This window comes from Crinia signifera, chromosome 6 (genome assembly GCF_055691185.1).
Source record: "Crinia signifera chromosome 6, ASM5569118v1, whole genome shotgun sequence".
In the NCBI taxonomy this organism is placed as follows: Eukaryota; Metazoa; Chordata; class Amphibia; order Anura; family Myobatrachidae; genus Crinia; species Crinia signifera.
The window spans coordinates 278,527,056-278,671,234 of NC_139222.1; the positions used below are offsets into that span (position 1 = coordinate 278,527,056).

The 144,179-nt window shown below is 48.5% G+C and overlaps 3 protein-coding genes and 1 long non-coding RNA gene across 4 annotated transcripts; 2 read left to right on the plus strand and 2 right to left on the minus strand.

Annotated features, from left to right (window-relative positions):
• The first annotated feature begins 4,318 nt into the window (after positions 1 to 4,318).
• Positions 4,319 to 25,972, plus strand: LOC146009411 (solute carrier family 2, facilitated glucose transporter member 3-like). The gene is made up of 10 exons (XM_083149742.1): positions 4,319 to 4,443; positions 12,611 to 12,709; positions 14,178 to 14,338; positions 15,516 to 15,756; positions 16,581 to 16,743; positions 17,517 to 17,704; positions 18,780 to 18,884; positions 22,342 to 22,443; positions 23,342 to 23,545; positions 23,835 to 25,972. The coding sequence occupies exons 1-10, from the start codon at positions 4,429 to 4,431 to the stop codon at positions 24,042 to 24,044; spliced, it is 1,488 nt and encodes a 495-aa protein (XP_083005868.1). The 5' UTR covers positions 4,319 to 4,428; the 3' UTR covers positions 24,045 to 25,972.
• Positions 25,973 to 33,565: 7,593 nt separating this feature from the next.
• LOC146009777 (single-stranded DNA cytosine deaminase-like) lies at positions 33,566 to 37,012 on the minus strand (the record flags this gene model as incomplete). Its single annotated transcript, XM_083150237.1, has 3 exons — positions 33,566 to 34,111; positions 35,740 to 35,855; positions 36,577 to 37,012. Coding segments are annotated over 3 exons (606 nt in total), but the record flags the coding sequence as incomplete, so codon positions are not given.
• A 15,401-nt stretch (positions 37,013 to 52,413) lies between these two features.
• Positions 52,414 to 87,934, minus strand: MFAP5 (microfibril associated protein 5). Its single transcript, XM_083149743.1, has 8 exons — positions 87,801 to 87,934; positions 83,529 to 83,588; positions 83,373 to 83,414; positions 73,363 to 73,398; positions 71,948 to 71,980; positions 54,413 to 54,500; positions 53,027 to 53,100; positions 52,414 to 52,874 (listed from the first exon to the last, which is right to left on the minus strand). The coding sequence occupies exons 2-8, from the start codon at positions 83,584 to 83,586 to the stop codon at positions 52,795 to 52,797; spliced, it is 411 nt and encodes a 136-aa protein (XP_083005869.1). The 5' UTR covers positions 83,587 to 83,588; positions 87,801 to 87,934; the 3' UTR covers positions 52,414 to 52,794.
• LOC146009413 (uncharacterized) lies at positions 77,935 to 116,086 on the plus strand. The gene is made up of 4 exons (XR_014444655.1): positions 77,935 to 78,341; positions 81,402 to 81,541; positions 85,982 to 86,158; positions 115,901 to 116,086. It is a non-coding gene; the product is annotated as an uncharacterized LOC146009413 (long non-coding RNA).
• The last annotated feature ends 28,093 nt before the right edge of the window (positions 116,087 to 144,179 follow it).

Sequence of the window (144,179 nt, forward strand, 5' to 3'; positions counted from 1 at the left end):
CGGTGTGAAGAGCGCCCGTAGGGCTCGATGAATCACCTAGTCTATAGTATTTACGGATTCGTATTTTGCTGATGACGTAGGCGGCCGTATTCCACCTTATTTGTATTTAGCGGCCATATATATACGGCCGCTAAATACAAATACGGGCATGCCACCCCTCACCCCCACGGCCATCACCAGCCCCGGGCTCAAAGAAACGGTCCTGGTTCTAGAATTTCACGGAGCAAAACGAGTAGGGGATCTCTCAAGGGCCGGTCCTGGTTCCCAAAATACGGGGGACAAAACGAATAGGGGTACCCCATATTTTTCAGAACCAGCACCAGGCCCAACCAGCCAGCAGGGTAATGCCACAGCCGGGAGAAACTTATATTATAAAATCCTGTAGCCGAAAACATTACCCCCTGACCGGTCAGCCTGGGCAGGGACCTTGGGGGAGTGGGGACCACTCCAATAAAGGGGTCCTCCCCTCCAGAGTTAACCTGCCCAGGCTGTGGGCACTGGGCTGATAGCCATTGTGTGAAAGAAAGATTAAACTATTTGGTTCTGCTGTGGAACTATGAGTCTCAGCAAGCCTGGGCCGCATATTGGGACTTGGATAACCACAAGTCCCAGCACGTGGCCCATTAATGAGCTTGCTGGGACTCTTTGTTCCACAGCAAAACCAATAGCCAAATAAATACACAAAGACACCAGAAAAATAAAACTTTAATACACACAGAGCCCATACATACATACTTTGCTCACCAGGGTCCTCTGACAAAGATCGCATCCTCTTGGGTCCCTGTAGCCATCTACTTACTTGGCAAAATGTATGCGATGCCAGCAGGAACTGGTGGAGCCACAGAAAGTCTTTGTTGACATTTTGCGGCTCCTTCCTCCGAATAGCACTATTGGCCGCCTAGAGGCCAATCAGGAGCCAAGTTGGCCGCTAGGTTGACCTTCCCATTCTCAACCTAATGCTTGTGTGAACCTTCTGACCCTGCTTACCTTAGACGTGTCAACCTTAGCCCTGTTGACTTAATGTATGCTGACTTTTATTATGTCGACCCTAGGACCCATACCCGCTGCCTGCCAGTGCCATAACTAAGTCAAAGTTTTTCAATCCCGAACCCTGGGATTTAAAAATAGCACTGGTTTGGTCTTAATTAACCTGGCTCTACACATTCCAGAATAACTGATCGTTAAACGCGCTGATGAAATGAATGTGCTGCGTGCGTAAGGCATTGAATGCGGTTATGGGGACATGCCAGGAAGGGGAAATTTGCCAATAGGAAAACCACAAATTTGACGACAAAATGAGAAATGTCACCGGGCTCTGTATTCCAGCATGGTTACGGTATAGTGGATCGCCTAAAGAATACTAGGTGCAAACATTAGGTCGATGGACACGTGGCGGACAGTCACCACTTTGACACGAGTTTTTCATGTGTTTTTTATGTTGAATGACACAGGACACTTTATATGCACACAGTGTCCCCTCGCATGGCTCGCATGATTGTAGGTCAGGGTTGCCTACCCTCCTGGAATCGCCGGGAGGTTCCCTAAAAATCGGCCCCCCTCACGCTCCCCCGGGAAGGTGGGCAACCCTCCCAGATACCGCCAGACACCGCATCTCCCCGGCGACATCATTGAAATTACCACGATTAGCGGCTTTTCGTGGGAGTGGGCGGGGCTAAATATGACAATTGCGCCCTTATAGCCACATCCCCTCCTCGGAGACCCACAAATTGCAGGACTTACATGACATTACTGGGGTGAGGCTTGTTGAGTCTACATCAGGCCCCGCCCTCAGAAGTGCTGCTGACAGTCTTTTGGCGTCTAACTAGACGCTGTCAACCACGTGACCGTCAATCTAGATAGCGTCGATCTGGCAACCCTTCGACATGTGCAGAGGAATACACAGTAGGGTACCGTAACCTGCAGAGTCATTCAGTGTTGTAGGATAAGTTATTTTTACATTTCTCAACCCGATCTGATAAGACACTTCCAAACCAGCCCTGATAACCACGTACTTCATAGTGTAATGAGCAGGACCCTCCGTCATTCATGTAATTCTACAGTTGCGGAATATATTAAATAAGCGGGCAAAGAGATCTTTCGCTAGCGCTTGTTTTTAAAAAAACTCTCATCGTGATCGACGTTTGGCAACTGCGCATAATCGTTTATGCGCATGTGCAGCATCTTAGTGCGAGCAGCATTGATTAATTGTTTATTCGCTGGCCGCTCGCACACAGCACTACTGGAGAGGGGAGTTCGGCGACAGGCCGTCGTCACGCCGATATGAACACCTAGCGTTTCATAGGCATTCTAATGGTAATTCAACGGTGACACGAGTGCAGGGGGCGGGCAGATGACGTCAGCTGCCCACCCACTTCCCGTACAGGGAATGTCTTATATCCGCGTGTGTGCACCAATGAATAATTTCTTACCCATGCCCAATCTGGGAATGGATGTTTATGCAAACATCCAATCGCATGCGAGCGGGGTCATTCGCAGTGTGTGTGGTGGGAGTTTGTGCCGGTGGCGATTAAAGGACACGCAAAGCTGTGAATTTCACAGCTTTGCGTGTCAACCAGAATGAGGGTGTTATGGTTCAGGTGTGAGCCCATAGACGTGACCGCCCAAGACCGCTGTTTTGGAAGGCCACAGCAAACCCTACTCAGTCTCTGTTGACGTCTCAAAAGGATGGCTGGCACCTGCGGGGCTAGATCTTCACCTATAATAGCCACGTTTGATGGGGCAAAATAAGTCTGCCCCAACTCCGGTGCCACCAGGTCTTAAATGGGAAAAAGTGCCAGAGATCCGTAATTAGAGTGACAAAAGGAAAGCTAGATAAGGGAACCTAACTGAAACGAATAAAAATATCTGACGACAAACCGCCATAAATACACAAAGCGTAACTAATGGAACACTACCAGTGACCAAATCGCATACATAAGAGAATAACAACGCAATAACACACCACCAAAAGCACAAACCACACAAGAAGATACTGAGAAATGACGCTAAGGGTTAACGGTACGAAATAAAGTAGAGGCGCAATACTGCAGGACTCTCTGCCAAATCCATAGAGAAAATATACAAATGATCGGACCGTTAAATGACAGAAATGACGGTTACAAGAATAATGTAAAGTAACCAGGTCCCCCAAACGGAGAACTTATGGCACCGGAACAGGTACAGGGCTGCTGGGTGGAAGCTCCAGTAGACAGAAAGCCAAAGCAAGCAGGAACCTGGAACAAGCTGAGAGAGGGCAGGCAGATAGCTTAAACAGAACTATCACTGGTAGGGAGGGCTGTGCAGGGCCAACTTCCTTAACAAGGCCAGAATGGGCAATTCCCACTGCAAAATCCTAAATAATCCTAAATAATTTTCAGCTGAGGGGAAGCGTGCTCTCCTGGCGTCCCTTGCACTGTCAGGCAATCACCGAGCATGAGAAGTGACGGCCGCCACCGTCACCTGGCATCCCTGGTTGCCGGGCAAACCAGGAGTATCTCTGTGCATGCATGTGCAGGAAGTATCCGTGATGGTATTGCCATCTTTTTTCTGCCAATATCCCTCCCCGGAAGCTGTACCCCAGCATGTAGGCTTTAATGCATACGAAAAATGTGGTAAATACCCAGATATAGGGGTTTTTACCACATTTTTGCGTTAGTGCATCCGGCCCTTAATCATTTTTGGAACGTTGTTGATGCACCTATCAAGCACTGTTAGGCAAAACAAGTGCCCAACGCATTTCATTCATCCAAAGACTTCTTCAAAGTGTATTTTTTATTGAGATAAGTATAGTAACACTTAGAGAAGTGCTGTAACACTTATGCACTTTTGTTACACTGCTGATGCACATACAGTATCAAGCACTTTTAGGCTAAAACAAGCACAAACGCGTTTCATCCATCCAAAAACTTCTTCAGGGATGTTTTTAAGACAAGCCTATTTTATTTTAAGTGCTGTTATTGGTTTTAACCTAAAATCTTCTCTGTATCTTTGTATGTGTTTTATGGTACTTTGCGTAATTAGCAATTTTTTTTAAATGAATCTTTCTGGGCATGACACTTTTTTATAAACTACAAGCACTTGCACTTTTAGTAGGTCTCGTCCATACACTTGACCACTTATATCTATAAATGCTTTTCTTTGGAAAGCCTGCAGTTTAATCCTTACAAGGTCATGAGAGGATGATCCCCATATCAATTCATCATTAAATAACACAGACTTGGAGAATGGCTAATGATGCAAGCGAGATTAGCACACAGACTCAGCCCTCTTATAGGCTGCAACATTTACTTACTTCTCTCTCACTTGTGTGTAAGGAGGAAGCCGCGCACATTATACCAGAGCCTGTAGTGCTAGAGACAGGATAAAACTTGCCGCCTTATTCCTCTGTTCCCTGCAGCAGCTGCTGGATTTAACCCTAAGTAAGGGAGGATGGAACCCAGAAAGGTATGTTTGTAATGCTGATATTAAATGCACAGGCAGCACATACTTTTTCCTATACAGTGTTACAGTATTACGTTTATGCAATGGGAATAGTAGCAGCGTCTTACTACATAGATGTACCAGGTTCAGTGACAGCCCCGTAGCATCGAGCAGGTTAATCCTGTATAATAATAGGTGATTGTTCTACGCGCCGCTGGACGTTACGGAGCACAGCAGCTTCGAATATTTTATAGATGGGGCGCTGTCTGTAACTCATAGTAATGCACAACTACTGTATATCACAGTGATGGCTAACCTTGACACTCCAGCTGTTTTTGAACTGCACATCCCAGCATGCCTTGTATCAGTTTTAGCATGGCCAAATAGTAAAAGTGATGCAGGGCATGCTGGGATGTATAGTTCAACAACAGCTGGTGTATCAAGGTTAGCCATCACTGGTATAGAAGATTATACAGAACATTTGTAAATGTCATTTATATACTGCAGTGTAAAGCTGGGTATGCTTATGGTAACATGGTAACGATATGCAGGATAACGACCGGTCATAACATCATTTCCATGCATATCGTCCAGTGTGATGGAGCTATATGTCTGTACAAGCAGCTTAATGTGGCGGCAGCTATACTCCAGGATGTGGCCACGGACGATATCGTTCTATGTGTAGTTCTGCTATTTTCTCTTAAAATATTGGTCCATTTTTTGGACGTTATACGTGAAAGGAATCATTAGTGAATGGATTTTGGGCTCTGAGTGTTGTTATTACATGGAGTGTTCTTCGGAAGCTGCTTTTGTAGATAAGTGCAACTGTAAAAGGCAAAATGCATCACATGGCAAGTACAGGATGAGACGCGAGCAGTGCGGGGAGATTAATGTGCTGCGGTGTGAATGTGTTAGTACACGTACAAGTGTTCCTAATTTATACTTAGGAAGGAAGAGTCCTAATACATCCTTCCCATCAGGCAGAGCAGGGCCGGGATGGAATGGGAGCCGATTTTAGCGGCCGGGAAAAGTTGCACGAAGCCGGGCGTTATAATATCTGACTTTTTCCGGAACTATAAAGACGGACATAATTAGAGCTGTTTTTTTTTTTTTTCGGGTGAGTTCTGTTCGGCAATGCTGTAAATCAACTGAATGCACAATTGCAACAAACACATTTGAATATTATTTCTAACCTTTAAAATCCAAAATATACTTTGATCTCTCAAAACACAGGTCATGTGCTGTACATGTGATTGTTAAAATTGTTCCCCGTAAAATGCATCTTAATTGCAGTGCTGTGCGAATAAATGAAAATGATATGCAGCATGCCTACATTCTGTTTAACCCTTTGAGGACCAAATTAATTTGTCAAAATAGGTGTGAAAATTGCCAATCAAACATTATTATTCATCAAAATGACCTGTAATGTGTATACCTTATATAGTAAATATAATCTTTTTTTTTTTTTACACATTTTTCATTTGAATTTATATAACAAATGTAAGCGACTGCCATTTTTAGAGGCTATTTTGCGCATCTCTCCCAGAGAGGTCGGCACTCGAAGGGTTAATTGCAACTGAATGATCTGCATACAAAATGTTGTGCCAAACAGCGTAACATAATTTGGTATGCAGATTCAGTGGCTGCATACCTATATTCTGTGTGTAATTGAGGCGGTACCGGCATACCAAATTACTTGTCCTAGAAAACCTCAATTTTCTAAATCTGGGGGTACAATAAAGAGCTGAAATCTTCCCCTCCAGTGCTGTGTTATGGCACTGTCTAGACCAGGGGTGACCAAACCGGTCCTCAAGATCTACCAACAGTTCATGTGTCTCGGGCAACCTGTGGTCTATGGTGGGAATGAATGCAGCAAGTAATGACTACAGCTGTGCACCAGCTAGGTGGTCTGGGGAATGTGACTGTTAGTAATGACTACAGCTGTGCACCAGCTAGGTGGTCTGGGGAATGTGAGTTAGTAATGACTACAGCTGTGCACCAGCTAGGTGGTCTGGGGAATGTGACTGTTAGTAATGACTACAGCTGTGCACCAGCTAGGTGATCTGGAGGATGTGAGAGTTAGTAATGAGTACAGCTGTGCACCAGCTAGGTGATCTGGGGAATGTGGCAGTTAGTAATGACTACAGCTGTGCACCAGCTAGGTGATCTGGGAAATGTGACAGTTAGTAATGACTACAGCTGTGTACCAGCTAGGTGATCTGGGGATGTGACAGTTAGTAATGACTACAGCTGTGCACCAGCTAAGTGATCTGGAGGATGTGATAGTTAGTAATGAGTACAGCTGTGCACCAGCTAAGTGATCTGGAGGATGTGATAGTTAGTAATGAGTACAGCTGTGCACCAGCTAGGTGATCTGGGGAATGTGGCAGTTAGTAATGACTACAGCTGTGCACCAGCTAGGTGATCTGGGGAATGTGACTGTTAGTAATGACTACAGCTGTGCACCAGCTAGGTGGTCTGGGGAATGTGACTGTTAGTAATGACTACAGCTGTGCACCAGCTAGGTGGTCTGGGGAATGTGAGTTAGTAATGACTACAGCTGTGCACCAGCTAGGTGGTCTGGGGAATGTGACTGTTAGTAATGACTACAGCTGTGCACCAGCTAGGTGATCTGGAGGATGTGAGAGTTAGTAATGAGTACAGCTGTGCACCAGCTAGGTGATCTGGGGAATGTGGCAGTTAGTAATGACTACAGCTGTGCACCAGCTAGGTGATCTGGGAAATGTGACAGTTAGTAATGACTACAGCTGTGTACCAGCTAGGTGATCTGGGGATGTGACAGTTAGTAATGACTACAGCTGTGCACCAGCTAAGTGATCTGGAGGATGTGATAGTTAGTAATGAGTACAGCTGTGCACCAGCTAGGTGATCTGGAGGATGTGATAGTTTGTAATGAGTACAGCTGTGCACCAGCTAGGTGATCTGGGGAATGTGGCAGTTAGTAATGACAACTGCTGTGCACCAGCTAGGTGATCTGGGAAATGTGACAGTTAGTAATGACTACAGCTGTGTACCAGCTAGGTGATCTGGGGATGTGACAGTTAGTAATGACTACAGCTCTGTACCAGCTAGGTGATCTGGGGATGTGACAGTTAGTAACGACTACATCTTTGCACCAGCTAGGTGATCTGGAAAACATGGACCATTGGTAGATCTCGAGGACCGGTTTGGCCACCCTTAATGTAGGGCATAGTAATGACTACAGGCTGTGCACCAGCTAGGTGATCTGGGAAATGTGACAGTTAATAGTGACTACAGCTGTGCTCCAGCTAGGGAGTCTGGGAAATGTGACAGTTAGTAATGACTACAGCTGTGCACCAGCTAGGTGATCCGGGAAATGTGACAGTTAGTACTGACTACAGCTGTGCGCCAGTTAGGTGATCTGGGGAATGTGACAGTTAGTAATGACTACAGCTGTGCAACAGCTAGGTGATTGGAAAACACGGACCATTGGTAGATCTCGAGGACCAGTTTGCCCACCCCTGATGTAGGGCATACATGAATCTACAGAGATTTATTTATTTTATTACCAGATACTTATATAGCGCATACATATTCTGCAGCGCTTTACAAAGAATATTTGAACATTCACATCAGTCCCTGCCCCAGTGGAGCTTACAATCTATATTCCCTACAGCATGAATTCTAGGCCAATTACCATACCAGTATATTTTTGTGGGAACAGTGGCGTAACTATGGAGGGTGCAGGGGGTGCAACTGCTATGGGGCCCGTACCTTTGGGGGGCACAAGGGCTCAGCAGACAATCCCCTGCACCCTTAAGAATGTTTTATTAAGTAGTGTCTTGGCAGTGCAGTGCAGCCGTCCCGTGCCTCATCTCTTTCCTTGCATGCAAATACATAAATACATTAACACTTCTACTGCAACATGGATGTTCCCCAGCTAAACATTGAGATTTTTATCTTTTGCGTGAAAATCAGGTTCCTGCAGAAGCACATCCTGTATACTGTCACCTAGAGGCCAGGCTAGGTACAACATACTGAGATAAAAACAAGCAATGTAGTACACTAGCTGTATTATGTTCATACAGGTATGTATTAGATATACAGCACCAGAAATACCCTAACATTGCTGCCTGTAGGAGAACACCAGACCAGCCACAGACCACTGGGGTATTAGCAGTACTGTGATCCTGCAAACAAGGAATCAATCAAAAGGCTGTGACTCCTCAACTCTACTGGTCCTACAGGTGTCCACACAGTAAGGCTGGGACTGGCGGTTCCACAGCAGTTCAGATCTGTTCTGCAGAGGCAGTGATGACAGACTGTCCTCGCCACCAGCCTGGCGGCAGTCCACCCCGTGCATATAATGGTGGATCCACCATTGACAACAGGCCATGAATGGAACATCTACATTACTGCTTAATGGTTTCTCTTATGCCAGCGATGGTGGAAAGCCGATGTTTCCCTTTCCTTGAGCCCACTGCTTTTTCCCCCCACATTTTCGTTAGTACTGTATATTTTTCTAGATCACATTTCCCATATAAGGCCCGCTCCTCCGCCGCTGCCACCACCAGCTCCGGTCCCCGCTGCCAGCTCTGGCGCTGATTGCATTTGAGGTATCGCATGTGGTTAAAAACCACATGCGATTGCTCATTCAATTTGATAAAAATTATGTGCAGCACATAATATCTATCAATGCGACATTCGACAGTGTGCCTGGCATCGCGCCGAATGTCCCCTTCAAAATGCATGCAATCATTCGATTTATCAGCCAGATGTGGCCGAAATCGAATGATTGCATGCAATATTTTACATATGTATGGGCAGCATTAGATGGGAGCTCTGGTGAAGATGGGACGTTGGCCATAGTATCCAACTAGATTTCTACTTCAAATATATTTAGCACCTTTTAGAAGATAATAGATATATCTGATTGGTTGCTATTGGTAACATCCAGTCTTCAAAAGTGAATTTACAGTAGTTAACCCCCAATGAACAAACCCCCAAAATTTAGTGTGGACCCGTCACTGTCTCATCACTGCTAAATATACCCCCAAACACAAATAACCACATAGACGGATGTTATATAGCCTTGTGCTGGGGAACTAGGCGGACGCTATATATATACGTTACTGTTTTATATTTACATTGTGAAGAAACCAAAAGAGGAACCCAGGGACGTCGGGACAGAGGATATTATTATGTGGAGCACAATGAGTAACACAGGGGAAGATGAGGGGCAGCGCACAGGAGTACGGGCAGGGAGTCCATGCTCATGAGAGCTTATACTCTAATGTAGGGGGAGGCTTCGTCTGTTTTACGTCACAGGAACCAGGGGACTTCTGTACCCATCACACGTCATTATAGTATCTGGTAGGGACAATCCCAATTTTATTGAAGACTAAAATGTAGTAGTCGGGAAAGTCCCTATTTTTCAATGCAAACCATTGAACAGTGTAACCCCTCTGATTCTGTACAGTATATTAAATACTTATATGTATTATGGTCCTTATTCTGATTGACTCGCAAGGATGCAAAAGTCCACCAGACGCCGCCCTCCACCCACAGTGTCTGTCGTAGTAAAAATTCTGTTTTATTTTGTTATTGTTTAGCAATTCCCTCAGCCTGTAGACACTTTGTTATGTGCTCCATTACCCATGTGATTTTTTTTTTATAAGAAGGGTTTGCATATACCTAAAACTGTGATTATCCTTTACTTAACTTATATGTATTGTTGGTGTTGTCCAGAATAAGAGGTTGGTGTATGGCGTGAGTGAGGGAGTGTTTGTGGATGGATGTGTGAGTGATGGTGGAGGGTGTATGGATGGAGGGTGAATGTTGGTACGAATCATTAGCCAGTCAAGTAGGGAAAGATGAGGGGTTTCTTTGTACAGGATTACAAAATGACAGAGGAGTCATATTGAGGAGTCTGACCATGTTTTCAGATGTAAAGATATTTCTATGTAAAGATGTGCAGTTCATTTTTTTATTTTTATTTATACGTGTCTATATATTTATATATTTTTTTGTATACAGATAGTGGTAGATGCTCAATTAGTTCAGTAATATTACCCAGAAGCAAGGTTAAATACTGAGTAAGTAAACAAGACATTGTTTACTTACTCTATATTTTTTGTATAAAAGGTTGCAAGTGCTTAATAAAACATGCCCATTACCCATGTCTTTACTCCCCCCGTTACCCATCTGTGCCTCTACTCCAACCATTACCCATGTGTTTCCCCCATTACCCATGTGTGCCTCTACACCTCCATTACCCATGTGTGCCTCTACCCCACCATTACCCATGTGTGCCTCTACCCCTCCATTACCCATGTGTGCCTCTACCCCCTCCCCCCATCTGTGCCTCTACTCCCCCCATTACCCATCTGTGCCTCTACTCCAACCATTACCCATGTGTTTCCCCCATTACCCATGTGTGCCTCTACACCTCCATTACCCATGTGTGCCTCTACTCCCTCCATTACCCATATGTGTGCATCTACACCTCCATTACCCATGTGTGCCTCTACTCCCTCCATTACCAATGTGTGCCTCTACTCCCTCCATTGCCCATGTGTGCCTCTACCCCCCCATTACCCATGTGTGCCTCTACTCCCTCCATTACCCATGTGTGCCTCTACTCCCTCCATTACCCATGTGTGCCTCTACTCCCTCCATTACCCATGTGTGCCTCTACCCCCCCATTACCCATGTGTGCCTCTACTCCCCCCATTACCCATGTGTGCCTCTACTCCCTTCATTACCCATGTGTGCCTCTACTCCCTCCATTACCCATGTGTGCCTCTACCCCCCCATTACCCATGTGTGCCTCTACTCCCCCCATTACCCATGTGTGCCTCTACTCCCTCCATTACCCATGTGTGCCTCTACTCCCTCCATTACCCATGTGTGCCTCTACTCCCCCCATTACCCATGTGTGCCTCTACTCCCTCCATTACCCATGTGTGCCTCTACCCCCCCCCCTTTAACCAATTGTGCCTCTACTCCCCCCATTACCCATGTGTGCCTCTACCCCCCATTACCCATGTGTGCCTCTACCCCTACATTACCCATGTGTGCCTCTACCCCCCCATTACCCATGTGTGCCTGTACCCCCCCATTACCCATGTGTGCCTCTACCCCTCCATTACCCATGTGTACCTCTACCCCCCCCCCATTACCCATGTGTGCCTCTAATCCCACCATTACCCATGTGAGCCTCTGCCCCCTCACAACCCATGTGTGCCTCTACACCTCCATTACCCATGTTTGCCTCTACTCCCCCCATTACCCATGTGTGCCTCTACCCCCCCATTACCCATGTGTGCCTCTACTCCCCCCATTACCCATGTGTGCCTCTACCCCCCCATTACCCATGTGTGCCTCTACCCCCCCATTACCCATGTGTGCCTCTACACCTCCATTATCCATGTGTGCCTCTACCCCCCCCCCATTACCCATGTGTGCCTCTACCCCCCCCATTACCCATGTAAGCCTCTGCCCCCTCACAACCCATGTGTGCCTCTACCCCCCCCCATTCCAATACCCATGTTTGCCTCTACCCCACTGTTACCCATGAGTCCATCTACCCCACTGTTACCCATGAGTCCATCTACCCCACTGTTACCCATGAGTGCCTCTACCCATGTGTGGCTCTAACCTATCCCCCATTACCAAAGTGGGCCTCTTCTCCCCCCCAATTACTTATGTGTGGCTCTAACCACCGCCTCACCTGCTCTGTGGCAATACAACAAACAGGCTGGTTTGGATGCCTCAATGATTTTGTTTGCTAATCAGCCAATTAACATGATAGCGAAATGATTCCTACCCTATCTTACTCGGAGGATCCCAAGGAACATTTCAAACCCCATCCATTCTGGTTCAGTAATTCCTGAGTTTATCGTGAACATTTAAAGAACTATGTTATGCACAGCATTAACCCTTTGCGGTTAGTCAGACTCTACAGGCCTGGTGCTATGATCAGGTCCAGTGCCGAACTGATGTCGACGCCGTAAAGCAATGCGATTATATGCTATTCCAGTAAGCTGCTGCCCTCTACTGTCACTTCTGTGTACTTCTTGTTCCAAAAGAAATGTGCCTGGTGGAAGAAGGGATACTACAGTTGGTCCGCAATATGGTGCTACTTGATGGTCAATGTGGTACATGTAGGCTGTAGTATGTAACACGTGTGTTTCTATTCTCTCTACAGGGCAGGATTACGTGTTCTCTGGTCTTTTCTGTGCTGGTCGCAGCAATTGGCTCCCTTCAGTTCGGGTACAATACAGGAGTAATCAATGCCCCGCAAACGGTAATATCACTGTGTTCTATATCTCTGGGGCTGAAATATATACTGATGGATACTGAGTCACCAGGGAGGCGTATAGATAATATTCATTGTACAGACATGTCTTCCTCTGTGTGAGACGCGCTGCCCTAACTCGCACTTATTATGAAACTTCATGACTTGCAGGGACATTCCCACATGATAAATTAACCTGAAACACAATTTCTCTGCACTGTAGGAAAAGCTGGGGTACTGCAGATTACACCTGCATTACACATGGACTTTTTTTTTTTCTGGCACGGCGCCCAGATTTTTTACGGACGCTAACGTAGTGAAATCGCATCGCATGCACTTTTTGCATGACATGCGATTTTCCATATTTTCATATATTTCAGTAAAAGTTACAGTTCTTAGTTAACACATATCGTCTTTACTGTCTCATATGTATGATATGGCTGGTGTGAAAACACCCCCACTATCCACACCACCCCGAAGCGTGGCACGCGTCCTCCCACCTTTTCATACCCCCACTATCCAAGTCGGCTTGGAGTCGACTTTATATAGTGTGGCGAGCCCGAAGCGTGGCGAGCGCAGCATTACTTTACATGATGCGCTCGCCACACTATATAAAATCAACTCCATGCTGACGTGGATAGTGGGGGTATGAAAAGGTCGGAGGACGCGTTCCGCCGCCCCTCGTGGAGCTTGCTGCGCTCGCCATGCTTCGGGGTGGCGTGGATACTGGGGGTGATGCAATGGCATAGTAAGCACCCATCACATCGCATGGGTGCTTATACAATGAAAGATCGCATCGCATTTGGTGCCATGCGATCCTATGCGATATTTCATTGTATAAGCACTCCTGTGCATTTAATATGGACATTGCATCGCATCGTACAGCACTATACACTGTACGCAATTTTCCTACGCAGAATAGCCCCCTAAGCAATCTGCTTAGTGGGCGCCGTGCTGGGAAACAAGTACCTTTTTTTTTTAAGTCTCTTGTGCATCATACACAATTGTCATTAGGGCCAAATTTTTTCAAGTAATACTTGCGGCTAAATCACCGAAAACACCCGTATTATTAAGTATCCCCCTAATGTATCAAAGGGGACTGCAGCAGGAATCTCCGATCCCTGCTGCGATACCCCCTTCACCACCGCCGGCCGTATCCCAAATAGGGGGATGCGAAGCTGCCCGATGTATGAACATTGGGCAGCCCGGCTTCGCACCCCTGGGCTATCAACATTCTGATATGGCAATAGCCAATTGTAGCCGATGGGCGGCCCCATCGGCAGTGCGGTCAGCGGGGGTCAGGGCATAACCGCGCATGCGCAGACCCCCGGCTTCCGGCTCCGTGCATCGCAGGGATGGACTCTTTTCGGAGTCCTGTCCCTGCGCCTGGCAGGTCATACATTCGGGTAATATGATTTTTTATGCTTTGACTTGTTAACTTGATAAATCAGACGTGTACTTTGGTTGTTTACCACAGATCATCACGAATTTCTATAACGAGACATATGAACGGCGATACAACAAGCCGATGTCCCTTAGCCTGCAAACCTCACTATGGTCCCTCTCCGTATCCATATTCGCTGTGGGTGGAATGTTCGGCTCCCTCTCCGTGGGATACTTCGCAAACCGCTTCGGAAGGTGAGGCTGCGCCTGGACTCGTGGGGGAAGAACTAGAGGAGGGAGAGAGAGGCTGCTGATGAGTGGTCATCTCTGGACCATAACTGCCTTTTGTATTTTCCTTTCCTGGGTGAAGCACAGAGAAGAGATGTAGGTGGGCCTTGATGGGGCTGAATTAATTGGACCATTGGTCACCGCCCCCTAGCTGCAACGAATCACGCATAATTGAACAGACCAAAATCATGTGATTACAATAGAATTACATTACTAGGCCCCACCCCCTCTACACTGGCAGCAAATCCCAGTATCAATCACTGCACTGCACTGGAAAGTGGGTGGGATATCCACTCTATCAGGGGTGCGGTGGACTACCTGAAAAATATGGTGTCTCCTGCATGACATTGTCTATTATGCTGCGTTCTCATTGCCGCCCCTGCAAAATCCCGGGTTTTTCTTGCCGGATTTTTGGCGGGGCACAGAGCTTCTCAGCTCAAGAGACCCCTTCATACTGCACCTCAGACCCGGGAATTTCCTGTGTCTGCCCCCTTCACACTGCTTTCCATGGTCTGCCTTCCAACAAGTGTGTGGAATTTGATTGGGTCTTGGGAAATTTGTACAAATTGCTGTAATTGGCTGTTTAAAACCAGCATTTATATGCTGTCTGTCACATATCACATGATTACATCCCCCAATGAGTTTGTTTTTTGGCATCATGTGTGAAAACCCGGGTCTAAACTGTTCACACTGCCATACACATGTGTATTACCCAGGAAAAACCCTGCAAAAAACCTGTGTGTAATTCCCAGGGCATACTACCCAGGAATTTCACAAAGACCCTTTAACACTGAGGCAGGACAAGGGAAATTACTGCTTGCCCTGGCAAAAACCCGGGTTTTTGCAGCAGTGAGAATGGGGTATTATCCATACCATAACTCTGTGCACTTGCCGGGTAACCTGGAACATGTCACTTTCTGGGTGGTCTGAAAACTGTGACAGTTATTTGCACCTACCCACTAAACAGGTTTTTTTTTATGTAAAATGTTCACACTTTTGCCTGGTTGGAACCGGGTACATCGGCTAGCTTCTTATTATAAAATGACCCTTTCAGTACTTCATATACCTACAAGATATATGTATTATGTATATATGTATTATACTGACAAACACTGTGCACACTGTCCTCATGTCTCTATACTAGGAGGAACGCGATGTTGCTGGTCAATATCTTTGCCCTGGTGGGAGGAGCGCTCATGGCTCTCTCTAAAGTAGCCTGGTCCCCGGAGATGATCATTATTGGAAGATTCCTCATTGGCATTTTCTCTGGATTCTGTACCGGTCTAGTGCCAATGTACATCGGGGAGCTGGCGCCAACTGCATACCGCGGAGCCCTGGGGACGCTAAACCAGCTTGGCATTGTGATTGGAATATTGGTGGCACAGGTAGGTACCATGGAGTGTGGTAACGTAGTGACATTTTATTACGTGAAAATTGAACTGGACTATATAATGCTGTCTATGATATTATGTAATACAGGGTTGCCAATTTTGAGGCTGCCATCTCCAGGAGGTAGGGGGCAGGCAGATCAAGAAAGGGGGTGGGGCTATTTAAATGAATGCACAAGTCGTTGCATCGTCGTTGGCCACGTTTCCCACTGTGTAGTTCCTGTATTTCAGCAGGGATACCTCTAACTTTTACCAAGTGGGGCACCACCACGCTATCATCCCAAGCAGAGGCTTTTCAGCCTTCTACGCCCCCTAAGCACCACCTTGAGATACTGAGCACCTAGTTATGCCCACCTCCAGTTTGCTGGGGTCCTTATGCAAACTCAATGCTGCAATATCCCCTGTCACAGGGGTTCTCTATGTCACGCCATCTGTTCTCCAGTCCTTTGTGGCAGACAGGGGGGAATGATGGAAACGGAACTGCTGCACAGTCGGGGTCCTTTCACGGAATAATCAGCAATTGCAGCCTACCAAGAGTAAGTGGGACTCCAAATAAAACGCGTTTCGCCGTTCCCTGGGCGGCTTTATCAATCAGGATTGATTCAATTAGAATCTACTTCTTATTTATTTTGCACCTTCTAGAATATGATAGTAACTGATTGGTTGCCCCTAGCAACATCCCACGTGAATTAGAACTGTCATCTTAGTACATATACCCCACTTGTGTGGCATTACTGGGGCTAACGGGTAGATGCTGCTTTGTCCGCCTGTGACTCCAAATGACACGACCTCTGATTCTTTGATCATTCCTCCTGCATTAGATCTTTGGCCTGGACTTTATCCTGGGTTCCGATACACTATGGCCCGTCTTACTTGGACTAACTGTTCTCCTGTCGATCATCCAGTGCGCGCTGCTGCCGTTCTGTCCGGAGAGTCCCCGTTATCTGCTCATTGTCAAGAAGGAGTATGTGGAAGCTGAGGCCAGTGAGTATTGAAGGCCATTATAATGGATATGCTCTGTGTGGGGGGCGTTCTATCAAGCCGTGAAGAGTGATAAATGTGCATTCCGATCCAATCATTTGAATGGGTTTTAAAAATTCTACTGCCCCCCACCTGCAGCTCCACAGGATGCTCCCGGCCTCACTGCCGCCCATTTGAGTAAATGTGGGGGGTGGCCAGTTTGGGGAGGTGGATGCCTTTTTATGTATTAAGGACAGTGGATATCCCGACAGGGGCTCTGATGGCAGCCTACACCTCCCCGCTAGTGCTCAACTCCCGCCGATTAAGCCAACCCCCCCCTCCCGCCGCCTAACCCTATCTCCAAACCTATAAGCGTTCCCTAAAAACTCATCTCTTTAGACAAGCTTATCAAATTCTGGAACCAGTCACGGAACCTTGCATTCTGGTGGAATCGATGCAATGACGAATACAGTATCTATCCTTATGTATCAATGCCTATTTTCCTATAGATTGTAAGCTTGCGAGCAGGGCCCTCCTTCATTTTGACTGTCTGTAAATACCCCATTTGTTGTATCATTGTCTCCTTTGGAAAGCGCAACGGAATATGCTGCGCTATATAAGAAGTTAATAAATAATAATAAATAATCCTCCCTTGTCGCAGCCTACACCTCCCCGCTAGTGCTCAACCCCCGCCGATTGAGCCTAAACCCCCCTCCCGCAGCCTAACCCTCCCTTGTCGCAGCCTACACCTCCCCGCTAGTGCCTAAGCCTGTGATTTACCCAGTATGTGCTTCCAGTCCTACAGAGAATACGTGGCACCCAGGATGTAGCCAGCGACATTGAGGAGATGAAAGAAGAAGGTGAACGGATGGCCCAGGAGAAACCTGTGTCCTTTATAGAATTGTTCCGGTCCAGACAGTATCGTCAGCCGATTATCATTGCTATAGTCCTACAGCTGTCACAGCAGTTATCCGGCATCAATGCGGTGAGAAATTCTGATTCATATCTCTATCAAATATCCTAACTCATAACTATCTGTCTCCACTCTATATGGAGCTACAGACATATGATGCTCCTGCATTGTCCAGCCTCTCACTAAGCCGCTTGGCAAATTCGATACCTACAGTATAACCGCCGTTACTCTTCAATAATTGATCCTGGGTCAACCCCCCCCCCCCCCCCCTGGCAGTCCGGGACGGATACAGGGGGAGGCAGATGGTACCAGGGCAGCGTGCGGTCTGGCCAGAGTGAAGTGCCCGGGGGCTGTGGGTGGAGCGGGAAGTGTCCGGGAAGCACTAAGTGAGCGGACACAGCGACCGCTGATTGGCTGAGAGAGAGAGAGAGAGCACTCTCAGCCAATCAGTGGCCGGCCTATCTTTTGAATTTAAAAATTCTGCCAGCGCTGTCCACTCACCCAGCACTTCCTGGACACTACGGACTGATCGCTCCGCCACTGCTCCCACAGACACTGGGAGCTTCACGCTTCCCAGATACCACCTCGCCTCCCCCTGTATCCGTCCTCCGGCTCCCGCAGGTTACAGCACCGGGTCCCTGCGCCCCTATGGAGCCTGCTCCCCCCTGCCACCGCTTGGGCTGCGGAGCCCTTGTTACGCCAGTGCAGCTAACATACATTACTGACTAATTAGGTTCATGGTGACACAGTTTTAAGTGATCAAATGCTGGACCATGTGAAATATGTCCGACTGAGTCCATGTGGAGAATGGAAATGGCTGCTTGCAGCTTCTTTGGCCCAGAATGCAATTCTCAGCTAGCTACAGAGGGCTAAGTGGGACAAACTACTTCAACCGAGAATTAGATCTGTGTTGACCACTGGAGGGAGTTAATTATTCAAATCACAGAAACAAATGAACACCACAGAGACCTATGCCGAAAGGATTGACAAGCACAGACCTCTCTTCCCTCTGCCACACGTGTCTTGCCCTTACTAACCAGCCTTCATTCCCTTCGTCCCTCCTTCACCTCCATTTTGTCCATTGCCACACCCTGATCTTCCCCTTGTTTTCCCTGTCTTATATTGTTTCCATCTTTTATCCTCGCAGGTTTTCTATTATTCCACCAGAATCTTCGAGGATGCCAAAGTCCCTAACCCGGTTTACGCCACCATTGGTGCTGGAGTGGTGAACACAGTGTTTACCGTGGTATCGGTGAGTTCACTTTGTGTGATGGGTTGGGGAGTATGTTCTCACCCCAGGACTAAATGGGTGCTACATTATATAGCATGGGAACTTTTGTTAGCTCCCTCTTTTGACCATTAATTTGTCTACCTTTTGAATGTCAACTATCGGGTGTCAATCTATCGACTATTTAGCCACTGTCGATCATATAATTCACACCCTTCTCATTAATTTCCAACTTACCATTCATCAGAGTTGCGGAATACAGGGATTGTAATCTGATAGTATAAGAGACATTGGGCCCAAGTCTGAATACGGATGTTTGGGCTACTGCGCATGCACGAGGCCCCGGCTGTGATCGGTTTCGGCAAATATTTATCTGTACAAGCCGATCACAGTGTGATTGACACGGGGTGGGTGTGTGTAGGTGGACCCCGACCGTTTCATGGGCGTGCCCGTAAAAACAGTGGGTGTGCCCAATGAGATGATGGGAGTGTCTGGGAAAATGCAGGCGTGCTTATGTCTGCTGGAGGAGGGTGGATGATTTCAGCGGCCGGAAGCGGCTGTTTTGTTCTTGGCCGCCGAATGAGTCAAGGGCTTCGTACCGGGGACAAGAGGAAAAATAATTCACTGGTGGGTATAAATCTAATGAATTTTTCCATTCACACATCTATTCGCAAGCCTGGCAAAATCGTTCGCACGGTGGGAGTTTGCGGGGCTGGAGACCTGTACTCACGGTGGCTAAATTTGTCCGCAGGTCTGAATCAGGCCAATTCTTTCAACCAATCTTCTGCTGCATATATTTATCTTCATCTGGCTGAACAGTATACCTCATTAAGTCAACACATGAAATAGGTCGACATGCCTAAGGTCAACAGGATTAAAAGGTCGACGCAAGCATTCATTTTGACAATAGCAATGTCAAAAGGTTGACATGACTTTTAAACTTTTGTTTTTTTGAGACGAAATGTGCCGACAGGCGGTATTACATACCCTACCATCCACTAGGGCAGTGGTTCCCAACCCTGGTCCTCAAGTACCCCCAACAGTGCACGTTTTCCAGGTCTCCACACAGAGGGCCTTATTCTGGTCTGTGCGTACTTTCCCGCACTCTTTCGGATGGCGTTTTTTAGCCGTCTGCGCATGCGTGGGTAACGCTATGCGCATGTGCCACGCAAGGTCTCCGTACTTGTTCTCACCAATACCGTACAGAAATGTGCACCGCATTCACTCGTGAAATATGGGCGTAATATGGGCATCATTCGGAACTACACAGGGGCGTAGTTTCAAAGTGGGCTAAACTGGGCGTAAACATGGGCGTACACGAGGGAGTGCACTAATTCTGGTACGCGTACATTCGGACAGCACACCGAATGCACGTGAACAAAAAGGCAGGAAACATGCGGTCTTCATAAGCAAGTATTGCTTTGCGGACACCACTCGGTCATGCGCTAGGCATTCGGAACGCCCAATCAGTACGGGCGCACCTCAACCAATGTCAGCTGAACACAATACAATCCACTCCTTTACTCATTACTCATTAATTACACTCTTGTCATTGCTTCAATTGGAACCATTGCAGCTTAAATGGACCATTACTAAACACACAAATATATGCTGCATTTTTGACACACATTTACACTGCAAGCAATGGACAGAACTTCCTATCACTAATATAAATATACATGTCACTTGTACATTTACCAATAAATGTAATAGTGGTGATTTTTGCGGAAATACACCGCATTGGTGCGTACGGGCAGGTTCCCGTCCGTTCTGACGCAGTAAGACCGTGCATACGCTGTAAGACCGTGCAGAATATGTGTGTGTCCACCGCACACGCAAAGGTTTGGATGTCATCCGTAAACACACTCCCTCTTCTTAAAGAGTGAGTCCGTCCGAATGCGGAGGACCGGTGGGCGTTTCTTCGTACGATGTCCGCACAGCGTGGCATGCGGACCTCTCCGAAATAAATCGGAAATATACGCACCAACCAGAATAAGGGCCAGAATCACAAGTGACATAATTAGCTCCACCTGTGGATCTTTTAAAATGTGTCTGAATAATGCCGGGTGACCTGGAAAACGTGCACTGGTGGGGGTACTTGGGGACCAGGGTTGGGAACCATTGCACTAGGGCATGGAGGGAGAATAGAATAGTGTGTCAAGCGCAGCAAGGCACTGTGCCCGAAGCATGGCGAATGTCCATGTCGACTATGTTGACATTTGAGACAAAAAATATGAAAAAATCATGCCGACCTTGCCCGCAGCGGCCTAATGATTTTGTCGACCTTAGGCATATCGACCTATTTAATGTGTTGACCTGAGCCATGTCGACCACCAGTGGTTGACCCAGTGCACGTTGATGTAATATTGGTTGACCTAATGACCCTTACCCGGCTGTAATGTTAATACCAGTAACGTGGGGGGGAGAGGAGACACATAATGGTCTGGGCCTGCGTATTCCAGGAATGTGCATATGGGGGAAAGCTGCTTAGCTGCACGTATAGGGGCTACATGCCTGCACACGTATAAATGGGCTCATCTAGCTATTCTGTGCAGCCTTACCGCTAGGCCCGTCTGCATGCCTGGATAGCGTGGATGGCTCATATACCGGGAGAGAGCAAAGGTGCATACGTATATCGATGCACCATCGGCCAGTGTGAACTATCGATATATCTGTGAATGGCGTAGGGGCTACATGCCTGCACAATGTGTGAAGATATATCTGATATATTGCCGCTTCGTGCTGTGTGCGCGGGCGATCCGCTGACCAGCCATACAGCCACGCCAGGAGCCGCCGGTCATTGAAAGCTCAGTGGTGTGGAGCATGCAAATGGTCCTGCCTATTTGTGAGGGCAATGCGTGTGGAGAACAAGCTGGACGATCCGTCTGTAGATATATCTGCTAGTGTGTAACCAGCGCTAGGTGAATAATCAGGCAAATCTCTCAGGAAAAGGAATCTACAACACACAGTGGCTTAGGAAACATATATATTATATATATATATATATATATATATATATATATATATGATTGGTAGTTGCAGGCAACCTGTAAATTAAAAAAAAGAAATAAAAAAACAGGATTTTTGGTACTCGTATCCTTTTGATCCTAGTAGGCCAGCCCCCTATTTAAATGAAGCTTCAATCATACAATCATGCAGCAGATGGATTGTATGACGGATTGTGAGTACATTGTGTGTCCAAAAACCACCAAAGACTGCCGGGGATTTGAAGAGAAATAAGCAGCGTGCAATGCGACGCGTTATCGGGCAGATCGCATCGCAATTGCATTGCACCGCACGCTCCTATCGCAGGGTGTATGGGGACCTTAAGATCGTTCTTTCTGATGTATGGCCACCTTTAGTTTACGGTTACAATGAAGGAACGTACTGTATGAACTGTGTGTAATGTATATGAAATGCATAGAGCCATAGGTGATCTGTCCACAGCAGCCTTCCTGATCATTCCTCTTGTCCGTTTCAGCTTTTGATCGTAGAACGAGCTGGGCGCCGGACTCTGCATCTCCTAGGTCTCGGAGGAATGGCGGTGTTTGCTCTCATAATGACAATTGCTCTCCGTCTCAAGGTGAGAACATGGTTAGAAGCGCCTTGAGTCCTGGTGGAGACTATATAAATAAAATAATTATAACTATTTACCCATCTTCTTGCACTTACACAAGCGTTACCGTTGCCTCATATATTATTATGCAAAGCTGATTCCCAGACACCGCTATTCACCAAACTCCTGGCTATGTCCACATTTAAGTCATCTTGACATTGTGAAACCACCGTTCTTCTGCACTCTAGGTTTTTTCTAATTCTTCGAGTCATCCATCTTTTATTACTAAATATTTATGTAAATAATTACTGGCCCCAGTAATGGGTAGCCAATCAGAATTTACTTAGCACCTTCTAGAACAGGCATGTCTAAACTACACATCCCAGCATGCCTTGCCATAGTTTTTGCATTCCCTAATAGTAAAACTGTGGGCGTGGAATTAATTTTAGAAAGTGTGGCGAGCGCGAAGCACGGCGAGCACCGCAAGGGGACGCGTATCTTCGTGCGCTCGCCACGTTTCGGGCTCAGTGGCTCGCCACACTTTCTAAAATTAACTCCACACCCGCGTGGACACTGGAGGTAGGACGTGGATAGTGGCCATATGATCCTTTATCTATCAGCTGGGCTCCAGTTACGTCATTTGCATAACTTACGTCATTTACGTAAGTTACGTAGTTTACGTAGCCAGCATAGTGGTGTATTGGTATTCTCAATACACCACTACGCAAATTACGTAACAGGCCCAACTAACATATAAGTACAGACAATTTAATTTGACCAAATTTCTGCCCCTGCTGTTTGTTCCATCACAGACTTACTGCAAGCCAGACAGTTCTTTTACATATCGACGATTTTTGATGGTTCAAACTCATGTACGTAATGTTTGTTGTGTTTCACTGTTATCACTTTGTGTTCTGCTCGACAGGATGCTGCCGTAGGATGGAGTTACGTCAGCATTTTTGTCACTTATGGATTCGTGGCTATGTTTGAGTTTGGCCCCGGGCCCATTCCCTGGTTCATCGTGGCTGAGCTCTTCAGTCAAGGTCCCCGGCCGGCAGCCATGGCTGTGTCTGGGTGCTCAAACTGGACAGCAAACTTCCTTGTGGGGATGTTATTTCAATATGCAGCGGTGAGTAGGTGCTGGGAGGGAGAGGGTGGTAAAGGTGTGCGGGTGGATGGGCAAATTTTGTACAATGACAAAGAAATAAATGGCAAAAGCGTAATAAGAACATCGTATAGGTCATATGGTGACCAGCCAAGTTCTTATCTTTGGTCCAAACTGTTGATAGCTACATGGTAATGTTAAAGGGACCACCATTAAAGACAACAACATATTCTGTAGATACATTATACAGGGTCCACATATTATAACTTTCTCTTTATTTCCATCTCCACTCTGCTTTATTTCTCTATTAAAGGATGGATGTGGTCCATATGTGTTCCTCATCTTCATGGGTCTGCTGATATTGTTCTTCATCTTCACCTTCTTCAAAGTCCCTGAGACAAAGGGCCGGACATTCGAAGAAATTGCTCTTGCTTTCCAGAGTAAGAAGGGCATGGAACCCACTAGCAAACGTAACAGTGTGGAATTAACTGGGGTCAAAGCGCCTGGGGAACCGATGGAATAAGGGGAGCAGGGGTGATTGACCCCTCTCTTACCTCTACTGAACATTCTAACACTTAACCCGTAGACAAGCAGATCCTCAGCGTTGATGCTGTTTTTGGAGCAGGCTGATGGTTTAAAGAAACATTTGTGCAGAAGATTTAAAAAAATTGCTCTGCGTGACTTAAGCCAATTGGATTACTCTCCAGAAAGTCTATTGGGTTATTACAAGCAGACTTTGGGCATGATGGATTGGGAAAAGTTACTACAGTAGTATTTGTATGGCTAACTCTTCAGGTCTCCGGACGAATGCACTTTCCTCCTGCAAACCCACCATAGGTCAGAAACAAAGTTGCCGTTTCTTTATGATACAGCTGAAACCCGATTTACTATGATAGTAGGAATAATGCGAGGATCGGTGTGGCTTCCCACTCTGTGTTTTCCTCAACAGCTGTAACAGCCCCGTCTTTTTTGATCACATGGTCATAGCCCAATTCCTAACCAGAAACGCCCCTTTCGCGCAAAGCGAGATAGGGCCAAGATCCGCAGCCCTAGAAAAATCCGGCAAAGAATTCAGTGTAATACTACAGTACTGACCATCAGATGTCATCATTACCGTGGTTACTAGTGTTCCCTCTAAGCTTCTTTTTAAGACCTCAAAATGCACCCTGCCCTATTTGTGTGTCGAACTATGTGCCCTTACGCTGCCCCCCACCGCGCTGACATGTTGCTGAGATTTTTCAGTGTATGCAATCATGTGTAATGGGCATTATGTTGTGAGGTATAATGTGTAAGAGGCATTACAGTGTGTGCCCTAATGTGTAATTGTCATTACGACAGAATATGTAATGGACATAGCAGAGTATGACAATGTTTAATGGACGTAATCCTAGTGCAATGTCCAATTTTTTATATGTTTTTTTTTTTCTAAGGTAAATTTCTAATATAAAAAGTGCCCTGCCTGGTCGTCAGCACCCTGCCCTAAAAAAATCCTAGACTGAACACTAGTTACCATAAAACCACTATGTGACGAGGTGTGACATTGCCAAATATTGGAGAACCACCACCTTGTTCCTCGTCAGCACACACCAATGAATGAGCGAAGAGAGCGTGCGTAATTCAACAGCCAACTGTATTATTAAAATATTTATTCTAGGTGTATTGTAAAAATATATTTTTCTACAATTTTATTTTTTATTTTGCTCGCTTTAAAGATCACCCCCTTTTTTTTTTTGGAGAAATGTTACAATAGTTATTCGGAGCTGATCCCTGCTGTGCGAATTCGAACAACTGCGTGTGAGTACGGATCATATTGCTCATACGCTAGGCTAAACAGCGACAAAAATCAGTGTCCAATCCAATCGCAATGCCCTCGCAACTTGACTGACAGGAAGCTGCGGTTTGTGGGCCATTTTCTGGGAGTGTCAGGAAAAAATGCAGGCGTGCCCAGGTCTTTTCAGGGAGGGTCTGTGATATCAGCGCCGGCCTAACCCGCCTGAGTCTGCAGCACAGTTGTAGAAGGGTTCGAAGTTAATAACACTCGGAAAATCATTAGCAGGTGAGTGAGTTGCATATGGATCTGCAGATGGAATGCGAATGGCGATCCATTCACAAGTCAAGCGCAGGCTTGTGCAGGGCGGGATTAAGACGCTGTTAGGCCAGCAGCTATCTGATCGCAGGCCTCCGCAACTTCGCACAGCAGCAATCAGGTCTGAATCAGGCCCATAGATCATCGCTGTTGTTTTAGCCTAATAAATGACAGCGTAAACATAATACAAAAGCACAGACGTACTAAATAACACAACACAGGAGTTCTCATCACGGACTTACTAGACGGACTGCCAATACTCATCTGTCACGTCGTACAGTATCATGGACAGTAGGTATCTGTTATGTACACAGGACACCAATAATGATTTCTGAATAATGACATCTCTTTTATGATTAAAAAACAACTTTTCTCCAAGTAAACTTTTTGTTTTCCTGAATGCTTCATTGGGTATGGGTCATAGGGGTCGATCCTGGAACACTCGTAGTGATCAAATTCATCCCCTGCCCTCAGGGGCAGATTGGGAACTGAAAGTGGCCCTGGAAAAATTTCTAGGTGTGACCTCACAATGGATATTGCTGGGCCTCCAATAGGTCGACATGGAAAGGGTTCATGTGAGTTTTTGATGTTTTTGGGTCGACATGGACACCTTATACATGTACCGCGTCTCCTTGTGGGCACAGTGCCTCGCTAATAGGGAAGCCAATCCTGGGATTTGGGATTGAAAAATTGGCCTACCGTGTGTCGACCTTTTGAACATGTAGACCCTTTTCATGTGTCGACCTATTGACCTAAGTACTGTCGCTTCCTGCTGTGTCTAGGGCTCCTATAGTTGCTAGGGTATGCAGATTATTAGTCGACATTAGAGTTGACATGTATTAAAATGACAGAGTCAAAAGGGCGGTGCATAAAAGGTCCACAGTGCTTAAGGTCAACAGGTCCAAACTATGTTGACAATGGTTGACACGCATATAGTCAACACAGGGTTTTTGTTTTCAACCTTTTCTTACTTCACCATCCACGAGGACCACGATGGGAATAGAACCCTGCTGGCAGCATGGCGGGCAAAGCGAGCCCATGGGGGTCCATGCTACCACTAATTTGGCTTTTACATGGTTTAACATACAATACATAAATTAGGTCAACAACCCCCATTAGTTGACAGGCAATAGATCAACACATGAAAAAGGTGGACATGCAATATGCTGACATTGACAAAGGTCGACACAGAAATTGCCAACACAGGAAAGGGTCAATACAATTTTTTACTGTTTTTTTTGTGTGTGTGTGTGTTTCCCCAGAGGAAACCCATGCATACAATAAGGGCCATGATGGGAATCAAATCCATGACCTCAGCGCAGTAATGCTAACCATTACATCGTCCATGGATAATTTGCTTCACTTTTTGTTTATTGGAAAATAGAAGATATATATAGATATATATAGAGATGGTGGCTACTTCTGTAACTGTTCTCTTCCACCAAAGTGGCCGACAGCTGTGGGCTTTTAGTTCACAACAAAGGAAATTTGCCACTTAAGAGAACGGGTTACCTCAGTGAAGAATCAGCCGCCGCTGAGTTCCAGAGTGAAGAGAGAGGGTCACGTCGTGGACGGTGCCGCTAAGGATCTGCGATCTTTTGCTCTGGCCTGATCTGCAGCACTCCCTCTCGTCCCCTGTGCGGTCACGTGGTGCCTTACGCTGAGGCTTCCTCCAATCAGCTCTGCAGACGCAGTTACACCCATGCGGATACGGTAGCAGCTAGTTCCCCTTCGCCGTAAGGACCTGGGGAGGAGAGGGGGCGGGAGAGGGGGCGGGAGAGGGGGCGGGAGAGGAGGAGCAAGGTCAGAACAAGACAACTTTTTTTTGAGCCGACATGTGCCGACAGGCGGTATTTCATGCCCTACCATCCACTAGGGCGTGGAGGAGGTTATTAAAGCTGTGGCGAGCGAAGCGAGCCACCGTGCCCGAAGCATTGCGAGCGAAGCGAGCTATGCGAGGGTCCATTTGGGTCCCTTCTTCTGAACTTGCTCCTCCTCTCCCTGCCCCATCTCCTCCCCAGGTCCTTACGGTGAAGGGGAACTAGTCTCAACCATGCGGATACAGTAGCTGCAGTGGGCCTGGGCCAGCACCAGCGGAAGTAGGACGATGCTGCTGCGGACTCGGAGCCTGAGGGGGGCTTCGGGGTGCCGGGCAGCTGCAGGTGAGCTGCTGTGTTACCGCATGGATACAGTGTATGTGTCAGTCACAGAGCCGGGGGTAGCTCACTCCACAATGTATTATTAGCGGCTATTAAGCAAACTTCTAATTGGTTGCTAAGAGTAACCCCAAGATACTGTGAACCTGCTTACATGGGCAAGCACCAATCTAGGAGGTCTGCCCAGTGTATAACTAGGGCAGGGTGGTATAAAACAGGACAGTGTAGGGCAGGGTGGTTTAATACAGGAAAGGGCAGTGTAAGGCAGGGTGGTATAACACAGGGCAGTGTAGGGTGGGGTGGTATAACACAGGGCAGTGTAAGGTGGGGTGGTATAATACAGGGCAGTGTAGGGCAGGGTGGTATAAGACAGCACAGTGTAGGGTGGGGTGGTATAAGACAGGGCAGGGTGGTATAAGACAGGGCAGTGTAGGGCAGGGTGGTATAAGACAGCGCAGTGTAGGGTGGGGTGGTATAACACAGGGCAGTGTAGGGCAGGGTGGTATAAGACAGTGCAGGGTAGGGTGGTATAAGACAGGGCAGTGTAGGGCAGGGTGGGGTGGTATAAGACAGGGCAGGGTAAGACCGGATGGTATAACATAGGGCAGGGTGGTTTAAGACAGCGCAGTGTAGGGTGGGGTGGAATAAGACAGTGCAGTGTAGGGTAGGGTGGTATAAGACAGGGCAGTGTAGGGCAGGGTGGGGTGGTATAAGACAGGGCAGGGTAAGACCGGATGGTATAACATAGGGCAGGGTGGTATAAGACAGCGCAGTGTAGGGTGGGGTGGAATAAGACAATGCAGTGTGGGGCAGGGTGGTACAACACTGTACAGTGTAGGGCGGGGTGGTATAACACAGGGCAGTATAGGGCAGGGTGGTATAAGACAGCGCAATGTAGGGTAGGGTGGGGTGGTATAAGACAGGGCAGTGAAGAGCAGAGTGGTAAAACACGGGGAGAACATACAAACTCCAAAACCGTTAGGGCCATGGTGGGAACCGAACCAATGACAGAAGAGCTTTGAGGCAGTAATGATGACCTAATATTGTGTATAAAAGGGAAACTGTATACGTTATTGTTCAATGATAACATTATAATAAATTATATTTTTTATTGAAATCTTTCTAATATATGTTCCAAAACGTGACATTCTAGCGCCTTCCCAGAAAACAAGCACCAAACCATTGATTTAAAGGTCTCAATAGCAGGGGATTATTTGTGAGGAGCCGCTGTCATAGGGGCTGAATCAGACCCAATCATTATGGACCGAATTCGGCCCCTTCCATGAAGTTCCAGGTCCGCGCATGCCCAAACGTCAGGAGCGAATGGCTTCCGCGAGTATCAACCATTCGCTCAGTAAGGGGATTGAAGGGGCGGACAGGGGTAGTCACAGGGGAAACGCCCATAAAAAGCTGGGCGTTCCCCTGATAACACAGGCGTGGCTCTGCTCCTGAGGAAGGTGCAAGCTGAATATGCCGAAATGCGTTGAGCTACTCCATCACTGTTCCGGACCAGCATTAGAGCTTATTGGTTGTGAACCCTGCCGTCCCCGCCGTGAACCCTGCCAGCGCTGCGAGCACGACTTGCCAACTAACATGGAAAAACTCAGACGGGCTTGGGGGTTATTCTGGTTGATTCGTTCGGTTGCAAATTCACACCCTTGCGAATCAACCAAACCCCGCCTTGCGAATGGTTGTCTGGCGCCACCCATTTGCAAGGGTGACTCTCTCCCAGGGGCTTGTGAATGGATGTTACACAGTAATATCCATTCGCAGGGCAGGGGGAACCTCCCATGTGGAGGGTACATGCATATGTAAGGTTGCTCTAAGCAACCTTGCATACAGTATGTGTGCACGCTGGGAAGGAAATGGGCAGGCAGCTGACATGCCCGCTCTCCCACCCACATCACAGCCTCATTAGCACGAGAATGCCCATGAAACGCTGGGTGTTCCCATATGCTAATGGGGCCGCCCCACGCCCCATCTGCCCGATGTGTTGAGTGCGTGCACCTGGTGAACAGACTTTTTTCAGTGGGTTCACACACCCTGCGTATGCTCATGCTCAGAAATGCACATTAATAAAATATTGGTATTGCGAAGGACCTTAATAAGGTCCTTGATCCATCACACAGGGTAATTATCCCACCCCAAGCTGGGTATTATACTGGGATTTGTTTCACCACTGGCACCTATACATGTGCCCTGCTCCCCCATTAACAAAGGAGCACATACTGCGTTACCAACTGAATTAACCCCCATGTAAGGGTGTGCTTTACCGTACCAATATCCCAGGAACCCATCCATTATACAATTTTTTATTCCATTTTTGTCACTGTATTTGTAGTGGCCAATTCGAGCTCGTATCGATGATGGTGAATGTTTTTTATACATGTGTTTTTTTTTATTATTAAAATATTTTTAATATGGTACAATTATATATCTCATAAAATTCAGCGCTGCTCACCCCCTTTTTTTCTGTTTCTTGCTTTTTGGGTGCTTATATGTTAGTTGGGCGCCCGTTACGTAGTTTGCGTAGTGGTGTATTGAGAATACCAATACACCACTATGCTGGCAACATAACCTACGTAACTTACGCAAATGACGTAACTGGAGCCCTGCTAACACATAAAGGATCATATGGCCACTATCCACGTCATAACCTAAGTGTCCACATGGATGTGGAGTTAATTTTATAAAGTGTGGCGAGCGCAGCGAGGTGAGCGTCCCCTCGCGGGGCCCGCTACGCACGCTTCTGGCTCACTGCGCTCGCCACACTTTATAAAATTAACTCCATGCTCCAGCACTCAGTCCCGGCCTCCATGACAGTCGGCAGGTACGCTATTACAGTCGGGCAGGTAGGTAGCGTAGTGCCGCTGGGGGAGCTGGGAAACCATGTGATACCCCCCCTCAGCGGATACTACGCAAAAGCGACGCCATTGTTCCCCGCCGCCTAGAGCTTCGCCAGCCGCCCGCCCGCCGCTGAATCCCAGCCACCCGCCGACAATGTAAGGTGACCCCCCTGTCTCCCCCCCCCCCTGTCTGCCCGGCCACCCCCGACCGCCGCACATTCCCCCCCCACTGCCGAGATTAGCCAGCCGCCCGGCAATAGCTACGCTGATAACGTAGCCAAAGCTACGTTGTCAGCATAGCGTAGACAGGCGCCCGGCTAACATATACAGTAAGTACCACTTTTTGTTTGGAGGGTTCCAACACACCCCTCAGAGCAGTAGCTTAGACTGCGCCCAAAGATTTGTTTTTCTATTTGCAGGCGTGGCTATGCTTGCTTGGAGCAAGCGGCAGATCATATGATGTCAGCGCCTGCAACAAATTCGGAGTACAGAGGCCATCTGAAAGGTAAGTATTGATTTACTTTTCAGACCAAAGGCTGGAAAAATCATTAGATGGTGAGAAACCATCGAATCATTTCTACTGCTTGAGGCCACATGCGAGGGGCTGTATTACCGTACACATCCATATATATATAGGCTAATACTGCTCCTTACCTATTTGCGTGAAGTGTTTTTCATACAGGCGACCACTAGATGTCGCCCAACAGAGTAAATTCAAGTGTTGATCGTTTTGTTCTTGCACAACCACCGGTGTTGACATTACTGTTATGTTGTATATGTATTTTGAAAGTGCCCGTGTGCACTTATCGATCTGCTGGCCTAGCTGATGGTCGGTAAGTGCATACAGATGCCCGCCCAGTTAAGATGTTAGTCACCGGCAGTTCCTGTAGAAAGTGTACAAACCTATCAGGGGAACACAACCACCAATACGCCCACAACATATGGTCCAGTGTGTACCCAGCATAAACCACCTGCTTACAGGCAGGGCCGCCATTAGGGGGGTGCTATTGGTACAGCTGTCCTGGACCCGGCCTCTCTGAGAGAGATGGAAGGGCCGGGCAGCTAAATTTGCCCACCGCACCCCCCAAACTGCCTCCACTGTGCTGACTGTGCTGCACTCAGAGTGCTGAATGAAGCAGGCTTCTTCATCTCAAGACGCCGGGCCAATTAAAATGCTGCACCGGCTTTTGAGCCAATCAGAGCTTGCAAACTGTTAGCCAATCAGAGCGGCTGCTGGTACGTAAGCTCTGATTGGCTCACTAGCTAGTGCTGCATTTTAATTTGTCCGTTGGCGTCCTAAATCTAAGAAGCCTGCGCTCCGGGACCTGCTTCGTTCAGCGCACTGAGCGCAGCTCAGGCAGCACAGCAGAAGAAGGGATGGGGGAGCAGTGAAGTGAGGATTGAGGAGGGGGGGAGTACCCGGACTGGAAATCAGTCCCGGACCCAAAATTCCTAATGGCAGCCCTGCTTACAGGGCACCATCATAGTTGTCTTGTGATACTGTTCTGTCACTCTTACATCCCTCCTGATCTATTGTAGACATTGTTGGGAAGGGGAAATAAAAAAAAATGTACACATTGAATATAGATGTGCTACACACAGATATGTTCATATACATCCAGCCTCCTTGCTCGTTAATCAGCCCTTCTAGTCATGCTCTGGTGACACTTGGTAGTGATGAGCATATTTGGGGGCAACTTTTACAATTACAGTACATCTTCTTCACAAAACAGTTTCAAATATGTCTCAAAAGCAGCTCCTGATTGAAATGATATGTGGCATGCCTACATTCTGTGTGCGACCGCAGCTGTATCTGCATACAAAATGTTGCATGACAGTATTTTACAGAATATAGGCATGCTGCATATCAATGTAATCAGTAGAAAATGCTTATGTTTCCTATTCACTGTGCTTGGCGAATAAGATGCATTGTAATGGAAAAAACGCAAAGATGATTGGTGCCACATTGTGACACGGAGCTTACGCGTTACGTGTAACGTGACTTGTAGAGTTTTTTTCTTTTTTTTACAGTTTCTTATATAGCGCAGCATATTACGTTACACTTTACAATTGGAAACAACGTTGATAAAACAAACTGTGTAGTAACAGACCGATAGAAGTAGATAGAGGTAGGAGGGCCCTGTTTGCAAGCTTACAATCCATAGTATGTGAGCACGTCTGTATCAGATGTCTGTATTATTTCTGTGCATAATGTAGTAACCATGACAAATAAAGGGGAGGAATTCAATCAGCCTTGAAAACCTTTTTGAGGAATAAGGGATTTTTTTTGCAATTTTTTTTTCCGTTTATTAATATGTGGGTGCTGTACAATGAGTGATCTCTAGGCCCAAACTAGAGCATGAAAGAAGCAGAGAATATACAGCAGAGGTATAACATGACAATCTCTACAGAAAGAGGTATACAGTAACAACGTAATGCTTTATGCCAACATTCGGTTATAAATAGCTATGTACATGGATCTGTGCTACAGTATATTTTGTTCTATTGCATCTGTAACCAGACTTTTAATTCTGTATGTGGACCAAAAGCTTAACATACAGTACACCAGTGCGATTTGGACCCTTTTCACTCGACTCCAACGGCCTGGGTTGAGAAATCAGGGGAAAGGTGGCTAAATGGCAATTGTTTGACATTAGATCTGATCCAATGCGTGGTCCCGCGCGCATCGGAACGGAGTCGGTGATCGGAAGCACTGCACATCCGACTTCTGATCCGGACAGCCTCCTCGGCTTCCCATCGCAGCACCCCGCAGCCTCCACTAACCCTGCCCATCTCCCTGAAGCGGAGCCGGGCAGGGAATCTGCTTCCCGCTGCCGAGCGTGTGAGACTCTTGCGTGTTCCTGTCAGATGGTGCGCCTCTCAGCCAGCTCAGGGAACCGCCAGCCGGTGCAGGCTGGCGGTTCCCTGAGCTGGCTGAGAAGCGCTCCATCTGTATATTTACTAAAAGTCGACGATGTTGTTTTAAAATTTTACTCACTGTTGGACTTCTGGAGCTAAAACACACATTTACTGACAGATTTTTTTATTTATATTCATTTTTAAATGTTAGTGAATGTGTGCTCTAGCCCTGGAAGCCCAACATTGATTAAGATATATTTTAAATCACCCAATATCTCTTGCTTTGGATGGAGATTCAAGTTCCAAGAGAGTTGATTCTGCAACTGGATTCAATCTGAATGAATTTGTTGTGTTGAATTTGAATGTAGATTTTCGGATTCTGCAATCAATCCAGGTCCATTTATGTTGGAATTTGTTACTACCTGTGTGTCTCGCCCTGTCCTAGTATTGGTGACAGATTACACTTGCTTGGGGTTAGCAATTTGGGCTTGGGCCCAGGCTGTGCTATCAATTCTGATTACGGATCCTTAGTTTGCTTCTCGACTCGTTGCCCCTCCAAATTCTTGTTTGGATTTTCAGCATTGTGTCTTCAGAGTCCCAGAAGGTCAAAGGCTTCATGCAAATCTTCCATGTCATAAGGGGGCTGTAAATGAAGGAAGAGACATAAAGGAACGCTGGGTGATAACAAGTGCAAGGTTTGGAGAGAACTTGGTAGCTGGAAAGTCTAATAATACCCCTTTGACACTGATTTTGTACCTGGTTTTAACCCAGGTGCCCTACTTGCCTACCCTTCCAGAATGGCCAGGAGGCTCCCGAAAATCGGGACCCCGGGAAAGGTTGGCAAATGACTCACATTTTCCCTTGACCCCCGCATCTCCCGCCCAGTACCCTGCATTTTCCTGCATTCGCGACAGTTCGGGGAGGGTGCGGGGCAAAAATTATGGGAATCGCATAATTTTGGCCCCACCCCCTCTCCATTGAGCCTCGAATCACATCATTTGGCTGTAATGGGGTGTGGTTTAATGATGTCATCATTTGCTCCGCCCCCCAAACTGCAGCTCAGTGTCTCCCCTCCGGGCTTCTCCCTGAGAGGAGAACACAAAAGTAGGCAAGCATGCCAGAGGCGACCCGGCTTTTGACGACTTTTACACTGGTGTTCCTAACTGACATAATGCTGTATGTGTGACAGTAATGGAGGTGGGTCCTAAGCTGGATCAGGACACACCCCCAAAAGATTATGAGACTACTAATTTCCCCAACAAAAACTACTTTTCCCCATATGCAGTGTTGGAGGAATTTTTATATATTATATGCCCTTTTCACATTCTAACTTTCAACCCAAGGGAATAAATACTGTATATTATGAAGTTGGTAATAAAATAAGCTCTAGACATTTGGGTCATTAGTTATTGGAATACAGTTTTATTATAAAAGACCCGGGCGCACTAGCGTTGGGAGTCAAGAGGAGTTTGTCTGGTTGGAGGTGGACCAATGAAATTGAGGCACCACTTGAGGTCCCACCCCCGAGAAGCAAAATATTTCTTTGTGCATTGCTGATCACTGTTAACATCGTCCCTCCTATCCATATTTGAAGAATATATGAATACAGTGTGTTGGCTGGAAGAGGACATTAATAGGGGATGCAGTCACTTTCCCGACCGCCGAAATCCGGGCACTTTGTCCCTCTGTGGGTGTCCACGACACCCATAGAGGGAGAATAAATTAGTGTGCCGAGTGTAGTGAGGCACTGGGCCCGAGTGCAGCGAGCCCGCAAGGGGGGGCGATCCATGTCCCCCCCTTGTCGGGATTTCGGCGGTCTGGATTCCGGCAGCGGGATTTTGACCGCCGGGATTCCGACCGCCGGGATTCCATACCAATTCCATTAATAATGTTGGGTTAGTGGGAGGTGATTACTGTATTGTGGGCTATTAATGCAACATATCTCTGTATTAAATGCAGAGGATAGCGCTGAAGCTTATTGAGACATTCAATTGATCTTTTTTGGCACATATGGTGCTTATTATGGTCAGGTTTAGCCTCACATATCGGCTAAACCCGACCAAATTCGGGGAAAACTGGTCACTTCATTCACATTTCAGATCGCTATCCACTGGGGGTGCGAGCTGAAATGCCAAGACTGGCAGACGATTGCGAACAACAATTCGCAATTCAATAGCGTCATCTAGTGGCTGCCAACAATTGAATACTGCTCATGGAAACTTAAAGTACATTGATACACAGGTACAATGACTACAGTATCTACAGGCTTACCTCTAATATACGTCTCAGTTTTCTAGACAATCGCACCGAGTTCTCATGCAGTCCGTCCCAAGCCTCAAACCTTTGCTCGCGAGTCTCCACAAAAGTGTTCCAGCAATAGAAATAATCTGGGAATAAGAGTCAGTAAGATAATAATTAGGGGATGCGGTCATTTGGTCTACTGCATTATGGTCGACAGTCATTAGGTCGAATCCATTAGGTCGACATGCTAAAAGGTCGACATGACTCTAGATTTTAGTTCGAAAGGTCATTAGTTCGACAGGTCATTAGTTCGACAAGGTCATTAGTTCGACATTGTCTATGTCGACATTCACAAGGTCGACATGGAGTTTTTCACTGTTTTTTGAGCCAACATGTGCCGACAGGCGGTATTTCATGCCCTACCATCCACTAGGGCGTGGTGGGAGAATAAAATAGTGTGCCGAGCGTAGCGAGGCACCGTGCCCGACGCATAGCGAGCGCAGCGAGCGATGCGAGGGGATGCAGTGCACTTTAAACTGTGTCCATGTCGACTGTGTTGACATTCAGGTAAAAAAACAGTGAAAAACCCCATGTCGACCTTGTGAATGTCGACATAGACAATGTCGAACTAATGACCTTGTCGAACTAATGACCTGTCGAACTAATGACCTTTCGACCTAGAATCATGTCGACCTTTTCCTATGTCGATCTAGAGTCATGTCGACCTTTTAGCATGTCGACCTAATGGATTCGACCTAATGACTTTCTACCATAATGCAATAGACCAAATGATCCCAACCCAATAATTAGGGATACAAGGTATGGTGATAGGGTGTACAAGTGTTCATCCAACTAGTGGCATCTTACCTTTGTAACTCATGACCCCCAGCCGCGCTCCTGCTCGCTGCAGTCTGCGCAGGCCCTCTGGCTCTGCGTTCCGCTCCTCACAAAAGTAAAGTCTAGCTGTGAAGATGCGGAGGCTGAGGTTCGGGTGGTTACGCAGAAAATCGGCAGTGCGCCGGGAACAGTCGCAGCAGGGGCTCCAAGAGCTAAACCAGGTGATGCGGAACGCTCTGTTCGGGTCAGGCCCCAGCCAGATAGACAGGTAGCGCAGGAACAGGATCTCAGCGTGGCATCCGCTTTTATTGCGCAGGTAGCCAAAGTCCATGGCGCAGGAAACGGAGCTGTACCGCCTCTTGACGATGTAACACAGGTACGTCTCATGCCGGCCTCGCGCCCAACGCAGGTTCTTGTAGTGGTACAGGAACTTATTGCGCTTCAGTAGGAGGCTAGGGGGAAATATAAAAGTAACAAGTTATATGCGTGCATTGCGGAACATGGGTGTGTGAGTGTGTGCGTGCGTGCATTGCAGAACAATAAGGATGTGTGTGTGTAGAGATAGGATGATTGTCAACGTATAGTTTTTACACAGTTCATACATCATGCATATGGTTCTGTTTATTTACATCTGCATTGGTACCCCCGAAACAACTTCCTGTATCGTTGCTTAATGCTGCTGTTGAGGATTCCAGACAATGGGGGGGGATAATGAAATATGAGGCCATCCAATTGGAGCCTGTCTTTGCAATAACACCTGAGATTTGGGAAAATCCGAGTTATAACCTTCTTATACAGTATATCATGTTATACAGATAGAGCCGGCCTCTTCCTTGCAGGGGCTGGCGATTCTATCGCCAGCGGCCGGCTCTCGCCAGGGGCAGGCGTGCAGGAGATGCTTGCGTGCCCCCCCCCCCCCCCCCCCCCCCGTGGCTACGGAGCTTTCTCCGCCGCCCGCCGCCTTCCCCGGTGCCCCTTGCCACCCCCGGTGCCCCTTGCCACCCCGCTGTCCACCCTAACCCTGCCCGTTTCCTTGAAGTGGAGACGGGCAGGGACCCCGCAGCGGCGCCGTCCTGAAACTGGGACGCGTGTGTGTGTGAGATGCACATGCCTCCCAGTCAGATGGAGCACCTCTGCGCAGAGACATGCTGGCGATCCCCGGCCAAGGATCAGAGGCTCTCCATCTGTATCATGCATACTTAGGATTAGGAAGACTATGGGGGTTATTCTGATTTGATCACTCTCTCGTGTGTTTGCATGGGGAGGAGCGATGTCTAGTATGCAGCTGCTTGGTGTGAGCGGAGCGTTGCAAACTGCTTGGCGAGGGTTCACGGTCATGGGAAAGCCCAGCGTTTCATGGGCGTGGGGTGTGTATGCATGTATGATTATAAAGTTGAACATTCAGGATGTCAGTGTGTTTTTTTTTTTAACACTGATCATGCTGTGGACTACAAGTCCATGCAGGCCCTTTATGGCTTGGAGAACCACAAGTCCCCAGCATGCAGGGGAGGATTGCTGGGACTTGTAGTTTCACAGCACAACCCAATGTTATTTTTATTTTATTTTTAACACAAAAATATTAGCAGGGGGGTCATCACTCCCCCCAGGGACCTTGTCTATGATATTTGTGCTGGGAGATATAGTAAAGGGATATAAAAAGTCTCTTCCGGCTGTGGCATCACTCTGCCAGCTGTTGGAGCCTGGTGGTGGTTCCAAAATACGGGGGGACCCGTATTATTATATATGTCCCCCCGTATTTGTGAAACCAGGACCGCCTCAAAGAGCCTGGGGCTGGTTATGCTCTTGGGGGACCTCAAGCTGGTTTTTTTTCTTGTTTCACTTTTGATGGAAACCTTTACTAAAATATTGCATCTTTCCATTACAAAAAAATCACCAGAAACGGCAAATGATTTGTTCTAAAAAAATATCACCCTATTAGATCTTGCCCTATATAATTTTGAAAAATATATATTTTCTGTAAATAATACTTTATACTAATTTCCATTAATTTAATCCTATATGTCAACTAAGCAGGCAGATATTAGATCATTTATAATCATTATGAATAAGCAGCAAAACAATTTGCATACCGTATATAAAGTTGTACTTTTCGTGTGTGTGTTTTATTTAACTATTTACATTGTGGTAGAAGTCCAAGTACCAGCATGCCCATTAATGCCCGGCATGCTGGGACTTGTGTTTCTCCAAGTCCCTGCATGTGGTGCAGGCTTGCTGGGACTTGTAGTTCATTAGTTGTTATTTTTTTCACTGTAATCAGCCCGGTGCTCACCACCCTGGGACACCAGGGACAGCCCCGGGCTTCAGGGGAGACTCCTTTATTGGGGGTGTCGCCACTCCCCCAGGGTCACTGCCCGGGCTGACCGGTCAGGAGGTGAATGATTTGGCCGCGGGACCTTATATAACAAGTGTCCCTTGGTATTACCCTGCTGGCTGGTTGGGCCCAGTGGTGGTTCTCAAAATACGGGGGATCCCTATTCATTTTTCCCCCTGTATGTTGGGAACAAGGACCGTCCGTGAGCCTGGTGCTGGTATTTAAAATTCTTGCGATCCCCTATGTCAATTGATCCCTGAATTTCTAGAACCAGGACCATCTCTTTTAGCCCGGGGGCTTGTTACGGCCGCCGTTTTTTTTAAAATGATGTATTTAATCATTCTATTTTTGTTACACACTGCAGCCTGCACGGATCTGCCAATTTATATTTGTATTTAGCGGCCGTGTATACAGCCATCAAAAACGAATCTGAACGGCCAAAAATACGGCCGCCTACGCCATTGGGGAAATATGAATCCGTAAATACGGTAAATCTGCCCTTTTTACGAATTGCATTTTCCAGAGAATACAGCTGATACAAGGGGAACTAACCCCAATTATGTAACCCAACTCAGCAGTACTGTAGTTACAGAGAACGGATCGCTACAACAGCACTCCCCATATAGTTACGGAATAGATCATAATGATATCTGAGGGAGCGTAGTACCGGGTGATTCCTGTCCGTATTAGTCACTTCGAAAAATCCCGCGGTCTGGAACTCCCAGTGTGAAAATATTAAATTCAATAACATTCATCGGATGCGGTATTCTGCTGACGGGTTCCGAAACTAAGACTCTGGTGTGAATGAAACGTCCAAAGTGTTTTCAATTTTAAGAGAACGCTGCGGTATGTAAATGAGCGAGTGTTTAGGTTCTGTGCATCGATGTTTTGTTTCTCTGAATCATTGGACTACGAAACATAGGGTATGGATCATAGGATAGACACCACTAGGTCGACATGCATAAAGGTCGACACCACTAGGTCGACATGCATGAAGGATGACATGACTGAAGGGCGACATGGGTTAAGGCAACAGGGTCATTAGGTCGACACGAGCATTAAGTCGACATGGGAAGGTCGGCAGTCAAAAGGTTGACATGGGGGGGGTTGTCCCGATCTTCGACACAGTCGACGTGGACACTGAAACAGCACTGCGTCCGCTCGCCATGCTTTGGGCACACTATTTTATTCTCCCACCACGCCCTAGTGGATAGTCGGACATAAAATACCGCCTGTCGGCACATGTCGGCTTGGAAAAAAAAAAGACTGCATGTCGACCTTTTGACTGTTGATCTACCCCATGTCGACCTAATGCCTGTGTCGACTGAATGACCCTGTCGACCTAACCCATGACGAGCTTCCTGCGTGTTGAACTTCAGTCATGTCGACCTTCATGCATGTCGACCTAGTGGTGTCGACCTACTGCAGGTAGATGTAGTGGCCGTATCCCGAAACATAGGCACAGATACTGTATAGGTAATATAGAAATGATGTATAATCCAATAATGTATAGTAAAGTAGTATATATAATAATAATAACAATGGGGCAGATGTATTAAGCCTGGAGAAGAGATACACTGGAGATAAAGTAAAAGGAGATAAAGCAGCAGCCAATCAGCTCCCAACTGTCATTTTCAAACACAGTTCATTGGCTGGTGCTTTATCTCCTTTCACTTTATCTCCAGTTTATCCCTTCTCCAGGCTTAGTACATCTGCCCCATTGTGCTGATAATAAACACGCACCTATCACTATCCAACAATTCAAACATGTAAAAGAATCAACAGAATGTAGAGACTTTGCATCTTACATACTAGATCTTGTCATTTGATGCAGATTATTTGTTATATCCCTATTACAACTTCCACAGGTCACTGACATACGGTACATCCACAGTTATACGTCAGGAGGCGGCTGATATACGTAGCACTAATAACGCTTGTATGACTGATAAACATATATAACGTATTACTCATAATATAACTGACACACCGTTACCTGCATTCATGGTCCCATTGTTTCTGTGGGCTGTAGTGTCCGTGGACTTAGAGGGCTACCCAGTATAATATATACACATCACACATATATATATACTAACAATCTCATGTCTTGCGATCGCTGAAGCGTAATAAGGCTTCAATATGAGTCACTAACAAATAGCACTGAGGAAAGTTCCATTTCAGCGATAGTTGTAAGTTAATGCTCACGCTGAGATGTTTTACTACATCGTAGAACAATGAGTAAGAACAGGAGACAGAGAGGGACAGACACTCAGAGCGATACTGGGGTAAGGGTCTCACCTGTCCATTTCTGGAGCTTTCCACCGCGTATCTGAGTCACAGCGGCACTTGCAGCATCATTTAAATACCCCCCGGTTACGTCACTCCCCCCCCTCGTGTCGTGTTCAACGGTCAACAAAATTCAAATCTGTTCATAGAGCATCCTAGAGCCTGCTCACCCTGTGCTCAGTTCCTCCTACTACTCTCACTCCATCTACTCTCCACAGTGACGTGCTGAACGTATACACAGTTTATATACCAAGCGCACATTGTGCATGACGCACTTCACCTAGGTTCTGTACCAGTGCGGCTTGATGGTCCAACCGATGTTTATCAAGCATTCTTCTATGCTGTTCTATAATGCTTTGCAAACTAGAAGCGCGCGTAGTTGGGCATGCGATCATACCACCTATTGTCCGCATTTGTGATTGCTAAAAACTGCGATGCAATCAGCTGCGACTGCAGCCTGAGTAAGTCTGACCGTACTCAGACTAGCAATCGCAAGAGGCCTTGCAATGCCAACGGAACTGCGTTCATGATGCACTACGTGGCCATGCCACGTCCGGGAAATAGGGGTGTTACTCCGCATCTGTGCGATAAATTGTAGTATTGTATACACAATGAATGTGTCATCCAACGTGATTCGCGGGCCCATCAGTCGAATGTCACATTGCTAGATATGTGCTGCACATAATTTTTATCAGCAATGCGGGTGGCAGGAGCGGTGGTGGTTTTGCAGAGCGGGCTGCAGGAGCGCTGTGCAGGAGGGCTGCTTGCAGCGGGTGGCAGAATTTTAGAAATTTTTTTTTTTCAAAAGACTGGGCGGCCCTCCAATCATAGGGTCGTCTAATGTTTTAAAATGTTTTTTCAAATTCTGCCACCCGCCACTGACTACCGCCGCACGCCAGCCGTGTGGCGGCCCAAACCGCTACACTGCCGCCTGCCGCCAGCTCTCTTCCAGCACCACAGGTGGCATGTGACATCATGTGCTGGAAAAAAAGCACTTGAGCACCATAAGATGTGATGGGGCATCACATCTGATCGCATATGTGTGTGGGCACCATTTGCGCAAATGACCCCCCTCCCCCCAGTTTTTTAGGAAACAACCATGACTTGAATGTCTTAGGAGAGGGGGAGGCCCATTTGCAGCCTCCTCAGCCGGGCCCCCTTCTCTCTGCTGGGAGCTCTAGCGCTCAGACCCGACTGCACATGCACGTACCTCCGCTCTGCTGTGGAGTCTGAGCACTAGCGCACCATTTTTCTGCAGCACTCCTCAGGGTAAGTATTACCGCAATGTGTGCAGTGTTCGTGGTGTGGGCCTCCCTGGGACACCGGCCCGTGTGCAGCACACACACTGCACCCATTACCAAACATGGGAGGGTGTGGGGTGGTCTGCTCTGGGTGCCGGACAGGGTCCCGACAGTCGGGATCCCGACAGTCATTTACCCGACATGGGGATCCCGACTGTTAAAACACTGACATATGGGGTCCCGACGGCCACCTGCTATTCTCCCTTGTGGGGGTACATGACCCCCATAGAGGGAGAATAGAATAGGTGGCGAGTGCAGGGAGCCACCAAGGGGCTTTGTTGCTCTCGCCATGCTGTCTGAGTCTGGCCAGTTGCGATCCCGATGTCGGGCTAATGACTGTCGGTGTCGGACCCCTGTACCACACACGCCTGCTCTGTGCTCTCATACTGGTTTGTCTCGTGATGTAATCAAACCTCTACCAGGTGGTGCAGACTAAAGTATTGTTTTGGAGGACTTGAACTGATGACCTCAGTGCTGTGAGGCAGCGATGCCAACCACTATGCCAACTGTGCTACCAACAGTTGGTTACCCACCTACCAACGTCTCAGCATTCGTTAATAGTAGGGATGTCTGAGAGGTGTGTAAGGTGCATCTTGGGCAGTTTGATGAAATGTGCTGAGGCTTAAGGGACGTTTCTTGATTAACCAATAGGCTGGGGCCCCTCTGTCCCGTCACTGCCCAACCACCTTATGTCAGTCCGGGGTGATAGGGGATATACAGGTAATATCAGCTCTTCTCATTTTATAGTCTGTGTTGGAACAATAACACCGAAGGCCCACCGAAGATATTGGCATCAATCATGTTCAGAAAGGGGCTTCTGAATGATATTGATGGCAATATCTTCTAGTGTGTATGCCAGTGGTTCTCGACCTCGGTCCTCAGGACCCCCACACAGCGCATGTTTTCCACGTCTCCACACAGAATCTCAGGTGAAATAATTAGCTCCACCTGTGATCTTTTAAAATGTGTCAGGGCCACCCGGAAAATGTGCACTGTGTGGGGGTCATGAGGACCAAGGTTGAGAACCACTGGTTTATGCCTAATCTTTAACAATGTGCCCCCCCCCCCTTTCCCTCGTTCATTGTCAAAGATATTGACATCTTACGGACATGCAGGTCAATCTGCCAATATTGCTCATGCTATTTGCACTCAGTGTTCAGTGTGGATGGATGCACAATATCTTTCATGATCAGCTCAAGGGAAATTGTTCACATGGGGGAGTGGGGACCCCCTATTAAAGGGGTCCTCCCCCAGGCTTCACCCATCCAGGGCTGAAGCCCGGGACTGTCCCCGGCACCCATGGGAGGTAGGTGCCGGGCTGATCGCTTTGTGTAAAAAGTAGAAAAAAACATTGGGTTGTGCTGCGGAACAACAAGTCCAAGCAAGTTTCCACCACATGCAGGGACTTTGAGAACTACAAGTCCCAGCATGCAGGGCATTAAAGGGCCCACTGGGACTTGAAGTCCCACAGCATGACCAATGGTAAAACACACACACACCCCCAGAGCAATATAACTTTAATAACATACATTCATACACACATTCACACATGCATGCAAACATATATACTCACCTTGCAACACACTCCCCCGCAAGTCGTTCCCCTTGTCCAGTAGTAGTCACTGGGATTTTCCTCAGCCAATCAGGGCTGAGCTCCAGAGGAGTTCCCCACCTGATTGGATGTAGCTGGCTCCATTTCCCTCGGTCTGGGGAAGAGCCACACCTGACTATACACAGATACGGCTCTTCAAGTGCGGGGTTCGGGAACAGCATTTTTTTTAACCCCTTGGACTACTACTGGACAAGGGGACCAACCAGCGGGGGAGTGTGTGTGGCACGGTGAGTATCTATGTTTGCATGTGTGAATGCATGTATGCATGTATGTTATTAAAGTAATTCTTCTCTGGGTGTGTGTTTTTATCATTGGTCATGCTGTGGGACTACCACCCCATACCTCCCAACTTCCGTCCGGATGAAATAGGGACACTCGCGCGGGCCCGAAAAGGGGGCGGGGCGTATGCAAATGAGGGCGCGGCTTATGCTAATTAGCCGCGACCTCATTTTCATACGAGAATAGACGCTGTGCGCATGCGCACAGCGTCTATTCTACTAGATTGGGGGGTCTCCCAACTGCCACCCCCCGCAGCGGGACAATGCCTGCCGCGGGTGGGACGTCGGGACAGGACCCGAAAATCGGGACTGTCCCGACGGAATCGTGACAGTTGGGAGGTATGCCACCCAGGGGTGCTGGGGAAAGCCCTGGGCTTCAGCCCTGGATGGGTGTAGCCTGGGAGGGTGCCCTCTCCCTCGTGGCCCCCGTCCAGGACTGACCTGGACGGGGGCCACGGTTGGTTATGCTCGGAAGGGGGGGGGGGGGCGGCACATTCAAACCCTGTTACATTTCATCCCAAGAGTCTGTTGTTTGTGAGATCAGCAGCGCACAAACCTTCTGGTCTGTGGGTCTGATTTCCCGACACTGAAAGTTTGTACCTCGCGCCGGGTGCGCTCATAGGACAAACAGTCGCCGCCTTTTCTTTACAGATCTAACTCACTTTCTCTGCAAACTAAAAATAGGAAGCCACAAGCAGCTGGCAGGCGTGTGTTGTGCATTCTGCAGAGAAGGGGTGGGGGTGGGGGGTGCAGGGACTCGTGTCTGTAATTGCAGAGGGGAACAGATACAGGGGCACAGGAGTGGCCAATGCTGGAGTCATGCGGGGTATTGGGGGAATGGGCACGATTTTGAAGTCTTTGTGGATTTAGAAGATCGCCGCCGGTCCCCCTCAACGCCCCCCTAACCCTGCCCGTCTCCCTGAAGCTGAGACGGGCAGGTACCCGCTGCACTGCCGTCGCCAGACTGGGATGCGCGTGCGTGTGAGATGCACGCGTGTCCCAGTCCCTATCGCCGGCGCTCGCCAGAGAAGGGGATCTGGCGGGCGCCGGGCAAGGATGAGCCCGGCTACATCTGTAGTTACACCCTTGGTGGTAGCCATCTTTCCACAATCTGCGTGAGTGCAGTGGACTCTGAGTGCTCTAGTGCTCACACTCCACACCAGCAGCAATATGAAAAACACCCCAAAATTGTCTGCCGCACCATTTTTTACGGAGATCCGCGCATGCGCAGTAGGGTTTGAGCAAGCTCGTGCTCCGACCGTCCTGCTCCCGTCAGAGAGGAGGGGGCCGGTCGGAGGGGGCTGCACACAGGCCTCCTCCCCCATGCTTGAGGGCACGTAATGCACTGATAGATGTGGGCTGGGGCTGCAGAGGCGGCTGTGTGGGCGAGGACAGCAGCGACATGCACACAAACATGTAGCAGGTGCGCGGATGTGTGCATTGTGTTGACAGTTTGTTGTGTGCAAGGACGGGGTCTGGGGGATGTGAAAGTGAGACGGGGGCTGTTGTTTTGCACTTTCATCAGGCATTGAGAAAATACAGAGTCATTGTTAGACATCATTCACAGAGTGAGCGCCAGTGATGTAACTGATCATACGATATTACAGCTCCTGATAGCTGGAGAATGATTGGGACGTGTTACGTTGCGCACATGAGCGGACCTGCAATGATCGCTGTAGCTGAGCGCAGTCACTAAGGCGTCCTCGCGCCTCACCGGTAACTTCTGGAGTCGCTGTCTATTTCCATAACCTGCTTTTTCCGATACTCCCAGAAAACAGCCAGTTCCTGTCAGTCAACCTCCAGCCGCTATGCGTTTACAATCCACACACATAGGCCCTCATTGTGATTAGCAATAGTCCCCCGTACGTTCCGATGATGAAGCCCTGCGTAAGCGCATGTGCAAGGCTTCTGTGCGGGCACCTTCGGAGACTTGCACCATCTCCGTAGCGCTCGCACGGAGGGGGGGGCGGGGGTTTGCAGGCGCGTAGGGTGTACCAATGGAAAAAACTGGGTGCGCACAGGAAATCACTGGGCATACCCTTGCGAACGCGGGTGGGCACCTGGCTTCCGCGGGCGGCTGACCTAACCGGACGTCAGCTGGCTGTCCATTTCTCGGACCAGGACACCTCCAGTCGGGCTCGCGCATGCGCTATGTGTACAATACATATGCACAATAATTTGACAATATTTCGGCCTACGAATTTGCAGAACAGCGATTAACTCTGAATTGTGCTCTTCATACGGTGTTCTTCTGCTTTATATGGGAGATGGGACAGTCCTACAAAAATCCGAAAGATATAGGCTAGACCGGACTTTCCCAAAATGTGTCCCTAAAGGGGTGTACACACGGAGCAAATTTGTGCTATTTTCTAAGCAATCTGACTAGATTGCTTAGAAAGTAAGCACAGATCTCTCCGTGTGTATGCTCCGAGAGATTAAATATCTCTTGCTAACTAAGTCAGTGCATGCAGTCCCAATCTAGTTAGATTGCTTAGCACATGACTGCAAATCTCTCTGTGTGTACAGAATGAGAGATACTGATCGCAATCTCTCATTCTGAACAACTACCTGGCCTTTTTTTGCTTAAGCAAAATTGCAAAGAAAAATTGCTTAGCAAAATTGTTTAGCACAAATCACTGCCTGTGTATGTGCTCTGCATGGGAGATCTTGACACCAGCAATATTGCTTAGCAAAATTGCTTAGCAAAATTGCTTAGCACAGATCTCTACGTGTGTATGCCCCTTTACAGTCCATGGTTTAAGAATTCCCATGCTTGAATCCAGATGGTTACATCAAAGTGACTGCAGTATTATTTACGCCATCTAGACTGTAATGTTGGAGTTTGGGAAACTCTGGGTTTAAAACAAGGACCAAACACTCAATCTCCAGGCTCTGTTTAAAAATTTCTTACAAAGTATTGTGCTACTGCGCTTACTCCAGTCTTCCAGCTCTTCAGGGAGGCTTCATGACCTATTCCAAGATGGCCGCTAAGATTTTTACTGAACATATTCAGGGCCCATCTAGTTTTGACTGGAAGACAATGAGATGGATCACACTGTACCTGTCTCTAATGCGCAACATTGCAGATCAGCGATCAGGCGCTATATGTACCCTCATATGCCCCCCCATCAAATTGCACCTTCCCATAATGTACTGTATTAATTGCGGCACAAAACAGCATATGCACTAAGGTGAGTATTGATGAATATGCCCCTTGTCATTTTTATTCAATTTTATAAAGTTAGTAAGATCTACTGTACTTGTTCAAGAAAATACACTGATAAATGTCAGGGTGTGTTCATGTATTGTGTTTTACACATTCCTCCGTGTAAGTGGCCACGAGAAACCTTATGTAAAAGGTATGTAGCTACATTGTGCCTTATACCTAATGCAGGCAAATGCCACTGATCATCCCATCTCTTATATATTTGGCTACATCTGTCACTCAAAGTGTGTCTGACCCTCTAACGCTGGGTGGAGCCTCTGACTCACATGACAAACCAGCCCAGTGAGCCCACAGTCATAGGAGGGACACATTGCTCTGCTCCTGCACTTTCCTTTTAATGTATGATTGCCATCACCTGTGTTGAAGCACCTTTCCTATCAATTAACCTGTTCAACACAGATGGAGGTAATCATACATTAGGAAGAAAGTCCAGCGGCAGAGCATTGTGTCCCTCCTGGCATGGGTCATGTTGGGAGGTATGCACAGTGCCAGACACCCTCTGCCTCCCCATGTTACCCAGCAAAGACACAGCTACTCACCAGACACAACAGGTGAGCGCCCCCCCTCCCACGATTCGCGCGCTCCCCCGCGAACCCCTACCCACGATTTGCGGCAACCCCAGCCCCCACGACCCCCCCTCCGGCGATTCGGGGCACCCCACCCCCCCGCGTCCCCCCCCTTCTGCGATTCACTGCAACCCCCCGCGCCCATCCCCCCTGCACCCCCCGCGACCCTCCCGTGATTCGCGGCACCCCCCCCTCCCGTGATTCACGGCAAACCCCCCGGCCCCGCGACCCCCCCTCCGGCGATTCGCTGCAACCCCCGCGCCCACCCCTCCTGCAATTCGCAGCACCCACCCCCGCGATCCCCCCTCCCCCAATGCATGGCACACACACACACCCCCCGCCACCCCCCCTCCCGTGGACACCCCCCACCACCACCCCCCCAGCCGCCGCGATTCACAGCAACCCCAGGATCAAATGGCACATGCAAAACACTGACACGGCTATGGTCAATGATGAAAAAGGTTGACATGAGTTTTTGAAGATTTATTTTTCATTTTAAGAATGTTTTCATATTCATTCTCATGTGTATACATGGTCACCAATGAAGTGCCACACTTATGTCAACATTTAATGTGTTGACCTTTCTGTGTTGATTTTTTCTTGTGGCGATTTGTGGCACCCCAGCAACCCCCTCCCGTGATTCGCGGTACCCCCCCCACGCGACCCCCCTCCCGCGATTCGCGTCACCCACCCCCCACGACCCCCCCCTCCCGCAATTCGCGGCACCCCCCGCGCCCCCCCCCCCTGCGCAATTCGCAGACACCCCCCACCTCCCTCCCCCCCCCATTCACGGCAACCCCACGATTAAATGGCACATGCAAAACACTGGCACGGCTATGGTCGACAATGAAAAAGGTTGACATGAGGTTTTGAAGATTTATTTTTCACTTTTTGAATGTTTTCATATTCATTCTCATATGTCGACATGGACACCAATGAAGTGCCACACTTATTTCAACATTTACATGTGTTGACCTTTCTGTGTTGATTTTTTCTTGTGGCGATTTGCGGCACCCTCCCGGGATTTGCAGCACACCCCCCACAATTCGCGGCACCCCCAGCGACTCCCGCGATTCGCGGCCCCACCCCGTGACACCCCCCCCTCCTGCGATTCGCTGCACCCTGCGACCCCCCCTCCCACGATTCGCGCCAACCCCCCGCAACCCCCCCTCCCGCGGTTCGCGGTACCCCCCCTACCGCGATTTTCCCCGACCCCCCCTCCTTTCATTGCGGCAACCCCCCGCCCCCGCGACCCACCCTCCCACGATTCACTGCAACCCCCCGCGCCCCCCCTCCCACGATTCGCGGCACCCACACCCCCCGCGACCCCCCCTCCCGCAATTCACGGCATCCACCCACGACCCATCCTCCCGTGATTCGTGGACACCCCTCACCTCCTCCCTCTCTCCCTCCCCCCCCGCGCATGATTCACGGCATCCCCAGGATTAAATGGCACATGCAAAACACTGACACGGCTATGGTCGACAATGAAAAAGGTTGACATGAGTTTTTGAAGATTTATTTTTCTTTTTTTGAATGTTTTCATATTCATTCTCATGTGTCGACATGGACACCAATGAGGTGTCACACTTATGTCAACATTTACATGTGTTGACCTTTCTGTGTTGATTTTTTCTTGTGGCAATTTTTTTCCAGTGACAACTATGTGCACGTCAACCTAGACATCATCAACCAATTCTTTGTATAATATATAACACCTGTTCTGTTTTACTGTAGGTGCTTTAAGTCAGATCTTTTACTGCTACTATTACTGTTTATGTAAATGCATTCTGAATGACAGCAACATCCTACCATCCTTCTACAAGAATATATAACCAACTAGGTTGATTCATCGCGCCCCGTGCCCCCCCTCCCGCAAATCGCGGACCCCCCGCGCACCCCCCTCCCGCGATTCACGCCCCCCTCCCACGATTCATGTCACCCCCGCGCACCCCCCTCCCGCAATTCGCAACCCCCCCTCGCGCGATTCACGCCCCCTCCCGCGCTTTGCGGACCCACGCCATCTCCCGCGATTTGCGGACACCTGCGCCCCCTCCCTCCCTTGATTCACAGCACCCCCGTGCCCCTCCCGCGATTCACGGCACCCCCGTGCCCCTCCCGCAATTCACGGCACCCCTAAGCCCCTCTTTAGTCCCCCGTATACTCACACACCCCTATCACTACCCAGCTTCCTGCTCTCCTGAACCGTAACTTCCACCACTGGGGAGTCGCTGATGCTGTTTTGCCCACATGCCCCTATCATGCCTCATAGCCCAGCCCCCTGCTCTCATGCACCCTAACTCCCACCCAGTAGGAGGAGACACTGACTCAGGGCCACCATCCTGTACTGCCACGCTGGACCCTCACCCACTGGCAGAAACTGCACAGTATCTCCCACCCTCCTCTTTAGTCCACCTTATGCCCACACACCCCTATCACTACCCAGCCTCCTGTTTTCCTGTGTCGTGACCTCCGCCAGTGGGGAGCCGCGGACTCAAAAACACCCTATTATACTATTGCACACACACACCTAAACAACACGCACGCACACACAGCACCCCCCCACACCCACAAATGTCACTGTACCCTCCACATTATCAATGTACATCTTACTCTGTAACCGCTTTTTAATTAAACAAAACAATACACACCCCCTTCCACATCATATGCTCTCTCTTTAACACATTTCACCTATAACTGAAGTTGCAATACAGGCCATCTTTCATACAATTCTAACCATCTTTCTCATATACAAATGTTCACAAATTAAGGGGGCGCAGCCCCCTACGACGGTGTGAAGAGCGCCCGTAGGGCGCGATGAATCACCTAGTTAGGATGTATTTATCTCTGATTTCTTTCTTTTTTTCCCCAAATTTTTTTTCTACAGCTGCATAATATGGGCAAGGTGCAATCAGGGAGATTTCTACACTCTACAGGGAGAAAGGGAGATCATTAGTATTTTAAGGAGTCAACTATGCTGTTATCATATCTCGCCCTACTTATTTATTATTGCAGACTCGGCTAGTTCTCCTTCAGTCCTGCTACGGGGACAAGCAAGGAACACGGACATCAGTTGCCCTATAGAGCGCTACAGAGTATGCTGGCACTATAGAAATAAAATAACTAATTAAAACACGATAAAAAAAACTAATAAAACTAACTATATCTTCCTGCAAATAGTCCCTGCTTATCAATCATTTTGCAAATAAATCCTCTTTGCGACCGCCATTGCAATACCATCGGGGCACATGCGCAGTGTGACACATACGCAGACCGCCAATAATTGCTCAACTGTGACAAAAATAAGTAGCGCTAAAGGCCATACAGTGTCTATAAATATATAAAAGGCTAAATCTTTCTGGGTATGGGTCATAAGGTCAACTCAAGTAAGGTCAACTCAAGGAAGGTCAACTCAAGGAAGGTCAACTCAAGTAAGGCCAACTCAAGTAAGGTCAACTCAAGTAAGGTCAACTAAGTAAGGTCAACTCAAGTAAGGTCAACTCAAGGAAGGTCAACTAAGTAAGGTCAACTCAAGGAAGGTCAACTCAAGTAAGGTTGACCACTGAAGGTAAACAGGGCTAGGTTGCCACCTGAAATAGGTCAACATAACTAAGGTCAACAGGGTTGGAAGGTTTGACACAAGCATTAGTTCAACAATGGGAAGGTCGACCGGCAAAAGGTTGTCGTGAGCTGTTTACGTTTTTTGGCCCGAATGTCGACATGGACACCGTCTCAGTGTACCGCGTCCCCTCGCTGTGCTCAACATGCTTTGGACACTATTATATTCTCCCACCACACCGTAGTGGATGGAAGGGTGTAAAATACGGCATGTGGCTCAATAAAAAATGAAAAATGTCGACCTTTTAACTGTTGACCGTTGTCGACCTAATGTATGTGTCGACCTTCCAACCCTTTCGACCTACTTCAGGTGTCAACCTAAGCCCTGTCGACCTTCAGTGGTCGGTTCGATCCAATGTATGTTGACCTTAATTGAGTCAACCTAGTGACCGTTTTCCAGCCTCCTCACCTCGGAGGTGAAGTACCGCCAGTGGCCACTAGAGGCCACTCATCGGACCAAATTACTGCTTAACAGAAAGTAAAAGCAAAATAATCTGTTTCAAACTTGGTAAAGACAGAGATTGGAGGTAGGAGCGGATAGGGACTGAGCCGTCATTCGGGCAGGCTTTTGACTAGTATAGCATATAAAGTATACAATGAATTATCAGAGATGTTTAGTAATTGAGGCCACAACTAGGTTCAGTAAATGTCTTTATATTGCAATCATTACATCATTACATATGTTGGGTAACAGCGGCCCGGATATAGTGAGAGGAACATGCCTTGCCCTGCATAGTGCCCATATCTCTCTTTTGCCATACCGAGCACTATGCAACTCCTCCCCGGCATTGGTGCCCATGAAGTCTCATTGATATGCCTCCTCCTCCAATGCCGTGCTGCTGTATTTCCCAAGTAACCAATTATAATCCATATATGGGTTCTGTGTGTGACTGGGTGATGGGAATAAGGGAGTGTACGTAGGTTAGGGGTGTGACAGTATTGGTCTAGATTCGGTGTTCTGGAGTCTGGGGCACACGATTGGTGCGGATAATATTGGGGGATATAACTGAAGTGGTCTTTATTGAAGTCTCAGTTTCCGGCGCTCTCTGTGGGAACAGCCTCGGGAGGCGGGCGCGGCGGGAGTCCGGCTAGTTGGCGGCACTTCTCCTCTGCGCAGACGGGTTCACGGGGCAGCATGGAAGAAGAGAGGAAGGAGATTGAGATGATGGAGCTGGCAGTAAATTCACCCATTCACCTACCTCATACCCCACCCGTTCCACCCACCCACACAACCCCCCTCTTATTGAATGTTCACAGTCACCTTGCATGATCTCATCTTCTTTACACATAATCCGTGTGCAGATCTCCTTGTTCACCATGTACACGCGTCGCACGCTGAAAGTAGAGTAGGCGGAGTAAGTAAGAAGCGGAGGCAGACAGCATTAACCCCTTCCCTGCGCAGGACGACTGGAGCCCACCCTCCCCATGTACTGTACCTTATGGGAAGGATCAGGGCAATGTCTCCTTCCCCAGGGCAAAGCATGATATCAGGCACTTTATTCTTAGGGATTCCATTGCTCCATCGATGATTTAAAATCATCGATGGTTGATGTTGAATAGTTTTGCCATCAATGGGGGAGAAAGAGATGGTTCCTACCATCGATGTCACAGCATAACTAAATAGGACACGGAGCATAGCTCCACCCTGGACACCTGGTAAGCCCCGCCCCAGGCTCTGATTGGCCCAGAGGCCAGTCAGTCAGAGAAAATAAATCGATAGTTTGAATCATTGATGGTCATCTATTACATGTTATGGTGCCATCGATGACATCTAAAATCTTACCATCGATGGTGAACACAACAATAGCCATCCCTACTTATTCTGTGACTTAACTTACATCGAAGGGATTGGGGCAATGTCTCCTTCCCCAGGGGCAGAGCGCAAATTAAATGGCCAATACACAGTGAGAGATCTCATATGGGAAGGAGCAGGAAAATGTCTTCATAAGTTTCAAGAGGGCAAGTAGAACCCACTATACATCCCCCAGGAGAGGAACACGCTGTGTAACATCTGTAACGGTGTCCTGCTTTTTAAGGACATGGACACTGCTGAGACGTTTCATGCTGAACGCCACTTATGTTATACAGGTTTGTCACCATAGCATTTGTACTAGTGGTGCATATGTATAATGGCTGCCGGGTATACGGGTCCATCACACATGCCAGCCATCCAGAGAGAGCTTAAGACAGGCAGGAGAGCACATGCACCTGGTCTCCGGAAACATGGCACATGGGCACACTAGTGTTCCTTCTAGGAACAGGATCGGGCAGGGGCAGCGTCAAGGGGGCGGACCGGGCCCGCTGACATCACTGTTCTGGGCGGTCCCAGGCCACAGACGTCACAAAAGGGGAGTGCCCGGGCCACGCCGTGACGAAAAGGGGCGGACCCGGCATTCCCGAAGGCTCTGCACTGCCGGAGAAGCGCCGGGCATTACTATCTACTGTGGCACTGGGCTTCCCAGGTACCACCAGAGGAGTAGGAGGCAGGCTGTTTGAGCAGAGGGGTAGGGCGCATTTTGCCCTTTAAAAATGGGGCAGGGCGCAGCGCCCAGCTAAAACAGCCTAGCGGGAACACTACACATGTTTTGGTGTTCCCTATAGAGTAGTTACATATGACCACGTGTGTGGTACAGTGCACAGTACATACCTCGTGACGCACAGGTAGCTGATGCACTGCTTGACTGGTTTCTGCACGGAGTATATCCGGGTGCAGGGATACTGGACCTCTTTACAGTCTGCAACAAGACACATCCCGCGTTATAGATCGTTAGTATTTTCCTTTCAATTAGTGCCTTTATATTATAGCTTCCAGAGACTCCAAACCGTCTATATACTCACTGCCAGAAGAACATGTCACTTATATATTATGTATATACTCACCACGGGGGCAGGTATCACTATTATATATATACTGACCACCGGGGGGCAGGTATCACTGTTATACTATCTGTATACTGACCACTGGAGGCAGGCGTCACTGTTATACTATCTGTATACTGACCACCGGGGGCAGGTGTCACTGTTATACTATCTGTAAACTGACCACCGGAGGCAGGCGTCACTGTTATACTATCTGTATACTGACCACCGGAGGCAGGCGTCACTGTTATACTATCTGTGTACTGACCACCGGGGGCAGGCGTCACTGTTATACTATCTGTATACTGACCACCGTGGGCAGGCGTCACTGTTATACTATCTGTATACTGACCACCGGAGGCAGGCGTCACTGTTATACTATCTCTATACTTACCACCGGGGGCAGGTGTCACTGTTATACTATCTGTAAACTGACCACCGGAGGCAGGCGTCACTGTTATACTATCTGTATACTGACCACCGGAGGCAGGCGTCACTGTTATACTATCTGTATACTGACCACCGGGGGCAGGTGTCACTGTTATACTATCTGTATACTGACCACCGGGGGCAGGCGTCACTGTTATACTATCTGTATACTGACCACGGGGGGCAGGCGTCACTGTTATACTATCTGTATACTGACCACTGGAGGCAGGTGTCACTGTTATACTATCTGTATACTGACCACCGGAGGCAGGCGTCACTGTTATACTATCTGTATACTGACGTCCGGAGGCAGGCGACACTGTTATACTATCTGTGTACTGACCACCGGGGGCAGGCGTCACTGTTATACTATCTGTGTACTGACCACCGGGGGCAGGCGTCACTGTTATACTATCTGTATACTGACCACCGTGGGCAGGCGTCACTGTTATACTATCTGTATACTGACCACCGGAGGCAGGCGTCACTGTTATACTATCTCTATACTTACCACCGGGGGCAGGTGTCACTGTTATACTATCTGTATACTGACCACTGGAGGCAGGTGTCACTGTTATACTATCTGTATACTGACCCCCGGAGGCAGGCGTCCCTGTTATACTATCTGTATACTGACCACCAAGGGCAGGCGTCACTGTTATACTATCTGTATACTGACCACCGGGGGCAGGCGTCACTGTTATACTATCTGTATACTGACCACCGGGGGCAGGCGTCACTGTTATACTATCTGTATACTGACCACCGGGGGCAGGCGTCACTGTTATACTATCTGTATACTGACCACCGGGGGCAGGCGTCACTGTTATACTATCTGTGTACTGACTACCGGGGGCAGGCGTCACTGTTATACTATCTGTATACTGACCACCGGGGGCAGGCGTCACTGTTATACTATCTGTGTACTGACCACCGGGGGCAGGCGTCACTGTTATACTATCTGTATACTGACCACCGTGGGCAGGCGTCACTGTTATACTATCTGTATACTGACCACCGGAGGCAGGCGTCACTGTTATACTATCTGTATACTGACCACCGGAGGCAGGTGTCACTGTTATACTATCTGTATACTTACCACCTGGGGCAGGCGTCACTGTTATACTATCTGTATACTGACCACCGGGGGGCAGGTGTCACTGTTATACTATCTGTATACTGACCACCGGGGGGCAGGTGTCACTGTTATACTATCTGTCTACTGACCACCGGGGGCAGGCGTCACTGTTATACTATCTGTATACTGACCACCGGGGGCAGGCGTCACTGTTATAGTATCTGTATACTGACCACCGGGGGCAGGCGTCACTGTTATACTACCTGTATACTGACCACCGGAGGCAGGCGTCACTGTTATACTATCTGTATACTGACCACCGGGGGAAGGCGTCACTGTTATACTATCTGTATACTGACCACCGGGGGCAGGCATCACTGTTATACTATCTGTATACTGACCACCGGAGGCAGGCATCACTGTTATACTATCTGTATACTGACCACCGGAGGCAGGCGTCACTGTTATAGTATCTGTATACTGACCACCGGAGGCAGGCATCACTGTTATACTATCTGTATACTGACCACCGGGGGCAGGTGTCACTGTTATACTATCTGTATACTGACCACCGGGGGCAGGTATCCCTGTTATACTATCTGTATACTGACCTCCTGGGGGGCAGGTATCACTGTTATACTATCTGTATACCGACCTCCTGGGGGCAGGCATCACTGTTATACTATCTGTATACCGACCACCGGGGGCAGGCGTCCCTGTTATACTATCTGTATACTGACCACCGGGGGCAGGCGTCACTGTTATACTATCTGTATACTGACCATCGGGGGCAGGCGTCACTGTTATACTATCTGTATACTTACCACCGGAGGCAGGCGTCACTGTTATAGTATCTGTATACTGACCACCGGGGGCAGGCGTCACTGTTATACTATCTGTATACTGACCACCGGGGGCAGGCGTGACTGTTATACTATCTGTATACTGACCACCGGGGGCAGGCGTCACTGTTATACTATCTGTATACTGACCACCGGGGGCAGGCGTCACTGTTATACTATCTGTATACTGACCACCGGGGGCAGGCGTCACTGTTATACTATCTGTATACTGACCACCGGGGGCAGGCGTCACTGTTATACTATCTGTATACTGACCACCGGGGGCAGGTCTCCCTGTTATACTATCTGTATACTGACCACCGGAGGCAGGCGTCACTGTTATACTATCTGTATACTAACCACCGGGGGAAGGTGTGACTGTTATACTATCTGTATACTGACCACCGGGGGCAGGCGTCACTGTTATACTATCTGTATACTGACCACCGGGGGCAGGCGTCACTGTTATACTATCTGTGTACTGACTACCGGGGGCAGGCGTCACTGTTATACTATCTGTATACTGACCACCGGGGGCAGGCGTCACTGTTATACTATCTGTGTACTGACCACCGGGGGCAGGCGTCACTGTTATACTATCTGTATACAGACCACCGTGGGCAGGCGTCACTGTTATACTATCTGTATACTGACCACCGGAGGCAGGCGTCACTGTTATACTATCTGTATACTGACCACCGGAGGCAGGTGTCACTGTTATACTATCTGTATACTTACCACCGGGGGCAGGCGTCACTGTTATACTATCTGTATACTGACCACCGGGGGGCAGGTGTCACTGTTATACTATCTGTATACTGACCACCGGGGGGCAGGTGTAACTGTTATACTATCTGTCTACTGACCACCGGGGGCAGGCGTCACTGTTATACTATCTGTATACTGACCACCGGGGGCAGGCGTCACTGTTATAGTATCTGTATACTGACCACCGGGGGCAGGCGTCACTGTTATACTACCTGTATACTGACCACCGGAGGCAGGCGTCACTGTTATACTACCTGTATACTGACCACCGGAGGCAGGCGTCACTGTTATACTATCTGTATACTGACCACCGGGGGCAGGCGTCACTGTTATACTATCTGTATACTGACCACCGGGGGCAGGTATCACTGTTATACTATCTGTATACTGACCACCGGAGGCAGGCGTCACTGTTATAGTACCTGTATACTGACTACCGGAGGCAGGCGTCACTGTTATACTATCTGTATACTGACCACCGGGGGCAGGTGTCACTGTTATACTATCTGTATACTGACCACCGGGGGCAGGTGTCCCTGTTATACTATCTGTATACTGACCTCCTGGGGGGCAGGTATCACTGTTATACTATCTGTATACTGACCTCCTGGGGGCAGGCATCACTGTTATACTATCTGTATACCGACCACCGGGGGCAGGCGTCCCTGTTATACTATCTGTATACTGACCACCGGGGGCAGGCGTCACTGCTATACTATCTGTATACTGACCATCGGGGGCAGGCGTCACTGTTATACTATCTGTATACTTACCACCGGAGGCAGGCGTCACTGTTATAGTATCTGTATACTGACCACCGGGGGCAGGCGTCACTGTTATACTATCTGTATACTGACCACCGGGGCAGGCGTCACTGTTATACTATCTGTATACTGACCACCGGGGGCAGGTGTGACTGTTATACTATCTGTATACTGACCACCGGGGGCAGGCGTCACTGTTATACTATCTGTATACTGACCACCGGGGGCAGGCGTCACTGTTATACTATCTGTATACTGACCACCGGGGGCAGGCGTCACTGTTATACTATCTGTATACTGACCACCGGGGGCAGGCGTCACTGTTATACTATCTGTATACTGACCACCGGGGGCAGGTCTCCCTGTTATACTATCTGTATACTGACCACCGGAGGCAGGCGTCACTGTTATACTATCTGTATACTGACCACCGGGGGCAGGTGTGACTGTTATACTATCTGTATACTGACCACCGGGGGCAGGCGTCACTGTTATACTATCTGTATACTGACCACCGGGGGCAGGCGTCACTGTTATACTATCTGTATACTGACCACCGGGGGCAGGCGTCACTGTTATACTATCTGTATACTGACCACCGGGGGCAGGCGTCACTGTTATACTATCTGTATACTGACCACCGGGGGCAGGTATCACTGTTATACTATCTGTATACTGACCACCGGAGGCAGGCGTCACTGTTATACTATCTGTATACTGACCACCGGGGGCAGGCGTCACTGTTATACTATCTGTATACTGACCACCGGGGGCAGGCGTCACTGTTATACTATCTGTATACTGACCACCGGGGGAAGGCGTCACTGTTATACTATCTGTATACTGACCATCGGGGGCAGGTGTCACTGTTATACTATCTGTATACTGACCACCGGAGGCAGGCGTCACTGTTATAGTACCTGTATACTGACTACCGGAGGCAGGCGTCACTGTTATACTATCTGTATACTGACCACCGGGGGCAGGTGTCACTGTTATACTATCTGTATACTGACCACCGGGGGCAGGTGTCCCTGTTATACTATCTGTATACTGACCTCCTGGGGGGCAGGTATCACTGTTATACTATCTGTATACTGACCTCCTGGGGGCAGGCATCACTGTTATACTATCTGTATACCGACCACCGGGGGCAGGCGTCCCTGTTATACTATCTGTATACTGACCACCGGGGGCAGGCGTCACTGCTATACTATCTGTATACTGACCATCGGGGGCAGGCGTCACTGTTATACTATCTGTATACTTACCACCGGAGGCAGGCGTCACTGTTATAGTATCTGTATACTGACCACCGGGGGCAGGCGTCACTGTTATACTATCTGTATACTTACCACCGGAGGCAGGCGTCACTGTTATAGTATCTGTATACTGACCACCGGGGGCAGGCGTCACTGTTATACTATCTGTATACTGACCACCGGGGGCAGGCGTCACTGTTATACTATCTGTATACTGACCACCGGGGGCAGGTGTGACTGTTATACTATCTGTATACTGACCACCGGGGGCAGGCGTCACTGTTATACTATCTGTATACTGACCACCGGGGGCAGGCGTCACTGTTATACTATCTGTATACTGACCACCGGGGGCAGGCGTCACTGTTATACTATCTGTATACTGACCACCGGGGGCAGGCGTCACTGTTATACTATCTGTATACTGACCACCGGGGGCAGGTCTCCCTGTTATACTATCTGTATACTGACCACCGGAGGCAGGCGTCACTGTTATACTATCTGTATACTGACCACCGGGGGCAGGTGTGACTGTTATACTATCTGTATACTGACCACCGGGGGCAGGCGTCACTGTTATACTATCTGTATACTGACCACCGGGGGCAGGCGTCACTGTTATACTATCTGTATACTGACCACCGGGGGCAGGCGTCACTGTTATACTATCTGTATACTGACCACCGGGGGCAGGCGTCACTGTTATACTATCTGTTTACTGACCACCGGGGGCAGGTATCACTGTTATACTATCTGTATACTGACCACCGGAGGCAGGCGTCACTGTTATACTATCTGTATACTGACCACCGGGGGCAGGCGTCACTGTTATACTATCTGTATACTGACCACCGGGGGCAGGCGTCACTGTTATACTATCTGTATACTGACCACCGGGGGAAGGCGTCACTGTTATACTATCTGTATACTGACCATCGGGGGCAGGTGTCACTGTTATACTATCTGTATACTGACCACCGGGGGCAGGCATCACTGTTATACTATCTGTATACTGACCACCGGAGGCAGGCGTCACTGTTATACTATCTGTATACTGACCACCGGGGGCAGGCGTCACTGTTATACTATCTGTATACTGACCACCGGGGGCAGGCGTCACTGTTATACTATCTGTATACTGACCACCGGGGGAAGGCGTCACTGTTATACTATCTGTATACTGACCATCGGGGGCAGGTGTCACTGTTATACTATCTGTATACTGACCACCGGGGGCAGGTATCACTGGTATACTATCTGTATACTGACCACCGGGGGCAGGTATCACTGACCACAGGGGGCAGGTATCACTGTTATACTATCTGTATACTGACCACTGGAGGCAGGCGTCACTGTTATACTATCTGTATACTGACCACTGGAGGCAGGCGTCACTGTTATACTATCTGTATACTGACCACCGGGGGCAGGTGTCACTGTTATACTATCTGTGTACTGACCACCGGAGGCAGGCATCACTGTTATACTATCTGTATACTGACCACCAGAGGCAGGCATCACTGTTATACTATCTGTATACTGACCACCGGGGGCAGGCGTCACTGTTATACTATCTGTATACTGACCACCGGGGGCAGGTATCACTGTTATACTATCTGTATACTGACCACCGGGGGCAGGCGTCACTGTTATACTATCTGTATACTGACCACCGGGGGCAGGTATCACTGTTATACTATCTGTATACTGACCACCGGAGGCAGGCGTCACTGTTATACTATCTGTATACTGACCACCGGGGGCAGGCGTCACTGTTATACTATCTGTATACTGACCACCGGGGGCAGGCGTCACTGTTATACTATCTGTATACTGACCACCGGGGGAAGGCGTCACTGTTATACTATCTGTATACTGACCATCGGGGGCAGGTGTCACTGTTATACTATCTGTATACTGACCACCGGAGGCAGGCGTCACTGTTATAGTACCTGTATACTGACTACCGGAGGCAGGCGTCACTGTTATACTATCTGTATACTGACCACCGGGGGCAGGTGTCACTGTTATACTATCTGTATACTGACCACCGGGGGCAGGTGTCCCTGTTATACTATCTGTATACTGACCTCCTGGGGGGCAGGTATCACTGTTATACTATCTGTATACTGACCTCCTGGGGGCAGGCATCACTGTTATACTATCTGTATACCGACCACCGGGGGCAGGCGTCCCTGTTATACTATCTGTATACTGACCACCGGGGGCAGGCGTCACTGCTATACTATCTGTATACTGACCATCGGGGGCAGGCGTCACTGTTATACTATCTGTATACTTACCACCGGAGGCAGGCGTCACTGTTATAGTATCTGTATACTGACCACCGGGGGCAGGCGTCACTGTTATACTATCTGTATACTTACCACCGGAGGCAGGCGTCACTGTTATAGTATCTGTATACTGACCACCGGGGGCAGGCGTCACTGTTATACTATCTGTATACTGACCACCGGGGGCAGGCGTCACTGTTATACTATCTGTATACTGACCACCGGGGGCAGGTGTGACTGTTATACTATCTGTATACTGACCACCGGGGGCAGGCGTCACTGTTATACTATCTGTATACTGACCACCGGGGGCAGGCGTCACTGTTATACTATCTGTATACTGACCACCGGGGGCAGGCGTCACTGTTATACTATCTGTATACTGACCACCGGGGGCAGGCGTCACTGTTATACTATCTGTATACTGACCACCGGGGGCAGGTCTCCCTGTTATACTATCTGTATACTGACCACCGGAGGCAGGCGTCACTGTTATACTATCTGTATACTGACCACCGGGGGCAGGTGTGACTGTTATACTATCTGTATACTGACCACCGGGGGCAGGCGTCACTGTTATACTATCTGTATACTGACCACCGGGGGCAGGCGTCACTGTTATACTATCTGTATACTGACCACCGGGGGCAGGCGTCACTGTTATACTATCTGTATACTGACCACCGGGGGCAGGCGTCACTGTTATACTATCTGTATACTGACCACCGGGGGCAGGTATCACTGTTATACTATCTGTATACTGACCACCGGAGGCAGGCGTCACTGTTATACTATCTGTATACTGACCACCGGGGGCAGGCGTCACTGTTATACTATCTGTATACTGACCACCGGGGGCAGGCGTCACTGTTATACTATCTGTATACTGACCACCGGGGGAAGGCGTCACTGTTATACTATCTGTATACTGACCATCGGGGGCAGGTGTCACTGTTATACTATCTGTATACTGACCACCGGGGGCAGGTATCACTGGTATACTATCTGTATACTGACCACCGGGGGCAGGTATCACTGACCACAGGGGGCAGGTATCACTGTTATACTATCTGTATACTGACCACTGGAGGCAGGCGTCACTGTTATACTATCTGTATACTGACCACTGGAGGCAGGCGTCACTGTTATACTATCTGTATACTGACCACCGGGGGCAGGTGTCACTGTTATACTATCTGTGTACTGACCACCGGAGGCAGGCATCACTGTTATACTATCTGTATACTGACCACCAGAGGCAGGCATCACTGTTATACTATCTGTATACTGACCACCGGGGGCAGGCGTCACTGTTATACTATCTGTATACTTATCACAGGGGGCAGGTATCACTGTTATACTATCTGTTTACTGACAACCGGAGGCAGGCGTCACTGTTATACTATCTGTATACTGACCACCGGGGGCAGGCGTCACTGTTATACTATCTGTATACTGACCATCGGGGGCAGGCGTCACTGTTATACTATCTGTATACTTACCACCGGAGGCAGGCATCACTGTTATAGTATCTGTATACTGACCACCGGGGGCAGGTATCACTGTTATACTATCTGTTTACTGACCACCGGAGGCAGGCGTCACTGTTATACTATCTGTATACTGACCACCGGGGGCAGGCGTCACTGTTATACTATCTGTATACTGACCACCGGAGGCAGGCGTCACTGTTATACTATCTGTATACTGACCACCGGGGGCAGGCGTCACTGTTATACTATCTGTATACTGACCACCGGGGGCAGGCGTCACTGTTATACTATCTGTATACTGACCACCGGGGGCAGGCGTCACTGTTATAGTATCTGTATACTGACCACCGGAGGCAGGCGTCACTGTTATAGTATCTGTATACTGACCACCGGGGGCAGGCATCACTGTTATACTATCTGTATACTCACCGCCGGAGGCAGGTGTCACTGTTATACTATCTGTATACTGACCACCGGGGGCAGGTATCCCTGTTATACTATCTGTATACTGACCTCCTGGGGGGCAGGTATCACTGTTATACTATCTGTATACTGACCTCCTGGGGGCAGGCATCACTGTTATACTATCTGTATACCGACCACCGGGGGAAGGCGTCCCTGTTATACTATCTGTATACTGACCACCAAGGACAGGCGTCACTGTTATACTATCTGTATACTGACCACCGGGGGCAGGCGTCACTGTTATACTATCTGTATACTGACCATCGGGGGCAGGCGTCACTGTTATACTATCTGTATACTTACCACCGGGGGCAGGCGTCACCGTTATACTATCTGTATACTGACCACCGGGTTCAGGTATCACTGTTATACTATCTGTTTACTGACCACCGGAGACAGGTGTCACTGTTATACTATCTGTATACTGACCACCGGGGGCAGGCGTCACTGTTATACTATCTGTATACTGACCACCGGGGGCAGGTGTCACTGTTATACTATCTGTATACTGACCACCGGGGGCAGGCGTCACTGTTATACTATCTGTATACTGACCATCGGGGGCAGGTGTCACTGTTATACTATCTGTATACTGACCACCGGGGGCAGGTATCACTGGTATACTATCTGTATACTGACCACCGGGGGCAGGTATCACTGACCACAGGGGGCAGGTATCACTGTTATACTATCTGTATACTGACCACCGGAGGCAGGCATCACTGTTATACTATCTGTATACTGACCACCAGAGGCAGGCATCACTGTTATACTATCTGTATACTGACCACCGGGGGCAGGCGTCACTGTTATACTATCTGTATACTTATCACAGGGGGCAGGTATCACTGTTATACTATCTGTTTACTGACAACCGGAGGCAGGCGTCACTGTTATACTATCTGTATACTGACCACCGGGGGCAGGCGTCACTGTTATACTATCTGTATACTGACCATCGGGGGCAGGCGTCACTGTTATACTATATGTATACTGACCACCGGAGGCAGGCATCACTGTTATAGTATCTGTATACTGACCACCGGGGGCAGGTATCACTGTTATACTATGTGTATACTGACCACCGGAGGCAGGCGTCACTGTTATACTATCTGTATACTGACCACCGGGGGCAGGCGTCACTGTTATACTATCTGTATACTGACCACCGGAGGCAGGCGTCACTGTTATAGTGTCTGTATACTGACCACCGGAGGCAGGTGTCACTGTTATACTATCTGTATACTGACCACCGGAGGCAGGCGTCACTGTTATACTATCTGTATACTGACCACCAGGGGCAGGCGTCACTGTTATACTATCTGTATACTGACCACCGGAGGCAGGCGTCACTGTTATAGTATCTGTATACTGACCACCGGGGGCAGGCGTCACTGTTATACTATCTGTATACTGACCACCGGGGGCAGGCGTCACTGTTATACTATCTGTATACTGACCACCGGAGGCAGGCGTCACTGTTATACTATCTGTATATTGACCACCGGGGGCAGGCGTCACTGTTATACTATCTGTATACTGACCACCGGGGGCAGGCGTCACTGTTATACTATCTGTATACTGACCACCGGAGGCAGGCGTCACTGTTATAGTATCTGTATACTGACCACCGGAGGCAGGCGTCACTGTTATAGTATCTGTATACTGACCACCGGGGGCAGGCATCACTGTTATACTATCTGTATACTGACCACCGGGGGCAGGCGTCACTGTTATACTATCTGTATACTGACCATCGGGGGCAGGCGTCACTGTTATACTATCTGTATACTGACCACCGGGGGCAGGTATCACTGGTATACTATCTGTATACTGACCACCGGGGGCAGGTATCACTGACCACAGGGGGCAGGTGTCACTGTTATACTATCTGTATACTGACCACCGGAGGCAGGCATCACTGTTATACTATCTGTATACTGACCATCAGAGGCAGGCATCACTGTTATACTATCTGTATACTGACCACCGGGGGCAGGCGTCACTGTTATACTATCTGTATACTGACCACCGGGGGGCAGGCGTCACTGTTATACTATCTGTATACTGACCACCGGGGGCAGGTGTCACTGTTATACTATCTGTATACTTATCACAGGGGGCAGGTATCACTGTTATACTATCTGTATACTGACCACCGGGGGCAGGCGTCACTGTTATACTATCTGTATACTGACCACCGGGGGCAGGCGTCACTGTTATACTATCTGTATACTGACCACCGGGGGGCAGGTGTCACTGTTATACTATCTGTATACTGACCACCGGGGGCAGGTGTCACTGTTATACTATCTGTATACTTATCACAGGGGGCAGGTATCACTGTTATACTATCTGTTTACTGACCACCGGAGGCAGGCATCACTGTTATACTATCTGTATACTGACCACCGGGGGCAGGTGTCACTGTTATACTATCTGTATACTTACCACAGGGGGCAGGTGTCACTGTTATACTATCTGTATACTGACCACCGGAGGCAGGCGTCACTGTTATACTATCTGTATGCTGACCACCAAGGGCAGGCGTCACTGTTATACTATCTGTATACTGACCACCGGGGGCAGGCGTCACTGTTTTACTATCTGTATACTGACCACCGGGGGCAGGCGTCACTGTTATACTATCTGTATACTGACCACCGGGGGCAGGCGTCACTGTTATACTATCTGTATACTGACCACCGGGGGCAGGCGTCACTGTTATACTATCTGTATACTGACCACCGGGGGCAGGCGTCACTGTTATACTATCTGTATACTGACCACCGGGGGCAGGCGTCACTGTTATACTATCTGTGTACTGACCACCGGGGGCAGGCGTCACTGTTATACTATCTGTGTACTGACTACCGGGGGCAGGCGTCACTGTTATACTATCTGTATACTGACCACCGGGGGCAGGCGTCACTGTTATACTATCTGTATACTGACCATCGGGGGCAGGCGTCACTGTTATACTATCTGTATACTGACCACCGGAGGCAGGCGTCACTGTTATACTATCTGTATACTGACCACCGGAGGCAGGCGTCACTGTTATAGTATCTGTATACTGACCACCAGGGGCAGGCGTCACTGTTATACTATCTGTATACTGACCACCGGAGGCAGGCGTCACTGTTATAGTATCTGTATACTGACCACCGGAGGCAGGCGTCACTGTTATAGTATCTGTATACTGACCACCGGGGGCAGGCGTCACTGTTATACTATCTGTATACTGACCACCGGGGGCAGGCGTCACTGTTATACTATCTGTATACTGACCATCGGGGGCAGGCGTCACTGTTATACTATCTGTATACTGACCACCGGGGGCAGGTATCACTGGTATACTATCTGTATACTGACCACCGGGGGCAGGTATCACTGACCACAGGGGGCAGGTATCACTGTTATACTATCTGTATACTGACCACCGGAGGCAGGCATCACTGTTATACTATCTGTATACTGACCACCAGAGGCAGGCATCACTGTTATACTATCTGTATACTGACCACCGGGGGCAGGTGTCACTGTTATACTATCTGTATACTGACCACCGGGGGCAGGTATCACTGTTATACTATCTGTATACTTACCACTGGGGGCAGGTGTCACTGTTATACTATCTGTATACTTACCACCGGGGGCAGGTGTCACTGTTATACTATCTGTATACTGACCACCGGAGGCAGGCATCACTGTTATAGTATCTGTATACTGACCACCGGGGGCAGGTATCACTGTTATACTATGTGTGTACTGACTATCGGGGGCAGTTATCACTGTTATACTATCTGTATACTGACCACCGGGGGCAGGTATCACTGTTATACTATATGTATACTGACCTCCTGGGGGCAGGCATCACTGTTATACTATCCTTATACTGACCACCGGGGGCAGGCGTCACTGTTATACTATCTGTATACTGACCACTGGGGGCAGGCGTCACTGTTATACTATCTGTATACTGACCACCGGGGGCAGGTATCACTGTTATACTATCTGTATACTGACCACCAGGGCAGGTATCACTGTTATACTATCTGTATACTGACCAGTGGGGGCAGGTGTCACTGTTATACTATCTGTATACTGACCACCGGAGGCAGGCGTCACTGTTATACTATCTGTATACTGACCACCGGGGGCAGGCGTCACTGTTATACTATCTGTATACTGACCACCGGGGGCAGGCGTCACTGTTATACTATCTGTATACTGACCACCGGGGGCAGGCGTCACTGTTATACTATCTGTATACTGACCACCGGGGGCAGGCGTCACTGTTATACTATCTGTATACTGACCACCGGGGGCAGGCGTCACTGTTATACTATCTGTATACTGACCACCGGGGGCAGGCGTCACTGTTATACTATCTGTATACTGACCACCGGGGGCAGGCGTCACTGTTATACTATCTGTATACTGACCACCGGGGGCAGGCGTCACTGTTATACTATCTGTATACTGACCACCGGGGGCAGACATCACTGTTATACTATCTGTATACTGACCACCGGGGCAGGTGTCACTGTTATACTATCTGTATACTGACCAGTGGGGGCAGGTGTCACTGTTATACTATCTGTATACTGACCACCGGAGGCAGGCGTCACTGTTATACTATCTGTATACTGACCACCGGGGGCAGGCGTCACTGTTATACTATCTGTATACTGACCACCGGGGGCAGGTGTCACTGTTATACTATCTGTATACTGACCACCGGAGGCAGGCGTCACTGTTATACTATCTGTATACTGACCACCGGAGGCGGGCGTCACTGTTATACTATCTGTATACTGACCACCGGAGGCAGGCGTCACTGTTATACTATCTGTATACTGACCACCGGGGGCAGGCGTCACTGTTATACTATCTGTTTACTGACCACCGGGGGGCAGTTATCACTGTTATACTATCTGTATACTGACCACCGGGGCAGGCGTCACTGTTATACTATCTGTATACTGACCACCGGGGGGCAGGTATCACTGTTATACTATCTGTATACTGACCACCGGGGGCAGGCGTCACTGTTATACTATCTGTATACTGACCACCGGAGGCAGGCGTCACTGTTATAGTATCTGTATACTGACCACCGGAGGCAGGCGTCACTGTTATACTATCTGTATACTGACCACCGGGGGCAGGTGTCACTGTTATACTATCTGTATACTGACCACCGGGGGGCTGGTATCACTGTTATACTATCTGTATACTGACCACCGGGGGGCAGGTATCACTGTTATACTATCTGTATACTGACCACCGGGGGGCAGGTATCACTGTTATACTATCTGTATACTGACCACCGGGGGGCTGGTATCACTGTTATACTATCTGTATACTGACCACCGGGGGGCAGGTATCACTGTTATACTATCTGTATACTGACCACCGGGGGCAGGCGTCACTGTTATACTATCTGTATACTGACCACCGGAGGCAGGCGTCACTGTTATAGTATCTGTATACTGACCACCGGAGGCAGGCGTCACTGTTATACTATCTGTATACTGACCACCGGGGGCAGGTGTCACTGTTATACTATCTGTATACTGACCACCGGGGGCAGGTATCACTGTTATACTATCTGTATACTGACCACCGGGGGGCAGGTATCACTGTTATACTATCTGTATACTGACCACCGGGGGCAGGTATCACTGACCACAGGGGGCAGGTATCACTGTTATACTATCTGTATACTGACCACCGGAGGCAGGCATCACTGTTATACTATCTGTATACTGACCACCAGAGGCAGGCATCACTGTTATACTATCTGTATACTGACCACCGGGGGCAGGTGTCACTGTTATACTATCTGTATACTGACCACCGGGGGCAGGTATCACTGTTATACTATCTGTATACTTACCACTGGGGGCAGGTGTCACTGTTATACTATCTGTATACTTACCACCGGGGGCAGGTGTCACTGTTATACTATCTGTATACTGACCACCGGAGGCAGGCATCACTGTTATAGTATCTGTATACTGACCACCGGGGGCAGGTATCACTGTTATACTATGTGTGTACTGACTATCGGGGGCAGTTATCACTGTTATACTATCTGTATACTGACCACCGGGGGCAGGTATCACTGTTATACTATATGTATACTGACCTCCTGGGGGCAGGCATCACTGTTATACTATCCTTATACTGACCACCGGGGGCAGGCGTCACTGTTATACTATCTGTATACTGACCACTGGGGGCAGGCGTCACTGTTATACTATCTGTATACTGACCACCGGGGGCAGGTATCACTGTTATACTATCTGTATACTGACCACCAGGGCAGGTATCACTGTTATACTATCTGTATACTGACCAGTGGGGGCAGGTGTCACTGTTATACTATCTGTATACTGACCACCGGAGGCAGGCGTCACTGTTATACTATCTGTATACTGACCACCGGGGGCAGGCGTCACTGTTATACTATCTGTATACTGACCACCGGGGGCAGGCGTCACTGTTATACTATCTGTATACTGACCACCGGGGGCAGGCGTCACTGTTATACTATCTGTATACTGACCACCGGGGGCAGGCGTCACTGTTATACTATCTGTATACTGACCACCGGGGGCAGGCGTCACTGTTATACTATCTGTATACTGACCACCGGGGGCAGGCGTCACTGTTATACTATCTGTATACTGACCACCGGGGGCAGGCATCACTGTTATACTATCTGTATACTGACCACCGGGGCAGGTATCACTGTTATACTATCTGTATACTGACCAGTGGGGGCAGGTGTCACTGTTATACTATCTGTATACTGACCACCGGAGGCAGGCGTCACTGTTATACTATCTGTATACTGACCACCGGGGGCAGGCGTCACTGTTATACTATCTGTATACTGACCACCGGGGGCAGGTGTCACTGTTATACTATCTGTATACTGACCACCGGAGGCAGGCGTCACTGTTATACTATCTGTATACTGACCACCGGAGGCAGGCGTCACTGTTATACTATCTGTATACTGACCACCGGAGGCAGGCGTCACTGTTATACTATCTGTATACTGACCACCGGGGGCAGGCGTCACTGTTATACTATCTGTTTACTGACCACCGGGGGGCAGTTATCACTGTTATACTATCTGTATACTGACCACCGGGGCAGGCGTCACTGTTATACTATCTGTATACTGACCACCGGGGGGCAGGTATCACTGTTATACTATCTGTATACTGACCACCGGGGGCAGGCGTCACTGTTATACTATCTGTATACTGACCACCGGAGGCAGGCGTCACTGTTATAGTATCTGTATACTGACCACCGGAGGCAGGCGTCACTGTTATACTATCTGTATACTGACCACCGGGGGCAGGTGTCACTGTTATACTATCTGTATACTGACCACCGGGGGGCTGGTATCACTGTTATACTATCTGTATACTGACCACCGGGGGGCAGGTATCACTGTTATACTATCTGTATACTGACCACCGGGGGGCAGGTATCACTGTTATACTATCTGTATACTGACCACCGGGGGGCAGGTATCTCTGTTATACTATCTGTATACTGACCACCGGGGGGCAGGTATCACTGTTATACTATCTGTATACTGACCACCGGGGGCAGGCGTCACTGTTATACTATCTGTATACTGACCACCGGAGGCAGGCGTCACTGTTATAGTATCTGTATACTGACCACCGGAGGCAGGCGTCACTGTTATACTATCTGTATACTGACCACCGGGGGCAGGTGTCACTGTTATACTATCTGTATACTGACCACCGGGGGCAGGTATCACTGTTATACTATCTGTATACTGACCACCGGGGGGCAGGTATCACTGTTATACTATCTGTATACTGACCACCGGGGGGCAGGTATCACTGTTATACTATCTGTATACTCACCGCCGGGGGCATCTGTGGGTTTACTTTCAGAATCTGTAACAAAGATATTTACATTAACGTCTGACACAATGAGATTGAATTCACAACGGCTCTGTTGGAGAATGTCGGTACTCGCTGGTGCGGTGAGAACCGGCATATTCCACCACAATGCTGTTGGCTTGGCAATAGGGCACAACACAGCATTGCTGGAATATATGCGCATGATCTCTCCCCCCCCCCCCCCCCCCCCCCAGGAGAGGTGTGCGCAGAAATCCACTAATTGGTGTTAGCAACGCGCTGATGACTGTAACTGTGGGAGCTCCCTCCTGGCGCCATTCACTGCACAGTGAGTGGAATCCACCCCAATATTCTCAGCTTTGAGGACAGAATAATAAACTGTATGAAATAATAATATGTCCATAATGTCTGAGCATTCCCCATAGGCCCCCTGCACACAGTTATAGTCACTCCCTGATGCAGTTGTAACTCTGGCGGATCCAGTCGCTCACTGGTTCCCAATGCCAGGGTTTAGCAACAAACCGGTACATATTATACTTTAACACAGGTGACTTAGGGTCACATATCATACTTGAACACAGGTGACCCGCTCGTAGCGGGTTGAATTCGATCCCCCGGCTGATGGTGTGTGTTTGTGCATGTGTGAATGCGCACATGTGTATACCCACGTGCGTTTCGCACTCCCCGGGGCGTTTGCTTCAGTATTGGAGGGCAGTGGACAGTAGCAGTAGAACCCCCAGCCACCCATTCACAGCGTGACTCAAACATCCATTCGCAGGCTGTGGGGGAAGACCACATCAATCGATAGTTGCTTGCCATCGGATGATGTGGAAGGCACATGCATGTCTAAGGTCGCTTAGAGAGCGTGTGTGTGTACTCTGAAGGAAGTGGGCGGGCAGCTGACAACCGGTGATGTCAGCTGCCTGCCATCGCACGCGCGTCATTGGCCCAGTTTTCCCCTGGTAACACCCATGAAATGCTGGGCGTTCCCATATGCAAATGGCCGGGACAGCTCTCTGCGCCCCTCTGCGCCTGCACACTTGGGTGCGTGCACCTTGGCGAACAAGCTGTGGCCACACGCACCCGGCGTATGCAAAACAATAGGATAAGAGGGGTAGGGGAGGCAGGATAGGAGGAGCAAAAGAAGTTAGGAGGAGGAGGGATAGCTAGTCGGAAGAAGTGGGTTTTGAGGGAGCGCTTGAAGGAGGTAAGGGAATCAGAAAGCCTGATGGGTGGCGGGAGGTTGTTTCAGTGCAGGGGGCAGCGCGAGAGAAGTCTAATGTTTCTCTAGCTGTAACTCTTCCATATACTGTTCTAGAGAATTACACACCTACAGTATAACTTAAAGTTTCGGCATTTGTCCCATTTTTGCCTGATAACCACACGTATCAGTAACTGCGGACCGTTCAGTCACTCACCTGAATCTGGGGATGGATCAACAGCAGGGTCATCATCTAGAAAACAGAATCCGAGTATCATACAGCAGGAAACGGTTCTGTCTACGGTTCTGGATAGGGGTGCTCATTAATCACTACAGAGCGGCTGCAATTTGTAGCTGAGGACACTAAAATCCCAGAGCAATTCCACATAGAAACATAGAAACATAGAATTTGACGGCAGATAAGAACCACTTGGCCCATCTAGTCTGCCCCTTTTTTTAAACATGTTACCTCGAACCATATTTGATCCTTATTTTTATGTAAGGATATCAATATGCTTATCCCAAGCATGTTTAAATTGTACTACTGTATTTGCGTCTACCACCTCTGTTGGGAGGCTATTCCACTTATCTACTACTCTTTCTGTGAAAAAAATTATTCCTCACATTTCCCCTGAATCTTCCTCCCTCTAGTTTCAGTGCATGTCCTCGTGTTCTGCTGCTCCTCTTCCTGTGAAGAATGTCTCCCACCTGTACCTTGTTAAAGCCCTTGATATATTTGAAAGTTTCTATCATGTCCCCCCTTTCCCTTCTCTGCTCTAAAGTATACATATTAAGATCTTTTAGTCTTTCCTGGTACGTTTTGTGATGTAGGCCATGCACCATTTTAGTTGCTCTTCTTTGTACAGTCTCTAATGTATTTATATCCTTCTGGAGATATGGCCTCCAGAACTGAACACAATACTCTAGGTGAGGTCATACCAATGACCTATACAGTGGCATTATTACTTCTTTCTTTCTACTGCTGATACCTCTCCCTATGCAACCAAGCATCTGACTTGCCTTCTTCATTGCTTTGTTACATTGCCTACCTGCTTTTAAGTCCCCTGAAATAGTGACACCTAGATCCCTCTCTTCCTCTGTAGTTTCCATTATAGTGCCATTTATACTATATTGAGTCTTTGGATTTCTGAGACCCAAGTGCATGATTTTGCATTTTTTGGCATTAAACTGTAGTTGCCATTCTCTTGACCATTTCTCTAATCTGCCTAGATCCTCAATCATTTGTTTTACCCCTCCTGGTGTGTCTACCCTGTTGCATACCTTTGTGTCATCTGCAAAAAGGCACATTTTACACTCAATTCCATTTGCAATATCACCAATAAAGATATTAAAAAGCACCGGTCCAAGTACAGATCCCTGGGGTACTCCACTTGTAACCTTTCCCTCCTTTGACTGTACTCCGTTTACTACAACTCTCTGTTTTCTGTCCTGCAACCACGCTCTTATCCATTCAACTATCTTAGAATCCAATCCCAAGCTTTCAAGTTTATTTAACAGTCTGCGATGTGGGACAGTGTCAAAAGCTTTACTAAAGTCTAGATAAGCTACATCTACAGCCCCACCTTGATCTATTACTTTAGTCACCCAGTCAAAAAAGTCAATAAGATTTGTTTGACATGATCTTCCCCCAGTAAACCCATGCTGTTTTGGATCCTGTAAATTGCTGGTTTTGAGATATTCTACAACTCTTTGTTTTAAGAGTGTTTCCATCAATTTTCCTACTACTGATGTAAGGCTCACTGGTCGATAGTTGCTTACCTCTTCCTTGCTTCCACTTTTGTGCAGTGGGACTACATTCGCTGTTTTCCAGTCCTCTGGGATTACTCCAGTAGCTAGTGACTGGTTGAATAATTCTGTTATTGGTTTTACCAGCTCCCCTTTAAGCTCTTTTAGTATCCTTGGATGTATCCCATCTGGCCCCATTGATTTATCCACTTTCAGTTTTGAAAGTTCTGTGAGGACCTTCTCCTCTGTAAATGTACTTGTCTCTCCCTCAGTTTTCTGACTATACTTGCAACTTAACTGTGGCCCCTTCCCCTCTCTTTCAGCAGTGAATACTGAGCAGAAATAATTATTAATATTATCTGCTATTACATTGTCCCCCTCAAGAAAACTTCCACTCTCTGTCTTCAGTCTAATTATTCCACTTTTTGTTTTTCTCCTTTCACTTATATACCTAATAAAAAGTTTTCCCCCCTTTACCCACTGACTGGGCCATTTTCTCTTCAGCCTGTGCTTTTGCACATCTGATTACCTTCTTAGCCGCCTTCTGTCTAACAAGATACACCTCTTTGTCCTCATTCTTCTGCGTCTGCTTAAATTTCTTAAAGGCCAACTTTTTTGCTTTCACAATACTTGCTACTTCTTTTGCAAACCACAATGGCTTTCTTTTTCTTGTGTTTTTCCTAACTCTTTTGACACAAAGTTCTGTTGCTTTTAGAATTGCACTTTTTAATTTTTCCCACTTATCCTGCACTCCTTCCAAGTTCTTCCACTCTGCCAAAGAATCCCTTACAGAGTTTCCCATCTCTACAAAATCAGCCTTCCTAAAATCTAACACCTTTGTGTGCGATGAGTCAGTCTCTGTCTTTATTTTGAACCATACTGCTTGATGGTCACTGGATCCCAGATTTTCACCCACATTTATGTCAGATATTCTGTCACCATTTGTAAGTATTAAGTCTAATATTGCGTCCTTACGAGTGGGCTCCCTCACCAATTTCTGGAAGGATGCTCCTTGCAAGGAATTCAGCATGTCCCTACTTCTGGTGGAACTTGCAACAGGCAGCTCCCAGTTTACATCAGGTAGATTAAAGTCTCTCATGATTATCACCTCTCCTTTTAATGCCATTTTATTGATGTCCTGCAATAGGCTCTTGTCTAGTTCCTCTTCCTGACCTGGTGGTCTGGGGCAGCTGGTGAAGCGCTCGCACTTTAGCGATGTGCCTGCAGAATTTTCTGGGCACATCGTGGGGGGGGGGGGGACCTGCATGCAGGGTGTCTTTGCCCAGTGCTGCGTGGCAGGACAAGGACAGCCTGCCACCACGGGATGATGTTTTGCAAGGATTTGCAAAATCCTTAATGAACTTGGATACTATTACATATTACTTTGCAAAATGTGCAACGTTTGTGAAAAAATCTGACATTTTACAAAATTCCGACCACTCAAGTGACAATCGATATATCGGTAGCAGAGCAGCAGTGATCGCTGAAGGGGCCGGGGGCTTCCCAGTCGCTAGTAGTGAGAAGCCGGGGGCTTCCCAGTTGCTAGCAGAGCACTGGGCACACCCACGAAAATGATAAGTCGCAGCACTAGGCCCCACAACTTTACCCAACACCACGCCAATTCCCCTTAGCCCCGCCCCCATTTGTGCATTTAAAGGGCCTAATTCTTATTTGCACGCTGATGCATGTGCGATTTTCTAGGCTACGTAATATTTTCAAACGCATCCTGGGAAGGGAAAAGAGACCACATTGGAGCCATCGTAATTGCATACACATAAGACATTGTGTACATCAGAGCCAAGGGTTGTGATCACTGCTGCACCATCACACATGTGCATTAGTCACAAAGGCCCTTATTCAGATCTGATCGCATGGCAAATTTTTTCTTAAAATGGGCAAAACCATGTGAATTACAGGTGGGGCAGATGTCACATGCGCAGAGAAAGTTAGATTTGGGGGAGTTATTTTGTTTCTGTGCAGGGTAAATACTGGCTGCAGTATTTTTACTCTGCAATTTAGATATCAGTTTCAACACACCCCACCCAAATGTACCTCTCTCTGCACATGTTACATCTGCCCCACCTGCAGTGCACATGGTTTTGTCCATTTTAAGAACAAATTTGTACTGCGATCAGATCTGAATAAGGGCCAAAGTGCAAACTTGCAGAAAATACTCAAATGTTCTTAATATATTCCTAAACTGGCTGTCTAGTGCCATCTTGTGGACAGCTTATATAATACACTTTAGATGATGTTTGGTTTTAATTTTTTTCTTTAAAAAAATGTTTTGGTATATATTAATATTTATTCTATTTATTTATTAACAGTTTCTTATATAGCGCACACATATTCTGCAGCGCTGTACAGAGAATATTTGAACATTCACATCAGTTCCTGCCCCAGTGGAGCTTACAATCTATATTCCCTACCACATGTACACACACACACAGGCATTATAGGGTTAATTTTGTTAGGAGCCAAATAACCTACCGGTATATTTTCGGATTGTGGGAGGAAACCGGAGTACCCGGAGGAAACCCACGCAAGCACGGGGAGAATATACAAACTCCGCACAGTTAGGGCCATGGTGGGACTCGAACCCATGACCTCAGTGATGTGAGGCAGTAATGCTAACCATTACACCATCCGTACTTCCCCAAAATTAATATGAATATAAGTATATTGTAATGGGGTCACCAGAACAGTATACTAAGATGGGAGTTTGGTACTTGTTTCCTAGCACGGCGCCCACGATTTTGATCTTATGCCATCGTATCGATCGCATGCGATGCGATCAGACCCGATTTTTAATTGTACAGGCACCCTGATGGGTGATTACTATGTTAAATGCACCCCCATTGTTAACGCCATCCCCATTCAACGCCAACCCGAAGCGTGGCGAGCGCAGCGACCCCACGAGGGTCTGCGGTACGTGTCCTCCGACCTTTTCATACCCCCACTATCCACGTCGGCGTTGAGTTGATTTTATATAGTGTGGCAGGGGCGGATTGGCCCACCGGGAAACCGGGCCGTTTCCCGGTGGGCCGGCACATTTTAAAGTTTTAGCGGCCGCCCACCCTCCCTGGCTGGGCCGCGGCCCGCCGAACCGCCATCTCCGCGGTTACCGGCCGCGGCCGCAGCAAAGTACTCTAATCAAAGATGGCCGCGGCCGGCCTCAGCTGTGACCAATTTAAAAATGGCCGCGGGAGGGCTGGTGCGCATGTGCGGCCGCACGCAGCACCTCCCGCGGTGCTTTCAGCCCGATTCACAGAGCTGACAGCTTCGGGCGGCTTCCTCCTCCTAGTGAGTTTTTTTTTACTGCTGTGCTGCTGGCTGACAGCAGGGGGAGCTAGCTGTGGATTCAGCGTGCAGCTCAGCTCCTCTCAGGCTGTACTCCACGAGGCCGGGGGATGCAGGAAGTTTCTTGAACCTGAAGCAAGCAGGGAAGGGGTGAGTGTTAAATGCCTTTGTTATGGGCTTTGTTACTATGCTGGCATTTGCTCTCCTGATATTGAGAGGGCAGTGTGTGTGTCTGTATGCTATATGTGTCAGTGTGTACATTATGTGTGTGTCTGTGTACATGCTGTATATGTGTGCTATGTTATGCTTTGTGTGTGTGTCAGTGTGTATATGCTGTGTCTATGCATGCCATGTGTATATGCTGTATGTATGTATATGATATATGTAAGTAATGTGTGTATATGCTATGTGTGTTGATGATTGTATGTGTGTGTGTGTGTTTGAAGTGTGTATATATGTGCTGTCTGTGTCTGTAGTGTGTAGTATGTGTGATGTTTTTGTAAGTATGCCATGTATGTATGTACAGCATGTATGTACAGTATGTCTGTGTACAAAAGTGTGTGTGTAATGATGTACAGTACATACAATACATGCACAGAACCCCCCCCCCCCTTCCCCCACCCAACAAAATTCTGCATTTTCCCCAGTTCAGAGGTGGCATTGAATAGACAGGCTCCGGCAGGGGCGGATTGGCCCAATGGAAAACTGGGCCATTTCCCACAACTCATTTGAAGGGGCACTTTGCCCAAATAAAAAATGGCTGCGGGAGGGCTGCTGCGCATGCGCGCGCTGCACCTCCCAGCGCCCGTTCCCCCTCCACCCGGCAGCTCGAGCAACAGCAGGTGAGCCGACTGTCAGCAGCAGCGTTAGAAGCAGGCAGACAGCAGCAGGTCTGAGGGCGGCCAAAGGAGGCAGGTATATGGCAGTGGCACTGCCAGAAATAATAATTTTTGGTCTCAGGGAAGTGTATTTGTGTGTGTATGTGTATACCAGGAACTTTCTTCGAGCACTGATTTACTTATTTTTCTTTGCTCCCCTGTCTACTCAGCGCCGCGGCTCAGTGGAGCTGTCTGTTTCCGCCCATGGGAACTCCGTCGCTCCCGTCATCCCCCTTCCGGCTGACAGATGGGGGGGGGGCAGTGTACTGCCGGGCGGACTGGGAGGGAAGTTATTGCGGTAGGAAGAGGCGGTGGGGCTTATTGCAGCACTGCTGCTGCTGGGTTTCCGGAAGACAGCCGAGGTCGGACCTGGATACAGCGGCGGACCCGGAGCTTCCTGACCGTACCAGGAATCTGCCTCTCGTGCACGCCGTCTCCTGTGGGTGCAGGAGGAAGCACCACTTCCTACATGTGTGCATAGTATGTATGTATTTATGTATGAATGAGGATGACAGTGTGTGTAGGATGTATGAATGAGGGTGGCAGTGTGTAGTATGTATGTATGTATGACGGCATCAGTGTGTGGAGTTTGTATAAATGTCGGCGGCAGTGTGTGTGTGTAGTATGAATGAGGGCGACAGTGTGTGTAGTATGTATGAATGAGGGCGACAGTGTGTGTAGTATGTATGAATGAGGGCGGCAGTGTGTGGAGTATGTATAAATGATGGCGGCAGTGTGTGTAGTATGTATGAATGAGAGCGTCAGTGTGTGTAGTATGTATGAATGAGAGCGGCAGTGTGTGTAGTATTTATGAATGAGAGCAGCAGTGTGTGTAGTATTTATGAATGAGAGCGTCAGTGTGTGTAGTATGTATGAATGAGAGCGTCAGTGTGTGTAGTATGTATGAATGAGAGCAGCAGTGTGTGTAGTATTTATGAATGAGAGTGGCAGTCGGTGTAGTATGTATGAATGAGAGCGTCAGTGTGTGTAGTATGTATGAATGAGAGCGGCAGTGGGTGTAGTATTTATGAATGATGGCGGCAGTGGGTGTAGTATGTATGTATGTATGTATGAATGAGGGCAGCAGTGTGTGTAGGATGTATGTATGACGGTGTCAGTGTGTGTAGTTTGTATAAATGATGGCGGCAGTGTGTGTGTGTAGTATGTATGTATGTATGAATGAGGGCGGCAGTATGTAGTATGTATGTATGTATGTATGTATGACGGCATCAGTGTGTGTAGTTTGTATAAATGACGGCGGCAGTGTGTGTGTGTAGTATGTATGAATGAGAGCGGCAGTGTGTGTAGTATGTATGTATGTATGTATGAGGGTGATAGTGTGTGTAGAATGTATGAATGAGGGAGGCAGTGTGTGTAGTATGTATAAATGAGAGCGTCAGTGTGTGTAGTATGTATGAATGAGGGAGGCAGTGTGTGTAGTATGTATAAATGAGAGCGTCAGTGTGTGTAGTATGTATGAATGAGAGCGGCAGTGGGTGTAGTATGTATATATGAATGAGGGCGACAGTGTGTGTAGGATGTATGAATGAGGGTGGCAGTGTGTAGTATGTATGTATGTATGACGGCGTCAGTGTGTGTAGTTTGTATAAATGACGGCGGCAGTGTGTGTGTGTGTAGTATGTATGAATGAGGGTGGCAGTGTGTGGAGTATGTATAAATGATGGTGGCAGTGTGTGTAGAATGTATGTATGATGGCGTCAGTGTGTGTAGTTTGTATAAATGATGGCGGCAGTGTGTGTGTGTAGTATGTATGTATGTATGAATGAGGGTGGCAGTGTGTAGTATGTATGTACAACGGTGTCTTTGTGTGTAGTTTGTATAAATGACGGCGGCAGTGTGTGTGTGTGTGTGTGTGTGTGTGTGTAGTATGTATAAATGATGGTGGCAGTGTGTGTAGAATGTATGAATGAGGCCGGCAGTGTGTGTGTGTAGTATGTATGAATGAGGGTGACAGTGTGTGTAGAATGTATGAATGAGGGTGACAGTGTGTGTAGAATGTATGAATGAGGCCGGCAGTGTGTGTAGAATGTATGAATGAGAGCGGTAGTGTGTGTAGTATGTATGAATGAGAGCGGCAGTGGGTGTAGTATGTATGAATGTAGAAGATGCTGCTACCTGGTAGAATATGCTGCTATCTGGGTCCTGGGGGAGAGGGAATGTAAAATGAAGGTAGATTCTACCTCCATTTTACATTTTAATTTAATTTGATTGCTCTGCATCGGATTAAACATTCCAAAGTGCACTAGTGGAGGGGGGCCTTTACACTTGAAAAGAGACCCCCTCCCACCTCATAACATTTTGCATCATTCAGTGAGGAGCATACAGCGAGGAGCCCTAGAAGACAGAAGGAGAAGAAAAGAGAAGAAAGACAGAAGGAGAAGAAAAGAGAAGAAAGACAGAAGGAGAAGAAAAGAGAAAGACAGAAGGAGAAGAAAGAAGACCAAGAACATGGTAAGTAAAAGAAAGATCATTATCTTGGCAGACAGTGGTTGTTTTAGGGGAGGGCAGTGCACCAACACCAACACATGCCCCCTGTCATTAAACACTAGTGAACAACATAATATTGTGTATGGTGGAGGCAGAAGCAGCCTGATCTGTGTCCCACACAGGGACGTAACTATCTGTGTGCCAGTTGTGCCTTGCCCACAGTGCATTTGCACTGTGGGCACACCATCTGGCAGCACCGTTTACCCACCACTGGCTGCTAGCAGCTGAACTACTGATGATGAGCTGAGAGACAGGGACAGGAGGAGAGTGCAGCGCAGAACGCACTCATACTCCCCTCTCGGCTGACATTTCAATTATGTATAATGGGCATCACGGTGTATGGCATATGTATAATGGGCATCACAGTGTGTGACCTATGTATAATGGACTCATTATACATAGGCCACACACCGTGATGCCCATTATACATTTGCCACACACAGTGATACTCAATATACATATGTGGCTCTCTCTGTGTCCTCGCTGTCACTCTCTGTCTGCTGTCACTCTCTCTGTCCTTGCCGGGGACATAGCCAGCAGCTCAGAGCCACTAGCCATGCCCCACAGCGTCAAAAATGGGGCGTGGCCTCATTAAAATAGGCCACACCCCACATTGCTAGGCCACGCCCCCAAAAAAATTGGGCGCGCCTGCGGCGCGCAACATCCTACCTCCCCGCCCCCCGGGCTGCCTCAAGATATTTCCCGGGCTGGTTTTAATTCCCAATCCGCCCCTGTAGTGTGGCGAGCGCAGCGTGGGTCCGTGGATTACTTCACATGTATTCCGCATCCCCTCGCGGGGCTCGCTGCGCTCGCCACACTATATAAACTCAACTCCATGCCAACGTGGATAGTGGGGGTATGAAAAGGTCGGAGGACGCGTACCGCCGCCCCCTCGTGGGCTCTCTGCGCTCGCAAACGCTACGGGTTGGCGTTGATAGTGGGGTGGCGTTAACAATGGGGGGGCATTTAACATAGTAATCACCCATCAGGGTGCCTGTACAATAAAAAATCGGGTCCCATCGCATTCCTTAATTAGTGGTATGCGATGGCACACGATGGGCACCGTGCTAGGAAACAAGTACCGGGAGTTCTATGGAAGATGGGATGTTTTCCATAGCAACCAATGAGATTCTATTGATTATCTTTTAGAAGGAGTAAAATAAATAAGTAGAATCTGATTGAAAAAGAAGTGCGCACAGCATGTACGGTATTTGCTGGTAGAGAGGGACAGAGGGGGCATGGCCAGGAGCTCACTAAGCACTGGGCATGCTCCCACAGTCTGGCAAATGGGGGGCGTGGCTCGTGGTTGCGGCATTCCTGTAAAGCCACTCCCCTTTTGTCAAGGTTTCACCGATTAATACATCCTAAACAATATAGTGACCTAAAAAAAGAATCTCTAGTCATACTTGTTAAATAGGTACGCCGCACAGGAATCCCGGTCCGAGGCCACTGAATACACAAAGGTGATAAGGAAGCCACCAGCGCGTTTCACCAAGTTTCTTGTATGAAGTGCCCGTTATGTCTCGGGGCTATTTAACCTCACACCACACTTATGGATCACTGAATGCTGCTCACCGTGCTTGGCTCCATAATAGATAAATATAGTTGACCGTAAAAATACATTGATACGTCATCAGGCAGTTCTGAAGACCTCCCTAGCAGCATAGAGTAGTTAAGGATAAATAGGGGCGCACATAATCATGGCATAATACTAAGCTATGGCGTAATGCTGTAAGACTAGACAGTAGCTGGTCCCCATACCATCGGTATACAGTATTATACTTATCACACTTACCAGTATCTCTCCGACTCATCACATTCCCCAGAGCTGGCAGCACTGCAGATCACAGAAACAAGACAGGTGTTACATGGGGTTAGTAATACAGCAGTATTATATTATAGTGTCCACTCCATACTGGGAGGCTCAGGAAACCCCCAATGACTTACTCACCAATAGCCAAAACGGTGATAAGCAACAAACACAGATATCTGCTGTTCAGTCCGGACATCTCTGTGCAATAGAATAAGAGATGAATATACTGTAGTTATCCTGAGATCAGTTATTGGGCATCACATTACTGTAGTGCATACTTACCTACTTTCTGGCTGCCCTTTCCGGGAGAAGGCAGCCAGCTCGGGAGGGGGGGGGGGCTGTAGAGTGGCTACTTGTTTGTGGGCGTGGCCAGAGCAGTCATGTCATTTTAGCCACGCCCACCGCCGTGCAATGCCATTTTGAAGGCATTGCACGGCGGTGGGCAGGGCTAAAACGGTGTGATTCGCGTTGTTTGACCCGTGGACCCCACCCGTGGACCACTTTTATTTTGCAGTGTAAATGATTGCCACTTTAAAAAACCCTGGAGATTTCTTACCAAATCTCTCACTTTCTGATTCTCTCATCCTATTACATTGCACCCTGGGTATTTAAACCGCTATCAGCATCTGGTCATTTGTCTGATATCAGAGAAGAGGTATAATATATATATAATAATGTTACATTATTGTGGCATCGTATGAATGATTTCATATGGTAGAATGTGAACTAGGGCCTCTACAATGTGGCATAATATGAACTAAGACCATTGGCATAATGGGGGTTATTCTGGTTGATGCGCATCCCCAGGTCGCACGGGGGGACTGATGTTGTGCACATTGACCAGATGTCAGTTGACTACCCCATTTAAATGTGCGTGTGCCTTCCACAACATTCGATGGTCGGCGACCATCGAATGATGTGGGTGTTCCCCCGCAGGCTGCGAATTGATGTTTATGTAAAACATCCATTTGCATAACCTATGCACTCTGCGAATGGTGAGCCGGCGTACCACCATTCGCAAGGTGGGATCTGGTTGACTCGCATGGATGTGAATTCGCATCCGAGCGAGTCAACCAGAATAATCCCCAGTGTATCCCCAAAATGTAAGAGAGAGGAGCCGCAGCAGGAACCTCCAATCCCTGCTGTGATCACTCCTGCCCAGCCCGCAGCCGCCCGCATCATAGTTATATATAGGGGTTACAATCCTGCCCGATGTATAAATATTGGGCAGCATTGCAGTGGGTCCCTGGGCTGCCGCTATTCTGAGATGGCAATATCCCATTGTAGCCTATGGGGTACAGACCGCATCGCAGGCGGTGCAGTGGGATTAGTGCTGCAGGGCAAGGATGCAAGTAATATCCATATTGTTTATATGTTCCTTATACACCATGGCCCTTAATCTGGTTCACTCACAAAGGCAATTTCCTTCTCAAATGGACAAAACCATGTGCACTGCAGGTGGGGCAGATGTAACATGTGCAGAGAGAATTCGATTTGGGTGGGTTTTTACTTCAAACGGATCTCTATATTGCAGTGTAAAAATAAAGCAGCCAGTATTTTCCCTGCACAGAAACAAAATGACTCACCCAAATCTAACTCTTTCTACACGTTACATCTGCCCCACCTGCAGTGCACATGGTTTTGTCCATTTGAGAAGGAATTTGCCGTTGCGAGTGAACCAGAATAAGGTCCCCTGCCTGTGGCTCCTTCTGTCTCTCAGAAGCACATTTGGGCACATAGCATATGCAATTCTATAAGGTGCATGCACGGAAATCATGCAATAGGTCACATAGTCAAACAGTCAACCTGAAAAAGGTAGACACGTGTAAAGGTCGACGTAAGTTTTTCACAATTGAAAAAAAAAAATTGGGACTTTTCCCTACTTTACCATCCACAAGGACTAGGCAGAACGCAGCGCCAGTGGAGTAGGCTCGGAGCATGGCGGGCATACACGTTACACAAAGTGGGGGTGCACATCAACATTAAAAAAAAACCTCATGTCGGCCTTTTCATGCTGTTGACCTAATGCAAGTGGACCTTCTGGTGATGACCCCCGAGGAGGGGGGGAGCAGGTACCAATAACCCGGGCCCGAGATTAATAGGGGGGCCCACCAGGAGACCTGTTCTGCATCCCCCCCCCCCCCCTCTCCTCCTGGGCAGCAGCACAGCACATGCTGGAGTGTGCTGCACTGCAGAGGCTGATGCTAAGCCCATATTGCCCAGGCTAATATCCGGTGTCCACGGCTCCCCTGCTCCGGCTGCACTAAAACTTGCTTTAACTACATTTTCCCGTAAGGGGGCGCGGGAACGCCTCCCACAATTAGGCCATGCTCCAAAATTTTACTGGAGCCTGACCAAGCCTCCCAGCAGCGCTGCTTCTGCAAAGTGGTTAAAAGGTGGCATTATTATGCTGTGGCGCCGTAGTGGGTGGACTGGGGGCCATGATTAAGTGAATTGCGTCAATGTGGCCTCTCCACCCCTGCTGTACAGTGTTACACATCGCCACTCCCACTCCCCCCACACGTTTGCTATGGTTATTAAAAGTCTGTGACTATAATTCATATAAGGGGCTGATTCTGTGTCCGTGTCAGCATCTTTTCAGATTTGGAAGTCACCTGTCAGTTTTGGAGGTCACCTGTCAGATTTGGAGGTCGCCTGTAAGATTTGGAAGTCACCTGCCAGATTTGGAAGTCACCTGCCAGATTTGGAAGTCACCTGCCAGATTTGGAGGTCACCTGCCTGCACTTCATTCAAATGCCTCTATAAAGGTGCGTACACACGGCAGCGATATATCGATCGGCGATATATCGCTGAGCGATATATTGCTCAGTATTCCGTTTGCATCAGCGACCAGAGATGGTCGCTGATGAAAAAGAAACTGCCGGGGGAGGGGAGCCTGGCAGTGGAAATCAGCTGGTCGCAGGAGCATGTTCCTGCAACCAGCGATCACTATGGGGGAAAAAACGGGAGCGTGCACCCGGCGATATATCATATATATATATATGCTCAGCAACCATATTGCCCGCGATATTAGCAAAAATTGCCCCGTGTGTGTATGCACCTTAAGTGCTCTGTAAATGCCAAGAGACACTTCCTTTCCCCACTAGAATTTGACCAGAATGTGTATAACTGTACTGTTACCAATAGCAACTAAGAGGGACTTCCATTTTCCAATACAAGTATGACTATAATGTGGAGACGTGCTGTTACCAATAGCAACCTAGAGACACATCCTTACCTCCACTACATTTATGACTATAATTTGTATAAATGTGCTGTCACCGATAGTAACAAATGAGATACTTCCTTTACTCGCTATAAGTATGCTTATAAATGTGCTGTTACCAACAGCAACCGCAAGATATTTCATTTCCCCACTCTGAGTACTGTATGACTGTGTATAAAAGTTTTGTTACCGATAGCAACCAATGAGACAATTCCAAACACAGCGCTAGAAATATGACAGACTGACATTGCACGAACCGTGCGCGAGCAGGAGACAGAACAAGGCAAAGACAGTCACAGTATCTTCCACCACCTACAGTATACCAAGTTCTCCATGGGGGTCTCACGCAGCACGTTCTGCGTCTGTCACACAAGCTGCTCAGGGATTATCGCTGCATCCCCATGTTATAGTACAGACATTCCCCCATTGCATACAGTGGGGGAAATATACTAAGATGGGAATGCTATGGGCAACCAATCAGATCCTGTCTACTATCTTCTAGAGGGTGCTAAATAAATAAGTAGATTCTGATTGGTTGCCCATAGCAACATTACATGTGAAGTCTAATTCCCATCTCAGTAAATTTCCCCCATGTCTCTCTCTCCCCCCCTCCATCCCTCACTCACTCACTTGCTCTCTCTCTCCCCTCCATCCCTCACTCACTCACTTGCTCTCTCTCTCCCCCTCCATCCCTCACTCACTCACTCACTTGCTCTCTCTCTCTCCCCCTCCATCCCTCACTCACTCACTTGCTCTCTCTCTCCCCCTCCATCCCTCACTCACTCACTTGCTCTCTCTCTCCCCCTCCATCCCTCACTCACTCACTTGATCTTTCTCTCCCTCCATCCCTCACTCACTCACTTGCTCTCTCTCTCCCCCTCCATCCCTCACTCACTCACTTGCTCTTTCTCTCCCTCCATCCCTCACTCACTCACTTGCTCTCTCTCTCTCCCTCACTCACTTGCTGTCTCTGTTGCTTGATTACTCTCGCTCCATCTCCTAGCTCTCTCACACTCATTCTAGCTTTTGCTTTGCTCTCTCTCTGTCTCTTTTATGATCTTTCTTGCGCTTGACCATTTCTCACCCTCTGCCTGTCTCTGTCTCTCACACCCCCTCTCACCCGCCTATCTCCCCGTTCCTCATGTGGGCCATGTGTAATGCAGCCAGGAGCAGGCACTACTTACTGATTCCTTGTGTGAGTCCTGGGGCCGTTCTCCTGCTGCCTGTCCCACGTTCCTTCTTCTGTCCCCTACTCTACTCCCCTTCTATTCCCCTCGTTTTTTTTTTTTTTGTCTTTAATCCAGTATTTCTGAATTAAAAGCCGCACCCAAGGACACAAAATACTTCAGCAGTTGGGCAGCTGCATGGTCTGCATAGCCTCACTGTAACGTGTCAGTGTGTAACACCTGCAGTGTACTGTACAGTCACACACGTGTGCACTTCTACAGACATTGACATTGCATGTGCTGTATGCAGCGACTAATACATATAGCAACATTTGCGGGTACTGCCAGTAACCCAAATAATCTTACAGCTTTCTCCGTCCAATCAGAGTGGATGTGAATTATAGATATACAGTACATATACTTACCTGGTCTGGTGCACAGTGGCATAACAATGGGCTCACAGACCCCACAGTGGCTTGGGGGAGACAGCGCTTGTGGAGCCTGCGGGGAGCACCAGGTTGGAAATGCTGCTGTTAATAGGTATACTTCAAGCACTGCACATTATTTTATTATTATTTTTACAGATAACCTTCCGCAACCCTCTCCCTACCCGCTGGCTGCAGAGCGGGCAGACCTCCAAAGCCCTGTACAGACCCGCCGGGGTTGACCTCCATTCCCCACTCGCCAGGGTGGACTTCCATAACCCTCTTCCCACTTGCCATCTGCAGAGATTTTGGCCCTCATTACAATGTGTTGCACGTTCTTTAAGGGCTTTACAGTATGTGGCATATTTTGTAATGGGCATTACGGTTCATGGCATATACAGTATGTAATAAGTATTATGGTGTGTGGCATAGTCTGTAAAGGGCATTACAGTGTATGGTATATTCTGCAATGGGCATTATGGTGGGTGGCATATATAAAATGAGTATTATGGTGTGTGACATCATCTGTAAGGGCATTACGGTGTGGCATAATGTGTATGGGGCAATAAGCGCCTTGAGTCCTGTTGGAGAAAGTGCACTTTATAAATTAAACTTACTTACCTACAATGTGTGGCATAACGTGTAATAGGCATCACGGTATGTGGCATAATGTGTAGTAAGCATTATGTGTAGGGAGCATTACAGTGTGTGGCATAATGTGTAGTAAGCATTATGTGTACGGAGCATTACGGTGTGTGGCAAGGCCAATGACCCTTCATTGTAGGTGCAAATTCTTTCGTACTACATAAATTTTGGAGGGGGGGGGGGGGTTAACGGTTCACAATGGAAGCCAAATTGACAGGAAATAGCCCTTTTTGTTTTACCAAAATGCCATGGTGGGGTTGGGGGAGGCAGCAACTTTTGTTTTTGGCGAGTGGGGAGGGGGGGGGGGAGCAAACATGCACAGTAGTTCCATAGTCGCTGCAAATTCACAGACCAGCTATTGGGACTGAATCCGGCCCAATATTCTGCCGACATTGTTTTTTGGTAAAATGGTACCTCAGTGCACATAGGGCCTGATTCTGGTTGGCTCACCAAGCTGCGGAGATCGTAAATGTGGGGGGTGGGGCGTTTTTCTTTTAGGGATGCTAATCCAGGAAATTCCGGGACTGAGCATATTTCAATCCCGATTCCCAGGATTGAAAAAATGCCCCCGGATTGGCATCCCTAGTCCAGTCCAGTGGTACTGCTGTATAAGTCCAGTCCAGTGGTACTGCCATTAAAGTCCAGTCCAGTGATACTGCTGTATAAATCCAGTCCAGCGATACTGCCATCAAAGTCCACTGGTAATGCTGTACCAATGGACTGTATATAAGTCCAGTACAGTGATACTGCCGTTAAAGTACAGTGAATCTGCCATTAAACTCCAGTCCGGTCATACTGCCATTAAAGTCCAGACCGGTGATACTGCCTTTAAAGATCATTTTGGTGATACTGTTGTATAAGTCCAGTCCAGAGATAATGCCATTATAGTCCAGTCCAGTGATACTGCTGTATAAGTTCAGTCCAGTAATACTGCCATTAAAGTCCAGTCAAGTGATACTGCTCTATAAGTCCAGTCCAGTGATGCTGCCATTAAAGTCTAGTCTGGTGATAAAGTCCAGTCCGGTGATACTGCTGCATAAGTCCTGTCCAGTGATACTGCTGCATAAGTCCAGTCCGGTGATACTGCTGCATAAGTCCTGTCCAGTGATACTGCTGCATAAGTCCAGTCCAGTGATACTGCTGCATAAGTCCAGTCCAGTGATACTGCTGCATAAGTCCAGTCCAGTGATACTGCCGTTAAAGTCCAGTGATACTGCTGCAGGACAGTGATTCTGCTACTTATATCCAGTCCAGTGATGGACTTTAACGGCAGTAAAATGGTGCCTCAGAGAACATACTGTATATTTCTGCCTGCAGTGGTCTCTGGCATACCCAACTGTCCCTATTTCCACAGGAACATCCCGATTTTCAGGGACGTTCATTCCCGCGACCCGCCCGGGGCTGCCAGTGGGGGGGGGGGCAGTTAGGAGTCCCCCAGCCTCTATTCAGCACTGCTGAGGGACAGAAAATGAGGGCGTGGCCTTAGAAAGCATCATTGTGTGAGGCCACACCCCCTTTCCACCGGCCACGCCCTCTTTTCGGATGCATGTGGCTCCACCGCGTGTGTGTCCCTATTCACAGAGGAAAGAAGTTGGGAGGTATGGTCTATGGTAAAATGGTGCCTCAGAGCACATACTGTATATTTCTGCCTGCAGTGGTCTCTGGTAACATGGTGCCTCAGAGCACATACTGTATATTTCTGCCTGCAGTGGTCTCTGGTAACATGGTGCCTCAGAGCACATACTGTATATTTCTGCCTGCAGTGGTCTCTGGTAACATGGTGCCTCAGAGCACATACTGTATATTTCTGCCTGCAGTGGTCTCTGATAAAATGGTGCCTCAGAGCACATACTGTATACATAGGCGTGCGCACATTGAGTGTTAGGGGTGCACAGGCACCCCCTAATGCTGTGAACACCCTTATGAACACATCCCTGTTGCTAGCAATACCTTTTACCAAAGACTTTTGCTTTTTAGAACTGTATTCCATTAAAAGATGCGCCCATCAATCATTTGTTTGTGTTTTGCATTGTTACTTGTACTGTACCTGACCATTTTTCATATCACTACATACTGTACCTGCATCACCCATACAGGATATGTTTTTGACTTTATTTGCATGTACTGTTACACAATGGAATTAGAAGCTTAAAACTGATATTCTGTACTGTACAGTAGGCAGGAGATTATGGTGTGGCTAAGAGACATTTTGTATTGTATCGAGCCAATAAATGATGTAGACACGCCTGATAGACACACCCAATGGGCAGTGTTAGACGTGACCAATAGGTGCAGCTAGACACACCCCTTTGACTGTGCACCCCCTAATAAAATGTGCTGCGCACGCCTATGACTGTATATTTCTGCCTGCAGTGGTCTCTGATGACATGGTGCCTCAGAGCACATACTGTATATTTCTGCCTGCAGTGGTCTCTGATGACATGGTGCCTCAGAGCACATACTGTATATTTCTGCCGGCAGTGGTCTCTGGTTATATGGTGCCTCAGAGCACATACTGTATATTTCTGCCGGCAGTGGTCTCTGGTTATATGGTGCCTCAGAGCACATACTGTATATTTCTGCCGGCAGTGGTCTCTGGTAACATGGTGCCTCAGAGCACATACTGTATATTTCTGCCGGCAGTGGTCTCTGGTAACATGGTGCCTCAGAGCACATACTGTATATTTCTGCCGGCAGTGGTCTCTGGTAACATGGTGCCTCAGAGCACATACTGTATATTTCTGCCTGCAGTGGTCTCTGTTAACATGGTGCCTCAGAGCACATACTGTATATTTCTGCCAGCAGTGGTCTCTGGTAACATGGTGCCTCAGAGCACATACTGTATATTTCTGCCTGCAGTGGTCTCTGTTAACATGGTGCCTCAGAGCACATACTGTATATTTCTGCCGGCAGTGGTCTCTGGTAATAATATGGTGCCTCAGAGCACATACTGTATATTTCTGCCGGCAGTGGTCTCTGGTAACATGGTGCCTCAGAGCACATACTGTATATTTCTGCCGGCAGTGGTCTCTGGTAACATGGTGCCTCAGAGCACATACTGTATATTTCTGCCTGCAGTGGTCTCTGGTAATATGGTGCCTCAGAGCACATACTGTATATTTCTGCCGGCAGTGGTCTCTGGTAACATGGTGCCTCAGAGCACATACTGTATATTTCTGCCAGCAGTGGCCTCTGGTAAAATGGTGCCTCAGAGCACATACTGTATATTTCTGCCGGCAGTGGTCTCTGGTAACATGGTGCCTCAGAGCACATACTGTATATTTCTGCCAGCAGTGGTCTCTGGTAACATGGTGCCTCAGAGCACATACTGTATATTTCTGCCTGCAGTGGTCTCTGGTAAAATGGTGCCTCAGAGCACATACTGTATATTTCTGCCGGCAGTGGTCTCTGGTAATATGGTGCCTCAGAGCACATACTGTATATTTCTGCCGGCAGTGGTCTCTGGTAAAATGGTGCCTCAGAGCACATACTGTATATTTCTGCCGGCAGTGGTCTCTGGTAAAATGGTGCCTCAGAGCACATACTGTGTATTTCTGCCGGCAGTGGTCTCTGGTAATATGGTGCCTCAGAGCACATACTGTATATTTCTGCCGGCAGTGGTCTCTGGTAATATGGTGCCTCAGAGCACATGCAGTAGGTCCGTCCAGTATAGCTAATCATTAGAGAACAGATGAATGGATTAGGTAAGTATAGGCACACATAAGAGGATGGAAACCTGGATTAGGTAAACATTATTACACATAAGAGGATAGATGCTCGGATTAGGCAAATGGTACAGAGATGTAGTATAGTGGTTATATAGAGCTCCAGAAATAGAGGCCCATGTGAGCATAATCCTATACGTGTGCCTCTGATGCCTCCTGTCCTGTTGGGGGTGAATGCTGCAGAAGTGCAGTAACCGCAATTTGGTGATTTCCTCACTTCTGCGCATGCCCTGTGCTTGGCACCACCTCACCTCACCACAGCCAAGTGGCGGAAGCTGCAGTTTGTGCCCTGGTTCTGGTTATCCAGTGTCTCCACATTCATTGTAGCCAGAACTTGTTCATTGAGTTTTGCGCTGTGATGTCATTTCTCAGTGACCTAAGGACACTACATATAACAATAAGGAAGCCTGTTGTACTAGCTAATACTCTTGGGTCTGATGGAATTAAACAGGAGACTCCCTACTATGCTGAGCCATCAGAGCAGCATGTGACTGCCTGGCTTCCAACCTCAGTAACTCTCCTTCATTTCTGACTTATGTCTTGTATGTTTGTATAGCTTGTATTGTAACCCTTGACCCTGGCTATGCCTGCCAGTTCTGCCCAGGGCCATATTAAGAGACTAGGTTGGCACAGTTGGCCAACCAATACTGTGCCAGAGCACATTGTACTTACACTGGTCTCCGGGAAAATGGCGCAGAAGCCATTTTCTCTGTGATTTTCCTGCTGAGCATGCCCAAAACGCATAGAAAATGGCTGCCGTGGCATTTTCTTGGTGACTTTTGCAGGGTAGTTATTCAATAAATGGATGCAGGGTGTGCGGTGTGGTCCTCCCTGGACCCGGGGTCCATCCAGGTGCACTGTCCCTCCTTGCAGCACCGCGATTGTTGGTAATCATCTCGCCATCCTGCCCATGATTTCCAGGACCCTCCTGGCCATTCCGGGAGAGTAGGGAACCCTGATGGATTGTTCATATAGAGCCGAAAATGAACTTGTGGTAATAGATGGTTGGCTGCCAGCTGTTCTCCTGAACTAAATCTGGTGGTTGCATGTTATCATTTATAATTGAAATAACGAGATGTTGGAGAGTACGTACGATACAGGGAACATCTGATTAATTGGAAGTGGGCGGCTGTGCGTATAAATGTCAGCTCTGTTATTCCATGCCGGTGAATCCTGGAGGGGGGACTAGTGTCCAATTAGTCATTTACAATGGAGAGGATTTGTTCAATTGTTAGCTGAATGGAGGCTGCGGATCTTGTGCTTGTATGGCCCTCCGATTATGACACAGGCTGTGAATTCAAAGCCCAGCGAACGAGGCTGAATTAGCCCCATAGTCCGAGACAGGTAAAGAGGATAATTACTTCTTGTAAGTGATAATATGGGTGTTACAAGGTTTATTAATGATAGGTTCGTGGGAGCCTGCAGAGCTGTCTAGGTTGTTTGCAGCTCTGGCGGACTACTACTCCCAGCAGGCCTGCAGGAGCTGAAGCACAGGAGGCTGCCTGCTGTGTCACTCACATCGTGCCCCTTTGTGTACTCCGGTGACAACACATGGGCTCCGTCGCACATTTGCTCTCCCAAAATCTCACTCGCTTCTCCTCTTCCCTCTCGCTCCTCCGCCCGGGTCTCTGGCCGATATCCCAGCTCACTTCTCACTGCTTCGGAATTCATGGAAAATGACCTGCTGCATTTTGGCAGCTGCACCCCTCCCTCCCTCTCTCGCTGCAACCCATCCCTCAACAATTAACGATGAGACTGTGTAGGATACGGGGGGGGGGGGGGGGGAGGGACACATTCACGTCTCATCCACATGGATTTTATTAAAGAATCTGAACGCTTGATCCTGAAGCCTATTGAACACATTCCGACACAGCGTCGATGGCAGAATGCAGGCAGATGGCCCTGTACACACCTTTCCTGCGGCGCGCAGTTTTGTGCCAATTAAGATCTTGTTGAAGCGTTAACGCTTGGCACAATCCAGTACAATGGCATTCTGCGGGCATTGTTATTATAGTACATAATACGCATCGCTGCTGGGAAGCTCTGAGGCTAAAGCGAGGTCTGAGGGCCTGATTCAGTCGTGTTCGCAGCCTAGCAAACAGGTAAATGACGTTCACTCCTGGGATTTGCGCATGCGCATATTCGTGCATGCAAATGTGCCAAACCCCCCACCATCAACACGGGGGCGAATTTGTACCCAAATGGGTCTGAAGCGGCCTTAGGGGCCTATTTATCCATAAACACCAGGGCCACGTCTAGGTTACCAGAATGAAGCCCCGTACAGACTAGATGATTTTTCAAAAGTTATCGCTCATTTTGGAGCGATATCTTTAAAAAACGTTTAGTGTGTACGCTCAATATCGTTAACGATGAGTGCTCCTGGGCATTGTTAATGACGCCTCTCATCATCTGTGCTGCATTGTTGACTATTGTCGATGAGCCATGCAGCAGCGGTGGGTGGGCGGTGTCACAGACGATATTGTTTACCGATATCGCTCAGTGTGTACGGTCATAATTGTTTGCTCGAGACACTGGGTACATCACTGAGAATATCGCTCATTAAGCGAATTGTCTTGTACTGGGCTTAAAGCTGGATACACGCTATGCGATTCTCTCACCGCCAATATCATAAGCGGAGGTGGTCCTGGATGAATGATATCGTTCAGTGACATCACCCGGGCCCTGTTGAACATGCAATCTGACTGCAGGGTCAGATGGCGGGGGTTGTTAGGGACCCGCGGGAGAGCGCATTGTTAATGATAGAGTGGGTACACACTAGACAATATTATCATTAATATCATTATTGTACATTATTGTGTACCCAGATTTACTTGCCATTATTGGTGGCGGCACAATCTTATCTATGATCTGATAGGCTGCTGGTCTATTTTTACACTGATAGTGGCAGCGAAGTGTAAAGGACCCCCATACACTATGAGATTTGGGCCTGATTTCACCCTATTCTATCAGATCGTGCCGAGACATCAGGTGAAATCTTGTCAAATCACATGCGTATAGGCCCCCATACACTAGGGCGACTTGTCCTTAGGACAAGTCGCCCCCGACTTCCCCCTGAGCTTCCCCAGCTGCTCCCCGGGGGAGCTTGATTAGATTGGCACTTGATGTGCCATTTTTTACATGTGATAAATCGTCTCGATTTATCACATGTAAAAAACCCGGGGAGCAGGGGGGGCTACAGAGCAGGGCTGCTGGTGGGAACAGGGGGGGCTGGGGGACGCTGCGGGGGACACAGGCGGCATAGAGCCGGGCAGAGGGAGCCGGGAGCTGTCAGTGCTAGAAAAAAAAGCCTATACAATGAATGGGCAGCCTGTGATTGGCTGAGCGCTCTCTCAGCCAATTGCTGACTGGCTGAGAGAGCGCTCAGCCAATCACAGGCTGCCCATTCATTGTATGGGCTTTTTTTTTTTATTCAGTACTGACAGCTCCCGGCTCCCCCTGCCCGGCTCTATGCCGCCTGTGTCCCCCGCAGCGTCCCCAGCCCCCCCCCTGCTCCCCCCTCCGCCGCGCCGCCCCACTAGGTCCCAAGTCGGGTGGTCGGACGTGCAGCAGGTCCGACCACCCGATGCAGATCCGATGCGCACGGGACCGCGCATCGGATCTGAGGGGACATCAAAACTAGCCGATTTTGGTCCGATTTCGGACAGATCCGACTGATCTGGCCGAAATCTGACCAAAATCGGCTAGTGTATGGGGGCCTTATGACATCTGATCCGATGTGCGGTCCCGTGCACATCGGATTGGAGATGGAGATCATGCGTGCTGCACATAAAATAAATCATGTGCCGTTTTCAGCGGCACACGGCGGGTGCTTTTTAGAATGTGCGATGTATCGCATCGCATCTGGGGCGGGATGCACTAAAAGTGAAAATTCTGTAAAACCCCAGTTTTCATTATTTTTACTGCATTTTCGTATGCACTAAAGCACCTCCACAAGGGTACCGCTGCGGCAGGTATCGCCAGAAATAGCATGCGCACTGCATCTATTCCCGGGGACATAGGAACTGGGGCATGGCCAGTGGCTCTGAGAACTGCTGCCCATGCTGCCCCCAAATCTGTGAAAATGGAGGTGTGGCCTCACGGGAGCATCAAGGATATAGACCGCGCCCCTTTCTGCCAGGTTACGCCCCTAAATTTCAGGCACGTGCTGCAGTGTCCCAACGGTTGGGAGGTATGCAAAAGCTATTGGAGATATCTGTGGCGGTCCCTCCTTTATACATTTGGGGAATACTAAACTACAATATAGATCTCACTTTGAAGTAAAACCCCAACCAAATCTAATTCTCTCTGCACAAGTTACATCTGCCCCACCTGCAGTGCACATGGTTTTGTCCATTTGAGAAAGATTTTGCCTTTGCGAGAATACGAGCCATAGTTTCTGTCTGGCCACTAGGTGGCAGAATTCTTTCATTTTATGACTCCGGCTTCCAGTGTGGAATCAGTTAATGTACGGTATGTGGCATTCCATGTAAGAAGCATCTTGTTATAGTGTGTACAGTATTTTAGGTATAACTGAACATTTCACTGTATTTCGTAAGTAATAATAGTACAATATTTTTTTAGGTCATTCTGTTTTTAAAAAAACAACCTGTAAATGATTGTAACCTGTAAATGATTTGTGTGCTACTTCCAGTAAGGTTTAGCCAATGACTAAAGTTGTCCAAACATAGATTACCCTTCCACTAGTTCCCAGCACCAAACAATAGGGTCACTGGTCTGTCAGATGCTGGTGACATCCCCTGACGTGACCAGAAATAATCGGTTTTGACTACTGGTCAGCACAGCGGTGCAGTGATTAGCATTGCTGCATCACCGCCTGAGGTCACGTGTCTGATTGCAACCAGGCATTATCTGTGTAGAGTTTGCATGTTCTCCCTGAGCTGCTGTGGATTTCCTGGTTCTCTGGTTTCCTCCCACAATACGGTAGGATATTTAACTTCTAACAAAACATTATCCGCAGTGTGTATGTGTGTGCGTATGACAGGGAATATAGCCTGGAAGCTCCTCTGTGGGTTACTGATGTGAGTGACTCAATCACAGATATAGCTGTACCATATAATATATATAGGGTATGGGTCATAGTGTCGACACTACTTCAGGTCGACCATTGAAGATCAACAGAACTTAGGTCGACATAGCTAATGTCGACAGGGTGGGAAGATGGACACAAGCATTAGGTCGACAATGGGAAGGTCAACAGTCAAAACTATAGCCGCTGCAGCCCCCCGCTGTGGCGGGGAGGCGCTGAGGGACTGTGGGCGCCGGTCTGCGGGGCTATGGCTACTAGTACGCGTCTGTCTGTGTGGCTGGGAGCGGGACATATCGGCAGCGCCGCCCCTTCCCCTAGCCCTCCAATCTTCTCCTGGATCCAGTTGGGATTCCAAGGTCCGTATACTGACCGTCAATATCCCAACTGACGGCCCACACCCATAAAATCTATACATGTATATCCCCATGTCAAAATAAATGGTGGATGTGTGGGTATATGTGTGAAACGCAAATGAAATACGGAGGACAGAATTCGCCTAAAAGCATTTAAACCTCCTAAGGGTTGCAAGCAAGTTTAGGCGGATTCGGCCCAGCGAAGGGTGCCATTGGCGGCGTTTAAATGCATTGGGACGGCACCCGAACAGCACTCTAGGGAGCTAATAGGATCTGGTGGATTAATGCAGGAGTGCCGTTCTTATATAGTATAATCCCCAGCAGTAGGATGAAATATCCCGATAGATGTGATTGGCCTGCCTGGCTGTTCCGTGTAAACAAGAAGTCACCACAAAGATGGTCATTTACGGAGACGGTTGAGTTGAATCCTCATTAGATGTGATGCAGAAGTGGTATATGTTTATAGATTCCATGTGGCAAACCCACATCTACCTTGGGTAATAATATCCTCCTGCTGGGGATTAGACCGGAATATATTATATTGGAACACAGTGAAATAGCATTGGGGCAGTACGGATGGTGTAGGATTACTGCCTCACAGCGCTGAGGTCATGGGTTCCATTCCCACCATGGCCCTAACTGTGCTGAGTTTGTATATTCTCCCCGTGCTTGCGTGGGTTTCCTCTGGGTACTCCGGTTTCCGCCCACAATCCAAAAATATACTGGTAGGCTAATTGGTTCCCAACAAAATTAACGCTAGAATATCTGTGTGTGCATGTACATGTGGTAGGGAATATAGACTGTAAGCTCCACTGGGGCAGGGACTGTCCTCTGTACTATTCTCTGTACAGCGCTGCGGAATATGTGTGCGCTATATTAGAAACTGTTAATAAATAAATATGTCGCCCAAACCCTTCTCCTGGCAAAGTGACACAACGCAATAAAAGCACTGAGGTGCACGCGAGAGGCACGGATTCGGAAATGCGCCGGTGTAACAAAGAACCTTGCAGGGATACGGTCAGTCACTATGTCTACACCTCTAGGTCGACATGACTGAAGGTTGACATGGGGATAGGTTGACACAAGCATGTCGGTCTTCAGTCTTGTCGATCTAGTGGTGTCAACCTAATGGTTGTTGGCCTAGTTGCTGTCTATCCAGTGAGTGGTGGCCTGTGGTGGCTTGGAGGCATAGATGAGTAGGTGTGGGTGCCAGGAGTCTGATTGGGCTATTGCTGCCTCACTGCTGGGGCCTGCAGATCTACATGGCAGAGTCTACTTCTTATTTATTTTGCATCTTCTAGAAGATAAAAGATAGAATCTGATTTGGTTGCTACGGACAACATCCCATCTTCAATAGAACTCTCCATCTTTAGTAAATTTACCCAATAGAGATCTGGAACGCTGTGCTGTGAGCTGCCAGCCCAACTCTCTGCGTAGTCGTTCCTTATGGCATTTGCCAAAAATAGCCAGATGCCCACTCCAGCCCTGCCTACCGCAATGGGCAAATATACACAGCGCTAATCACTGAGGGTAGTTCATCAGCCCGTCGCCTCTAATTGAGTTTCCCCCCGAAAAATCTAAAAAATTCTATGTTTTTATTTGCACTCTATTTGCATTGTATAATCTTCCATCACAGAACGTTAGTTTAGGCTGGGATCATTTGGTCTACAGCATGATGGTCGACAGACATTAGGTTGACATCATTAGGTCGACATGGGAAAAGGTCGACATGGGTCTAAGTCGACATTGGAAAAGGTTGACATGGGAAAAGGTCGAAAGGCCATTAGTTCGACAGGTCGTTAGTGCGACAGGTCATTAGTTCGACAGGTCATTAGTTCGACAATGTCCAAGTCGACAGTGAAAAGGTTGACATGTGGTTTTTCACTGTTTTTTTACCTGAATGTCAACACAGTCAACATGGACACAGTTTAAAGTGCACCGCATCCCCTTGCATCGCTCGCTGCACTCGCTATGTATCGGGCACACTATTTTATTCTCCCACCACGCCCTAGTGGATGGTAGGGCATGAAATACCACCTGTCGGCACATGTCGGCTCAAAAAAACAGTGAAAAACCCCATGTCGACCTTTTGACTGTCGACCTAGACACTGTCGAACTAACGACCTGTTGAACTAACAACCTGTCTAACTAATGTCCTGTCGACCTAGAACCATGTCGACCTTTTCCTATGTCGTCCTAGACCCATGTTGACCTTTTCACATGTCGACCTAATGGTGTCGACCTAATGACTGTCTACCATAATGCTGTCCACCAAATATCCGCATCACGTTAGTTTTGGTGGCATTGGATACATTGTAGCGAGTCTCTGAATCACCGCACTAATTATGACATCACTAATTATGACATCACTAATAATGGACACTCCTTTCTCACTGTTTTGGATCCCAGCTGTAAACATTTTAAGTGCGTTTGCGCATTGAAATATGTACTGTAACCATGTAGAAGGAAACAATTACTTGTGGAACCTGTTCTCCCCTGCAGGACAAACCTCTCCAGGGCCCAGGTGAGCGAGTTCGTACCATATTCACGCACTATTTATGTCACCTGTGATTCCGTCAAATAGAAACAAATAAAAGGGTTGTCGTGGTGATCGAGGGCACGGCATATCTGCGGTATTCAAAGTATGGTCAAGCAAAATATGATGTATTAAATGTTATATAAGCATATGTACTTAGCTGAGATGATTCATCCTCTTCCTCAAATAACAACAGTACATGGGCCAGATGTATGAAGCTTCAAAAACCGATAGAGTGATAAAAAGGCAGCCAACCAGCTCCTAACTGCCATGTTACAAACTGGGTTTGAAAAATGACAGCTGATTGGCTGTTTTTTTAACACTCTTCAAGCTTGACACATCTGACCCCACATGAGATAGGGATCGGGGGATAGACCGGCATAGGGATGGCAGGCAGGGAAACGCATCCTGACCACATGAGCAATGCAGGTTCCACAACTTCAGAGCGTTCCTCGAAGGCCTCGGGCTGTAACTGAGCACAAGAGGATCAGCTAAAGGGGAAGCAGCTGCAGGAATCATCTCTCATCTGGGAATCATCCACATTCCACACAGCAGAGATCAGCCACGTTCTACAGCTTCAAGGCTTCCAGTTCATCTCAGTGTTACATAGGATGACATCAGCGCTTGGTCAGCTGTAGCTCACACTCACATAGGTGGGATTGAGAGCTGGAGGTCACTTACGAAGCAGAGCGGGGAAGGCATTGGTTTTGGTGTGGATCCACCCTCGTCTGCAATACGATGTACCCGTACCCGTTTTAGCTGGATGCCGGTTGAATGCCCCCTTGAGCATCAGTGCCGGCCCGGTTGGTATAACATCATACGGGGTAGAGATGGGCAAAGCGACTCACTAAAGAGAGCTGGGCTCAAACGAGCGCTCAGTGGAAAGATCCGGTTATTTTGGATGTCTCACTGGCTCACTATAAAAAAAAAGGGCTTATTTACAGTTTAAGTGTACTGTGTAGTATCTGTCCGTTTTACGTTACATTTCAATTGATTTTAGTAATGTAAAGCGAATTCCGTACATTAATCGCCCAGGTGGTTAGATGCTTTCCCTGTCTTTATAGCAGTTTGCATATCTGTCCATAGTCACCCTGCCGGCTGATTGTAGACGCTTTCCCCCGTCTTTATAACAGTTTGCCATTTCTGTCCATAGTCACCCTGCCGGCTGACTGTAGACGCTTTCCCCCGTCTTTATAGCAGTTTGCCGTATCTGTCCATAGTCACCCTGCCGGCTGACTGTAGACGCTTTCCCCCGTCTTTATAGCAGTTTGCCATATCTGTCCATAGTCACCCTGCCGGCTGACTGTAGACACTTTCCCCCATCTTTATAGCAGTTTGCATATCTGTCCATAGTCACCCTGCCGGCTGACTGTAGACACTTTCCCCCGTCTTTATAGCAGTTTGCATATCTGTCCATAGTCACCCTGCTTGCTGACTGTAGACGCTTTCCCCCGTCTTTATAACAGTTTGCCATTTCTGTCCATAGTCACCCTGCCGGCTGACTGTAGACGCTTTCCCCCGTCTTTATAGCAGTTTGCCATATCTGTCCATAGTCACCCTGCCGGCTGACTGTAGACGCTTTTCCCCGTCTTTATAACAGTTTGCCATTTCTGTCCATAGTCACCCTGCCAGCTGACTGTAGACGCTTTCCCCCGTCTTTATAGCAGTTTGCCATATCTGTCCATAGTCACCCTGCCGGCTGACTAAACACTTTCCCCCGTCTTTATAGCAGTTTGCCATATCTGTCCATAGTCACCCTGCCGGCTGACTATAGACACTTTCCCCCGTCTTTATAGCAGTTTGCCATTTCTGTTCATAGTCACCCTGCTGGCTGACTGTAGAATTCTTTCCCCCGTCTTTATAGCAGTTTGCCATTTCTGTCCATAGTCACCCTGCTGGCTGACTGTAGAATTCTTTCCCCCGTCTTTATAGCAGTTTGCATATCTGTCCATAGTCACCCTGCCGGCTGACTGTAGACGCTTTCCCCCGTCTTTATAGCAGTTTGCCATATCTGTCCATAGTCACCCTGCCGGCTGACTGTAGACGCTTTCCCCCGTCTTTATAGCAGTTTGCCATATCTGTCCATAGTCACCCTGCCGGCTGACTGTAGACGCTTTCCCCCGTCTTTATAACAGTTTGCCATTTCTGTCCATAGTCACCCTGCCAGCTGACTGTAGACACTTTCCCCCGTCTTTATAGCAGTTTGCCATATCTGTCCATAGTCACCCTGCCGGCTGACTAGACACTTTCCCCCGTCTTTATAGCAGTTTGCCATATCTGTCCATAGTCACCCTGCCGGCTGACTATAGACACTTTCCCCCGTCTTTATAGCAGTTTGCCATTTCTGTCCATAGTCACCCTGCTGGCTGACTGTAGAATTCTTTCCCCCGTCTTTATAGCAGTTTGCCATTTCTGTCCATAGTCACCCTGCTGGCTGACTGTAGAATTCTTTCCCCCGTCTTTATAGCAGTTTGCATATCTGTCCATAGTCACCCTGCCGGCTGACTGTAGACGCTTTCCCCCGTCTTTATAGCAGTTTGCCATTTCTGTCCATAGTCACCCTGCCAGCTGACTGTAGACGCTTTCCCCCGTCTTTATAGCAGTTTGCATATCTGTCCATAGTCACCCTGCCGGCTGACTGTAGACGCTTTCCCCCGTCTTTATAACAGTTTGCCATATCTGTCCATAGTCACCCTGCCGGCTGACTATAGACTTTTTCCCCCGTCTTTATAGCAGTTTGCCATATCTGTCCATAGTCACCCTGCCGGCTGACTGTAGACGCTTTCCCCCCGTCTTTATAGCAGTTTGCATATCTGTCCATAGTCACCCTGCCGGCTGACTGTAGACGCTTTCCCCCGTATTTATAACAGTTTGCCATTTCTGTCCATAGTAACCCTGCCGGCTGACTGTAGACGCTTTCCCCCGTCTTTATAGCAGTTTGCATATCTGTCCATAGTCACCCTGCCGGCTGACTGTAGACGCTTTCCCCCGTATTTATAACAGTTTGCCATTTCTGTCCATAGTAACCCTGCCGGCTGACTGTAGACGCTTTCCCCCGTCTTTATAGCAGTTTGCATATCTGTCCATAGTCACCCTGCCGGCTGACTGTAGACGCTTTCCCCCATCTTTATAGCAGTTTGCCATATCTGTCCATAGTCACCCTGCCGGCTGACTGTAGACGCTTTCCCCCGTATTTATAGCAGTTTGCCATATCTGTCCATAGTCACCCTGCCGGCTGACTATAGACACTTTCCCCCGTCTTTATAGCAGCTTGCATATCTGTCCATAGTCACCCTGCCGGCTGACTGTAGACGCTTTCCCCCGTCTTTATAGCAGTTTGCCATATCTGTCCATAGTCACCCTGCCGGCTGACTGTAGACGCTTTCCCCCGTCTTTATAGCAGTTTGCCGTATCTGTCCATAGTCACCCTGCCGGCTGACTGTAGACACTTTCCGCCGTCTTTATAGCAGCTTGCATATCTGTCCATAGTCACCCTGCCGGCTGACTGTAGACGCTTTCCCCCGTCTTTATAGCAGTTTGCCATATCTGTCCATAGTCACCCTGCCGGCTGACTGTAGACGCTTTCCCCCGTCTTTATAGCAGTTTGCCGTATCTGTCCATAGTCACCCTGCCGGCTGACTGTAGACGCTTTCCCCCATCTTTATAGCAGTTTGCCATATCTGTCCATAGTCACCCTGCTGGCTGACTGTAGACGCTTTCCCCCGTATTTATAGCAGCCGGCAGGGTGACTAGGGACAGACACGGCGACCTACTATAAAGATGTGGTGCATGTATATTATTATTATTTCTTTAAATACACATGGGGAGAGGTGAACGCTTCTTGTGCTGTAGGAGAGATCATACAGCCACAGAACGCCCACATGGGCGTTCCAGCTTTGGCAGTATAGTCGCAAGAACGGCAGCATATCGATCGGACGTGCGTACACACTGCACTTTTGTTCCGATATGGGCCCTTCCTGTCGGATGAAAATTAAACAGCACTGAACATTCGACTGACCGAGAATGGACGGACAAGACTGTTTTTGGCCATTTATAAATCGTACAGAGGGAGTCGGGACAGCGTACCCACCTATACAATTGAACGGCCGTCCGACCCAGAACGGAAGAACGGCCCAACGATTGTATATATGTGTACCCAGCTCAAGTCAGCCATGGGGATGCCCTTAAACGCTGGGTGCTTCTGCGCCATTTCTGCCCCTGGTCCTACTTCCCCGCAAAGAATGGCCAGCAGGTGTGTAACCCGCCAAAGCCGTTTGGTGCTGGTGTTGCACCATCGGGGCTGGGGCTGAATTTGTATCGCTATAAGCGATCCTGAATCAGCCCCTTAGTGTAGTTTTATAGAGATAGTTTATTAATGATACAGTTATCAGTAATTCATTTCTACTGAAAATCATTGAAATATTAATATAACTTTGTAATTTATTACAACCATCTTGCCGCCCCACTCTAGTTTTCCCTTGGGGTCACTTAGATGAAATACTCCATTCTTGTGCATGCTAGCCTTGGTTGTGCATTTTCTGTGTATGGGGGGGAGAGAACACTTACCTCTCTGATGGGATGTTTGAGGTTGAAGTTACCGCTCTCTTAGGGCCTTATGGTTCACTCTTTCTGACAAAATCCTTCTTAGATGGACAAAACCATGCTGCACTGCAGGGGGGCAGATGTAACAGGTGCAGAGAGAAATAGATTTGGGTGAGTTATTTTGTTTCTGTGCAGGGAAAATACTGGCTGCTTTATTTTTACACTGCAATATAGATCTCACTTTGAAGGAAAACCCCACCCAAATCTAACTCTCTCTGCACAAGTAACATCTGCCCCCCTGCAGTGCACGTGGTTTTGTCCATCTAAGAAGGATTTTGTCAGAAAGAGTGAAGTAGAATAAGGCCCTATATCACACCACCAATAGACAATGTTGAGTGTATGGCGCTACAAACAGGATACGTATTTATTACAGGGTCTATCTACCTGTGGATACTAAGACAAGATTCAATACCTACATCTGCTTTAAATGTGATTTAGGCCCAATTTCACCCAATTCCGGTTGATCAGGCAGGAAATCAGCCCAACTCGCATGTGTATAACCTCCAATTCCATCCAATGCATCGGACCGGAGTCAGAGGTCAGATAAATAGTATGTGCAGCCATCACCTAAAAAGCACCCGCAATGTATCGCATTCAATACAGTACGTAGGGCAGCTGGCACACACCTATTTGCAGAGCGAGGAAGTGCCGGGCAGGAAAGGTGCTCTGCATCCCCTGCTGTGGAGGGCAGGAGATTTGAAAACTCTAATACTGTACAAAAGAATAGAGGGACACTGATTGGCTGAGAGAGCTCTCTCAGCCAATCAGCATCCGTCCATTCTTTTGTATGGGTACATCAAGTGCAAAATCGTATGTGAACCCTCTCTGGGAGCTCAAGGGAAATCGGGTCCGACTTGTCCTAGTCCTAAGCTCCTCTGTTTCATAGCACCCTCCCATTTTATCATTGTATGTTATTATTATTATTATTATTCTATTTATAAGGCGCCACAAGTGTTTTGCAGCGCCGTACAAAGGAACAATACAGGGAGACAAAGCTTGGCATAACATTGAATAAATAACAAAAATACAGTACAAATAAAGAGCGCCACAGTTCAATACACAATACAGCTTAAATGTAAGTAGTGAGGACTCAATGAACATACAACTAGAGCAGTGGTTCCCAAACTGTGTGCCGTGGCTCCCTGGGGTGAGTCGGGGACCAATTCAAATTATTTATGATCAATTATTTATGGACAAAACCAGTGCTGGTGGCTGCCAATCATAAAATATGTACAATCAGAAGCAAATCCTGCCATTTAACACATAACTGAACCTTAGAAGCACATATAAACAATCTACTGCATTGTAGATATATTTTTGTTGGGCCTAGGGGTGCCGTGGAAAAATTCTGATATTGTAGGGTGCCGTGATTCAAAAAAGATTGGGAACCCCTGAACTAGAGGCTTGAGGCCAATGATGGAGATGAGTATGCGGACGAAGATGGTCACTGAGTGTTTGAGTATCGGAGAGCTGTGAGTGACATGTGAAGAGAAGTGGGCTTTGACAACAGAAGGGAAGAGGAGCTTACAATCTAGTTCAAATGCATCTCTCTGTATAGAACTGCAGAACATTCTGTGGCTTTATAATTAGCGGAAACTAATTAATAACAGAACATGTAAATATTTTCTTCGCTCTCCAAGAATCAGGAGGCGCGATATTGTTTGAGGTTCAGGTAACTGAGTCTCACAAGAAGAGTCGTAGGAGTATACAAAGTCACAGTATAACTTTACAATACCATTTGCGCAATCAGGAAACCACGGCCAAGCCTTAAACCTGCTGCTTAAATTAGTGTCATTCCACCAATCCAGTCCTGTGCGAGGTGTGGGGAACAGAATTACCTCTGCAGAACAAAGCCTGGGACCATGGGTGTGCCTCGCTGCACTGTGCTGGAGACAGCAGCTGAAAGGACGCCCCGGGCCTTCATAAATCAGAATAAATGTCAACATCAAACAGCAGAAACATTCACATTGTGGTGATATGATACACAAATAGTGTCATTCGAATCAACATTAGATCTAGGAACACAGAATTTGCATTTGTTACTTTTACTATAAACGTACCTCCCAACTGTGGGACAGTCCCTTCGGGCCGTAGAGGGGGTGTGTCATGCTCCACCCAAAGAGTGTGCCCAGCACCATACACGGGTGTACTAGATGTGCTTAAATGCTTGTTGCAAGATGGGGACTGTTGTGCCCATATTATAGTCAGAGTATATCTCTACAAAATCACTGTCCTTGAAAATTGCAGGAAATAATCCGGGAGATTTTATTTATGATACAGGTCAGCAGGAGATATGAACTTCAAATGGGAGTCTCCTGCAGGGTCTAGGATGTGTGTGTGGTGAGTTGGGAGGTCCCTTCTTATCTCGCAGAGTAGCAGTGAGTAGATCCTGCTAATACATGGACTGCCTCTATTCACCGGGAGAGAGGGACAGAGGACATGGAGCAGCCTCTAAAGGAGTGCTGGGGATGTCCCCAATATCATCAAAATCAGGGCGTGGCTCATGATCACTGTAAAAGCCACTAGGCACTCGGTCATGCCCTGCCATTTTGGACGCGTGCATGAGCCCGTCTTTACCTCATCATGACCTCAGCACAATGTTCGGAGGTATTCTACAACATTAGTGCATGGGTTCAATTTGGGGCTGGATAAAGGGGGGCATAGTAGTTGAAAAAGATCAAGGGCCTAGGAGCTGTGCTACCCCCCCCCCCCCCCCCTCCCTACTGTGAGTCCCGATCTCTCTAAAAAGTATTGAACAAAAATTGCAGCATTTTTTGAGGAAATGAGAAATTCAATTTTAATACTCAGGACTAAACATCCATTCACATGCATGCGGGGAAAACGGCGTGTGAGGGGGGAAAGGGTTCATACGGGCACCGGGAGGAGGGAGTTTCGCAGTGTTGCGGCTCAACCAGAATCACCCCCAAATGTGCAAAGTGCAGGACTCTACAGAGTGTAAGCCGCACTTGTCGCACCCAGGTGCGCTACAATGAGGGGTGCAGTCTGCTCTGTAGTGTAACCTTTCTAGAAGGTGACACCAAAATGCAGGCTCCCCCACAGTGATAGAAGCCTAGTGCTGCAGTGGGACATTAACCAGCAGCATTCGGCTCCTGCCGGAGAAGGAACTGGGAGCGTTGGAAGAGTCATCACATACTTCAACCCACACACACCAATTCTGTCACATATTACTGAACGCTGTACCGGAACAGTGCGTCACACCTGTGGAAAATACCATATGTGGGTCCAGCCGTACTTAGCAGTAAAGTTTAGCAGCACAACCCTGGGGATTGAATCAGCCCCATAGAGCACACCAATAGCATACGGGGGCAAACCTTCGGCCTTGGCCCATATTGCATTTTTACGTTTTTGAATGAACGTAATGTGATATACTGACAGCCGCGCACTCGGCTTCACAATCCCTCAGTTCTAGTGAATTATTAAACATCAAGCGACCAATAATTCATGAGCTGCTTCTTATGTAATGTCTGGAACACAGAGAACCATTAGGCTACAAGCCTTGCTGATTGTGATTACACTCATTCTGTAGTGACTACACATCTACGGCCAATCGGGATGCGGTCCTATGGTCGTCACAGCAAAAAAGGTCAACCGCTATTGGTCGAAACTTTAGTGGTTGTCACTCTAGGTAAAGTTTTCTTCTGGACATGCGCTCACCTCCCGGTCGAGGCACCAGCATCAGTTAGCCAGGCGGGTGTCCACCGTCCTGGGGCGTTTAATGAATACATAACGTTACATAGCGGCAGCCAGCAGCGCAACTCCAGTCCACACTCCACGACACAACCCGCTCGGCTGCAGTGCGCACATGGCCACAGGACTCAGCAGCAGCACAGCAGACACATCACATGCACTCCCGGCCGGGTGGTCAATAAGGCGTCTAATGCATTATTGAGATGAACCTTTTCTTTCAACTTAAACCTTGATTACCCCTAGCAGTAAATCACACGGACACATGACCTGAAATAACTCACACGGACACGTGACCTGAAATAACGACACGGACAACCACTGCATAAGTTTAAAAAGGTAAAGGGTATTTATTGTGGTATGACCCTATTGAAAGGGATGGCCTAGAGAGCGCTTGACGACCAGCCAGTCATAAACGTTAGCAATGGCGGCGACTACAACGCCCCAACTTGTAACTAGGGCGAGGAACCGCCCCCATTGAATTCAAAGCCAGCCTGCGCTGTGACTGTCTTGCCGCCCCTCCTAGGGCCTAATGAGGACAGTTCTAAAAGTGTCCTGCATCCCCCCTCGGGGGCAGAACTCACCAGCCTTCCTGGCAGAGGGTGGCAATACCTCACAGTGACCACCTGTACTTCAAACTGGACTGCTGATCGAGAGCGCCCTCCCGCCAATTAATATTAAAATTGATGAGAGCCAAATTTGGGTGACGGCCGAAAGGCCATGTGGTAGGTTAGCACAAGGGAGGGAGGGTGGGAATCCAGACTCAAGAGGAAGATGGATCATCTGACTACCTCTTATATATCTCCACCTAAGCTACCACCCCTTCTACACCTGATTGGCTACCCCATCTACACTGCACTTCTATGGGTAAGTGACACTCTGATTTCTATCTTTGTCATACCATCTCAAACTGCACCGACTCTTATATTCCCTCATGCCTAGGCAGCCCTCGCTCTCTCTAAGGCGTCTAATGCATTATTGAGATGAACCTTTTCTTTCAACTTAAACCTTGATTACCCCTAGCAGTAAATCACACGGACACATGACCTGAAATAACTCACACGGACACGTGACCTGAAATAACGACACGGACAACCACTGCATAAGTTTAAAAAGGTAAAGGGTATTTATTGTGGTATGACCCTATTGAAAGGGATGGCCTAGAGAGCGCTTGACGACCAGCCAGTCATAAACGTTAGCAATGGCGGCGACTACAACGCCCCAACTTGTAACTAGGGCGAGGAACCGCCCCCATTGAATTCAAAGCCAGCCTGCGCTGTGACTGTCTTGCCGCCCCTCCTAGGGCCTAATGAGGACAGTTCTAAAAGTGTCCTGCGTCCCCCCTCGGGGGCAGAACTCACCAGCCTTCCTGGCAGAGGGTGGCAATACCTCACAGTGACCACCTGTACTTCAAACTGGACTGCTGATCGAGAGCGCCCTCCCGCCACAGCTGGGTTCAAAAATTGCCACTTAAAGACAATTACTGTAGAACCCAAGCCCGCCAAACCAATCAATAACTAAGTCAACCAGAGTAACACAAACCTAATCCCCTATCTGCAACAACTGAACCAGTCCTGAAGTAGAACGGCCATGCCTGATTCCGACAAATGTACACCATCACTTCTGTAGAAGGATGGGGTCTCCAGTGCTAAAGAGGGGTGTCTAAACGCTGTGCCTCCCATGGACGTGACCGCTTTGGAGACCGCAAAGTTGACCTTGCGTCTGATCTTCTCTAATGACTTGGGGTTCCAGCAGCCCCTCCAGTTGAAACGAGGCACTATGTCGGACCAAACTATCCGCAATCCAGGCCAAAGGCCTACCAGAGTCTTAAGATCAGCCTCGATCCTCAAAATAAGGCCTATGCTGGTTCCCCGGCCTAAGTCGTTACCTCCTAGGTGTATCACGAAAACATCCGGGCGACCCCAGCGACGCTCTTTATCTGACAATAATGGTAAAAGACCATTCCACCGGAGACCCCTGACACTGGACCAGTGTACTGCCTTCGCCCCTAGCTCTGCCCGGGCCATGACAGCTAACTCATGATTGGATGCCCAGAAAATGTATGAATGCCCGACGAACCAGACAGTGGCATGAGTCGTTGAAGGGGGGGGGGAAGGGCTGAAAAAGAAAACCCTAACCGGTTAGCATTCAAACTTAAACTGTATAATGCACAACGTAGGGTTAGACATATAATGCACAACATGAATTAGTACACTAGAATCCAAGTGAAGGGGAAAACCTTAAAAAACCTCCGGTGGACTTGAGGGGGGGAAGCCAATTGTAATCAGCCCACTATCGGAGGAAAAATTAAAAAATTCCCTTCACACCGTCGATTCCGTAACGCTGCCGTTACAAAACCGATTGTAAACATAGTTTTTGGATCCAGCGCCGAAGGCGCGTGCTAAACCTTATCTAGACGTATATAAGATTTATAAGCGGAGGGCTTCCAGCGGCCGAGTTGCTGAATGGCATTCACTGGAAGGCCCTCCGCTGCTGCGTTGGTGGCCGCACCAATACGGAACGAATGCGTCCCGTAATCGGCGACCTCCAAACCCAACGCAGCCACACAGCGCTTAAACACAGCAGTGAATTGAAAGCGCGTCATGGCCATGTATCAGCATGTGCGAGGAACTGGGCCGTAGCGGCAGGCCTCAAAGGCAGATGTGCCGTTGTCAGCCGCATGGCGCAGATCCCCTTTCCCGCTGGGACTTAAGGGATGCCAGCGGCCTCTGCCCAACTGATCGGTCTCAGACCGGCGGAGCACACAAAGGACGAACCGTCCTGGAAGACCATGTCTTCGAACCGCACCTAAATCAGTGGCATTCTTGCTGGCCGCAACCAGCCCGCCCACCCTAAAGTCCCTAAAGAACGCAAAAGAGAACGCCACCCGACAGAGTGACGTCTCTTCTGTGCCCTCCGCTACGCTCTGAACACAGGCTACAATTTCCACCGCGTCTACAGCTCGATGGACTTGCGGGAATCCGCTGTCATAGTCTGCACTCTCACCCACCAATCAATGCCATTGCTAGCGCAAAGGCTTTGGTGGGGTCCCGTTCTCTGCGTAATTTAGCACGGAATATATCCCGGCTAATGCAACAGCCATGGCAGATGGACAGTCCCGCGCCATAATGCCCATACCCGAAAACAGCAACGATCATCGACCGACTTCCGCTGTTCCCTGGGGACTCCTAAAAAGGCCGCCACGTCCTGCAGCGTGGCTGCATCAGCCTTACTGGTGGAGGGGGCCAGGGATGGCAAGATAATCCACCCATGTCTGCTCTACGATCTGCCCTACAGGACATGGATAAGTGAGCCCAAGGGGCGCAGCAATCGGTACCAACTCGCGAAACTTCGCAAAGTAGAACCGCGACAGGGCATCGTCGATGCCATGGTCGACCCCTGTAACGTGCTGCGCCATGAAATGTATGATGCACTGTAAGCGGCGCAATATCAAATGTCTGAGCAGTGTCAGGGGTGAAAAACGGTGCCCTGTTTGTTAGCGGTGTGTACCCTACCTAGGTTATATCACCATAACCTCCCGTCTGGCTTGCTAACATATGAGCCCACCTTCCCACCGCTACAGTGATGGGAAAGAACTCTAATAGCCGCAAATTGGCCGTGAAACCCCTCCCAATCCATGATTGAGGCCATGGGGCACCGCGCCATTTGCCCAGAAAAATGCCCCGAAACCCGTGGACCCCGGGGCCTGCGTAAATACTGAAGGCTGGCTAAGTCAAAGACATGACGCACGGTGGGCCCGTGGTCCTGGCGTCGGCCACTGACGCCCCTAAGTTGGGGTGTCACGGGAGGAGGCAGGAACGGACCCCATGACCCACTTGGCCCTGAGTGCATGGTGCCCCAAATTTGTGGACCAACCCGGGTGCTTTAACAACAGCTGATAACGCACTTGCAACTTAATCAGTAATAGCATCGTTGGTGGATGCCCCATGAGGGTAATACAGGTGCTGGCTTAACTGGTGTTCACCCGAAACCTTCTCGGGTACTATTCCCAAGTGAAATAACACGTGCTGGGCCATGGGTCAGCCGTGCACGGGCCTACCAGTCTGCCCAGCGCTGCCTCAGCTCACACCTCATGTCTCCCCACCTCGGGGGCATGCACCACTGATTTAAGATGTCTGGGTGGAACTACCCTGGCGTCGCCGGGATGGGCAAATTAAAACCGTAACTAAACCTTGAACAACAACAGGGCCTCTTCCCTGTTAGCGTAGGCATGTATACGGGGTTCCAGCTCGAACAGGACTATGGAGCTGTTGTCTCACTTAGCGCTAGTGCTGGCGTCGCCAGCTGGGCGGCTTTACAGGTCTTAGCTGGGTGACTGGCCCCCCAATTACAGCATTCGTGGCGAAAAGGCATTTGCTGCCTCTATCACACTGCATGGTTGAAGGCAAAGCATTTGCCTTTTGCGGCTGGCTTGCACCCTTATTGCCAGGGGGAAACTGGAATCACGGGATGGGACTCATAAGCAGCGTGGCCTTTACCCATGTCCCGCCACCATATCCTGACATGCTTAGGGCCCTCGGCCGTAACCCGTGTGGGTCAGACTAAATTTCCTGTCATAATCCCTAAGAGCCGGAACCTTGCAAGCTAGAAAAAACCTGTGTACCAGGGACATGTACCGCCTAACGTTGTTGCGCTTCTTGGGTCTAGGGTCAACAATGGCCAGATGGAAACACTTAACCCCGTGGTGCAAACCCGGATACAAGCTTTCACCGGCACCGGCCGATTTCTTGGCCCTGCCGCCATAAGTTAACGTGAAAACATCCCGAACTTCCTTTGGCTATTTTCCCTTAGCGCCTTGATGGAGACCCCTGTACCCTGCGGTGTTGCTGCGACTGACCATGTCAAAGGAAAGCTGGGACTCAGCGACGGGTTTAGTCTTGCTAGCCCGCTACCCCCCGCCCCTGCTTGCTGTGCAACTGCGCGCGCTACAAGCTTGGCAAACCTGCGGGGGCGTCTAATGGTTCCTGACCCCTCGCAGCAGCGGAGGAATGGCCCGCAGAATGTTCAGAGGTATCATACTCATCGTGCTCACCATCACCCGGAAGGTTGACAGCATCCGGAGACCCGGCCTCATGCGGCGTCCCTGCTGCAGCTGCAGTCGCCTGCGTAATGTTCTATCCAGAATGATGATCCACGTACTCGGCTGCCCGCCGGGGAACTGATGAGACCTCGAAAGAAGCATGCAAAATGATTAGTGACTCACTCATGGGGGAGAATATACAAACTCCACACAGTTAGGGCACGGTGGGAATGGAACCACCAAACTCAGTGCTGTGATGTAGTAATGCTAATCGTTCACCATGCATGCTGCCCTGGGCCTGCCCAATAAGTAAGGGCCGTGAAACCATCCCCCAGAACTCCCGGCAGGGAAAAACCGCTGACTAGGACGGGTGGGTAGATGTACCCGAAGTGCCGTCGGGACGGGTGTGGGGTCTGGAGGTCCGGGGCAGTAAAATGGGCCCGGAACCTGGGCAATACCCGGATGGGACAACTGTGAGGGCACGCCGCCTAGTGGCGGTGCCCATGGTGCCCCACGCCCCGACATGGGCAACTGTGGGGTAAATGAAGGGAACCCGCCGCCATGTGAATTTTGGCTTGCGGTGCCTTGGCCATTTTTATGTACCACAAACCCCCCCCCAAAATATAAATATGGCTGCACTTATATATGTGCAGGGTTACCAAGGCACCAGCAGGGGGCGGCAGCGCCCCTCCGCTGGTATGCCACAAAACTTTTTCTGGGATTTGTGGGAAGATGGCCCGCGGTGGGGGAATGGGGGTTTGACGAGTAGCTGCGAGGCCCCCCGGGACAGTACCCCTGAAGGGGCCCTGCCCCGTGAGCAAATTGCTCAGTGGCAGCCCCCCCAGCAGCCCGCTGGAAACTGCCCCAACACATGGGCCAGCAGAGGGAGCAAGCGCACCACTACTGGTGGGGAAGGACGGGGGCCCGAACCAAATGCTGGGGCCTAATGGCCCTGTGGCCGCCTGTGATGACCAGGGGGCCCTAATGGCCCTGTGATGCCCTCATGCTGGGGCCTAATGGCCCTGTGATGCCCAGGAGGCCCTGATGCTCCCCTGGGTACCACTTATTTGAGACCCCCGCTGCCCCGTATGTCAAAGTCCTCAGCAGCGCTACCCGCTGCCGAGGTGTTTGAAACCCAGCCTTTTCTGCTGCCGGCCAGGAGCACTTCTGCCCGGGGCAGGGAGGGGAGAAGGAGGCTGAGGTGGCTGTGTCCGGGCTGCCGCGACCATGCGCAGGAGCCCGGACTGGCAGGAGGACGGCCGTGGTTGGTGCCGCCGCCCCCCCCCCCCCCCCCCCCGCCGAGAGCAGTGACGGATGCTCTGGTGTGAGGCGCCGGGGGCAGGGTCCGGCCCCCCGCGACTAAGCCGGGGGGAAGGCGGATCAAGCGCCGCCAACGCCGCACGTGGCACGCCCGCCCGCCTCCCTCCGCCGCGAGCGGTACCTAGGCACAGCCACAGCGTCCTGAGACGCCGGGAACCATGACCCGCGACAAGCGGGGGGAGGTGGGGTTAAGCGCCTGCCACCACCAATGGCATGCCCTCCCCTGCCTCATGAGTGCTGGGAGCAGGTCCGGGGTCAGCCAGCACCTCGCGGAGGTGCTTGGCATCCCCCCAATAGCTGGTGTGCCGAGATTGATCACAGCCGCGCTAGCCGCGGCTGTGAGATCAAAGAGCGCATCCGCCGGAGGGCACGTGACCTCTCCGGCGGACGCTGTGCTGAAGTCGGTTCTGCACTGGGGGAGGCCCGGGACGGAGCGATCTGGCGCCGGGAAGACAGGAGGCGCAGACGCTGTAGGAGAGCCGGGGAACCCCGTGCAATGAGAGCTGGCGGTGACCTCCCGCCGTCGTGCCTGGCCACAGTAGCCAGCCGGCCAGCCAGCGAGGAGAGAGGGGGGGGGTTTGAATCCGAGGGGGCGCACATATGTTCCGGAGGAGATGAGAGAGGAGGCAAGTGCCGAAGGTAAAATAGGGGGGGGCAGAGGTGAAAATAGAAAGAGGATGCAGTAGCACAGTGTAATTATCACTTATCTTCTATGTCAGCTCAATCTCCCAATCCAGACTCAAGAGGAAGATGGATCATCTGACTACCTCTTATATATCTCCACCTAAGCTACCACCCCTTCTACACCTGATTGGCTACCCCATCTACACTGCACTTCTATGGGTAAGTGACACTCTGATTTCTATCTTTGTCATACCATCTCAAACTGCACCGACTCTTATATTTCCTCATGCCTAGGCAGCCCTCGCTCTCTCTGATCTGCGCTGCTGAGTCCCGAGCAAGACCACCCACCAGTGCCGCATCATCGTTGCCGCCGTCGAAGAAGCCGCAGTGCAAACTGCAGTGAAAGACGGACGACCAGTGGTAGTAAGGCAGGAGGAGACAGTGGCAGGGAAGAGGGGGGGGGGGGGGGGGGAATTGCCATCGGATGCCGTCCATCAATGGCATGAAACTATTCGACCCTCGCCTATCGGAATGGGATCATTCGTCAGACTGCATTTAGGTCTACAGTCATTAGGTCTACCCCACTAGGTCGACTGGCAGGAAGGTCGACCTGACTTAAGGTCGACATGGGCCAAGGTCGACATGACTTAAGGTCGAATTTGCATAAAGGTCGACATGAGGAAGGTCGACTGGTCATAAGGTCGACATGGGTTTTTCACTGTGTTTTTTTTAACCGAATGTCGACACAGTCGACATGGACACAGTTGGCAATGAGAATCGGACCCTCGCATCGCTCGCTTCGCTCGCAATGCTTCGGGCACAGTGCCTCGCTGCGCTCGGCACACTATTTTATTCTCCCACCACGCCCTAGTGGATGGTAGGGCATGAAATACCACCTGTCGGCACATGTCGGCTCAAAAAACAGTGAAAAAGTCATGTCGACCTTATGACCAGTCGACCTTCCTCATGTCGACCTTTATGCAAATTCGACCTTAAGTCATGTCGACCTTGGCCCATGTCGACCTTAAGTCAGGTCGACCTTCCTGCCAGTCAACCTAGTGGGGTCGACCTAATGACTGTAGACCTAAGTTCATTCTAATAGATGACCGCATCCCCGCCTATCGATGCCCCCCAAAAAACGTGCACTAGTTCCTGACCATCGATAGTCGATGGCCATCCCTATTCCACAGTCCCCACAGTCAGCTATGGGGATACCTCCTGCAGCAGCTCCTCTGTAAACCGCCTGATAGTAATAAATGCATCAGCTTCAGAGGATTCTCCACGTGTTTTACTTTGATAAATAGGCCCCCTGGTGAGCAGATTCCACTTATTGATGCAACGCGTATTGATCCCTCCGTGGCGGAGTGCCCTGTGTTTGCTTCTTGGCGGGAGCCCGGGGATAGGCCGTGAATAGATCTGAGTGGCAGAAAGATGCAGTGTGTAGTCGATGCTTCAGGGAGATCCGCAGTGTCACGTCCAGTCCGGTATACACTGCCAGGTCATCAGCAGTTATATCCCCACAGAGGTCAGCTCTCCGGGAAGGTCACATACGTTCCTGTAATACAAGACTGGGCAAGGTGTAGCGGTTCCTCTGGATAATGTTGTTGTTGTGGGAATTCCTCAGACTGAGCGGCTTCTGCGAGTCTTCACCATCTGAAACAATGATCATTCTCCTCTGGAAGCCTGGGGCAGCAGGACATTATACTGGCAGTGTCAGGGTTTGCCCCACACAGACGGCATCCCATCATGCTGCATTCCTCAGCCACATGACGCAGGGGGGAGGGTGACGTGGAAAGTAAGGACCACTGATCCCTATATGAAAGCACACACACGAGCGCAGCTTAGAACACTATAATATTCTACCTCCATGCTCCCTGCAAAGTATGAACAAGTCAGTTTTTAAAACGCCTGTCGACCTTTTTCATGTCCATCGTTTTCCTTGTGTCGACCTAATGCATGTTGACCTATTCCATCCGTCGGCCTACTGACTGTCCACCTAAAGACTTCGCATACCTCACCAATGGCCTATACTCAGGGGCGGATCCAGGATAAAATGACAGGGGGGGCACCATGATAAAAGAGGGCTTAGGTGGGGGAGGGGCGGTGTTAGTGGTGCCAGTGTACATGCTAAGAGAGCGGCAGAGAGAGGGTGGGAATGGGATTAAAAATAGGCCCTGGCATTTAAAGTACGCAGGCCCACCATGCGACAAAAGTGAAGGATGTAGTTGTGCACACGCCAAAGGCGTGCTCCGGTAAAGGGGGTGTGGCCACTCAACAGGGGGCGTTTCCTTGAGTGTAGTGTACAACACCATATACAACTTATACACATTATGCAACAAAATACTAGACCCCATTATACTTGCCCCTTACACATGATGCCAAATGGAATGAGCCAAAATTTACATAATGCCACATGGATTGAGCCAAAATTCACATAATGCCAAATGGATTGAGCCAAAATTCACATAATGCCACAAGGATTGAGCCAAAATTCACATAATGCCACACGGATTGAGCCAAAATTCACATAATGCCACACGGATTGAGCCAAAATTCACATAATGCCACACGGATTGTGTCAAAATTCACATAATGCCAAATGGATTGTGTCAAAATTCACATAGTGCCACACGGATTGAGCCAAAATTTACATAATAACACACGGATTGAGACAAAATTCACATAATGCCACAGGGATTGTGTCAAAATTCACATAATGCCACACGGATTGTGTCAAAATTCACATAGTGCCACACGGATTGAGCCAAAATTTACATAATAACACACGGATTGAGACAAAATTCACATAATGCCACACGGATTGAGCCAGAATGTACATAATAACACACGGATTGAGACAAAATTCACATAATGCCACATGGATTGTGTCAAAATTCACAAAATGCCACACGGATTTTGTCAAAATTCACATAATGCCACACTGATTGAGCCAAAATTCACATAATGCCACACGGATTGAGCCAGAATTCACATAATGCCACACAGATTAAGCCAAAATTCACAATACGTTTCATAAACAGCAACATTGTCCACCAAATGCGCGCATTAAACATTTACACCATAATGTCCATTACACGTTAAGTTACACGCCATTATGTATTATGCCAAACACCATAATGCCTATTAAAAATTATGCTACATAAGTGCTGCTTATCTACATGCTCATTGCCAAGGGTTCCATGCTCATTGCCAGAGGTTCCATGCTCATTGCCATGTGGGATTACATGCTCATTGCCAAGGGGAATACATGCTTGCGGTAAATGTGGGACAGCTGCCAGGCAAAAGTGATAGCCACTGACAGTGGCAGAGCCTGGCTGTATTCAGAGCACTACAGGTCCCGGCTATTTGAAATAATACCCCTTTCACACCAGAAAATGCATTCCCAGGTTGGCCCCTTTTACACCAGCCTAATCGCTGCATTTTCAGGTGTGAGGGGGAGAGAAAACCACCCCTCCCCCCCTTTAACCAGTTATCTTATTTAACCGGCTATATCTTCGGAACCAACTGATCCATTTACATGAGACAAGTATCATATTGAAGAACTTTTGAGTGGGCTTTGAATGATTTTGGTCCAGTGAAACTGGAACATTTGGTTCCAGAGTAATCTGCCCTCAAAGAACATGAACAGCCATGAAATTACATTTCCAAAATAAAAAAATTAGTTTACACATAATATCTCTGGAACCGATTGACCGATATGGACCAGCCTGGTATCATATTGAAGGTCCAGCGATTTAGAATTGAATGAGATCAACAAGCTTCTATGATGCCAGGGGGGGGACTGGCAGCAGTCGGAACCGGGTGGGGGTCGGAATTGACGGGTCCCATATTGTCGTATATGGAAAAAACGTTACAGCTTTGCCAGGCGATATCTCTGGTTCCCGGGGGGCTAGAGACACGGGGCTGGACTCGTTGGAAAGCCCTGGTCCTCAGCTACAAAATGAAATGACGGTAACATGTGCCATGCTGCCAGAGACATTAATGCACCAACATTAAAGGAAATTTATTTGCTTCTCTTGGCATGGCCGCCGACAGGGGGGTGCTATGGGACAGCTGTCCACGGCCTCTGGAAGGGCCTGGGCAGCTCATTTTCCCCACAGCAACCCTCCGCTATGTGCTGCTTGCACTGCGCTCGGTCCTCAGCAGGTCCCGAAGCACAGGCTTCTTCCATGCAGGACGCCGGCACCCAATTAAAATGCTGCACTGACTTTTGAGCCAATCAGAACTTGTGTACCATTAGCCAATCAGAGCAGCTGCCGGTACACGAGCTCTGATTGGCTCACCAGCCGGAGCTGCATTTTAATTGCCCACCGGCATCCTGCATTGAAGAAGCCTGCTTCAGGACCGGGTGGAAAGTGAAGGGGGAGGGGGGTCCGGACTGGAAATCAGTCCCCGGCCCCAAAATTCCTAGTGTCAGCCCTGTCTCTTGGTCTGAATGTACCGGTTCATTTTGTATTGCATGTATTGTGTATAATACATATAGTGGACCACTCTCCCAAAAGTTGCAGGAGGCTCCCGATTTTCTAGGTAGTCTCCTGCACTTCTGGAAAAGTAGGCATATCTCTTGATTCCTTCCTGTTTCCTAGTGGGGCAGCATGGGGACATAATTTTAGCCCCGCCCTGTGCCCACAGACCTGTGAATACGGTGATGGGGCGTAATGATGTAGGAGTCCGGACCCACTCCCTGAAGTAGCCAGCAGCATCTTTTCTTCAGACTTCCCAAAAGCCTGATTTACTACCTTGTACTAATGCGGGGGGGGGGGGGGGGGGGGTGCGTCTGTAAGCGGGAAACCACGCCGGCCATATGATTTTGCAGCAGACCGTGCACGCGATAAAACCATCCTGCGATAAAATCCTGCTACTTTTTTAATTGCTGACAGGAAGCGGCGTTTATGGGAGGTAACTGGACATTTTATGGGAGCGTCAGGGAAAACGCAGGTGTGCCACGGTGTCATGTGAAGGAGCTCCAGCCCCGATCAGCCTGATTCTATCACAGCGACTGTTCTTTTTTGCGGTGCAATATTTAACTAAACTTCAATGAATTGACTCGGCTGTGTTTATATTTATTTATACTTAAAGAACAGTCGCTGCGAGCGCCGCCGCCATTTTTAGCGGTGGGTGGCACTAACCCCTGGTATATGGGAGGAGCCAAGAATGTAAAAACATTCTCAGCTGGTGTCCCCGGGGTGCATGAAGCCAGAAAAGCACAGCGTTTGTCAGCAGAGATGGCGGGTGAGTATAATTTCCTTCAACAGGTACACACACAAATCAGCCCGGTGCCCACCACCCTGAGGCACCGAGGACAGCCCCGGGCTTCAGCTCTGGCAGGGTTAACTCTGGATGAGGGGACCCCTTTATTTGGGGGTCCCCACTCCCCCAGGGTCTCTGCCCAGAGGGATGAATGCTTTGGCCAGGGGAACTTGCATAAAAAGTTTCCCCCAGCTGTGGTATTACCCTGCTGGCTGTTTGGGCCCGGTGCCAAAATATGGGGGACCCCTAATTATTTTGTCCCCTGTATTTTGTGAACCAGGACCGGCCCTTGAGCCTGGTGCTGGTTTTAGAAATTACGAGGATCCCCTATGGTTTTTGGGCCCAAATTTCTAAAACCAGGACCGGTTCTTTAAGCCCAGGACTGGTTACGCTCGTGGAGGGGACCTTACGCCATTTAAAAAAAAAAAAAAAATACCGCACACTTCCATGTATAAAAAGTCGCACATTATCATTACTAAAAAACATAAATGTCTAAAAAGCGCACTAAATCGCATGCTAATTCTGACTTTATCTAAAACCACCCTATTACATTTGCGATTTCAGTAAAGATTTTGCTATTTTTAGACGTGATTTACTGCGATTTTAAAACACGACTGAAAATCGCACCCTAATACATCTCATCAATAGTATTTTTTTTTACCTTTTGTACACCTGAGAGTGCCGTTTTGCGTGTACGCTCCAAATCATTCCAAGGTCGGCGACCGTTGAACGATTTGGTCCCCGCACCCAAGGCAAAAAATCCATTCACAGCCGTGCGGGGAACGTGGTGAGGGGGGGGGAGGGGGGGATGGCTGGACAAGCGAGTGTTAAAGTCACACGCAGTGCTATGAAATTCGCAGCGCTGCGTGTGAACCAGAATAAGGTCCATAGTGTATGTATTGTGTCTATGTGTAGTGCTGTTACATACATCTGGATTACACCCCGGCAGAACAGAATGCGTCCAGGGAGTAATTATGGTCTGTCCGTCCAGCAGCTGCGGTAACGCCACTTGTTCTGTTCCTGGCCGATGCTGCATTAAAGTATTTGTCCTAACATAATACAGAAGTTGATGTAAACATCCCTGTATCTTGTGTCTGCAAATGACACTATACTAACCCGTGTTATATAAGGCCTAATTCAAAGTTTTACACCAACGCCTTCGCAGCTATGATCCTCTGCTCAGTGAATGTGTGAGAATATGCATGACACAGATGCCAGAGGTTCTGCTGAGATGCCCAGATCTAAGCAACTGTGTATAAGTACGCAACAGCGGCTGCAGATCCTTCATAATCAGCTCACCGAGTAACTCTAATCGCAGCCTAACCCTAAACTGAATCTAACTCAAATCGCAGCCTAACCCTAAGCTAAATCTAACTCAAATCACAGCCTAACCCTAAGCTGAATCTAACTCTAATCACAGCCTAACCCTAAGCTAAATCTAACTCTAATCACAGCCTAACCCTAAGCTAAATCGAACTCTAATCGCAGCCTAACCCTAAGATGAATCTAACTCTAATCACAGCCTAAGCTAAATCTAGCTCTAATCGCAGCCTAACCCTAAACTAAAGATAACTCTAATCGCAGCCTAACACTAAGCTAAATCTTACTATAATCACAGCCTAGCCCTAGGCTAAATCTAACTCTAATCACAGCCTAACCCTAAGCTAAATCGAACTCTAATCGCAGCCTAACCCTAAGCTGAATCTAACTCTAATCACAGCCTAAACTAAATCTAGCTCTAATCGCAGCCTAACCCTAAACTAAAGATAACTCTAATCGCAGCCTAACACTAAGCTAAATCTTACTATAATCACAGCCTAGCCCTAGGCTAAATCTAACTCTAATCGCAGCCTAACCCTAAGCTAAATCGAACTCTAATCGCAGCCTAACCCTAAGCTAAATCTATCTCTAATCGCAGCCTAACCCTAAACTAAATCTAACTAATCACTACCTAACCCTAAGCTAAATCTAACTCTAATCACTGCCTAACCCTAAGCTAAATGTAACTCTAATTGCAGCCAAACCCTAAACTAAATCTAACTCTAATCACAGCCTAAACCTAAGCTAAATCTAACTCTAATCGCAGCCTAACCCTAAGCTAAATCTAACTCTAATCACTGCCTAACCCTAAGCTAAATCTTACTATAATCACAGCCTAGCCCTAGGCTAAATCTAACTCTAATCGCAGCCTAACTCTAAGCTAAATCTAACTAATCACTGCCTAACCCTAAGCTAAATCTAACTAATCACAGCCTAACCCTAAGCTAAATCTAATTTATCGCAGCCTAACCTTAAACTAAACCTAACTCTAATCACAGCCTTATCCCAATCTAAACCAAACTCTAATCACAGCCTAAAGCTGGCCATACAAAATTGGGCTGGTTGGAACAAAAACCTGGTAATGGATGAGAGAAAATTACAGTTCAGCATTTGCTTTGAAATGCTGGAAAACTGCCAAACTGTAATTCAGATATTACCAGGTTTTTGGGTACTTGTGTATTATCACGGCGCCCACTAAGCTATTTGCTTAGTGGGCTATTCTGTGTAGGGAAATTGCATCCCATCGCATGGGCCATTGTATGTGACATGCGATGCGATCCGATTTTCCTATGTAATGTATTCAGTGTTCTTTTATTTATAATGTATAGGGTGTACAATGCCATTAGCTATACAATAATGACATACAATGAGGTTTTAGGCACACCCCCCCCCCCACTATCCACAGCACCCCGAAGCGTACCGAGCCCTGCGAGGGGTAGCGGAACGTGTCCTACGATGTTTTCATACCCCTACTATCCAAGTCGGCGTGGAGCTGATTTTATATACTGTGCGAGCCACCGAGCCCGAAGCATGGCGAGCGGACGCGGAATACATGTAAAGTTATCCACGGCCCCTCGCGGGGTGCGCTGCGCTCGCCATGCTTTGGGCTCGGGGGCGGAACGCGTCCTACCACCTTTTCATACCCCTACTATCCACGTCGGCGTGGAGATGATTTTATATAGTGTGGCGAGCACAGCGAGCCACCGAGCCCGAAGCATGGCGAGCGGACACGGAATACATGTAAAGTAATCCGCGTCCCTTCGCGGGGCTCGCTGCGTTCGCCACGCTTAGGGCACGGTGGCTGCCTGCGCTCGCCACACTATATAGAATCAACTCCACGCCGACGTGGATAGTAGGGGAATGAAAAGGTCAGAGGATGCGTTCCGCCGCCCCTCGCTTCGGGGTGTCGTGGATAGTGGAGGGGTGCCTAAAACCTCATTGTATGTCATACAATGATATAATTGTATAGGTAATGTATGGCATTGTACACCCTATATATGCGGGAGATGCGATGTGATCCCCCGGGGCTAAGAGAGCAGAGAATAAATTACATAGGAAAATCGGATCGCATCGCACGGCCCTTAAAATGGCCCATGTAATGTGATTTTCCTATGGTGCCGTACGTAAGAAACTTGGGCGCCGTGATAATACACAAGTACCGGTTTTTGTTCCAACCACCCCAATCTGACAATCGATCTTTATAAGTATGGATAACTTAAACCAACTCTAATCGCAGCCTAAAGCTGGCCATACTTCTACAGATTGATTGTCAGATTGGGCTGGTTAGAACAAAATCTTGATAATGGATGAGAGCAAATGACAGTTGAACATTTGCTTTGAAATGCTGGAAAAGTGCCAAAAGCTGTCATTCAGATATTACCAGTTTTTTGTTCCAACCACCCCAATAGATCTGTAAATGTATGGCCAGTTTAAAGCTGGCCATACATCTACAGATCGATTGTCAGATTGGGCTGGTTGGAACAAAATCCTGGTAATGGATGAAAGCAAATGACAGTTGACCATTTGCTTTGAAATGCTGGAAAACTGCCAATCTGCCAATCGATCTGTAGATATATGGGCCCCATTACCATAAACTAAAGATCACAGATTTTTCTAGTGTGTGAGCACCGTTTAGATTGGAGTTACGCTGGGTACACATATATACAATTGTCGGGCCGTTCTTCCGTTCTGGGTCAGACGGCCGTTCAATTGTATAAGTGTGTACGCTGCCCCGTACGAGCGATAAACGGCAAAAAACGGTCTTGACCGTCCATACTCGGTCGGTCAAAGGTTCTTTGCTGGTTAATTTTCATCCGACAGGACGGGCCCATATCGGAACAAAAGTGCAGTGTGTACGCACGTATGATCGATATGCTGCCGTCCTTGCGACTATACTGCCAAAGCTGGAACACCTATGTGGGTGTTCCATAGCTGCATGATCTCTCGGCAGGATGACTTAAAAAAAAAAAAAAAACAGCGTTGCCCCCCCCCCCCACGGCTGTAACCAGCACCAAGCTGAAGAGCCGGGGCTGGTATAAAAAAATCAGGAAACCCGACAAATAGGGCTTCGCTGATTTTTTAAAACCGGGCTCCAGGTCCGGGGCTGGTTCCCAAAATATGTGGGACAAAATGACTAGGGGTCCCCCGTATTTTAAGAACCAGCCCCAGGCCAATACCAGCCCGGCTCTTCAGCCTGTTGCTGGTTAAAGCTGTGGGGGGGGACCCCACGTCCTTTTTTTTAATGGGTAAAAAGGTGACTAAAATGTAGACGCATAACCCGTCTATATAGAAGTTTAGTCACCCTGCCCGCTGACTAATGTTCTATATAGACGGGTTTGCGTCTAAATTTTAGTCACCCTGCCGGCTATTTCGCGTATATATACGGTTTGCTATAATTATGCCCTAACCCAGCGCAATATGATAATTTTGTTCACATATGACGTGTCAGTAGCCCAAATCGAGACGGTGTGTACGGTGGTACAATCTTTTTCTTGCGACTGTTTGGACGGGAGTACATCGGACGTCGCAAGTAAAATTGTACAGGTGTGTACGCGCGTGATCGGCTGTTGTTTGTGGACGGTCCAACGGGTGTACGGTCGGTCGAACGGTCGCAAGAAACAGGGATTATATATATGTGTGCCCATCTTAAAGCTGCTATTAGGTTTAGATTTATCTTAAGATTTCCCTTGAACTCCCTGTCAGTCCCAGACAAAAGATTCTGTGCAAAGAGCACATTTTGACAAAGGTTTATCTTAAGAGTTCAGAAAATTTTTAACCACTTCGGTGGTATGCCCGTAAATTTTCCGGGATGAGCTAGGCTGCCGGCAAGGGCTCGACTGTAAGATTTACCCGCACAATGCTGCTCCCCCCCGCTGATTGCCTGGGAGCCCAAACACCCGAACACTTGAGCACCCAAATACCCGAACACTGAGTGCTCCCAAACAGCCGAGCGCCCGAACGCACCCGAGAGCCCTAAATACCCAACCGTGCAAGCAGCCGAATATCCAAGTCCCACAGATCTTTAGCTGCATCTTCTGATCTTCCCTGCATCAGGTAAGATCAGAAGATGCAGCCAAATATCCGTGGGAGTGCGCATCGGATCGCAATCATTCGCTATTGTAAACGTTTTGTGATAAAAATCGTCCGGTCGGCCTAAAAATTGCTGTAGTGTGTGTGCACCTTAATTCTAATCATAGCCTAACCCTAATGTAAACCAACTCTAATCACAACCTAAAGTCCCATACACGCTACATGACCACGGCCGATATAGTTAACCATATCGGCCGCGGGAAGCCGATATTGCCCGTACACACTAAATGGTATCAGCCACCGGGACCTGCTGAACATGTGGGTCATTTGGCTATATTGCAAAATTGACCTGAATGTTCAGTAGATATCACTCGTCGTCAATGAGGTGGGGGAGTGTAACTACTAAGTGTTCACACTAGCCGATATTGTGAACAATAATCCTAACCCTAATCTAACTAATGGGACTTAACCCTAATTGCAGATAGTAAATATTCCTGTGTTCAATTTTACACATATAGGGCCTGATTCAGTATCGGCCGCTAAGCAGCGGACAAACGTTGCTTAGCGATCCCATAGACGCTGCCTGGCCGATCACCTGCTCCCCCTCCCCCCCACACACACATACACTGTGAAATCCCCTTGGTAATGTGGGCAGTGCGGTGTGGTGCCTGCTGCCGTGCAGATGTATCCGGACCACTTACCTGGCGCCGCACACTCTCACCTTCAGGTCGTGATGAACCATGGTCCTGGAAAACTCAGGCACCTGGACACCTAGGAGGAAGGAGAGGAGATGAGCACGGTTCCCCTGTAGCGTAGACCGATGCGCCTCCGTCCCACAACGTCTCTACAACAGGAAGCTCCGGGCTCCAGGGAGCATTATCACCGGCACGCGGTCTCAGAACCCGGAGTGTCACCTTTTGGTACTCGCACACCTAGGTGTTCTCTCGACCTTGCACAGGAGTACAAGGTCCATGTACACCCTGGATCGAGGAAGGAAGGGAGATAGACAGAGACGGACATACAGAGGGACAAGATGACACTCACCGTCCTATATATTGTACAGTGCCCCTCAGTTCTCCTCACAGGTCCCTGTAAGGAGACAAAAACACCAGACACGTGTAGAGCCTAACTCAACCTAAACGTGGCAGGACTACTATAACTACAACACAAAGCCCTAGAACTGACTAAGTGTGTGTGGTGCGACACAACTATTACCAACAACCTAAACAACTTTGCTCTGCACGAACACAATATACAAACAGTACAAGACTTTACCTCCAAACAATGCCTTCAAACCTCTGCCTAACTTTTGATGTTACACTTCCTACCTAGCTAGAACTGACCAGCAAATGCACACTCTAAAATGTTCCCGTTAACTACTTGGGGACCCACGAGGGGACTGACGCACAGCACGTCCACCTCCTAACCCAACCACAGGAAGCCCCACACTCGGTAAACCACAATATTTTGCCTAGAGCCCTTCCCTACTCACCTGCAGACCTAGGGGCCTGAATAACACCCTCAGGCTTAATGCCTGCCTATCATGGCCAGAATAAGATGACTTGGGCCTAATGCCCAAGGTCACAGTCCTTACACCAGGGCACAACCTCCTAATTGTTCCCAGGCCTAATGACTTTTCATGCCTACAGGCCTAGTGCCTGATAATGTAGCCCACAGGCCTATAGCTTGACCTATCAGGGGAAGGAGCCTTGGGCCAGAAGGGCCCACCTAAGTTACCTGGCAGGCCTAGGGGCCTGATGCCCATCCTATTAGGGGCCTCTGGGGAATGGGGGTGCCACGGGCCTGGAGGGAACGACCAAGAACACAGGTCAGGGGGGGGCTGACAATTTAATGCCCCCGGGCCGGGACTAATATGCCCACAGGCTGAGAGGGCCTGACTACGCCCACAGGCCTAATTCCCAAATACCTGGTGGTCCAGGGGGATGTGGGGTAGGTGGCCTAAGTGCTGCCTAACTGCTGTTGGGAGAGGCCGCTGGGGGAAGCTTTGTTAGCGCTTTTGCACTCCCCCCCTGATGGCCTCTCCAGGAGCCGCCATCTTTTTTCATTTGCCGCTGGCCCATCCTGGTCAGCGGCGGTGCTGCTTCTTCTCCTCATCCAGGAGGCACCGGAGATCTTCTTGCTTGATAGTGGCATCCTCTGGTCTCTGCCGCTGGTCTTCTCCCGACCGCCTCCGTCTTCTGCGCTGTCCTCCGGCAGCTTCCGGTGTCTTCTTGAGCGCTCCTGCACTCCTCTGGTGGGGGACTGCCTCCTTCTCCCTCCCGGTGGCGTCTGATGTCAGATGCCGAGGGCGGGCCAAGTACGGCACAGTGAATGTTATTGGCTCACCATGCCTGTTTCCTATTGGCTGCCGATTTGAGAGCCATGATCGGCTCCCGAATGGCGCCAATGTTTAAACGACGGGCGGCATTTCTTATTGGCGGCCATTAAGGTGCCAAATTCAAAAAGCCAGCTGGAGACACAGCTCCATCTCCCCCTGCCACTGCTGCTCCGGCGTGGGAGCAGGGGAGCCGCCCCAGCACCGGGGCACAATACTACAGTAGCATGCAGGGAGATGTATGCTACCACATTCCCCCCCATGTGGCCAAAGGTGAGAGAAATCATTTGATGGTCGCCAACCATCGAATGATTTCTCACCGCCTTCGGTAATAAAAGTCAAGGCAGTATAACCTTAAACTAACCCTTACTGCAGTCTACCCTTAGTCTAACCCTAACTGCAGTCTAACCTTAATCTAACCCTAACTGCAGTCTTACCTTAACCCTAACTGCAGTCTAACCTTAACCCTAACTGCAGTCTAATCTTAATCTAACCCTAATTGCAGTCTAACTTTAACCCTAACTGCAGTCTAACCTTAACCCTGACTGCAGTCTAACCTTAATCTAACCCTAATTGCAGTCTTACCTTAACCCTAACTGCAGTCTAACCTTAACCCTAACTGCAGTCTAACCTTAACCCTAACTGCAGTCTAACCTTAATCTAACCCTAACTGCAGTCTAACCTTAACCCTAACTGCAGTCTAATCTTAATCTAACCCTAATTGCAGTCTAACTTTAACCCTAACTGCAGTCTAACCTTAACCCTGACTGCAGTCTAACCTTAATCTAACCCTAATTGCAGTCTTACCTTAACCCTAACTGCAGTCTAACCTTAACCCTAACTGCAGTCTAACCTTAATCTAACCCTAATTGCAGTCTAACCTTAACCCTAACTGCAGTCTAACCTTAACCCTAACTGCAGTCTAACCTTAACCCTAACTGCAGTCTAACCTTAATCTAACCCTAACTGCAGTCTAACCTTAACCCTAACTGCAGTCTAACCTTAATCTAACACTAACTGCAGTCTAACCTTAACCCTAACTGCAGTCTAACCTTAATCTAACCCTAACTGCAGTCTAACCTTAACCCTAACTGCAGTCTAACCTTAATCTAACCCTAACTGCAGTCTAACCTTAATATAACCCTAACTGCAGTCTAACCTTAACCCGAACTGCAGTCTAAACTTAATCTAATTTTAACTGCAGTCTAACCTTAACCCTAACTGCAGTCTAACCCTAAACTAACAATAACTGCAGCCTAAACCACAAGCTAACACTCCTTGCAGGCCACCTGCATTCTAATCCTAATTGCAGCCTATTCTTAATCTAAAGGTGCCCACAGACGCATCGATCCCGGCGTGCGTTCTGGGCTTAACTAGCACACATAGCATCGCATCGTATGCCTTGTGCATGCGATGTGCATGCGATGCGATGCTATGCGATAAAAAGCTAGTACAAAAAGTATGTGCAGCACATACTTTTTGTACTGTGCGATGAGGTGCCGCAGGAGCGCGCACCCCATCGCATAGCATCGCACTGCCGGGATCGGTGCGTGTGTGGGCACCATAACCGTAACCCTAATCACAGCCTAACTCTAACTGCATCCTATACTTAATCTAACCATTATGTAAATCTAATCTAATTCTAACCCTATATTGCAGACTGCCTCTTATTTGACCCTAAGTACAGCCAAATGCTGGGTACACAGTGGTCGATTCCTGTGGGAGAACGATATTGCGCATATCAGTCAGTGACATCCCCCGCCACTCTCCCGCCGTACTTGCAGTTGCCGACAGCTGTATGTATGGGTGACGGGGGGGGCATTATCAACCCGCGGCTGCACGCATCATTAATGATATTGACCGTACACACTGAAGAACAGGCACACAATATCGTTAACGATATTGATATTGTCCATACCATTGAGGATATATCACCTGGTGTGTACCCACCATAAATCTAATCGCACCCTAATCATACCATAACCCTAACTTTAGCTGACCCTAATCCATACTGTACCTGACCCTCTGCTTCAGGGAGGAAATGCTCTGTTCCTGGACCTCCCTGGTAATGTAGGATTGCCAGCACCTGCAGGGAGCTACTGTAGGTAATTGATAAGAAAGGAGTCAGCACAGGTGATGGCAATCCCACATTACCAGGAAAGTCCAGGAGCAGAGCATTTTCTCCCTCATGAAGGGGGTCAGGTAGGCAAGTATGCCCTAATCTTACCCTACAATGATGTTTTATGATTTCCACTGTCACAGTCAGACCATATGGACCATTCTGATGTTGGTATTATGAATGTCTGTCTAATGACTACTTACCCAGCACTGAGATTCGCTGCCATGCATCTTGCATGTATAATACACAGTACAGGAATGGAAGCCTATCTATCACATGTGCTGGGAGTTCCTCGTCTGATCCGGCCAATCTAGGTCATAAAAGTTCCTATTTCATCATCTGACAACAGGAGAAAAGATGCACGACCTGTGTTACTATAGTATATAGATGCACGACCTGTGTTACTATAGTATATAGATGCACGACCTGTGTTACTATAGTATATAGATGCACGACCTGTGTTACTATAGTATATAGATGCACGACCTGTGTTACTATAGTATATAGATGCACGACCTGTGTTACTATAGTATATAGATGCACGACCTGTGTTACTATAGTATATAGATGCACGACCTGTGTTACTATAGTATATAGATGCACGACCTGTGTTACTATAGTATATAGATGCACGACCTGTGTTACTATAGTATATAGATGCACGACCTGTGTTACTATAGTATATAGATGCACGACCTGTGTTACTATAGTATATAGATGCACGACCTGTGTTACTATAGTATATAGATGCACGACCTGTGTTACTATAGTATATAGATGCACGACCTGTGTTACTATAGTATATAGATGCACGACCTGTGTTACTATAGTATATAGATGCACGACCTGTGTTACTATAGTATATAGATGCACGACCTGTGTTACTATAGTATATAGATGCACGACCTGTGTTACTATAGTATATAGATGCACGACCTGTGTTACTATAGTATATAGATGCACGACCTGTGTTACTATAGTATATAGATGCACGACCTGTGTTACTATAGTACATAGATGCACGACCTGTGTTACTATAGTATATAGATGCACGACCTGTGTTACTATAGTATATAGATGCACGACCTGTGTTACTATAGTATATAGATGCACGACCTGTGTTACTATAGTATATAGATGCACGACCTGTGTTACTATAGTATATAGATGCACGACCTGTGTTACTATAGTATATAGATGCACGACCTGTGTTACTATAGTATATAGATGCACGACCTGTGTTACTATAGTATATAGATGCACGACCTGTGTTACTATAGTATATAGATGCACGACCTGTGTTACTATAGTATATAGATGCACGACCTGTGTTACTATAGTATATAGATGCACGACCTGTGTTACTATAGTATATAGATGCACGACCTGTGTTACTATAGTATATAGATGCACGACCTGTGTTACTATAGTATATAGATGCACGACCTGTGTTACTATAGTATATAGATGCACGACCTGTGTTACTATAGTATATAGATGCACGACCTGTGTTACTATAGTATATAGATGCACGACCTGTGTTACTATAGTATATAGATGCACGACCTGTGTTACTATAGTATATAGATGCACGACCTGTGTTACTATAGTATATAGATGCACGACCTGTGTTACTATAGTACATAGATGCACGACCTGTGTTACTATAGTACATAGATGCACGACCTGTGTTACTATAGTATATAGATGCACGACCTGTGTTACTATAGTATATAGATGCACGACCTGTGTTACTATAGTACATAGATGCACGACCTGTGTTACTATAGTATATAGATGCACGACCTGTGTTACTATAGTACATAGATGCACGACCTGTGTTACTATAGTATATAGATGCACGACCTGTGTTACTATAGTATATAGATGCACGACCTGTGTTACTATAGTATATAGATGCACGACCTGTGTTACTATAGTATATAGATGCACGACCTGTGTTACTATAGTATATAGATGCACGACCTGTGTTACTATAGTATATAGATGCACGACCTGTGTTACTATAGTATATAGATGCACGACCTGTGTTACTATAGTATATAGATGCACGACCTGTGTTACTATAGTACATAGATGCACGACCTGTGTTACTATAGTATATAGATGCACGACCTGTGTTACTATAGTATATAGATGCACGACCTGTGTTACTATAGTATATAGATGCACGACCTGTGTTACTATAGTACATAGATGCACGACCTGTGTTACTATAGTATATAGATGCACGACCTGTGTTACTATAGTATATAGATGCACGACCTGTGTTACTATAGTATATAGATGCACGACCTGTGTTACTATAGTATATAGATGCACGACCTGTGTTACTATAGTATATAGATGCACGACCTGTGTTACTATAGTATATAGATGCACGACCTGTGTTACTATAGTATATAGATGCACGACCTGTGTTACTATAGTACATAGATGCACGACCTGTGTTACTATAGTACATAGATGCACGACCTGTGTTACTATAGTATATAGATGCACGACCTGTGTTACTATAGTATATAGATGCACGACCTGTGTTACTATAGTATATAGATGCACGACCTGTGTTACTATAGTATATAGATGCACGACCTGTGTTACTATAGTATATAGATGCACGACCTGTGTTACTATAGTATATAGATGCACGACCTGTGTTACTATAGTATATAGATGCACGACCTGTGTTACTATAGTATATAGATGCACGACCTGTGTTACTATAGTATATAGATGCACGACCTGTGTTACTATAGTATATAGATGCACGACCTGTGTTACTATAGTATATAGATGCACGACCTGTGTTACTATAGTATATAGATGCACGACCTGTGTTACTATAGTATATAGATGCACGACCTGTGTTACTATAGTATATAGATGCACGACCTGTGTTACTATAGTATATAGATGCACGACCTGTGTTACTATAGTATATAGATGCACGACCTGTGTTACTATAGTATATAGATGCACGACCTGTGTTACTATAGTATATAGATGCACGACCTGTGTTACTATAGTATATAGATGCACGACCTGTGTTACTATAGTATATAGATGCACGACCTGTGTTACTATAGTATATAGATGCACGACCTGTGTTACTATAGTATATAGATGCACGACCTGTGTTACTATAGTATATAGATGCACGACCTGTGTTACTATAGTATATAGATGCACGACCTGTGTTACTATAGTATATAGATGCACGACCTGTGTTACTATAGTATATAGATGCACGACCTGTGTTACTATAGTATATAGATGCACGACCTGTGTTACTATAGTATATAGATGCACGACCTGTGTTACTATAGTATATAGATGCACGACCTGTGTTACTATAGTATATAGATGCACGACCTGTGTTACTATAGTATATAGATGCACGACCTGTGTTACTATAGTATATAGATGCACGACCTGTGTTACTATAGTATATAGATGCACGACCTGTGTTACTATAGTATATAGATGCACGACCTGTGTTACTATAGTATATAGATGCACGACCTGTGTTACTATAGTACATAGATGCACGACCTGTGTTACTATAGTACATAGATGCACGACCTGTGTTACTATAGTATATAGATGCACGACCTGTGTTACTATAGTATATAGATGCACGACCTGTGTTACTATAGTATATAGATGCACGACCTGTGTTACTATAGTATATAGATGCACGACCTGTGTTACTATAGTATATAGATGCACGACCTGTGTTACTATAGTATATAGATGCACGACCTGTGTTACTATAGTATATAGATGCACGACCTGTGTTACTATAGTATATAGATGCATGACCTGTGTTACTATAGTATATAGATGCACGACCTGTGTTACTATAGTATATAGATGCACGACCTGTGTTACTATAGTATATAGATGCACGACCTGTGTTACTATAGTATATAGATGCATGACCTGTGTTACTATAGTATATAGATGCACGACCTGTGTTACTATAGTATATAGATGCACGACCTGTGTTACTATAGTATATAGATGCACGACCTGTGTTACTATAGTATATAGATGCACGACCTGTGTTACTATAGTACATGTGTACAGTCTCTACCGACCAATATACTGTACATAACCTTTGCACAGTAACACTCACCCCAGGGTCACTTTCAGTGTAGTGCCTGCCACTAAATACAGGGAACAGAGGGGCAGATGTATCAGCTGATAACTGTCATGTTTCAAACCCAGCCAGTAACTTGACAGTTAGGAGCTGATAGGCCAGTGATAAAGTTCCAGCCACTTGATCACTTCACTGGGCTTAATGAATCATCCCCAGAGTGTGTGCGTGTGCTCGGGTAATCACTGCTCAGAGGGCACATGCGCAGGGAATTAAGGCTATGGTGCCCATTTATCATGATCGCATTTACAATGCGATCTGGGCGGAATATTACCGCCCAGGATTGCATTGTAAAATGCGATCATATCGGGGCAATGTATCAATATTAGGGGCGCAGGGACAGGGCTCTGAAAGGAGCCCGTCCCTGCGAAGCCCTAACCCGGGAGTTCAGTGCATGCGCGGTTATGCGCTGACCCCCGCCGACCCCTCTGACCGCACTACCCTGCTCGGGCAGTGCGATGTGTAGCCATACTCTACAATGGGCTATCGCCACATTACAATGGCGATAGCCCAGGGGTGCGATGCCGGGCTGCCCGATGTTGATACATCCGGCAGCTTTGCATCCCCCATAGAAACCTATGGGGGATGCGGCCGGCGGCACTGCAGAGAGGATCGCAGCAGGGATCGGAGATCCCTGCTGCGGTCCCCCTTTAATACATTTGGGGGATACTAAATATTTGCGGTGAACCCCCGAAAACTGATGTTTTCGGGGATTTAACCGCAAATATTGCTTGATAAATGCGGCCCTATGTCTTTTTGGAGTGTAAAGGAGATGTTGGGCAAGGTGAGGATGATGCTGCAGATGATCGCGCGCAGCACTTAGCAGACACAGGTGACTCTGGAGCACAATGCGCAGATAGCAAATGCTTTAGGAGTAAATGACATTGTCACATCAGCGCAGCCATCTGGTGGTCATTTTGAGAACTGTAAAAGCTCAGACGTGGCCAGAGGATTTGGAAGTTACTTTAGTTAAGCTTCACAATCACCCACAACGTGGCATGAATTACAGGAGCTGTTCATTTCATTGCCCGGCAGTGGTGCCCCTCTATAGTCCTGGTGCCCTAGGCTTCAGCCATATGGTTCAATAACAAGTTATACCAAAGCAAACCTTGCATAGAAACAGAACAAAAACTCAGGATTCTGGTAGAGAGGGGCAGCGATGAGGCACAGGGTAGAGAGGAGCAGAGATGAGGCACAGGGTAGAGAGGAGCAGACATGAGGCACAGGGTAGAGAGGAGCAGAGATGAGGCACAGGGTAGAGAGGGGCAGAGATGAGGCACAGGGTAGAGAGGGGCAGACATGAGGCACAGGGTAGAGAGGGGCAGACACGAGGCACAGGGTAGAGAGGGGCAGGCACAAGGTAGAGAGGGGCAGACACATGGCACAGGGTAGAAAGGGGCAGACAGGAGGCACAGGGTAGAGAGGGGCAGACACGAGGCACAGGGTAGAGAGGGGCAGGCACAAGGTAGTGAGGGGCAGACACATGGCACAGGGTAGAAAGGGGCAGACAGGAGGCACAGGGTAGAGAGGGCTCTGCTTTGGGCATCAGAAATTGTTCAGCTTGGGGCTGACAGAATAGCTGTGCCCTCTGTGTGTTCCCCCACAGCCCCACTCCCCAGACAGCGCAGTGCCACAGCTGGGGTGGTGGCGGGGAGGCACTGAGTAATCGCTGCACCGCTACCTCCTGCCGGGACCTGCCTTACCCCTGCTTGATGTTTGCTGCCCCATCTGTGGCTGAGACCCACAGATCTACTTGTCTGCGGTCCCAGCACTCCTCCAGGTTTGTGCTATTGAAAAATGTCCCTCACAAAATGTCTGCCCCCTTAAAGCAGACATTTATTTGTGGACAGGTCAGCCATTTTGTGAGGGTAACTATTCATTAGCAGGAGCCAGGAGGAACTCCTGAACAGCAGACAAGTAGATCTGTGGGTCCCGGCCACAGATGTGGTGGGGGTAAGGCAAGGTTGCGGGGGGTTCTTAACATTACTAGGGGCGCTGATGAGATTTACGGTGGGGAGGGGCGCAAGTTTGCAATTACACCACTGAACCAGCCCTAAGTGTATTTCCAGCCAGCACCCCTTCTGTCTACAATCAGCACCCCTTCTGTCTATCCAGCCCGACCCCCTTCTCTCCAGCCATCCCCCATCTCTCCAGCCTGCACTCCTTCTGTCTCTCATGCTAGCCCTTTTCTGTCTATACACCTAGTCCCCATTCTGTCTCTAATGCCAACACTCCTGTCTTCCCAGCCGGCCCTATTCTGTTTCTTTAGTCAGCTCCCCTTCTGTCTCTACAGCCAGCACTCCTTATGTCTCCCCAGCCGGCCTTTTCTGTTTCTCCAGCCAGCCCCCCTTATGTCTCCCCAGCCAGCCCCTTTTGTCTCCCCAGCCAGCCCCCTTCTGTTTCTACAGCCAGCACTCCCTCTGTCTCTCCAGCCAGCCTTCCTTCTGTCTCGCCAGCCAGCACCTTCTGTCTGTCCAGCCCAGGCCATTCCATCTCCCAGCCAGCCCCTTCTGTCTCTCCAGCCAGCCTTTTTTTGTCTCTACAGCCAGCCTCCTTCTGTCTCCCCAGCCAGCCCCTTCTGTCTCTCCAGCCAGCACTCCTTCTGTCCCCCAAGCTAGCCAACCTTCTGTCTCTCTAGCCAGCTTCCTTTCTGTGTACGCAGCCAGTACCTTCTGTCTTTCCAGCCCAGGCCATTCCATCTTCCAGCCAGCCCCTTCTGTCTCTCCAGCCAGCCTTTTTTTGTCTCTCCAGCCAGCCCCCTTCTGTCTCCCCAGCCAGCCCCTTCTGTGTCTCCAGCCAGCCCCTTCTGTGTCTCCAGCCAGCACTCCTTCTGTCTCCCCAGCCAGCCTTCCTTCTGTCTCTCCAGCTAGCACTCCAGACCCCTTTCTGTTTCCCCAGCTAGCACTCTTTCTGTCTCTCCATACAACCCTCTTCTGTTGCTCCAGCCAGCCTCTTTTTGTCTCTCCAGGTAGCCCCCCTCCTGTCTCTCCAGCCAGCCCCTCTCTTGTCTCCACAGCCAGCACTCCTTCTGTCTCTCCATCTAACCCCCCTTCTGTCACTCCAGCCAGCACTCCTTCTATCTCTCCAGCCAGCGCTCCTACTGTCTTTCCAGCCAGTCCCCCTTCTGTCTCCCCAGCCAGCCCCCTTCTGTCTCCCCAGCCAGCCACCCTTCTGTCTCTCGAGCCAGCCCTTTTCTGTCTATCCAGCCAGTCCCTCTTCTTTCTCTCAAGACCGCCTCTTCTGTCTTTCCATTCCCCAGCCAGCCCCTTCTGTCTCTCCAGCCAGCACTCCTTCTGTCTCCACAACCAGCCTTCCTTCTGTCTCTCCAACCAGCACTCCTGTCTCCCAAGCTAGCCCACCTTCTGTCTCTCCAGCCAGCCTTTTTCTGTCTCTCCGGGTAGACCCCCTTCTGTCTCTCCAAGTAGCACTCTTTCTGTCTCTCCATACAACCCCCTTCTATTGCTCCAGCCATCCTCTTTCTGTCTCTCCAGCTAGCCCCCCTTCTGTCTCTACAGCAAGCCCCTTTTATCTCCCCAGCCAGTACTCCTTCTGTCTCTCCATCCAACCCCCTTCTGTCACTCCAGCCAGCACTCCTTCGGTCTCTCCAGCCAGCACTCCTACTGTCTCTCCAGCCAGCCACCCTCCTGTCTCGAGACAGCCCTTTTCTGTCTATCCAGCCAGTCCCTCTTCTGTCTCCAGCCCGCCCCTTCTGTCTCCCCAGCCAGCCATACTATCTCCTCCTCTTCTGTCTCCATAGCCAGCCCCCTTCTGTCTCTCCAGCCAGTCCCCCTTATGTCTCTCAAGCCAGCCCTTTACTGTTTCTCCAGCCTGCACTTCTGTCTCTTCAGCTGCCCCTTCTGTCTCCCCAGCCACCCCTTCTGTCTCTCCAGCCAGTCCCTTCTGTCTCCCCAGCTAGCCTCTCCTGTCACTACAGCCAGCCTCCCTTCTGTCTCTCCAGCCAACACCCCTCGTTTCCCTATAGCCAGCACCCCTTCTGTCTCCCCAGCCAGCCCCCTTCTGTCTCTCCAGCCAGCCCCTTCTGTCTCTCCCTTTTCTGTTTCCCCAGCCAGCCCCTTCTGTCTCTCTAGCCAGCACTCCTTCTGTCTCCCTAGACATCCTTCCTTAAATCTCTACAGCCAGCACTCCTTCTGTCTCCCAAGCCAGCTCTCCTTTAAGACAGACCACCTTCTGTCTCTACAGCCAGCACTCCTATCTCTCCAGCCAGCCCTTTTCTGTCTCTCCAGCCAGACCTTCCTGTCTCTCCCTTTTCTGTTTCCCCAGCCAGCCCCTTCTGTCTCTCTAGCCAGCACTCCTTCTGTCTCCCTAGACAGCCTTCCTTCTTTCTCTACAGCCAGCACTCCTTCTGTCTCCCAAGCCAGCACTCCTTCAATCTCCCAAGCCAGCCCACCATCTGTCTCTACAGCCAGCGCTTCTTCTGTCTCCCCAGCCAACCCTATTCTGTCTCCCTAGCCAACCCCTTCTGTCTCTCCAGCCAGCACTGCTTCTGTCTCTTCATCCAGCCAACCCCCTTCTGTTGCTCCAACCAGCCCATTTCTGTCACTCCAGCCAGCATTCCTTCTGTCTTTCCAGCCAGCACTCCTCCTGTCTCTCCAGCCAGCCCCTTCTGTCTCACTTGTAGCATGTTACAATTGAAAAAAAAAACTACTGTATTCATTGTTCTATGCAGGCATCAGTGAGAACCGGCGGCTGCCCAGCCCATAGCTTCTAGATTCATTTACAGGAGGAGGCAATTAACTTACAACCTGTCCAATAGGAGCTTACACTCTACATTCTGTACTACATGAACACACACACGCTAGGGTGGGCTATTTTAATCTGCTCGGTCCCTTGCGTGTTCACATGGGGGACCGATGTTTTCATTATGTGCAACTACTAGTTTGCCATCAATCTACTAATTCGCAATTCCAGTTTGCACCCACCAGTGTGGGGGCGGGGGGTGTGGGGCAGCGGCGAGTGAAAACGCTGGGTGTTCCTATGGAAATTAGGCAGTGACGTGGCTGCCAGGGGCGGGCAGCTTATATCACCGGTTGTCAGCTGCCCACCCTGTTCCTATACAGGAAAATCTAGGGAGTGGGGGGGGGGGCGGGCCGCAGTACGTGCATTGTTTAAACCACATGCAGAGCTGTGAATTTCACAGCTCTTTGGGCCTTATTCTAGTTCACTCTTAGAGGCAAATTCCTTCTTAGCTGGACAAAACCATGTGCACTGCAGGTGGGGCAGATGTAACTTGTGCAGAGAGAGTTAGATTTGTGGGGTTTTTCTTCAAAGTGAGATCTATATTGCAGTGTAAAAATAAAGCAGTCAGTATTTTCCCTGCACAGAAAGAAAATAACTCACCCAAAGCTAATCTCTCTGCACATGTTACATCTTCCTCCAGTGCACATGGTTTTGTCCAGCTAAGAAGGAATTTGCCTCTTAAGAGTGAACTAGAATAAAGCCCTTTGTGTGAACTAGAATAACCCCCTAGGGTTCATACGATGTCCGAGCCAGTCAACTTACAGTACCAGCATGTTTTGTTTAGAGAAATGCATAGCACCAGAGCAAACCTCTGCAAGCACATGGAGAACATGTAAACTCCACACATATAGTGCCTTAGTCAGGAGCTAAGGCTTCAGATACCATTGTCCCAATTGGATTCACTACTTGATATCCCAAAAAAAATTCTCACTGCAATCTCAGCTCCTACTGTAATAACACAAGAGGGTGAATTTCCTTTAAGATGTTATGAGCTAATATAATTGTAATCCTAAAATCTAATTATAGGGCACTCTCACTTTTTAATGCTGGTTACACCCCTTTCAGACAATCATCCCATCCGCTGTTATCTTGTGGTTGTGGATCGCTGCAGTATGAGTAACGACCACCAGGGGCCGCTGCAGCACGTCTCAGCCCTGTGCTATTACTATGATGACGTCCAACTATGATCACCAGAGACTGCAGCCGCCAGCTCACAGTCACAAGACCTCTGATTAATGCGACCTGAAGAATTCTCTCGCAACAGTCTGAAATATCCCTTTAGCCCAGCAATTGTCATGTAACCCCACCCTCATCCTGAGCGGCAGTCAGTGTAGGGATAACTTCTGCAGTGTGGATGCTGCTGCGACATGAGTCTGCAGTGTGGGTGCTGTGTGATCGTCTGCAGTGTGTGAGTGCTGTGTGACCGTCTGCAGTGTGTGTGGGTGCTGTGTGACCGTCTGCAGTGTGTGTGGGTGCTGCTTAGTGGCAGTCTGCAGTGAGGGTGTAGCTGTGGCAGTCTGAAGTGTGGGTGTGTGCAGCTGTGACAATTTGCAGTGTGGTAGCTGCTGTGACATTCTGCATTGTCTGGGTGCAGGTGTGATAGTCTGCAGTGTGGGTGGGTGCTCATGCAATAGTCTGCAGTATGGATGCTGCTGTTACAGTGCAATGTGGGTGCTGCTGTGATAGTCTTCAGTGTGGAAATTGCTGCTGTATTCTGCAATGTGGTAGTAGCTGTGATAGTCTGCAATATGGGTGGACTGCATTGTGGATGCTAGTGTGAGATTCTGTAATGTGGGTGCTGATGTGACAGTCTGCAGTGTGGATGCAACTGTAATAGACTTCAGCGTGGGTGAAGCTGCGATAGTCTGCAGTCTGGGTGGGGGTAGCTGCGATAGTCTGCAGTCTGGGTGGGTGCAGCTGCGATAGACTGCAGTCTGGGTGGGTGCAGCTGTGATAGTCTGCCATTTGGGTGGGTGCAGCTGCGATAGACTGCAGTCTGGGTGGGTGCAGCTGTGATAGTCTGCCATTTGGGTGGGTGCAGCTGCGATAGACTGCAGTCTGGGTGGGTGCAGCTGCTATAGTCTGCAGTCTGGGTGGGTGCAGCTGCGATATTCTGCAGTCTGGGTGGGTGCAGCTGCTATAGTCTGCAGTCTCTGGGCGGGTGCAGCTGCTATAGTCTGCAGTCTCTGGGCGGGTGCAGCTGCGATAGTCTGCAGTCTGGGTGGGTGCAGCTGCGATGGGCTGCAGTCTGGGTGGGTGCAGCTGCGATGGACTGCAGTCTGGGTGGGTGCAGCTGCGATGGACTGCAGTCTCTGGGTGGGTGCAGCTACGATAGACTGCAGTCAGGGTGAGTGCAGCTGCGATAGTCTGCAGTCTGGGTGGGTGCAGCTGCGATAGACTGCAGTCTCTGGGTGGGTGCAGCTGCGATAGTCTGCAGTCTGGGTGGGTGCAAATGCGCAAGACTGCAGTCTGGGTGGGTGCAGCTGCGATAGTCTGCAGTTTGTGTGGGTGCAGCTGCTATAGTCTGCAGTCTCTGGGTGGGTGTAGCTGCGATGGACTGCAGTCTGGGTGGGTGCAGCTGCGATAGACTGCAGTCTCTGGGTGGGTGCAGCTGCGATACTCTGCAGTCTGGGTGGGTGCAGCTGTGACAGACTGCAGTCTCTGGGTGGGTGCAGCTGCGATAGACTGCAGTCTCTGGGTGGGTGCAGCTGCGATAGATTGCAGTCTCTGGGTGGGTGCAGCTGCGATACTCTGCAGTCTGGGTGGGTGCAGCTGTGACATTCTGCAGTGTCTGTCCTCTGGGCTGCTGCTAACTTGCTGGATCACTTACTCTCCTGGAGGAGGGAGGAGGAAGATGCAGCAGGACTGTGATTGATGTCAGGCTGAAGAAAAATGAGGGCTAGGTGTGGCTCCCCAGTCCTCCAATCACAGCCCAGCTTTCCACCACACCTCCCCTGCAGCAGCATCCAAGGGTGACATCATTGCAGGAGGGACACGTCACTGACATCTGCTTCTCCGGACCCCGGGAGACAGTCCGGTCCCCAGCTGCAGCCCCATCCTCTCATGCTCACGCAGTCCTTATATATAGCATTAAGCTTGACTGGGTATGCTGGGTCGTATAGTTCCACAACAGCAGGTTCAGTGATATGTCTAGTTCCAGCTCTGTTCCTGTATATATTCTATATCTCATGGATTTATCAATGATTTTCCTCTTGTCGTTGTGCGTCTAGCTGGCTGCAGCATGTCAGTTGTACAGCACAATGGAATATGCTGGTGCTATATCAGTAAATGCACGCTCTGCTGCCCAGTCATTGATATACAGCACAGGGGGGGAGAGAGACAGCCCCAGCCTGTCATCTGTACACCCGCTCCCAGCCATGTAGACACACAGCAAACATAGCAACAGCGATCAGTGTCTGCTGCGGGCTGATGTCACACACCGTTGTCATTACACAAGTCACCTCTGTGCTCAGGTGAATTCCAGGAGGCTCGGTCAGAGCGGCTGCAGCACGGTTTGTGTGCGGTTACTCAGCTGCATCCTCCCTCTGATCTGCGCTCCCCCCTCCCTTCCTGTGTGTGTGTGACTCAGGACAACATCACTTTCACTGCTACATGTAATAAACCCATTGTCTAGGTTCCGGCTCAGTACACTTATACAGGGTTCTGATTGGTGGTGGTTACCTAGTGGCGGTAATAAAAGGCCAGAGGCGCTACCTGTGACCAAGGATGATCCAGTAGCGCCGGCACCTGCAGTCAGGGGGGACCGGTGTAGGTGATTCTGTGACCCGCTTGTGCCGGGGTTCACTGAGAAGACCCTAGCCTGTATGTCCTGATGGGATACTGGGGCTGCCCCCCCCCCCCCCCCCTCCCATCCTAATGATATGATGTCCTGGCGGTCAGGATGCTGTCAGTCAAAGATGGACCCGGCTTGTGTTAACCTTCCAACTCTGTCGACCGAAGACCTATCCACCTTCACTGGTCGAACCAATGCATTTCAACCTTAATTTGGTTGACCCAATGACCCAGACCCATTTTCAGGGAGGGGGTCCACATAAATTAGCACACGAGCCCGCTATTGTATGGGAGCAGCAAGACCAGGTCACCCAGGACTATGGACCTTGAGTTAGAGTTGGCACCTTCTCCCCAGCGGTGGGAATGGGGGAGATGTATCAAGCGTTGGTGCCATATGTACTAATCCAAGACAAATGATAAAGTGAAGAGAGATAAAGTTAGAACCAACCAGCTCCTGTCAAACCCAGCTTCTATCACGGCAGTTAGGAGCTGATTGGCCGGTACTTTATCACTTTTTTAGGCTTGGTGAGAGATAACGTGGAGACGACTGTGCTAGACAAATGGCTT

Bases quoted from the DNA above. Each gene is read 5' to 3' on its own strand.
- LOC146009411 (XM_083149742.1), top strand. The intron at 17,705-18,779 runs GTGAGAAATTCT...TTATCCTCGCAG, and splicing joins AGTTATCCGGCATCAATGCG to GTTTTCTATTATTCCACCAG. The intron at 23,546-23,834 runs GTGAGTAGGTGC...TCTCTATTAAAG, and splicing joins TGTTATTTCAATATGCAGCG to GATGGATGTGGTCCATATGT.
- MFAP5 (XM_083149743.1), bottom strand. From the start codon at position 83,586: ATGTCCGGACTGAACAGCAGATATCTGTGTTTGTTGCTTATCACCGTT. The intron at 73,399-83,372 runs GTAAGTGTGATA...TCTGTTTTCTAG, and splicing joins GATGAGTCGGAGAGATACTG to ATGATGACCCTGCTGTTGAT. The intron at 52,875-53,026 runs GTGACTGTGAAC...CCGTCTGCGCAG, and splicing joins AGAAGATGAGATCATGCAAG to AGGAGAAGTGCCGCCAACTA.